Raw genomic sequence first — 144,179 nt, forward strand, 5'->3', positions numbered from 1 at the left:
TTTTCGGGTTATTCTAAACGGGATAGGATGTTTATATCCGTCAATTCAAATACAGAATACTTGAGCATCCCTAATAATAACGGGATATTGCCGTGCATGTAAACATGGTCACTGATGGAAAAATGCGCATATTTTCTTTATGCGGATTCTAGAGTTTTCACATGAAAATCTGTCGCCAATTGGATGGAAACCTAGCTACAAACCCACAATTACAATACTGCTGTAAAATGTTGGTTAGAGATCTCAACACCGGCATGGCATGAATGGAAAACAAGAGCCTTTAAAACAGTCCAGAGGCAATGACATCCTCACAAAGTAGGTATAGCAAAACAGTGTAAACTGTCGTCAAACTCACGTTGCATTTTCTTGCCACCAAGAGGAGCCAAAGTTTCATGAATGCCTGTGCTTCTGTACAGGACGTGTGCACTATAATGGAGTAAGCCACCAAATACTTTTTTTTGGCATCGTTTTAAGTTCTTAGAATGGCACACCACACCCATCTCTGTCACATTGACTATTATTGTCAACTAGCTGCTAACCCTCTAGCCTTAATTCTCCCACTGACCAGAACAAGGGATAGCGAAGTTCTCCTTCCTTCCCTCCCTCTCTTAAACTAATCTCCTTACATTCACGAGAGCTGCATGTTCAAAATACTGGAAAAGTGTACAACACCAACACACCACAATTTACCTACAGTATATCCTTTCAGATTAGTAGTCATGAAGGACAGTAGTGGAGAAAAGCTAAATCTATCAGCTTATTTAGCTCCCCTAAAACAAACAGACACATATATGCAAAGCCCCACACAAACAACTTGAGACAGCAGTGACACTGAGCAAAGATTTATTTTCGATCTTCAAATTCAGGTATTTGAACTTAAAAAAAAAATATAGATTTTTTTTATCATGGCACAAGGGCATCCCCTAGAATTCCAGTGTGGTGTTGCCACCAGAGGTATTCAACTTTTATTTAAATGTCATTCAAATCAAATCAAACTTTGTCACATGTGGTGTTGCCACCAGAGGTATTCAACTTTTATTTAAATGTCATTCAAATCAAATCAAACTTTGTCACATGCACTGAATACAACAAGTGTAGACATTACCGTGAAATGCTTACTTACAAGCCCTTAACCAACAGTGCAGTTCAAGAAGAGTTAAGAAAATATTTACCAAATAAACTAAAGTAAAAAAAGTATAAAAAGTAAGACAATAACAATGCTATATACATAGGGTGTGTGCAGGGTACAGGTTAGTTGAGGTAATTTGTACATGTTGGTAGGGGTGAGGTGACTATGCATAGATAATAAACAGTGAGTAGCAGCGGTGTACAAAACAAATGGAGGTGGGGGGGGGGGGGGGCAATCAATGTAATAGTCCAGTGGCCATTTGATTAATTGTTCAGCAGTCTCATGGCTTGGGGGTAGAAGCTGTTAAGGAGGCTTTTGGTCCTAGACTTGACGCTCCGGTACCGCTTGCTGTGCGGTAGCAGAGAAAACAGTCTATAACTTGGGTGACTGGAGTCTCTGACAATTTTATGGGCTTCCCTCTGATACAGCCTATTTTTTGGTCCTGGATTGCAGGAAGCTTGGCCCCAGTGATGTACTGGGCCGTACGCACTATCCTCTGTAGCGCCTTACAATCAGAAGCCGAGCAGTTGTCATACCAGGCGGTGATGCAACCGGTCAGGATGCTCTCGATGGTGCAGCTGTAGAACTTTTTGAGGATCTGGGGAACCCATGCCAAATCTTTTCAGTCTCCTGAGAGGGAAAAGGTGTTGTCGTGACCTCTTCAAGACTATCTTCGCATGATAAACAAAGTACTATACTTTCTCTGTACTGCTAAAAGCTGCCATAGGACAGCCACAGAATCAATCACTACTAGCTGCCCAGGAGGTTTTCATCCAGAGGACACACCCCTTAAGAGGAAAAGAGCATCAGAGGACTGACAGTTTCCCTCACCTCTAGGGTCACCTGTAAGAGTAGGGAGTCCAGTCTTTCAAGAAGCCCAGGCTGCTGCCAGAAAAATAGGAAGTACAGTATGAGGAGGAGAACAGTGGCATTCCCAGTGTGCTATTCCCAAGTGTACCTTTTTTTTATTTAACTAGGTAAGTCAGTTAAGAACAAATTCTTATTTACAATGATGGCCTACCAAAAGGCCTCCTGCGAGGACGGGGGCTGGAATAAAAATTTTATAAAAAAAAATATATATATAAAAAAAAAAATTATATATATATATATATATATATATATATATATATATATATATATATATATATATAGGACAAAATACCACAACACTACATAAAGAGAGACCTAAGACAACACAGCATGGCAGCAACACATGACAACACATTAGCAACACAACATTGCTGGGCACAGACAGCAGCACAAAGGGCAAGAAGGTATGGACAACATTACATCACACGAAGCAGCCACAAGTGTCAGTAAGAATGTCCATGATTGAGCCTTTGAATGAAGAGATGGAGATAACTGTCCAGTTTGAGTGTTTTTTGCAGCTCATTCCACTCTCTAGGTGCAGAGAAGTGAAAAGAGGAGCGACCCAGGGATGTGTGTGCTTTGCGGATCTTTAACAGAATGTGACTGGCAGAATGGATGTTGTATGTAGATATCTCAGACGGGGGGAGTGAGGCCTAAGTGGGTTTTATAAATAAGCATCAACCAGTGGGTCTTGCGACAGGTATACAGAAATGACCAGTTTACAGAGGAGTATAGAGTGCAGTGATGTGTCCTATAAGGAGCATTGGCGGCAAATCTGATGGCCGAATGGTAAAGAACATCTAGCCGCTCGAGAGCACCCTTACCTGCCTCGCTATAAATTACGTCTCCGTAATCTAGCATGGATAGGATGGTCATCTGAATCAGGGTTCATTTGGCAGCTGGGTGAAAGAGGAGCGGTTATGATAGAGGAAACCAAGTCTAGAATTAACCTTAGGCTGCAGCTTGGATATGTGCTGAGAGAAGGACAGTGTACTAGTCATACTCCCAAGTATGAGGTGACTACCTCAAGCTCTAAAACCTCAGAGGTAGTAATCACACTGGTGGGGAGGAGCATTCTTCTTATCAAACCAAATGACCTTTGTTTTGGATGTGTTCAGAACAAGGTTAAGGGCAGAGAAAGCTTGTTGGGCACTAAGAAAGCTTTGTTGTAGAGCGTTTAACACAAAACCCGGGGAGGGGCCAGCTGAGTATAAGACTATCATCTGCATATAAAAATGGATGAGAGAGCTTCCTATGCTTGAGCTATGTTGTTGGATGTAAATTGAGAAGAGCGTGGGGCCTAGGATCGAGCCTTAGCCACTACCTGTCACCAAGGGAGTACCCTGAGACAATACTCCTTAGCCAGCCCACAAGAATGGAATGGTCTACCGTATCAAAAGCTTTGGCCAAGTCAAAAAATAGCAGCACAACATTGCTTAGAATCAAGGGCAATTGTGACATCATTTAGGACCTTTAAGGTTGCAGTGACACATCCATAACCTTAGTGTAAACCAGCTTGCATACCAGAGAGAATACTATAAACATCAAGAAAACTTGTCAATAATCAACTGACTGGCTTTTATGAAAAGTGTTGGAAACAGGGCAAAATAGAAATTGGCCTATAACAATTAGGATCAGCTTGATCTCCCCTTTAAATAAAGAACGCACCGTGGCTGCCTTCCAAGTAAGGGGAACCTCCCCAGAAAGGAGAGACGGGTTAAAAAGTTCAGAGATTGGCTCAGCGATGATAGGGGCTGCAACCTTAAAGAAAGGATCTAAACCATAAGACCCAGATATTTTTTTGAGGTCAAGTTTACGGAGCTCCTTTGGCACCTCAGACTCAGTGACCGCCTGCAGGGAGAAACTTTGTAGTGGGCAGGGGAAAAAGAGGGAGGAGCATCGGGGCTAGTCACATTAGAAGGGCTGGGAGATGAGGAAATGTTGGATGGGCAAGGAGGCATGGCTGAGTCAAATAGGAATCCTGACTTAATGAAGTGGTGATTAAATCAATCAAATTCATTTATAAAGCCCTTTTTACATCAGCCGATATCACAAAGTGGTGTACAGAAACCCAGCCTAAAACCCCAAACAGCAAGCAATGCAGATGTAGAAGCACAGTGGCTAGGAAAAACTCCCTAGAAAGGCCAGAACCTAGGAAGAAACCTAGAGAGGAACCAGGCTCTGAGGGGTGGCCAGTCCTCTTCTGGCTGTGCCGGGTGGAGATTATAACAGAACATGGCCAAGATGTTCAAACGTTCATTGATGACCAGCAGGGTCAGATAATAATAGTCAGTGGTTGTAGAGGGTGCAACAGGGACAAACTGATATCTTTCCGACAGATAAGATCTAAACCAGGCCAGAACTTGTCCGTGTAGACCAGCCATGCGCTCCTTGTCATTAACACCATCAACAACATTAAGGGACATGGGCAGCTGTGAGAAGGGTTTATTCTCCATTTTCCAGAACTTCTTGGGGTTAGACCCAGAGGGAGAGAACTGCTCCTTAAAATAACTAACTTCAGCCTTCCAGGTAGCCTGAGTGCACATATTTCTCATTTGCCTGAATGAAAGCCATTCAGCCGGAGAATGTGTGTGCGGAGCCTTACGCCAAATGGAATTCTTGAGGTGGAGTAACTCTGCCAGATCACGGTCTAACCAGGGGCTCAACCCGTTTATAATTCTCCTTTTCTTTATTGGGGTGTTTAACAATACCACTGAAAATATCAAAAAAGAAGGTCCAACGACCTCCTGAGATGTGGATATTCTATACACAACAGACTGGAAGGAAGACTGGAATCAGCCAGCGGCCCGGGAAACTCAATCTGTAGAGACACAGGGTCCAGTGAGGACAGAGACTGGTCTCAACTATAGTCAACCAATCTCAACTAAACTTGTGCATTTGTTTTGTTTATGGTTGCATTTATTGTTTGTGGTTCCAAATAATACCAACCATGGGCCACATATGGTGAATTTATTGCTGTATTATTTTACTTATTTAAATTGGAGAAAAAAATTATATTTTCATGATCTGCATGTCCTTGTTTTACATAATTATAGACGGGATTTGATTGCTACATATACAAATGACTTAAGTTATTTAATTAAAGTATTCTCTCAGTTTAAGCCCCCCAAAAACAATACAACCCATAATTCAAATATAAACATTTTTATTTTCAGCAAAAAATATACAATTCCAGTTTAGTTGTACACCGTGTGTTAAATACCTTTACAGTCATTGTCAGTAGGAAAAAAATATTGGATATCTATGAAAATGTACACATCAAAATTACACAAACATGTACACAGCATTTTGTGAACGACCAACAATGGTCTTAAAGTTGCACTATGCAGGTTGCTAAAACTCTAATAGTTCGCCCAAATTCAGTTTGTGTGACAAAATAAGCTAGTATAGTGTAGAATCATTGTACCATCTAAACCGCTGTGAAATATATTTTCCATAACCAAACATGTTGTCGTTTCAGCTGTTTGAAGATGGTGTACAAAACCAAACGTAAAAGACGGAAAACAAAACTTAACGGGAAGCATAGAAATAGCACACATAGAACCGATCTACCGCTTCTTAGACTTGCTTTCAAGTAGAATGATAGAAATGTGAGTTATAGATTATGCGAATTTGGTCTGGTTGCCCAAAAAGCTACATATTGCAACTTTAAAAAAGGTCCAATGCAGCCGTTTTTATCTCAATATCAAATCATTTCTGGGTAACAATTGAGTAGCTTACTGTGATTGTTTTGAATTAAAATGGTGAAAAATTGTAATAAAAAAATGTCTTCTAAGCAAAGAGCAATTTCTCATGCAAGAATTTTGCTAGGACTGGTCTGAGTGAGGGCCCAATTGGACTAGCCTAATGTAACCTGAAAACTAGCTGTTATTGGCAGAGAGGTTTGATACTCTGTTATTGATCTATTAACTTATACCGCCTGATGATGTTGCCAGGCAGGGCAAAAATCCATCCCTTCAAACCAGGCTGAAATTTCAAGCAGTCTTTCCAAACAGCTCTTACGCTAAATGGGCATTATCATTTCACAGTATTATTCCAATCTCAGTCTGGAAATATTTTTTAAACACAGGAAAATCACATTTAACTGCACTGGGCCTTTAGACATTAAATTTCATTTAAAAAATAAGTATTGTCTTCACATTTTAAGCTGAATATTTAATTCAAACAAGATCATGAAAAGAAATTGCACTGTATAAAATATTTAAAACCACAATGTAAAAAAGGTTTCACCACCTCCATCCCAAGTTATAAATCATATGACAATCAAATGCCTTTTACATGTGCAATTGACAGGGTCAATGTACTGCAAATATCCTTGTTCCAAACTGAACAATAAAATGCCATGGACTTGGGGGATTCTTACCACCTTTGCAAGATGAATACATGTCCACAGGTCAAACAACCCTGTTTATATTCCCTCAGACACAAACATAACTTTACTGCATAAACTTCATTGCTTGAACATAAACATGTTTCGACCCATCATTCTTGCATCGGGAGAGCAGTGAGCACATTGGGAGTCATGGACCAACCGGTGGAGCATTTGAAAGAGAATATCAAACAATGCATCAAGAGAAAAAGCAGGACTAAATCAAAATCGGGTTTGATGTTTCACCCAATGGAAATTGTAAAATTTACCATACTGTTTTCCGCAGTGCTGGTTTGATTGAATTCCAGTCTTAGTTCTATGATGGTAATTTAAACTGTGTTAAGGATTTTACCATTTACACTATTAGTGTAAAAGATGAGACAATTAATCAGCTTAAATTACAACTCTGGTACAGACATAATAATTCTGTAAGCATAATTGTGAAATTATTTAGCTGGAATAATTGGAAAATTCATATTTTGTCTTGGAAAAAGTTACACAACTTAGATTCGGCCATTTTTATCATTATTTAAAAGCTTTGTTCTTCCATACATGCTGCTTACTTGCCGGGACAAAACTAAACATTTTTGGAAAGGGAAACCAATGGAAGTAACCAACTTTGCATTCCCCAGCCAGTCCTTGCTACATTTCAGTTTGATAAGGAGAAAGAACATACAGTGTTACATGACTGGGCAACAAAGATGCTTCACAACTAAAGCCTCATTGTGCAGCATCTCATACTAATGTGCCACATGGATCTCTTGTTGAAATTCCATACATTTTCTCCACAATGCATGGAAGAATGCCGTTGTTTGAGTCAACCATTTGATGATTCACTTGGCCAGTCAAAATCTACAACACATACGCTACAGGCTAGTAGTGTACTCAAATTAGTTCCATCAAACAACAACAAAAAGCTACATTGTTTTTTATGCTAATTTGATTTATATCAATTTCTGAAAGGGGTAGGATGAGAGTTTGACTGATGAAGGGTGTGATCATTGCATCATGCATATCACATCCCGCTTTGCCTTAAGGTGACAATGTTTTGCCCTAATAACGTTTTTTTGCAGCAGACAAACACCTAAGGCTAAACAAGCGCTCTACCTTGGAATTATTTCAGAGGAAAAGAGGGGAACAACAAACACACAAATAATGGAACATAACTACACAGCAGGCAATATAAACAGTCTTTCTGAACAACATCCAGGTCAAAACTGAATTGCATTTGATATACAAACAACTCATTGGCTAAGCCAAGAAAAAAAACTGAAGAAAAAAAACACAAATGCTGAGTAAGTAGTCATAACGCTACAAAATCTAAACGCACAACAAGAACAGGAAATCAATACTAATCAATGCTGGAATGTTCAATGTAGATCTTGACAAACTATTGGGTCTGTTGATCATAACAAATTGGCATGTTGGTGACATTACATGAACATAAAGAGGGTCTTTTCAGAGAAGCTGTTAACTTTTAAAGGCAGGGGAACACATAGTGAATAGCTGAAGAAAAACTAACATTACAAATACATTACTGTTGCAGAACCCCATCCATTAAGAGCCAGTGTCACCTCAGATTGCCTCTCTCTCTCATCTGTCAGTCAGTCTGAGACAGTGTAGGAGGACGACGACTGGAATAGGGCACCAGGCCAGGCCGAGTCAGACCAGACCGTATTTACTTCTGCTCTCATCCAGCAAGGCACTACGATTTTCATTCAAGTTTATCATTGCAAGTGCTTAATGCATTTAAACCACCTATAATGCCCCCCGGGCAAACCAGTCTAGAGTCACTCCTGATGCGTTTGAGAAGCCAGCATGGTCTTTCTACTGTCTCAGTGCTGCTGACCTCCATGTGTTTCATGATGAGGTCATTCCAGAGACTGCTGGGGTTGATCCCAGAAGGCAGCGGGAGCCTCTGTTCAGGTGATGGGACAAAAAGAAACTGATGATAGTAGTCCTTACAGTTCCCTCTATGGACAAATCATTGGCATCAAATCACAGTCCTTTGAATAGATAAGAGTGCTGAGACAAAGTGCTGCTACTGAAGTTTATTCAGCTCTAAAACAAAATACACGTCCTAAAAGATGAGGCTTTTCTTACCCCTCTTCATTTGGACAGATGTTGCGCAACTCCACTTTCAATCAATGCTATAGTGGGGAAACCAAGAAAGAGAAAATGCTAGCCAAGTGAGCATAACAAGAAAACAAAAACAAGAATCAACACAAGGTGCTTTTCAGAGTGGTTGTGTCTGGCTGGCTTCACAGTGTGTCAGTTTGGGCTTGGCTCAGCGGGAGTCTCAGGGGGGGGCTGTCAGAGCAGGGGCGGCACATGAGGGGAATGGAGAGAAAGTGACTTAGCAAGAGACACACTCACGCGGGGTGATGGAGACGGACGTATGGGCAGAATCGTCTGGGAGAGGCACAGAGAAGCAGAAATGAGATGGACCACCGCCAGAATGACCGTGCTGTGACAGACCTAATCCCCCTGACGCAGGAAGACACCATCATCGCATCGAGAGACCAGTCTTTCAACCAGAGAGCCTCTCAGGCGCCAACTCTTCTCCATCGCCCAATAACTGATGCATCTAGACTGGCTTGCCCATGCTAATGCTACCCCCTGACCCCCCTTCACTTCCTTCCACCCTTGACCCCTTTAGAGTAACAACATCCCACTTCTGTCTTAGTGAAAGAACACAGTTCCAGAGTGAGTGGTATTCAGGTTCAGTGCTGACCCCTACAGGTGTCAGTTGCTATTGCGGTTGAACGTCTCCAGGATGGTGGTGTTGGTCTTCTCAAACACCCACTGCTGGCTGGGGACGCTGGGGTCACACGTGTTCATGAACACCTTCCTCTCTGTGGGGTTGCTGTCGATACAGCTGTTACTGATGGGGTGGTATAAACTCTTATCCTACAGAGGTGGAGAGAGAGAAAAGAGGAGAGAGATGGTAATGATATATTTAGTTACAGTACATTTAACTGAAAATATTTCCCAAAGAGGTAATTTAATATCAAAATATTGAATAACCTGCATGGAAAATGAGGAATATTTTTTTCTAACTGGGTACACAGCTTTAAGGGATACTTTGGGATTTTGGCAATGAAGCCCTATATTTATTCCCCAGAGTCAGATGAACTCGTGGATACAATGTTTATGTCTCTGCTTCCAGTATGAAGGACGTTAGAGGTAGTTTCGCGAGCCAATGCTAACTGCGTTAGCTCAATGACTGGAAGTCTATGGTAACAACTAGCACGCTTGCTGTTACCATAGACTTCCAGTCATTGCACCAACTCTAGTTAGCAATTGTGCAAACGATAGTTGGCAAACTCCCTTCAAACTACACGGAGAAACATACAAATGGTATCCACAAGTTCATCTGACTCAAGGGAAGTAGATAAAGGGCATTCATTGCCAAAATACCAAAGTATCCCTTTAAAAGCTGAATGTCATTTAAAAAAAAAAAACAGTTATCTAGGAAGAAACTGCCTTAGCAAGCAGCCTGTGGCATTTTATCACAAGGAAAAGGAAATACAAATGATCAAAAATACATCTTGAAGACTGCTGCTTGGCTGGAGCAAAGAAGTGCATCACAACCAACTCACAAACTTGTCTTTTTCATACATGAAGAAATTATGTGTGTGTGTGTGTGTGTGTGTGAGAGAAAGAGAGACCTTACCTTCCTGTAGCGCCACAGCTGGTTACCCTTCAAGCCGTGGCAGTCGTACAGGGTGACAGGGCTGTTGTGGGAGATGGCATCGAAGCAGACCTTTTTAGTGTGCATGGGGCCCCCCACCCGGATGTCCTCCTGCCAGCCAAACGTAAACACCTGGACAGGGCAGAGACAACCTGGATCAGATCACCTCCAGAGACGGGCCTCCACCTCTCTTCTTGGAGCCAGTGTCACTCCTGGTCCTGGAGAACCCCAGAGCAAGCTTTTGTTCTAGCCCAGTACTAACACCTGATTTAATGAATTATCAAAACTTAGAGGTGTGTTAGTAATAAGCTGGAACAAAAGCCTGCACAACCTGTGAGTCTTCAGAACCAGGGTTGAAGAGAACCTTCCAAGGGAGTTCACACATCGGTCTCCCCCAGGCACGTTCACTCATGGGGGACAGAAGAGTTGTTTGTAAAGGGGCTCCTCTGCTGTCACATTCAAAAGGCCCTGACTTGGACTGTAGCCATGCTGTTTGTCATCCCAGCTTTGAATACAAATTGCAACCATGACAGAGATTAAACAACAGCTCTTTAAATGACTTTAATTAAACTGTCAAAGCAGTGTCAGAGCAGGCAACCTAGAAAATAAGAAAACATGGCCATCCATCAACATTTGTTTATGAGCTCTGCTAAAACATATATTGGATAACAAGGGGGAATAAATGTGGCTCCATTAGAACAGTAGCGATTATAAAGTTGTGTGTGTAAATTAGTGTGCACACCAGCGTGTATGTGTGTGTGCCAGTGTGTGCGTGCACGTGTAGTACTCATGAAGGCAGAGTGCTGTCTGTACACAGTACAAAATTAAGTTCTGTATGCAAAACTACAGGAAAACTAGCGCTTTTCACGGCGGACAGATGTCTGTATTCAGTGGTGTCTACTAAACTCCTCACCTGTCCATGGCTCCACCCGGCCTCACCCCGCCCCTTCAGACATGTCTCCAGGCGGACAGGCGACCCAGACGAAAAGTGTTTGCTCTCCATGCACATGCCACTGCCTGTGTTGCGCAGCTATAACGCACACAGGGGCAGACAAACAGGTTAACAGAGAAAGACAGAAATTAACAGTCATCATTCAATACTAGTCATACTATTAACCACTGTCTAGGGCTGTCTGGATCTCTCAGAACTCTGTCAGCTCTCCTCTTTAGTGAAAAAGTGAGTGATGAGTAATGACGAAGAGGATACTGTGGCAGGAGCTTGGCCTTCTGATGGCTGAAGTGACAGTGACACCTGGCTGTCATAGGCCAGACAGTCTGTCTGTCTTTCTTGCCCTCTTTCTAATCTAACCTTCTCTCACTCTTATCTCTATCTCTTAACTTTCTCTCCTTCTAGCTGTTGGCATGCCTCTCGGAAGACACTAATAGATGAGTGTTGTACCTCTCCCCAGGCGGCAGCAGGGGGCTCCACAGGTGGGTAGTGCTTGGGTAGGTCCCAGGCCACCTCTGTCATGAACCACTTGAAGCTCTTACAGTTGAGGCTGGTCCTCAGGTCCTTCTGCACTGTCATGTCTCCTGCTGACAGGTGCCTGTACTCTGGCCTCCGCTGGTAGATGTACTCTGCATATTCATCCATCCATACCTCGGCCACCCGCTTCAGGTTCTGTACAGAGACCAAGGGAGATCAGAAAAAGCACTGTTGCTCCACAATGACTATAGGGGAGGGATGGATGCAGGGTACCAGTCCTTTGGGGCCTCGTTGACTGCTAGATGGCCTCGTCTCTTACAATACATCCTTATTTCAAGTCAAGGACAGTTTGAGGAGAGGTTTCGTTTTACATAACCATTACCCTTCTAATAGAAGTGGATAAAACAAACTTACGACCAGCAGAGAGTGAAGCCAATGATAACTGCTATTAGGAATCCAGGTACTCACAGCCAGACTAAGGTTTGGATGGGAGTTATAGTTAGTGAGCACATCCTCCTGCTATAGGGCATACATACACCGAGCAGCACAGAAAGCACAGCTCCAAGCCAAACTCTGTCGGCTAACTCCTCTCCAGGTGAGGAGAAGTTCACTGGCACCATCTGCTTGCATGGCGGCTGGGTTTGGGAGGGATGGGCGAGCTGGTTAATCAGCACACCTGGAAGAATGCCAGTGGCGATGAGGAGCTGTGTGGGAGGGGGTGTGGGTGCTGTGCCTCTGGGGTGGTGCTGATGAGGGGGGGGCGGGGTCTAGAACAGGCAGCTGCAGGGAAGTTTTGGGGGAGGCGAGAGCAAAAAGGGCGACGTGTGCACAAAAAAAGAAGCAGCGCCACAGGCCTGCAATAATTCATGCCTCCTCTGTGACTCTGAATTCCACCCTTTTCTCTGAGCTCCACTTCAAAAAGGAACACAGTGAAACCAGGATGATGCTAAACACATAGAGCTGTGCTTAATTGGCACTTTCTATTTTAGGTACAATATTCACCTCACAATCAATCATTCACCATTTTCATTCTTTCGGCACCGTGTTACAGAAAATCTATCAATATGAATGCAGGTATTATGTATGCATTTGAACCAGCGTTTCCGTTAGGAAAATGTGGCGTAGGACATTTGACCGGCAGCCTTTTAATTTGACATTTGAGATATTAAACAGACCCATATGCACTGGGTGTATAAATGACAGAAAATCACATTTCGATTGTTGTTATTAATCTTAACATGCAACTTGAGGATGCAACGGGCGTGCGTCCTCCTTACCAAATGCCGATGCGCACTTCGAAGATGTTAAAATATCTGTCCACATTTACTTTTCCTCAGCCAACAAGACGAGGAACGAACAGCAAAATCACTACGTCAATCTAATATCCCCATTGTAGAAAAGTGACCTATTCTAATTGGTCAGCTTGTCATTCTGTGCGTGAAATAAATAGCCTATTCCATACAGACTACTCTAGGACAATTGTGATGAATCCCAAATTCATACAACCAGTAGGCCTAGGCTATATTAAAACTAAAACATTAAAACGCAATGAGTTATTTTCCGCTCAGACTATCTGTATGCTGTGCCGATAAATAAAAAACTGGCACCAGCTAATTGTCCAGTAGAAGAAAAAATATCCCATTGCAAAATAATGCTTTTTAGCCTATTAATTGATTAACATACCAGTCGATGTAAATACATTTGGCCGGCCGGCCATTGGTCTATAGGTTAATTTGCATAATGTTGTGGAATTAAATTGGCGGTGATTTAACTTTAAAAAAGTATGCAAATTAACAAATAGGCAGATAAACATGGAGTCAAATGTATTTACATTAACTGTTATGTCCATAAATGAATAGGCTAAATTGTATTATTTTGTAAATGGATTTTTTCTTCTTCTCCTGGACAATTAGCCGGTGGCAGTTTTATTTATTGGCTTTTTATTATTATTATTATTATTATTATTATTATTATTATTATTATTATTATTTTTGTCCAAAAGCTGGCTATTACCGACTAACAGAACCCCTGATTTGAACGATTGTAGACTGAACTGGAGGCCTTTTCTAAGAAAAGGTTCTTGTGTCTTTGTTGGTGCATCTTCTTTCTGAAGAAATACATTATTAACAACTGACCCCAATCCACAGTCATTAACATTTCTCCCTCATAGACAGAACAGGCATTCTTCATCTGAGAGACTATTCCCCCACGCTGGATGAATACAAGCCAAAAAGTAAGCCAACGAACAGGCCAATAGGTTTCACTTACACAGCCGACCAAACCAAAACAGGGTTTGGGCAGGGATCAGCATACATAATGGACAGTTTCAGCTGCATTCCAAAAGGTTTCTGAAGAATGTGAAAATATACTGAACAAAAATATAAAACGCAACATGTAGAGCATTGGTCCCATGTTTCATGAGTTGGAAAAAAAGAAATCCCTGAAGTTTTCCGTACGCAGAAAAAGCTTATTTATCTCAAATTTGTTTACATCCCTGTTAGTGAACATTTCCCCTTTGACAAGATAATCCATCCACCTGACAGGTGTTGCATAGCAAGAAGCTGATTAAACAGCATGATCATTATACAGGTGCACCTTTTGCTGGGGACAATAAAAGGCCACTTTAAAATGTGTAGTTGTGTCACACAACGCGACAGATGTCTCAAGTTTTGAGGGAGTGTGCAATTGGCATGCTGACTGCAGGAATGTCCACCGAGCTGTTGCCAGAGAATTGAATGTTCATTTCTCTACCATAAACTGCCTCCAATGTAATTTTAGAGAATTTGGCAGTACATCCAAGCGGCCTCACAACCACAGACCACGTGTAACCACGCCAGCCCAGGACCACCAACATCCGGTTTCGTCACCTGCTGAGGAGTATTTTTGTCTGTAATAAAGCCATTTTGTGGGGAAAAACTACTGATTGGCTGGGCTTGGCTCCCAAGTGAGTGGGCCTGGCTACCAAGTGAGTGGGCCTGGCTGCCCATGGCTGCACCCCTGCCCAGTCCATAGATTAGGGCGTAATTATTTTTCTCTCTCAATTGAAAGATTTCCTTATATGAACTGTAACTCAGTAAAATTGTTGCATGTTGCGTTTATATTTTTGTTCAGTATAGTTCTCATTCAGTATAGAAGAATCAAAAGATATCATAGAACTTGTTTTTCAAATCTAAAGATTCCGTACTTGCAGACCTCTTAAGCTTCTTTACAGTGCATTCCTAATCAAGGTCACTTATCTAGCCTTGTGTATTTTGGGGGCAAAAAAAACGACAAGGGGCCATATCACAAGAACAAAGGACGACAGACACCTTGGTGGAGAAAAACAGGGAAAAACAGAAAAGCTGAGCGTTTATTATTCCGAGTCTCGTTTTTTTCTGAATGCTCAAGCTGTTAAAACACAGCGCCAGGCGAGGCATGAGGAGGTTAAATCAGTTCACCACCAGAAAGAAGTGGACTTTCTTAAATCGTTCATTCCCACTGCACTGCTGACTGTGGAACACACTCAACATTCACGTCAAACCCTCCTCACCTTCCCACAGCGGGACACCTATCGATTCAGTCACAGCATTCCTGATGGGTGTGATGAGTGGGTGTGGGGCTGCAATATAAAGGTGTGTGTGTGTGTGTGTGTATATCATTGAGGATCCAACTACTGCAGAGAAACTCAGCAGAGGAGATAAATGCTCTCTTTACTAGACACCTAGGAGAACAAATTCTGTAATAAATGTTCCATATACAGACCTGCCAACCTTGAAGAATCTTTAGGAGTACCACTTCAGCGCTGCGGCGGCACTCGCGGACCACACGACGGCATGTGACACCCACACCGATCAAATTATAGGCAAATGCTCATTTTTTTGACCCAATAATGATTTTGGCAGAAGACTGGATCTGTAGGAATGATAGGCTATAGACCAGGGTGCCCCAACTGGTGGCCCGTGGGTGGTTTTATTTGGCCCCCCCAAGTTCTGAGCAAAATATTTTTTTTTAATTCAATTTTTAACAAAAAAAAGCACTTGTTGGACATAAGACTGTAAAAACAGCAGAAAATTATCTCCAAGTGATATTAATTTAGGAAATCTGTTCAAGTATTCCGACGCATAATAGAGAGACACATGATCGTATACAAACGTAAACAAGGTTAGAAAGAATTAATGTTTTAGTCAAATATTATATCTGTTTGGGATTCTTGCGGTCAATTTACATTCTACAAATTCGTTGTATTTATGTTCCGGCCCCCCGGCTGAAACTAGTTGATGATCCCTGCTATAGACAGTTATGGGTGCTTTTCAGTAACTAAGTAGAAATAAGTTTAAAAGTAAAATCAGGGTTCTCCCTATGATTTTCTGACACGGTGGTGCTGATGTAGGCCTACGGTCAGGTAGTGGCAAGGTAGTTGAAGCATTTTGCATGTTTGAAAAACCTGTAACTGCCATTTCCTGACACCTCAAGTCTTAAATTATATCAAACAATGTAGCCAACACAGTAGTCTAGTGTTTGATCCTGGATTAATTTTGAGGCGGTCTCAATGACTCCTTCACATTGTTCTAAGTTAAAATAGGGGTAATGATTATTATAATGTGTCTCTATGTGGATAGTCTTGTGAAAATGTGAACTGGCTTCTCAATTTTGTTTTGGGAAAAATTCTGAATCATTCAATTACTGGATGCAATGTAGTAGTCTACTGTATTTGGAATATAAAACTGAATTAGGCCTAAATATATGAGCTTGTTTCAGATCTCGATACCGGATCCAGTCCATCAAATCTTCCTTCTCAGTTAGGTCTACAATTCATTTAATATGCCTTGTTGTCATTGGTGAACTGACTAGGCTATTATCACATCATTAGCAGCCTACTGTTGACATACAGTAATATAAAGGAGGACAGATCAAATACTGATTAATTAAGTCTAACATAACTTTGTGAAGGACGGTATTAGCGGAAAAGCTCTCACTTCTATCCACGCACAGCGCACACTGAACTACCGCAACACTGCACGCTTCCTTGCTAGTCAATGTGCTCGCAGATATCAAAGCATGTGCCGCCTGCTAAATAGGCTACACATATACACACGTTCAGGAGCAGAGATGTTGTTGGTCAGGCTGTTTAACGAGTGGGGAAAAAATGCAAGAACCGGCAGAACCCCGCACATATTAGGGCAAGTGCACATAAAAGCAGGGCAGTAAGCTTAATAAAAAATACAAATAAAAAAACCTGCCTCAACTTAGCAAAGTAGCAAGATTGATATCATACCAGTGTAGATGAACCTCAAATTGCGTGCATGGTACACAAAATGCATACAGGTTAGCAGGTCTGCATGATATACTGTAGTATGTTTTTCTTTGTAAATCCTTTTCTAGAGGAGAAAAGAGGAAAATGTGGGTTTAGGAACCAACACTCACCCTAGCCAGGCTGACCCCACCGGGGACCTTGTAGGGGACATACTTCCTGTAGATGTGACCCACCCTGGAGCACGGGATGTCCTCCATACGCCCGCCACACATCCACACCTGTGGAGCGAGACAGCGAGAGAGGGCGGGGGAGGTAGAAGGAGAGAGGTTTAACACAGCCAGCTGTGTGGGGGTCAGGGCATCACTGCAGTATTAGTGTGTGTGTCTCCTGTGTCAGTGTGTGCCTGTGGTGTGCAGCTGTAAACAGTATGAGGACATGAGAGGCTGACAGGTACTAGGAAAGCAGGGAGGGAGAAAGAGAGTGGTTCCAGAGGGAGGGATTAGAGAAAGACCAATATGGATTTTTTAGGGTCGATACCGATTTTTGGGGTCAAGGAGGCTGATGGCCAATATTTTAGGGCGATAGTCAATATCATAATATTTCCCAGACAGCCATGTAGGCATTCATTTTAAAATCAAAAACAATACATTTTACTTTTTTTTTTTTACCAATCTAAGTACATAACATAATGTTAATACTTTTATTTGAATTGTAACTCTCTTGATAAACTGGGTAAATTAAGATGGCATAGGCCTACACACAATACAGGTGAATGAATATTCAATAGGAGTGTGTGCATGGATTGAGTGATTGAGCTTGTTTAGGCTGATCAGTGGAGTCTATGGTGCTACAGATGACAATCTGTTTTCCTTCCATTTGGGACTTACAAATCAACACTGATCAACAACATTTGCATAGAAGCATCACTCCAGCATGTCACGCCTGTATGGAAGGACATATAGGCACTGCTGTTTGAGAATATAAAATAACATCTTTTCAATTCAAATAGCCCCAACATAACATGATTTGTGATCGGGAAAAAGTATATTTTTCCAGCTGTCAGGACGCATCCCTAAACATCTCAAGTGCCTGGCCAAAATTCGAAACAACTCAATTGGCTAGTTTAGACATTTGCCAAGAAATGGGCGGGTTGTAACTTGATCCTACTGCTACGATTGGATAGAGAGAGGCTGTAACTCAGCTCCCTTTTACACATCTCCCTTCATCGCTCATATCACTTGGTGCCGTTTACTGTTCCTATGAGAACTAGCTCAACGGCGATGACATTTGCAACCAAGCCATAAATGTGCATAATATCTAACAAGGAGAGGGAGGGTAGGAAAAATTTGTTGGACAAAGCCTATTGGAAAATTTAGTTTTTGGCGTTTAAAAAAAAATAAACGCCAATAGTAAGGTCTGTGGTAAACACAGGTTTAAGAGATCTTACACGTTTTGCTCTATGAGATAATCTTCATCCACCAACATCACTTTGTGAATTTTAAAACATTTATGTAATCCAAAAAAGCACAAAGGCTTTATAATTCATAAATGTCTTGTTAAACTGACTGATATGTCACAGAACAAAACATATAAGATCTTCTAAGCCTGTTTTAACCTCAAACGCAATTTTCAACAGAAATCCCAAAACCCTATTCTTTCCCCATAGGAATGGCTGAACGAAACCTAAGTAAACTAACTAATTTATGTTTTTTAGGATTACAAGCTGGCAAGCTTTATGGCCAACATTTATTTAGGCATTTTAAAAGAGTTTCTCCTTTCCCTATTACGACAATCATCTAATCCGACTTACAACTGTCAAATTAACGGATACGATTGCAGTTGGTCAGATCAGCACACCAGTAAATAGATAACGTTACATCGCCAGTCAGATTGCTTGTTCCCGAAAATGGTGCATGTGCAAAATGATAACCAGCTAATGTTAGCTAGCTATATTGGTTATTAGCTCCTATCTGATATCTTAGCACCATGTCTATCTAGCCAGCTAGATAGCATAGTAGCTAATATACCTAGCAAACTAACACCGCAGATGAAAGGATTAGTTGTCGTAATCTTTGCTAAAAGGTAACATAGCTATCTGCTTAGCTAGCTTGCTTATTGCATGCATGTTCGGACATGTCGACATAAGCTTTATTTATTAGTGAATTAACTAAACTAATATTTGCAACAGGAGTTTGATTTTGGTCACTGTGCCAATTCATACATTTCTTAATACTGCACGTGTCTGTTGGAGAATGAGCTAGTTTTCTGCTGCTGATTAGAGATATGGAGATATCCCTCCAGTGGTGTGGAGGCTGTGCTTTGGCAAAGTGGGTGGGGTTATATCCTACCTGTTTGGCCCTGTCCGGGGGTTTCATCGGATGGGGCCACAGTGTCTCCTGACCCCTCCTGTAGTTTTAGTGCCCTATTTAAATTCTCTCACTCACTCACTCACTCACTCACTCACTCACTCACTCACTCACTCACTCACTCACTCACTCACTCACTCACTCACTCACTCACCTGGCTTGATGACCCCTTGCTGTCCCCAGTTCACCTGGCCGTGCTGCTGCTCCAGTTCCAACTGTTCTGCCTGCAGCTATGGAACCCTGACCTGTTCGCCGGACGTGCTACCTGTCCCAGACCTGCTGGAACCCTGACCTATTCACCAGATGTGCTACCTGTCCCAGACCTGCTGTTTTCAACTCTCTAGAGACAGCAGGAGCCGTAGAGATACTCTCAAAGATCGGCTATGAAAAAGCCAACTGACACTTACTCTTGTGTTACTGACTTGTTGCACCCTCTACAACTACTATGATTACTATTATTTGACCAGGCTGGTCATTTATGAACATTTGAACATCTAGGCCATGTGCTGTTATAATCTCCACCCGGCACAGCCAGAAGAGGACTGGCCACCCCTCATAGCCTGGTTTCTTCCTAGGTTTTGGAGTTTTTCCTAGCCACCGTGCTTCTACACCTGCATTGCTTGCTGTTTGGGGTTTTAGGCTGGGTTTCTGTACAGCACTGAGATATCAGCTGATGTAAGAAGGGCTATATAAATACATTTCATTTGATTTTCCCACATAGACATTCCTTGGCATTGTTCAGTGCTCATGGCTCAGGCGGTGAGTGGCGGCTGGCATAGTAGCAGCTTTGCTGTGTAAAGGGACTATCGGCTAAGCCGATAGAGAAGGGCCGACAGCCGATTGACTAGAAAAGTCCAATATCGGCCTGATATATCGGCTCGGACGATTATCGGTTGTTCTCTAAGAGGGATGATGGATAAAGGTAGCAGGGAGGCACAATAGCTATACAGTGACATCACTATACAGAAAACAAGACTATTATAAATGCCTCATGGGCCTCTTTGGACAGACATATGGCTAAGACGGAAGGAAAACCTGACAGTAGAAGACAGCATGATGCTAAAGGCAGGCCTGAAATGTCACTGTGTGAATGTGACATACTTCAGGTTGACTCTTCTGGATTAGTTGAAAGCTTTGAGCCATGGGCCAAAACAAGTCTACTGTGAACTTTGTGCTGCAGGCCTGAAAGGGACAAGTGGCTGTCGGAGGCACCATCACGTGGCAGCTCCTCATTCTGATTTGTAATCCTCCATCATTTGTGTGTGCCTCAAAAGTATCCTCACTTAACCTGTTAGGGCTATTGGGCAGTATTGACACAGCCGGATAAAAAAACGTACCGATTTAATCTGGTTACTACTCCTGCCCAGTAACTAGAATATGCATATAATTATTGGCTTTGGATAGAAAACACCCTAAAGTTTCTAAAACTGTTTGAATGGTGTCTGTGAGTATAACAGAACTCATATGGCAGGCCAAAACCTGAGAAGATTCCATGCAGAAAGTGGCCTGTCTGACAAATTGTGTTTCATCGTGGCTCTTTTTATTGAAGACTGAGGATCTTTGCAATAACGTGACACTTCCTACGGCTCCCATAGGCTCTCAGAGCCCGGGAAAAAGCTGAACGATATCGAGGCAGGCTCTGGCTGAAACACATTATCGCTTTTGGCAAGTGGCCGATCAGAGTACTATGGGCTTAGGCGCGTGCCCGAGTCGACCGAATGCTTTATTTTCTTTCGTCTGTTTACCTAAACGCAGATTCCCGGTCGGAATATTATCGCTTTTTTATGAGAAAAATGGCATAAAAATTGATTTTAAACAGCGGTTGACATGCTTCGAAGTACGGTAATGGAATATTTAGAATTTTTTTGTCACGAATTGCGCCATGCTCGTCACCCTTATTTACCCTTTCGGATAGTGTCTTGAACGCACGAACAAAACGCCGCTGTTTGGATATAAACTATGGATTATTTTGAACCAAACCAACATTCGTTATTGAAGTAGAAGTCCTGGGAGTGCATTCTGACGAAGACAGCAAAGGTAATAACATTTTTCTTATAGTAAATCTGACTTTGGTGAGTGCTAAACTTGCTGGGTATCTAAATAGCTAGCCCTGTGATGCCGGGCTATCTACTGAGAATATTGCAAAATGTGCTTTCACCGAAAAGCTATTTTAAAATCGGACATATCGAGTGCATAGAGGAGTTCTGTATCTATAATTCTTAAAATAATTGTTATGCTTTTTGTGAACGTTTATCGTGAGTAATTTAGTAAATTCACCGGCAGTGTTCGGTGGGAATGCTAGTCACATGCTAATGTAAAAAGCTGGTTTTTGATATAAATATGAACTTGATTGAACAAAACATGCATGTATTGTATAACATAATGTCCTAGGGTTGTCATCTGATGAAGATCATCAAAGGTTAGTGCTGCATTTAGCTGTGGTTTGGGTTTATGTGACATTATATGCTAGCTTGAAAAATGGGTGTCTGATTATTTCTGGCTGGGTACTCTGCTGACATAATCTAATGTTTTGCTTTCGCTGAAAAGCCTTTTTGAAATCGGACAGTGTGGTTAGATTAACGAGAGTCTTATCTTTAAAATGGTGTAAAATAGTCATATGTTTGAAAAATTGAAGTTTTTGCATTTTTGAGGAATTTGAATAACGCGCCACGGGATTACACTGGCTGTTGAGTAGGTGGGACGCAAGCGTCCCACCTAGCCCATAGAGGTTAAAAAAACTCAAGGATCCGCCCCTTTAAGCATCTCCAATCCAAAATTACATCTAGAATCGGCTTCCTATATCGCAACAAAGCATCCATCACTCATGCTGCCAAACACACGCTCGTAAAACTGACCATCCTACCGATCCCCGACTTCGGTGATGTCATCTATAAAATAGCCTCCAACACTCTACTCAACAAACTGGATGCAGTCTATCACAATGCCATCTGTTTTGTCACCAAAGCCCCATACACTACCCACCATGGCGATCTGTACGCTGTCGTTGGTTGGCCCTCGCTTCATACTCGTCGCCAAATCCACTGGTTACAGGTTATCTACAAGTCTCTGCTAGGTAAAGCCCTGCCTTATCTCAGTTCACTGGTCACCATAGCAGCACCCACACGTAGCATGCGCTCCAGCAGGTATATCTCACTGGTCACCCCCAAAGCCAATTCCTCCTTTGGCCGCCTTTCCTTCCAGTTCTCTGCTTCCAATGACTGGAACGAACTGCAAAAATCTCCCTCACTAGCTTTAAGTACCAGCTGTCAGAGCAGCTCACAGATCACTGCACCTGTACATAGCCCATCTGTAAACAGCCCATCTACCTACCTCATCCCATACTGTATTTATTTATCTGCTCCTTTGCACCCCAGTATCTTGCACATTCATCTTCTGCACATCTACCATTCCAGTGTTTAATTGCTATATTGTAATTACTTCGCCACCATGGCCTATTTATTGCCTTAACTTACCTCATTTGCACTCACTGTATATAGACTTCGTTTTCTTTTGTTCTACTGTATTATTGACTGTATGTTTTGTTTATTACATATATAGACTTATTTTTCTACTGAATTTGTGACTGTAGGTTTGTTTTGCTCCATGTGTAACTCTGTGTTGTTGTATGTGTCGAATTGCTACGCTTTATCTTGGCCAGGTCGCAGTTGCAAATGAGAACTTGTTCTCAACTAGCCTACCTGGTTAAATAAAGGTGAAATAAAATACATTTAAAAAAAGAAAGGGAGGAAATACTTTAGTTTTTGCTGACTAAGGTTCCTTGTTAGATGGGCTACTGCCGCATGAATGTTTAAATGGCGTCTGGGGCTGGGCAGGTGAGCGCTGGCGTTCACGAAAGAAGGCCAACAGAGCATTAAATATACATTACAACTTGTAGAGGCATGGAAGGAGGCACGTTCGCATGCAAGTGTACACGTGCACACACACATCACACAGATGTCACACACAGTAGAGGCTCTGGAGGCCAGGCTGAGGAGGGGATACACCTACTGACTGACCCTGGAATGAGGTCACTGGTACGACTGTGGAGCTGTGGTTAACCCACAACAGGACATTTTGGCAGAGCGGCAATGAGGAGTTAGAGATGATGCCAAAATACTCTGCATCTTCTGCAATTACTCTGATACTTTGAGTCGCTCAAGGACATCAAATAAATTAAAAAGTTTTGAAATTAAGGTTGCGCAAGTAATCAATTACACGTTTTGCATGTCTCTGTCAGGTGGTAGGCTAATTAGACAGCAACAGGTGGCAGTATCCAGAGCCACATACTAGAGTTGGCATTATACTATATACACGTTCTCTTTAACAACAGATCTAGGATCAGATTAGCATACCCCCAATTACAACCTTATACATAAGGGGAATACAACATACAGTGTCTTTGGAAAGTATTCAGACCCCTTGACTTTTTCCACATTGTTACATTATAGCCTTACTCTAAAATTGATTAAATCGTTATTCCCCCTCAATCTACAAACAAGACCCCATAATGACCAATCAAAAACAGGTTTTTAAAAATTGTTGCTGATTTATACTTTTAAAACCCCCTGAAATATCATATTTACGTAAGTATTCAGACCCTTTACTCAGTACTTTTATGAAGCACCTTTGGCACAAGACTACAGCCTCGAGTCTTCTTGGGTATGACGCTACAAGCTTGGCACACCTGTATTTGGAGTTTCTCCCATTCTTCTCTGCAGAACCTCTCAAGCTCTGTCAGGTTGGATGGGGAGTGTTGCGTCGCCGCACAGCTATTTTCAGGTCTCTCAGAGATGTTTAACCGGGTTCAAGTCCGGGCTCTGGCTGGACCCCTCAAGGACATTGAGACTTGTCCCGAAGCCACTCCTGCGTTGTCTTGGCTGTATGCTTAGGGTCATTGTCCTGTTGGAAGGAGAACCATCGACGCAGTCTGAAGTCCTGAGAGCTCTGGAGAAGGTTTTCATCAAGGATCTATGTACTTTGCCTCGATCCTGACTAGTCTCCCTGCCCCTGCAAAACATCCTCACAGCATGATGCTGCCACCACCATGCTTCACCGTAGGGATGGTGCCAGGTTTCCTCCAAACGTGACACTTGGCATTCAGGCCAAATAGTTTAATCATGGTTTCATCAGACCAGAGAATCTTGTTTCTCATGGTCAGAGTCCTTTAGGTGCCTTTGGGCAAACTCCAAGCGGGCTGTCATGTGCCTTTTACTGAGGAGTGCCTTCCGTCTGCCCACTCTACCACAAAGGCCTGATTGGTGGAGTGCTGCAGAGATTGTTGTCCTTCTGGAAGGCTCTCCCATCTCCACAAAGGAAGTCTAGAGCTCTGTCAGCGTGACCATCGGGTTCTTGGTCATTTCCTTGACCAACGCCCTTCTCCTCGGATTGCTCAGTTTGGCCGGACAGCCAGCTCTAGGAAGAGTCTTGGTGGTTCCAAACTTCTTCCATTTAAGAATGATGGAGGGCACTGTGTTCTTGGGGACTTTCAATGCGGCAGACATTTTTTGGTACTCTGCCCCAGATCTGTGCCTCGACACAATCCTGTCTCGGAGCTCTACAGACAATTCATTTGACCTCATGGCTTGGTTTTTGCAGTGACATGCACTGTCAACTGTGGGACCTTTTATAGACAGCTGTGTGCCTTTCCAAATCGTGTCCAATCAATTGAATTTAACACAGGTGGACTCCAATCAAGTTGTAAAAATATCTCAAGGATGATCAATGGAAACAGGATGCACCGGATCTCAATTTCGAGTCTCATAGTAAAGTGTCTGAATACTTATGTAAATAAGGTATTTCTGGTTTTTTTTGTTGAGAAAGTGGGATCAAGAGTTCTAGCATAGTGCTGCCAGTGGATTAGAGTGCAGAACTGCTGATCCCTCCACCTCTACTGATGACCTCTAAAACCACTGTGATACAGAGCATGGTGGGCAGCCGATAATACAGAACCTATCACACACGACAGTCAATGGTCTTTAATAAGGCACACCTCAATCTCTCTCTGCTCACAGCGAGGTCTAGCATATGTATGTGTTTGTCAACTGAGGGGTGGGTTTTGCAAACGTAAAATGCTATTCAGAGTTATTTGAATTTTGTGGTTACCTCTCGCTTGTCTTTGGTTTTAGATAAAACAACCATACTTACAGTATCACAAAAACACCTCAGGATTCCCATTAGCAACAGTAGATACAGTTGAAGTCGGAAGTTACATACACCTTAGCCAAATACATTTAAACTCAGTTTTTCACAATTCCTGACATTTAATCCTAGTAAATATTCCCTGTTTTAGATGAGATCAGTTAGGTTCACCACTTTATTTTAAGAATGTGAAATGTCAGAATAATAGTGGAGAGAATGATTTATTTCAGCTTTTTTTTCTTTCATCACATTCCCAGTGGGTCAGATGTTTACATACAATCAATTAGTATTTGGCAGCATTGCCTTTAAATTGTTTAACTTGGGTCAAACGTTTCGGGTAGCTTTCCACAAGCTTCCCACAATAAGTTGGGTGAATTTTGGCCCATTCCTCCTGACAGAACTGGTGTAACTGAGTCAGGTTTGTAGGTCTCCTTGCTCGCACACACCTTTTCAGTTCTGCCCAAAAATGTTCTATCGGATTGAGGTCAGGGCTTTGTCAAGGCCACTCCAATACCTTGACTTTGTTGTCCTTAAGCCATTTTGCCACAACTTTGGAAGTATGCTTGGGGTCATTGTCCATTTGGAAGACCCATTTGCGACCAAGCTTTAACTTCCTGACTGGTGTCTTGAGATGTTGCCTCAATATATCCACATCATTTTCCTGCCTCATGATGCCATCTATTTTGTGAAGTTCACCAGTCCCTCCTGCAGCAAAGCACCCCCACAACATGATGCTGCCACCCCCGTGCTTCACGGTTGGGATGGTGTTCTTCGGCTTGCAAGCATCCCCCTTTTTCCTCCAAACATAACAATGGTCATTATGGTCAAACAGTTCTATTTTGTTTCATCAGAACAGAGGACATTTCTCCAAAAAGTACGATATTTTTTATGGCGGTTTTGGTGCAGTGGCTTCTTCCTTGCTGAGCGGCCTTTCCGGTTATGTCGATATCGGACTCGTTTTACTGTGGATATAGATACTTTGTACCCGTTTCCAACAGCATCTTCACAAGGTCCTTTGCTGTTGTTCTGGGATTGATTTGCACTTTTCGCACCAAAGTACATTCATCTCAAGGAGACAGAACGCGTCTCCTTCCTGAGCTGCGTGATCCCATGGTGTTTATACTTGCGTACTATTGTTTGTACAGATGAACGTGGTACCTTCAGATGTTTGGAAATTGCTCCCAAGGATGAACCAGACTTGTGGAGGTCTACAATTTGTTTTCTGAGGGCTTGGCTGATTTCTTTTGATTTTCCCATGATGTCAAGCAAAGAGGCACTGAGTTTGAAGGTAGGCCTTGAAATACATCCGCAGGTACACCTCCAATTGACTCAAATGATGTCAATTAGCCTATCAGAAGCTTCTAAAGCCATGACATAATTTTCTGTAATTTTCCAATCTGTTTAAAGGCACAGTCAACTTAGTGTATGTAAACTTCTGACCCACTGGAATTGTGATACAGTGAATTATAAACAATTGTTGGAAAAATGACTTGTGTCATGCACAAAGTAGATGTCCTAACCGACTTGCCAAAACTATAGTTTGTTAACAAGAAATTTGTGGAGTGGTTGAAAAACGAGTTTTAATGACTCCAACCTAAGTGTATGTAAACTTCCGACTTCAACTGTACATAATTCAGAAGATCTGGCAAACAAAAACCCTGATGTAGCTTAGAAAGTTTCAAAATACAACTTACTAAGAAATTCACTGGCTGTGTTACCAAAGTATTATCTGACAGCAATGAAGAGAATATTCTCTAGTCTCTGCCATAGTTTTATTATCCGCTTCTCTCTGAATTCCAACAGTTGAGACAGCATTACATTGGTAAAAGGCTACAGAATTATCTAAATGAAGGGTCGCTTCTAACATTTTCGACTTCTATACCCAGACCAGGGCTGAGACCTGTCAAGGGTCCAGACGGCAAATCAACCTCTAATTTGATGAGAGGATGGGTTGAGCTGCACCCTCCCCAAACTTCACCTAGGTTTTCATGTTCTAATGCAGTATTTAGCCAAGCAGAGGAGTGCCACTTCAACTTTCTGCTGACTTTTACGAACACTGGCAGTATCAGTGAGCTGAATATAAGTGAGTCTGTAAGAGCCTTGTGGTTTTAAAACCACAATTTAATTATTTTGATGAGCTTTCCAAAAAACTTTAGCTCCAAAGGGGAAAGGGAGGGCCGGAGTTGGGAGACAGTGGAGAGACTAGTGCTTTACATGCAGCGAGAGTCCGCATAATAAATGGATATCCTATGGAATAATTCATAGTGAGGCAGAACTCTAAAGCATAATCTAATATGGTTTCTGAGTATGATGGATGTAGGAGTTCTCCGAGCAGCAGAGCGGATTTGAACCAGAATGATTGAAACATGAGGTGAAATCTGAATACTAACTTCCACCATTGCCTTAAAGCTAGTTAGTTAATGAGCTCTGATAAAAACTTGGCAGCGGTGGCTTCAGCTTGTTGATGGTGTGACGGTTCTTCAATCGGGGTGTGCAAACCTTTGTTCCAGCCCAGCACTGACACACCTGACTCAGCGGTTAGAGCATTGGGCAAGCAACTGAAAGATCACTGATTGGAATACCCGAGCCGACAAGGTGAAAAATGTGTCGATGTGCCCTTGAGCAAGGCACTTAACCCTAATACGCTCCAGGGGTGCTGTAGTACTATGGCTGACCCTGTAAAACAACACATTTCACTGCACCTATCAGGCAAATTATTATCAAGCCCTTTATTATGAAGTGTTACAGTAGTACTGGGCTGGAACAAAAGCCTGAACCCCCTGTGTATCTCCAGGACTAAAGATCAAAGAACACTGCTGTAAGTCAATAAGGGCATCTTCCCAAAAACAACTTTGCCATCTTAGGGCCCATTGTCATTGTGGCATTTTACCTTGAAAGAGATTTCGTACTGCTCTCCTCCCCAGATCTCCAGTCCCGTGTCATATCCTCCCAACTCCCAGAACCACTTCCTGTCCACAGCAAAGAGTCCGCCAGCCATCACAGGAGACCTGATGGACAAAAGGGGGGGTGGGGTGTAAGACAACACCAATACATGTCACACTCATACCCCAACATGATGACATTGTTCCTCAATCAATCACTGGCTGCAGACCAGCCAAAAGGACAGGAAGATATTCATTCTCATGAATGATAAATCAAAACATGTAAGTCAGTGTGGAAAGGTGACTGCTATGGCAGGCCTGCTGTTAATAACCGTCTTTATAGACTGTTTGTGCGAGTTGAAGGCTGTATTACTCAACCAGACTCATCAATTTGGGAGTTAACTGCAGGCTTTCTCGGGGGTTCTCTGAACACAGAAACAATTAAACCATCAACGCCACGGTGGAACCTGACTGGCATAATAAGCACCATACTCAACTCATAATGTTAACCTGTTGGGGATAGGGGGCAGTATTTGCACGGCCGGATAAAAAAAACGTACCCGATTTAATCTGGTTACTACACCTGCCCAGTAACTAGAATATGCATATAATTAGTAGATTTGGATAGAAAACACTCTAAAGTTTCTAAAACTGTTTGAATGGTGTCTGTGAATATAACAGAATGCATATGGCAGTCAAAACCCTGAGACAAATCCTAACAGGAAGTGGAAATCTGATGTGTGGAATCACTTTCAAGCTTTTGCCATTGAAACACACAGGGACTTATTCATCATTTAGCACTTCCTAAGGCTTCCACTAGATGTCAACAGTCTTTACAAAGTGGTTTGAGTCTTCTATGGTAGAAACTGACCCAAAGAGAGGCTTGGGAAGTTGGTCACAGGGGGAGGGCCATTACTACTATGACGGGGCGCCCATGGGAACCCTTTTGTTCCGAAATGTTTAGTAAGACAATGCAATCGTCCGCCTTGAAAATTATTGAAGCTCTGGTTGAAAAAGGCCCTAAAGATTTATGTTATACAACGTTTGACATGTTTGAACGAACGTAAATATATATTTTTTGCACATTCGTGACGACAAGTCCAGTGCGCCTTGTACATTATGAGTAGCCTTCGGAACGCGCTAACAAGAAGGAACTATTGGGACATAAATTAACTTTTTCTAAAAAACTACATTAGTTGTGGACCTGGGATGCCTGGAAGTGCCTTCTGATGAAGATAATCAAAGGTAAGGGAATATTTACAATAGTATATTTGATTTTAGATGGTTCCAAGATGGCACTAACATGTATCGCCTAGCCTATTTTTCGGAGCATACCACGTCGTTTATTGCAAAGTGTGATTTCCCAGTAAAGTTATTTTTAAATCTGGCAATGCGGTTGCATTCACGAGATGTTAATCTATAATTCTTTGAATGACAATATTACATTTTAACAATGTTTTCTAATAGTAATTTTGTAAATTGTAGCGCTGATTCACCGGAAGCATTTGAGGGAAAATATTTTCTGAACGTCACGCGCCGATGTAAAATGCTGTTTTTATATATAAATATGAACTTTATCGAACAAAAAATGCATGTATTGTGTAACATGATGTCCTAGGAGTGTCATCTGATGAAGATTGTCAAAGGTTAGTGCTGCATTTAGCTGTGTTTTGGGTATTTGTGATGCATGCTAGTTGCTTTGAAAATGGCAGTGTGATTTTTTTTGGCAGGGTACTCTCCTAACATAATCTAATGTCTTGCTTTTGCTGTAAAGCCTTTTTGAAATAGGACAACGTGGTTCGATTCAGGAGGTGTATCTATAAAATGGTGTAAAATAGTCATATGTTTGAGAAATTGAAGTTATAGCATTTATGAGTTATTTGTATTTCGCGCGACGCGATTCCACTGGCTGTTGACTAGGGTGGGACGCAAGCGTCCCAGGTTCCCAGACAGGTTAAACATAAACACAATAAAACTCAATTTCCACTGTTCAGTAGGATAGTTTCCCTCAAGTGGCGCTGAATAAAAATCAGGACCTAGGCCTGCATCGAGGACGTCGTCCCCACAGTGACTGTACGTACATACCCCTACCAGAAGCCATGGACTACAGGCAACATTCGCACTGAGCTAAAGGGTAGAGCTGCCGCTTTCAAGGAGCGGGCCTCTAACCCAGAAGCTTATAAGAAATCCCGCTATGCCCTGCGACGAACCATCAAACAGGCAAAGCATCAATACAGGACTAAGATCAAATCGTACTACACCAGCTCCGACGCTCGTCGGATGTGGCAGGGTTTGTAAACTACTACAGACTACAAAGGGAAGCACAGTCGAGAGCTGCACAGTGACAAGCCTACCAGACGAGCTAAATAACTTCTATGCTCGCTTAAAGGCATGTCACACTGAAACATGCATGAGAGCATCAGCTGTTCCGGATGACCGTGTGATCCGCAGCCGATGTGAGTAAGACCTTTAAACAGGCCAACATTCACAAGGCCGCATGGCCAGACGGATTACCAGGACGTGTACTCCGAGCATGCGCTGACCAACTGGGAAGTGTCTTCACTGACATTTTCAACCTCTCCCTGTCTGAGTCTGTAATATCAACATGTTTCAAGCAGACCATCATAGTCCCTGTGCCCAAGAACAGTAAGGTAACCTGCCTAAATTACTACAGACCCGTAGCACTCATGTCTGTAGCCATGAAACGCTTTGAAAGGCTGGTTATGGCTCACAACACCATTATCCCAGAAACCCTAGATCCACTCCAATTTGCATACCGCACCAACAGATCCACAGATGATGCAATCTCAAATTGCACTCCACACTGCCCTTTCACACCTGGACAAAAGGAACACCTATGTGAGAATGCTATTCATTGACTACAGCTCAGCGTTCAACACCATAGTACCTTCAAAGCTCATCACTAAGCTAAGGACCCTGGAACTAAAACACCTCCCTCTGCAACTGGATCCTGAACTTCCTGACGGGCCGCCCCCAGGTGGTAAGGGTAGGTCACAACACATCCGCCACGCTGATCCTCAACACGGGGGCGCCTCAGGGGTGAATGCTCAGTCCCCTCCTGTAACCTCTGTTCACTCATGACTGCACGGCCAGGCACGACTCCAACACCAGTAAGTTTGCAGATGACACAACAGTGGTAGGCCTGATCACTGACAACGATGAGACAACCTATAGGGAGAAGGTCAGAGACCTGACCGTGTGGTGCCAGGACAACAACCTCTCCCTCAACGTGATTAGGACAAAGGAGATGATTGTGGACTAAAGGAAAAGGAGGACCAAGCACGCCCCCATTCTCATCGACGGGGCTGTGGTGAAGCAGGTTGAGAGCTTCCTTGGCGTCCACATCACCAACAAACTAACATGGTCCAAGCACACCACACCAAGACAGTTGTGAAGAGGACACAAAACTTATTCTGCCTCAGGAGACTGAAAAGACTTGGCATGGGTCCAAAGACTCCAGCCACCCTAGTCATAGACTGTTCTCTCTGCTACTGCACGGCAAGTGGTACCGGAGCGCCAAGTCTAGGTCCAAGAAGCTTCTAAACAGCTTCTACCCCCAAACCATAAGACTCCTGAACTGCTAATCAAATGGCTACCCAGACTATTTGCACCCCCCCCCCACTGCTGCTACTCTTATTATCTATGCATACTCACTTTAATAACTCTACCTACATGTACATATCTCAATTACCTCGACACCGGTACCCCTTGTATATAGCCCCGCTATTGTTATTTACTGCTGCTCTTTAATTATTTGTTATTCTTATCTCTTACTTTTTTGGGGGGGGTATTTTCTTAAAACTGCATTGTTGGTTATGGGCTTGTAAGTAAGCATTTTACTGTAAGGTCTACCTACACCTGTTGTATTCAGCGCATGTGACAAATAAAATTTGATTTGAAATCTTGTTGAGAATCCCAAGGAAAAACATACTCATGTCAAAACTTGTGTGTGTGTGTGTCAGAGGTCAGGCGTTTGTCAGAGATGCATAGTTTGGTAAGTCTTCGTTATGTGTGTATTCAACTGGGGCTAAAATGGTAGTAGTCATTTGCCCCTCCGTGATTTGATGTGCTGTCACTCTCATGACATTCAAACTTATCTGATGGGGTTCTAATAAATCAGTTGCAGAGGGGTAATTATGAACGTAGTAGGTTAATTGACAAACCAGGCAGACAGGATTTGTACAGAATTTGGGGGAACCCTGAATGGCATCCTTATTACTGGAGACGTGTCCCTGACTGGAAGGGCTGTCAGAGGGAGACAATGAGACTATTAAACAGGCAGGCTACAGTCTCCACATACACACCACAGGCTGTCATGGCAACTAGCCGCCCCCTTCAACTCTAAATTGGAGGTAGAGATGAACCCTCTCTGGATGGATATTGGAGGGGAGAGAGAAGTTAGATGTTCGAGTGACTCGTAAGAGAGCCGGGCAGGCAGATGTCCGGGTCCTAAACTTCTCCGTTAGAATGATCAATTAAGGAAACAGGGCAGACAGTGGAAGGCTGGGAGCTCAGAGCACTCCGGGGCTTCCCAATCCTCATGAAAAGTATCTAGGACGGCAAAAGCCAAGTTCTGTTTTTATTTTCTTCTTCTAAGGGCAAGTGGTTTGAGTCTGGAAGTGATGGGGAGGGGGGGGGAAATCGATAGTTACATATCGCAATATTATTTTGGAAGATATTATATTGAAACTTTGACTCCAAGTAACGATTGGGGGGGAAAAAAAGATTCTGCTAGGTAGCGTTAGCTAGAGCTAGTCGGCTGCACTGGCGCCAAAACTCTGGTAATGTTCATCCTATAGCTTGTTCTCCATCTTTTTAAATAGCAAGTCAACATGTTTTACACTTTCATTTCTATGACTGATCAAAACAAATTTTCTCATGCTCTCCCTTGTCTCTCTGCAGCAGACATAGTGAGCAATATGTTTGGAACATGAAATTGCAATGAAATCGCATTATCGAATTGCAATACATATAAAATCGTGATAGTCGCAATACATATCGCATCGGAACTTAAGTATCGTGATATCGTATCGTGAGGTCCCTGGAAATTCCCAGCTCTAATGTCTGGTATGCTGAATTACATCAATTTGGGGGCATTCAAATGGCAGAAGTCTTTGGCATTCAACAGCGTTAATCCCGAGGCTGCGCCGCACAGATAAGTAGCCGTGTGTCACGAGTGCTATCTTCGAATTCCCTGTCATAAATCAGCCAAGGCGCAGCGTGCCGGTAGTTCCAAATATTTTATTAGTGAACCCGAACAAAACAAGAAACAGGTGAAACTGAAAGAAACGTGACGTTCTGGGGCTGCTCAAACACAGCTGCACAAAAACAAGATCCCACGAAAACACAGGGAAAAACAGGCTGCCTAAGTATGGCTTCCAATCAGAGACAACGAATGACAGCTGCCTCTGATTGGAAACCATACCCGGCCAAAACATAGAACACAAAACATAGAATGCACACCCACCTATCACACCCTGACCTAACTAAACAGAAAAAAAACAGCTCTTCTAGGTCAGAGCGTGACAGTACAGGTGCGGACTCCCGGCCGCAAACCTGAACCTATTGGGGAGGGTCCGGGTGGGCATCTATAATTGGCGGCGGCTCTGGTTCTGGGCGTAGCACCCCCCGCCCACTGGTCCCCCCCCCCGCTTCTGTGTGTCCGGAGGAACCAGACCATGGATCATCGCCGGAGGCTCTGGAACGCCAACCGTCGCCGGAGGCTGCGGACTGGGGGGGCGTCGCCGGAGGCTGCGGACTGGGGGGGCGTCGCCGGAGGCTGCGGACTGGGGGGGTGTCGCCGGAGGCTCCGGGCTGGGGGGGTGTCGCCGGAGGCTCCGGGCTGGGGGAGCGTCGCCGGAGGCTCCGGGCTGGGGAGCGTCGCCGGAGGCTCCGGGCTGGGGAGCGTCGCCGGAGGCTCCGGGCTGGGGAGCGTCGCCGGAGGCTCCGGGCTGGGGAGCGTCGCCGGAGGCTCCGGGCTGGGGAGCGTCGCCGGAGGCTCCGGGCTGGGGAGCGTCGCCGGAGGCTCCGGACTGGGGAGCGTCGCCGGAGGCTCCGGACTGAGGAGCGTTGTTGCAGGCTCCATGCCTTGGATCATTGATACAGGTTCCGTGCCCTGGATCATCACTGGAGGCTTCGTGCCATGGATCATCTCTACAGGCTCCGGACCATGGATAATCCCTACAGGCTTCTTGCCATGGATTATCTCTACAGGCTCCGGGCCATGGATCATCACTAGAGGCTTTGTGCCATGAATCATCTCTACAGGCTTCGGACCATCGATTATCACTGGAGGCTTTATTCGTGGGTTTGGGACAGGTCTCACCGGACTGGAGAGACGCACTGAGGACCGAGTGCTCAAAGCAGGCACCGGCCGTACTGGGCTATGGAGGCGTACTGGAGGAAGAGTGCGAGGAGCAGGCACAGGACGTACTGGGCTAGGGAGGCGCACTGCAGGGAGAGTGCGCTGGGCAGGCACAGGACGTACTGGGCTAGGGAGGCGCACTGGAGAATAGGAATGCTGAGCGGGCATACTCCAAGCTGGCTGAGTGTCAACCTTAGCATGACAGTGGTGAGGAGCTTGCACCGAGCGCACCGGGTTGTGAGTGCACATGGGCGACACCGTGCGCACCACCGCATAACACGGTGCTTGAACAGTCACTCGCTCCCCACGGTAAGCACGGGGAGTTGGCTCAGGTCTTAAACCCGCCTTAGCCAATCTACCCGTGTGCCCCCCCAAAACATTTTTTGGCGCTGCCTCTCGGCCTCCTGTTGCCTTCAAAGCCGTTCCACCTTCGCTGCCTCTATCTCCTCCGGCGGGTGGCGATACTCTCCCGGCCTTGTCCAAGGTCCTGCCCCATCCAGGATCTCTTCCCAGGTCCAGTCCTCTGATCCACACTGCTTGGTCCCGCTCGTCTTCCTGGTGAGTGCACGCTGCTTGGCTTTCTTTTGGTGGGATCTTCTGTCACGAGTGCTATCTTCGAATTCCCTGTCATAAATCAGCCAAGGCGCAGCGTGCCGGTAGTTCCACATATTTTATTAGTGAACCCGAACAAAACAAGAAACAGGTGAAACTGAAAGAAACATGACGTTCTGGGGCTGCTCAAACACAGCTGCACAAAAACAAGATCCCACGAAAACACAGGGAAAAACAGGCTGCCTAAGTATGACTTCCAATCAGAGACAACGAATGACTGCTGCCTCTGATTGGAAACCATACCCGGCCAAAACAGAACACAAAACATAGAATGCCCACCCACCTATCACACCCTGACCTAACTAAACAGAGAAAACACAGCTCTCCTAGGTCAGAGAGTGACACCGTGGAGACAAAGGGATGTCTTATGTAAAGCATTTATCAGAAGAGGACTGCTCAGCTGAGGTTGCTCCCTCACTGGCACCACGTCGTTTCTATTCCACCCCTCCCTCCTTCCCACCCTCCCCTCAAATTTTCATCACACTATCTTGTGTCGCTCTGCAAGAATTAGAATCCCATTTAAACCGACCATGAATATTCAGTCACAATTTAGTTTTACTTCAAATTGCAAAACCAATATTCCCAATTTCAGTCTATTGACCTCTGAGGGAGCGCTCACAAAAGTGTGGAGCCGAGAGAATCCTTGTATCATCTTTCAATGAAAGGGGAGGGGGGCATATTGCCCATCAGGCATGGAGGGATTTAGAGGCTTTCACACCCAGAGGCCAGCATGGACGTTTGCCCCCTAATATGTTCTCTGTCAGTCCATCTAACCCACGTCTCATTTCATGCTACTGCACTGTAAATCACACAGAAAATGAGTTGACTCAAACTGTGTGGCATCTGGTGTCTAGAAATGGGATCATTCTAAATGTGCTGATTTGTTGGGTCCTGATATGTTGTCTGGTCACGTGACTCACTCGAAGGGTTCGCTAGAGTCCTCTTTTGTCAGCTCCGAGGGGATGGGGATGCGTTTGTAGTACATCTCCCAGTCAAACGCCCCTCGCATGGCATCGCCCGCCTGCGTCTCGTAGCCAAAGTTGTCGTGGTCGATCACGTCGATCATCGGACACACGATAGACTTCCTGTTGTCGGCGATACGGTCTAAGAGATAGAGCATGAGTGGGGAGAAAGAGAGCCAGACAGAAATTGGTATACGGCCTAAGTCAAACAGTGTTAAAATGTTGCCCCCTTTGGACAAGGTAATAGGCACATTGTACAGATGAGTAATTCATATAATAGTATATTCATCTACCACAGAATGACCAGAAAGAAACTACATAGCAAATCATTGCGCAGTGTGCTCTAACAGGATGACTCACCCAGCAGCGGGGGCAGCCAGTTGATGTTGGCTTCACAGTGGGAGTCCAGGAAGGTGATGACCTCTCCATTGGCAGCCGCCGCCCCCAGCAGACGGGTCCTGATGAGACCCTCCCTCTTCTTGGTGCGCAGGATCCTCACCTTGGGCAGCCGCACCATGTACTCCTCCAGAGACCCCTTTAGGTGCTCTACAGGGAGAGAGACAGGAGAGAGGGGGGTTACAACACAGTCAGATGAACATGCATGCAGACACACATATGCACACACTGCATCCCTATAGTAAGGCCTCCAGGAGCACTGAAGGACAGACCTATCAACACAAAAGAACAGACATGAACTCACACGTACTCAAACACACACAAAGTCAGAGGAACACACAGTAGGTCTTGCACAATTAAGTGATAATGCCCAAGAAGCCAGTGTTTGGAGGATATATTGGCACGGGTGTTGTTAGGCCCAAGATGAAGTTGAGTTCCAATATATCCTCCAAACACCAGCTTCGAGGGCATTATAACTTTTATACGTGTTACCATAAGATATGAAAAAAAATTGTTGCACACTATATATAAACTCCCAGTCATTTATTGGGTAAATAACCAACGTTTCACCCTGAAGAAGGCACAGCGATACCGAAACGTTGGTGATTTACCACATATGCCACATGACTCATTTCTATAGCTTATAAAGTTTATTCGCCGTTAGTAAGCACCTCTACATAAAATAATTATCTCTGGGTGTGCGCCAGCTCAAGTTTAGTCCCAACACAAATCTAGGGTTGCTACCCAAGCCGGCTGGTTGTTCGTTCGGTTGCCAGAGACGCGACCCAGTCGTTCAGTCTAGAGGTCGACCGATTAATTAGGGCCGATTTCACGTTTTCATAAAAATCGGTAATCGGCATTTCTGGACACCGATCATGGCCGATTACATTGCACTCCACGAGGAGACTGCGTGTGTGGGAGCAAAACTCATGACTATGATTACATTTCCATTATTAGCAGCATTTAGGCTGTCCACTTTGAAGAGCCGAGACAGAATAGCCATATAAGGAATGGAACATATATGACCAGGGCCTGTGACCATTGTAACCTATACAGCTGTCAGATGTGGGCGTTAACAAGCAAGAACTGAGATGGAGAAAGGTCAAGGGAAGCTATTTTCATATAGAGGGAGGGGACTCTATACGTTATGCAAAGACAGAGTCCTATAAAAGGCAGGACTCTGTAATATGAGAATTTAGTATTTTTCATGGAAGGGCTCAGCTCTGTTATGTGTGTAATAGGGTCCTTCCATGGAAGGGCTCGGCTTTGCTACTCTGTATTAAAGTCTATATTGAATTCACAAGTTCTCGTAAGAGTGTTATATTTCTGAGGCAATATTCCATGACACGTGGCAGGCTGACTACCTGTTATGTGAGTGCAGTAAGGAGCCACGGTAAGGTGCTAGCTAGCATTAAACGTATCTTATAAAAAACAAATCAATCAATCTTAACATAATCACTAGTTAACTACACATGGTTGATGATATCACTAGTTTATCTAGCTTGTCCTGTGTTGCATATAATCGATGCGGTGCCTGTTAATTTGTCATTGAATGACAGCCTACTTCGCCAAACGGGTGATTTAACAAGCGCATTCGCGAAAAAAGCACTGTCGTTGCACCAATGTGTACCTAACCATAAACATCAATGCCTTTCTTAAAATCAATACACAAGTATATATTTTTAAACCTGCATATTTAGTTAATATTGCCTGCTAACATGAATTTATTTTAACTAGGGAAATTGTGTCACTTCTCTTGCGTTCTGTGCAAGCAGAATCAGGGTATATGCAGCAGTTTGGGGCACCTGGCTCGTTGCGGACTGTGTGAAGACCATTTCTTCCTAACAAAGACAGCCAACTTCGCCAAACGGGGGATGATTTAACAAAAGCACATTTGCGAAAAAAAGCACAATCGTTGCATGAATGTATCTAACCATAAACATCAATGCCTTTCTTAAAATCAATACACAGAAGTATATTTTTTTAAACCTGCATATTTAGTTGAATTTCTTTTATGTTCGCAGGCAATATTAAACTAGGGAAATTGTGTCACTTCTCTTGCGTTCATTGCACGCAGAGTCAGGGTATATGCAACAGTTTGGGCCGCCTGGCTCGTTACAAACTAATTTGCCCGAATTTTACTTAATTATGACATAACATTGACTTATGGATGCCACCCGTTAGATAAAATACGGAACGGTTCCGTATTTCACTGAAAGAATAAACGTTTTGTTTTCGAAATGATAGTTTCCGGATTTGACCATATTAATAACCTAAGGCTCGTAGTTCTGTGTATTATATTATAATTAAGTCTATGATTTGATAGAGCAGTCTGACTGAGTGATAGTAGGCAGCAGCAGGCTTGTAAGCATTCAAACAGCACTTTACTGCGTTTGCCAGCAGCTCTTCGCAATGCTTCAAGCATTGCGCTGTTTATGACTTCAAGCCTATCAACTCCCGAGATTAGGCTGGCAATACTAAAGTACCTCATGTTCTGAGCAAGGAACTTAAATGTTAGCTTTTTTACATGGCACATATTGCACTTTTACTTTTTTCTCCAACACTTTGTTTTTGCGTTATTTAAACCAAATTGAATATGTTTCATTATTTATTTGAGGCTACATTTATTTTATTGATGTATTATATTAAGTTAAAATAAGTGTTCATTGTTCATTCAGTATTGTTGTAATTGTCAATATTACAAATATATATTATATATATAAAATTTGCATAAACTGTTTTCTAGTGACATTTATTTGGATAGGACACTTTTGTTTAAAGGAGCTAGCCAACAATACAGCTAACACACTCACTTCAAACTGAAGCTGGAAAGACAAGCTGGCTGCACTTTGTTTCATTTTACCTGTTTTCTATTGATAGGTCTTTGTATAAATATCCCCCCAAATTATGCTGATTCATGATTTCTACTGGCTGAGAAAATCTCCCTGCCTCATCCTGACAAGTTCATTACTATGGAACATCTGGAGATCGAAATTTGAATATTGAAACAAATGTCGGAGACAGACAGCCTAAAAGAAATGTGAGATAATGTGTAGATGCTTTTTATAGTGGAGATCAAGTTTATAATTTGCCTGGCTGGGCTGATGAGACAGTGGATTACGCCGTTAGATTGAAGAGAGTAAATAAGCATTTTAACTTCATAGATTTAAGTGGTGGTAATTTGTGGAATAGACACCGTCTGGAATGCAGTTTTAACCAATTAGCATTCAGGATTAGACCCACCCATTGTATAATTACCATAACTGTCAGTTATGGATAAGACCACCATGAAAGTAACATAACCATTTAATGGGAAACTCCACTGTTTATACAGTCCTAAAATGTTTTCAATGTGAGCAGTCAAGTTTTCAAGATATTGGACTTTCAAGAAGCAAACTGTCGCCGACCACATCATCATGATGATGGAAACCCCGGGCGTAAACGTCCCCACCAGACACAAAATTGGTAGCTAGCTAGACGGAGCCTGCTTAAGATATTTTTCAATAAGTGTATTTTGCAAGTGAGTAGTTTGCATGTGCCATGACGTTAGCTTTACAAGCTTTCAACCACTGATTGGCTGCGGCTGTAATTAACCTAGCTTTCTGTGTCTGCCTCGGTCATGTTTCCGAGGGCATTATTTTTCATGAGCACAATTCATAGCCAGGGCATGGAGAGTAGTTTATGAGGAACGATACCCATGAAGACATGACCACAGAAGACCTTGAAGCACTGCAGTGCGATTGCTTACAAAAGCATGCTTCTATACTTGAATATGACGAAAAAGTGCGCAGGTATAACCGACATGGATGGCTACTTCAACAAACATGTGCACACACTCATCCCTCGAGACCTTATTCATTTACAGTCAATGCTTAAGACTTTTAGAGCACAGAACTCACATAGCTTCTTTTGTTGCATTCAGTGAGTATCTTTAGTAAGGCAATTACTGACATATTAGCAATGTTTTAAGCACAAGAGGACATATTTAATTGTGATAAAAGATATTCAACCATTCCTTTATAGATGTAATGCATAGAGGAGAAAATAGCTTCAAGAAGAACTCTCGCATAGAAGGAAGAAAAACAAGTTATTGGTAGCTGTGTTTTTTCAATATGTTTCTCCCAATCTCAAATCTATCTTCAGAGCAGTAGCTACACCGCCTCAAAAATAAATCAATCCACTCTCTTAGGAGTTTATAAATCTTCAGGCCTGACATCAAGTTAGTTGTGACAAGTCAATAATAATAAAAAAAACATTACATGCAGGGACACAGCCTTTATTCACTTCCTCTGACATGTCAAACAGCAAATCTTCCTGAAGAAAATGCTATATAAAAAACGAAGTTTCCCAATTCCCATCCCATATGCATTTCAATAAAAATGTAAAAATATCAGGCAAGTTAAATCAAGACCTACATTCAGTTGAGAGAAAACATTCTCTATTACAATAACAACCTGGCCATTCTGACTGGATAATATAACATGACTTATATGGACTTGTTGTTCAAGGTCAGTGTGTAACAGAAAGACAATCAAATGAAATGTATTTATAAAGCCCTTTTACAAAGCAGATGTCAAAGTGCTTATACAGAAACCCAGCCTAAAACCCCAAAGAGCAAGCAATGCAGATGTAGAAGTACGGTGGCTAGTAAAAACTAACTAGAAAAGGCAAGAACCTAGGAATAAACCTAGAGAGGAACCAGGCTCTGAGGGGTGGCCAGTCCTCTTATGGCTGTGCCGAGTGGAGACATAATCAACATCTATATGTGCAACCGAATTAACTCGACACGGATGACATCAAATTCACATTAAGGCCCTCAAATAATGGATTAAGGCGATTGCAGGCAAATTTCCATAAAATCTCCTGCCCCCCACCCCCCTCTTCCAGCCACAGAGGAGAGCCCCATATCCTTTCTTCATTATACTCAAGCAGGCCAGTAATTAAATCAGTCGGATTCTCCCACTCTCCAGTGTTCCCTCTCCCTCATTTCCCCTCTCTTTCACTATCCTTCTCTCAGCAGTGCCCAGACACATTACTGAGTTATTCCTTCTGACACAACTGTGATACTTATAGGGTGAAAGCTGAAGTTGTGTGTTTTACATGAGTACATAGCGCATTTCTATCTATACCCTTTATTAGTTATTGGAAAACTGGATGTATGGCAGGTTCATTGCATTTAGAAGTTGTTTTGCTACAAACAATCTTAACTGGGAGGGACTTTGAGTCATTTTATTTGGTAAAGTGTCCATATAATGGTAGTTTATAGATTTTTAAGTTCACAGAGGCTGCTGATATAAAGGGTTTGCCCAGGTCCTGTTGAGTGTGAATAGAACTGTAACCACTCACTGTGCACACAGAACACTCCTCCTTTCATTAAAATGGCCTTACCCTGGGCCTTGTACAATATAAGCACAAAGCACGAGGCCCCTTTAACAGACAACCTTCAATGGGAGGACACAATGGCTGAGCTTAACAAAGGAGGGAATGAGAGAGAGACATCCACCACCCACCAAACTCTCCGCAATCAGGTGAACAGCATTTTAACAGTCAGCACTAAAGCAAGATTCATTCAAACACGGTGGTAGCGGCGGCAGTAGAGAAAAATGATAATGCATCACATTAGGCATTTGTGTCGGCCGTCAGGGCTGGAATTGGAAGAAGGGCCCCAGAATCATACCTACTATAAAAGTAATACAACGTAATGAATTGCAGAGGATGGGAAGGCAATGCCGGGGGGACCATTTCCAACACTGCCTGATAAATGGACCAGCCAAACAGAATAATTTCATATTGGGACCCTGTGGATCAAAAAGGAGGCTCTTCCACAAAATTACTGGGTATATAAAAAAATATATATCACCTGGGCTGCTCCCCCCAGACACTAGGCAACAAGGGCCACGCATTACAAATGGGAGTCTGTCACTGGCCTCCCCTTCCTGGCAGCCACAAATTGGATTCCAAAGATCGGGGGAAAAGCAATGACCCTTTCAAAACTTTTTCTAAAACGGTTGCTGGGCTACTAAAAGTGGCTCACAAAATGTGCTTAAACCTCTCGGTCTGATTTCTCACTGGTCCGGGGCTCGTCTTTTTGGCTGCCCAATGTTCTGGAAGGGTAGACTTGATCCAAAGTGACAGCTGGGCCAGGTTTCTCAATCTGGCGCTCTCTCATTTCTCCACCTCTCTCTTTACCTCTCACTCCATTTTTCAATCTTTCACTCTCACTTTCTCCAGCTTTCCATCTTTATCCCACCTCCCCCACTCTCTTTTTGGCAGAATGTGTTGTGGGTAGTGAGACTGTCTGCTGTCAGCTCTTTAGGGAACCTGCACTGACCAAATTAAAACCCATCTCCATGGATCGCAGTATCAAATATCTGAATCACCAAAGTCCTCAAGTTCCCATCTGTTACGCAACCCCCACGATCAGCCAGTGAAACACCTGGGCGGTGGTAGAACAACACTGCAACAACAACAGATAAAGGTCCGGGAGAAAGAAAAACGCCATATGGTGGGCACAGCAACAACGTTTGAAGTCAATACTCAATTACATTTGCATTTGGTTTAGCAACATACTAGGCTGTTCGAATATTCTAGATTTAGCTCTAGTTTGACATTGGAACAAGGACTATGAGGGAAGATGAGGGCAGGTCCCCCCATATGCACCGTCAATAAATCACAGGTTATGAATCAACCATTATGAGATTGATTTTTGACTGAAGCACGCTGACACAAACTTTACTTCATGCTCCCCCAGACATCCTGTGATTAGACAACGAACATTTGCATTGTGGAGTGACTAAGGGAAAAGGTTACGGGGTCAAATTATGACTGGTTAATAAGTGCATAAATTATCCCAGACTCATCCGGTTTACTCAAATTGGGAAGGAAATTCATCTGTGGAATGAGCGAGAAGGTGATTAATCCGTGGAATGAGCGGCACCCTGCTCGGCAAAAACATTAGACTTTATTAAATGTGGGACAGGGAATATGATTGGGGCTGTGACTTCATCGACATGAATAATTTTACGGTACAGATGAGGCGTTTACTATCAAGCGCCTCAAATATACATTTCTGCTTTAGGGAACATGTCACATTTCCCCAAACAGCTAATTGAATGAACGCAACAACATGAGAGAAGCAAGTCACGCAAGCAGCAGCAATTATGTGGGGCTCAAAAAGGCAAAACATTCACAATGATTAACATTGCTAATGAAGCCTATATGGTTTTAGTGGTGTCTTTCAGCATATCAAAAGTTTGGTAATGTCAAGTCTATAAAAGGACCCCTTGAGTCATGTGCAGCTTTAGCTACAACAGAGTCACACAACCTTGATATGCCAAATGCACTCATGTTGTGAATTTAAACCAACCTACCCTTTTCAAAACAACTTTACAACACAGTGTACACAGAAGCAACATGCATTGTGTGGGGATGACTGTTTTCCTTAAGTAACAAATAGCAAGAAGGTCAAGTGCCAAAATCAGTAAACACTCTTACCCAGTAACTTAGAAGTTACCAACTTCATGACCATTGTGGCGGATGAATCAGAATTAGTTGGGTAACATAGATAATTAAGATGTTTTATTAGCATAATATGTTTATGTGAGATACTTGTCATTAGAAAGTATCCCTTTGGACTCTGGTGTCTTTTAGTTGCACTTTTCCCTTAGCTGGGGCTCAGTCACTTGGGGCCCAGAGAGGGGAGAGGTCAGGCTTGTCTTTTACATGTCCCCGAAGAGGACAGAATGAAACATTGTCTTCATATGTGAATGTATCTGTTAACCTGTTAGGGCTAGGGGGCAGTATTGACACGGCTGGATAAAAAACATACCCGATTTAATCTGGTTACCACTCCTACCCAGTAACTAGAATATGCATATACTTATTACATATGGATAGAAAAGACCCTAAAGTTTCTAAAACTGTTTGAATGGTGTCTGAGTATAACAGAACTCAAATGGCAGGTCAAAACCTGAGCGATTCCTTTACAGGAAGTGGCCTGTCTGACCATTTCTTGAACTTCTTTTCCATCTCTATCTTTTACTAAGGATCTCTGCTCTAACGTGACACTTCCCACGTCTTCCATAGGCTCTCAGAGCCCGGGAAAAAACAGAATGTCGTCATTCCAGCCCCAGGCTGAAACACATTATCGCCTTTCTCAAGTGGCCGATCAAGGGACTCTGGGCTTATGCGCGTGACCCGACCGCCCCCGCCTTTGTGATTTTTTCCTCTGTTTGCCGAAAAGGAGATTCCCTGTCGGAATATTATCGCTTTTCTACGAGAAAAATGGCGTAAAAATTGATTTTAAACAGCGGTTGACATGCTTCGAAGTACGGTAATGGAATATTTAGAATTTTGTCACGAATTGCGCCATGCGCGCGACACTTCTTTACCATTTCGGATAGTGTCTGGAACGCACGAACAAAACGCCGCTATTCGGATATAACGATGGATTATTTTGGACCAAACCAACATTTGTTATTGAAGTAGCAGTCCTGGGAGTGCATTCTGACGAAGACAACAAAAGGTAATCAAACTTTTATAATAGTAAATATGATTATGGTGAGTGCTAAACTTGCCGGGTGTCTAAATAGCGAGCCCGTGATGCCTGGGCTATGTACTTAGAATATTGCAAAATGTGCTTTCACCAAAAAGCTATTTTAAAATCGGACATATCGAGTGCATAGAGGAGGTCTGTATCTATAATTCTTAAAATAATTGTTATGCTTTTTGTGAACGTTTATCGTGAGTAATTTAGTAAAATGTTAGCGAATTCCCCAGAAGTTTGCGGGGGGTATGCTAGTTCTGAACGTCACATGCTAATGTAAAAAGCTGGTTTTTGATATAAATATGAACAAAACATGCATGTATTGTATAACATAATGTCCTAGGGTTGTCATCTGATGAAGATCATCAAAGGTGAGTGCTGCATTTAGCTGTCTTCTGGGTTTTGGTGACATTATATGCTGGCTTGAAAAATGGGTGTCTGATTATTTCTGGCTTGGTACTCTGCTGACATAATCTAATGTTTTGCTTTCGTTGTAAAGCCTTTTTGAAATCGGACAGTGTGGTTAGATTAACAAGAGTCTTGTCTTTAAATAGCTGTAAAATAGTCATATGTTTGAGAAATTGAAGTAATAGGATTTTTAAGGTTTTGAAAATCGTGCCACAGGCTGCAAGTGGCTGTTACGTAGGTGGGACGCAAGCGTCCAACCTAGCCCATAGAGGTTAACCTGTTGGGTCTAGGGGGCAGCATTTGCACGTCTGGATAAAAAAAATGTACCCGATTTAATCTGGTTACTAATCCTACCCAGTAACTAGAATATGCATATACTTATTATATATGGATAGAAAACACTCTAAAGTTTCCAAAACTGTTTGAATGGTGTCTGTGAGTATAACAGAACTCATTTGGCAGGCAAAACCCTGAGACATTTTCTGACAGGAAGTGGATACCTGATGTGTTGTATTGACTTTAAACCTATCCCATTGAAAAACACAGGGGTTTAGGAATATTTTGGCACTTCCTATTGCTTCCACTAGATGTCACCAGCCTTTACAAAGTGTTTTGAGTCTTCTGGAGGGAGATCTGACCGAACAAGAGCCATGGAACGGTGATGTCCCATTAGACACCTGGCGCGCTACTTCATGTTGGGTACCCTCGTTCCAATACGTTATAAAAGGCTATGCATTCGTCCACCTTGAATATTATTCATGTTCTGGTTAAAAAAGGCCCTAATGATTTATGCTATACAACGTTTGACATGTTTGAACGAACGGAAATATATTTTTTCCCCTCGTTCATGACGAGAAGTCCGGCTGGCTTACATCATGTGCTAACGAGACGGAGATTTTTGGACATAAATGATGAGCTTTTTTGAACAAAACTACATTCGTTATGGACCTGTGATACCTGGAAGTGACATCTGATGAAGAGAATCAAAGGTAATGGATTATTTACATAGTATTTTCGATTTTAGATCTCCCCAACATGACGTCTAGTCTGTATCGCAACGCGTATTTTTCTGGGCACAGTGCTCAGATTATTGCAAAGTGTGATTTCCCAGTAAGGTTATTTTTAAATCTGGCAAGTTGATTGCGTTCAAAAGATGTAAATCTATAATTCTTTAAATGACAATATAATATTTTACCAATGTTTTCTAATTTTAATTATTTAATTTGTGACGCTGACTTGACTGCCGGTTATTGGAGGGAAACGATTTCCTCAACATCAATGCCATAGTAAAACGCTGTTTTTGTATATAAATATGAACTTGATAGAACTAAAAATGCATGCATTGTCTAACATAATGTCCTAGGAGTGTCATCTGATGGAGATTGTAAAAGGTTAGTGTATCATTTTAGCTGGTTTTATGGTTTTGGTGACCCTGTCTTTGACTTGACAAAACATTACACACAACTCTTGTAAATGTACTGTCCTAACATACTCTAAATTTATGCTTTCGCCGTAAAACCTTTTTGAAATCGTAAAACGTGGTTAGATTAAGGAGATGTTTATCTTTCAAATGGTGTAACATAGTTGTATTTTTGAAAAATTTGAATTTTGACATTTATTTGGATTCAAATTTGCCGCTCTTGAAATGCACCTGCTGTTGATGGAGTGCACCACAGGTGGCACGCTAGCGTCCCACCTAGCCCCAAGAGGTTAAACCATGTGAAGGGATGGCGTGATTAATAGGGAACCAATTACTTGTCTCCACAATGTCTGTTCGCAAGTCACTCCCTCCTTTTCCATTGGGGGAAGGTGTATGGCCGTGTCTGGACCATTGTATGTCCTCTTTGATAATGCACTTATCCTGGGGTAGTGTATGACCTAGAGGCTCACTCCCCTCAGTGAGCTTGTCCAGGAGTGGAGTCAAGAGGGGGTTTACTTGAGATGGGAGTATCTAGAGTTGTCAATTGATATATGCCATTGGATGAGATGGTGTTTTTACATTTACATTTTAGTCATTTAGCAGACGCTCTTATCCAGAGCGACTTACAGTAGTGAACGCATACATTTCATACATTTCTTTTTCTTCCCCGTACTGGTGCCCGTGGGAATCGAACCCACTACCCTGGCGTTGCAAACACCATGCTCTACCAACTGAGCCACACAGCTCTACCAACTGTACTATGAAGTACCAGGAACGAGATTAGAACCTCGTCATTAGGGACCAAACTGAACGATAATTTATAGCGAATGTTATCTGGCTAAGGGATACTCCTTTCTAAAGTATAAGATCCCTTTGTGAACAGTTCCTAAGATCTGTTGTTCATCATGTACGTTGAGAGGGGTGGATCTTGGGTATAAAAGATCTTTGTACTTTTGTGTAATCACTTTCTCAATGGTTCATTAGAGATAGCGCATCATTGAAGGTCAAGTGCTTTTGCAAAAGCATCTTAATTATTAAAGATGTAGTTTTAAGTATAACTCTGACTGGTGTGTGAAGTTTGTAACTCTCCTCATTTGGTAATGCAGAAATTAGCCACCACACCATGAAGCATAAACTAACAAAAACAAATGTATTGGTTCCATCCAGTGAGTTACAGTGTGAAGTAACTGAGTGTTTTGATTTGAACTGCTGTGGTCTGGAGACATCTGGGAATGGGAAAGACCGGGACAGTATGGTACATTTGGGGACACATGATCAGTAGCAGAGACAACCTCTGGTCCCACAGCCATGTTCTCCGAATGCACTTTTTTAATTCAATTAGCTTCCAATTACAGTGGAGGCAATATGGCCCAGGGAGGATCTGTCTGAGGTGGTGGATTCATTCCCAGACGCTTGGCAGCACACCAAAAAGACTGCAGTGGGGCCCAGAATATATTCCTCCAGCAAAATAATCAAGTGTCCTTCTGAACTTCATCACACTCCCCTCTCCCTGGGCATGCTGCTATGATTTGCTAAGGATTTTTTGTGTGGCCACCATTAAAAGTTATGTCTGTAAGGATGATGGGCTTGGGAGAGTATGAAAGGCTCCCTATTCTGGGATTTGGATGACCCCATGTACTGAGGGAAATACACAGGGAGTAAACAGGTAGTGGGGATATGATAAGAGATTTTACAGATGAGCACTGACTACACACAGGTGTACAATAAATCATAGAAACCAGCCTGATAAGTAGCTTTTCTAACAGGAATGGAGTGACAAATGTTTGCATAGGAACAGTGTGTGTTGAAGGGTAAAAATACCTCACAGAGCTAGTTAGCTCAAAGAACCTGAAGACGTCCTGGCCCCGTTACCTTTCAGTCAGCCACAACTGTTCTCTTATTCACACATTCCCAAACTCTCACAGTCTCAAACGACTAACAAGTCTGAGGACGTATGGCGAGTTCCACAATTCTGAACCTCTGAAGCCGCAAAGGAACAAAGTTGTGGCGTTCCGCTCCGAGTTCAAACCAGTTGAGATACTCAAATCCCTGTTTGTTCATTTTCTAAATATTATTTCCAGCTAAGAGAAAAAATGTGTCAATGAAATATTCATGAGCCCAAACTCTGAGCAGAGGAGTGGGAAGATATGTGTTCTAATGCATTTTATCATTAATTTGTTTAGCAGAGATCTGCCTCCCTTCATCCAGGGCGGCTTATCCTCCTTAGCACAATAAAAAAGAAAAGATTTTCCATCCACAAACTCATTACGAAGAGATAGTTTTTTTTTTTTTTTTAAACTGGGGCAATTGAGGCAAAGTACTTTGCTGTAGGGGTAAGACAGCTGCTCCCCATTAAAAAGAGTGAACAGTGAAGCCAACATCCTTCGGGTCACGAGCGGGCTGCTTTAACCATTCGGCTGGTGCCCTGATTGAAGTCTCCCTCTCCCCAGAGCTGCTCCTATTAGCAGAACAGCAGGAAATGGGCCTTCTGCTCTCCAGGGTAGGGCTATTAAAATATATATATATATATTTTTAGGATGACAACAATGACTCCATTAAGCCATCCAACTTCTCAACAGTTATTTTGAGATGGTGGTCCTCCGTAGCTCAGTTGGTAGAGCATGGCGCCAGGATAGTGGGTTCGATTCCCGGGATCACCCATATGTAAAATGTATGCACGCATGTGTAAGCGTCTGCTAAATGGCACATATTATCATTTACACCATTAGATGCTAATGAGCCAGGGCTCCACAGGGAGCAGCACTAGCTCGCCCCAAAATAATTACTGAAAAAAATTACAGCTTAATGAAAACATTCTCACATCATCGACTACAGATGGCCTGCACGAGCGCATGCATAAACAGCAGCCCAGGCTCCTGAAAGAACTCGTAAAAAATACAAAAGGAGAAGTTATGACAAATGAGTCTCAGGCAAAACGAACAGTAATGCCATCTCCTGGGGCTGCTAAAAAGCCTTCCTTCCTTCAAATCAAATTTTATTTGTCACATAAGCCGAATACAACAGGTGTAGACCTTACAGTGAAATGCTTACTTACAAGCCCTTAACCAATGATGCAGTCAAGAAAATACCCCAAAAATGTAAATTTAAAAAAAGTAAGTTAAGAGAAACAAATAATTAAAGCGCAGCAATGAATAACAATAGCGGGGCTATATACAGGGGGTACCGGTACAGAGTCAATGTGCGGGAGCACCGTGTCGAGGTAATTGAGATAATTATGTACATGCAGGTAGGGTTGTTAAAGTGGCTATGCATAGATAATAACAGAGTAGTAGCAGCGTGGGGGGGGGGGGCAAATAGTCTGGGTAGCCATTTGATAAGCTGTTCAGAAGTCTTATGGCTTGGGGGTGGAAGCTGTTTAAGCAGCCTCTTGGACCTAGACTTGGCGCTCCGGTACCGCTTGCCACCCTGTAGCAGAGAGAACAGTCTATGACTAGGGTGGCTGGAGTCTGATGATTTTTTGGGCCTTCCTCTGAAACCGCCTGGTATAGCTTGGCTCCGGTGATGTACTGGGCCGAACGCACTACCCTCTGTAGTGCCTTGCGGTCGGAGGCCGAGTAGTTGCCATACCAGGCAGTGATGCAACCCGTCAGGACGCTCTCGATGGTGCAGCTGTAAAATCTTTTGACCATCTGAGGACCCATGCCTAATCTTTTCAGTCTCCTGAGGGGGAATAGGTTTTCTCGTGCCCTCTTCACGACTGTCTTGGTGTGCTTGGACCATGATAGTTTGTTGGTGATGTGGACGCCAAGGAACTTGAAGCTCTCAACCTGCTCCACTACAGCCCCGTCGATGAGAATGGGGGTGTGCTCGGTCCACTTTTTCCTGTAGTCCACAATCATCTCCTTTGTCTTGATCACGTTGAGGGAGAGGTTGTTGTCCTTCCACCACATGGTCAGGACTCTGACCTCCTCCCTATAGGCTGTCTCATCGTTGTCAGTGATCAGGCCTACCACTGTTGTGTCATCAGCAAACTTAATGATGGTGTCGGAGTTGTGTTTGGCCGTGCAGTCATGAGTGAACAGGGAATACAGGAGGGGAATGAGCACGCACCCCTGAGGGGCCCCCGTGTTGAGGATGTGTTGTTACCTACCCTTACCACCTGGGGTCGGCCCGTCAGGAAGTTCAGGATCCAGTTGCAGAGGGAGCTGTTTAGTCCCAGGGTCCTTAGCTTAGTGATGAGCTTTGAGGCCATTATGGTGTTGAACACTGAGCTGTAGTCAATGAATAGCATTCTCACATAGGTGTTCCTTTTGTCCAGGTGGGAAAGGGCAGTGTGGAGTGCAATAGAGATTGCATCATCTGTGGATCTGTTGGTGCGGTATGCAAATTGTAGTGGGTGTAGGGTTTCTGGGATAATGGTGTTTATGTGAGTCATGACCAGCCTTTCAAAGCATTTCATGGTTACAGACATGAGTGCTACGGTTCGGTAGTCATTTAGGCAAGTTACCTTAGTGTTCTTGAGCACAGGGACTATGGTGGTCTGCTTGAAACATGTTGGTATTACAGACTCCTGAGGTTGAAAATGTCAGTGAAGACACCTCCAAGTTGGTCAGCGCATGCTCGGAGTACACGTCCTGCTAATCCGTCTGGCCCTGCGGCCTTGTGAATGTTAGCCTGTTTAAAGGTCTTACTCACATCGGCTGCGGAGAGCGTGATCACAGTCATCCGGAACAGTTGATGCTCTCATGCACGTTTCAGTGTTACTTGCCTCGAAGCGAGCATAGCAGTTATTTAGTTTGTCTGGTAGGCTTGTGTCACTGTGCAGCTCTCGGCTGTGCTTCCCTTTGTAGTCTGTAATAGTTTGCAAGCCCTGCCACATCCGACGAGCGTCGGAGCCGGTGTAGTACGATTTGATCTTAGTCCTGTATTGATGCTTTGCCTGTTTGATGGTTCGTCGGAGGGCATAGCGGGATTTCTTATAAGCTTCCTGGTTGGAGTCCTGTTCCTTGAAAGCGGCAGCTCTACCCTTTAGCTCAGTGCGAATGTTGCCTGTAATCCATGGCTTCTGGTTGGGGTATGTACGTACAGTCATTGTGGGGACGATGTCCTCAATGCACTTATTGATAAAGCCAGTGACTGATATGCCATTGGAACATATTCCAGTCTGTGCTAGCAAAACAGTCCTATAGTTTAGCATCTGCTTCATCTGACCACTTTTTATAGACCGAGTCACTGGTGCTTCCCACTTGAATTTTCGCTTGTAAGCAGGAATCAGGAGGATAGAGTTATGGTCAGATTTGCCAAATGGAGGGCGAGGGAGAGCTTTGTATGCGTCTCTGTGTGCTGAGTAGAGGTAGTCTAGATTTTATTTTTACCTCTGGTTGCACATTTAACATGTTGATAGAACTTCGGTAAAACTGATTTAAGTTACCCTGCATTAAAGTCACCGGCCACTAGGAATGCCGCCTCTGGATGAGCGTTTTCCTGTTTGCTTATGGCGGAATACAGCTCATTTAGTGCGGTGTTAGTTCCAACCTCGCTCTGTGGTGGTATATAGACAGCTTCGAAAAAAACAGATAAACTCTCTGGGTAAATAGTGAGGTCTGCAGCTTATCATAAGATTCTCCACCTCAGGCGAGCAAAACTTTGAGACTTCCTTAGATATCGTGCACCAACTGTTGTTTACATAAATGCATAGGCCCCCACCCCATGTCTTACCAGAGGCTGCTGTTCGGTCTTGCCGATAGAGTGCATAACCCGTCAGCTCTATGTTCTTAATGTCGTCGTTCATCCACGACTCGGTGAAGCAAAATATTACAATTTTTAATGTCCCGATGGTAGGATATACGTGCTTTCAGTTCGTCCCATTTATTTTCTAGCGATTGAACGTTAGCTAGCAGAACCGAGGGTAAGGGCAGATTAGCCACTCGTCGCCTGGTCCTCACAAGGCAACCTGATCTTTTGCCTCGGAATCGCCGTTTCCTTCTCCAGCGAATCACGGGGATTGGGGCCTGGTCGGGTGTCAACAGTATATCCCTCGTGTCCGACTCATTGAAGAAAAACTCTTCGTCCAGTTTGAGGTGAGCAATCCCAGTTCTGATGTTTAGAAGCTCTTTTCGGTCATAGGAGACGGTAGCAGCAACATTATGAACAAAACAAGTGACGAACAACGCGAAAAAACAAAATAGCATGATTGGTTGAGGGCCGATAAGACAACTTAATGAGATAAGTGGTTAACTGCTTAATAGACATAAGTTTCTGTTACAGAGCAGCAATGAATACGGCTTTACTCTATCGAGCAAACAGGTATACATGAACGGGCACCACGACCTCCCTTGCAGCCCTTGGGCCAAACAAACACACCAACCTTGTATAACCTCTATGGGCTAGGCGGGACGAATTCGTCCCACCTACGTAACAGCCACTTGAAGCCTGTGGCGCGATTTTCAAAACCTTAAAAATCCTATTACTTCAATTTCTCAAACATATGACTATTTTACAGCTATTTAAAGACAAGACTCTCGTTAATCTAACCACACTGTCCGATTTCAAAAAGGCTTTACAACGAAAGCAAAACATTAGATTATGTCAGCAGAGTACCAAGCCAGAAATAATCAGACACCCATTTTTCAAGCTAGCATATAATGTCACCAAAACCCAGAAGACAGCTAAATGCAGCACTCACCTTTGATGATCTTCATCAGATGACAACCCTAGGACATTATGTTATACAATACATGCATGTTTTGTTCAATCAAGTTCATATTTATATCAAAAACCAGCTTTTTACATTAGCATGTGACGTTCAGAACTAGCATACCTCCCGCAAACTTCCGGGGAATTCGCTAACATTTTACTAAATTACTCACGATAAACGTTCACAAAAAGCATAACAATTATTTTAAGAATTATAGATACAGACCTCCTCTATGCACTCGATATGTCCGATTTTAAAATAGCTTTTTGGTGAAAGCACATTTTGCAATATTCTAAGTACATAGCCCAGGCATCACGGGCTAGCTATTTAGACACCCGGCAAGTTTAGCACTCACCATAATCATATTTACTATTATAAAAGTTTGATTACCTTTTGTTGTCTTCGTCAGAATGCACTCCCAGGACTGCTACTTCAATAACAAATGTTGGTTTGGTCCAAAATAATCCATCGTTATATCCGAATAGCGGCGTTTTGTTCGTGCGTTCCAGACACTATCCGAAATGGTAAAGAAGGGTCGTGCGCATGGCGCAATTCGTGACAAAAAAAATTCTAAATATTCCATTACCGTACTTCGAAGCATGTCAACCGCTGTTTAAAATCAATTTTTACGCCATTTTTCTCGTAGAAAAGCGATAATATTCCGACAGGGAATCTCCTTTTCGGCAAACAGAGGGAAAAAAAATCACAAAGGCGGGGGCGGTCGGGTCACGCGCCTAAGCCCAGAGTCCCTTGATCGGCCACTTGAGAAAGGCGATAATGTGTTTCAGCCTGGGGCTGGGATGACGACATTCTGTTTTTTCCCGGGCTCTGAGCGCCTATGGAAGACGTGGGAAGTGTCACGTTAGAGCAGAGATCCTTAGTAAAAGATAGAGATGGAAAAGAAGTTCAAGAAATGGTCAGACAGGCCACTTCCTGTAAAGGAATCTCTCAGGTTTTGACCTGCCATTTGAGTTCTGTTATACTCACAGACACCATTCAAACAGTTTTAGAAACTTTAGGGTGTTTTCTATCCATATGTAATAAGTATATGCATATTCTAGTTACTGGGTAGGAGTGGTAACCAGATTAAATCGGGTATGTTTTTTATCCAGCCGTGTCAATACTGCACCCTAGCCCTAACAGGATAAGGTGTGTTAGGGAAAATTAAATTAGAGCCTAATGAAGATCGAGACAATCCCCCCCCCCATGCAAGCAGCTAAGCCCGATAATTAGTCAAAGCGCGGAGGCATAAGGCAGGCATCAGACAGACAGACAAATTGGTTTTAATAATGCAGGGTTGGCCATCTTCAGGGCATTTCTGCCACACCGTGGAGGCCATGCTGGCCACACATCTCCACAGCGTGTGCACCGCCAGTTAGCTCTCCATCACCTCTATCTATAAACTCTTACTATTGTCGTTCTCTCTTTAAGGTCCATCACCTCCCCTTGCAGTCAGTCTTTTTTCAACTCCTCCATTTCGCTCTCACATTCTCTCCATTGGTTTGCGTAGTCTCTCTTCCCTTATGTTTCTCACCTTCATTTTCCTGTTCCATCTCTTCCTCCCACTCTCACCCTTTGACAGATTTCACAGGGTGTGATAAAGTTCAAAGTGGCTCCACCCCTGCTGCCAGCGGTCTCTGGCAGAGGGCACACAAACATAAAACCTCCCCTTAATTCACTGTTGCTAAATTATTATTAGAAATGGGAGGTGAGCATGCCAGGGTTTAAGTCATCAGACACAGGATCAGTCGTGTTATGTAGGGGGAGAAAAACAAGTTCACAACAACGCCCAAGCCTTATTTGGGGTTGGTTATGACTGATGGTGATGACAGGGTGTTGACAGAACGGAGATGCCACAGAGCAATATGGAGGCCATCCCAGTGTCACCTTCCCAGATGTGTTAGTGCAGGTCGGACAGTATTTCTACCGACTACCTAAACACACCGTCTGTGGAACAGGGAGATGGGAGGCGGATGCTGCAAGACTAGGCCAGGTCAAAAAGGCCGGCCAGGGGGCCGTATGTGGCCCGCGACCTGATTCAATACGGCCCGCGGAATCATGCTAAGATCAAAAAATTTGCGATAGTAAAGTTTTGAAAAACATTTGTTATTCAAATTAAAAGCCCACTGAATTCTCGCCATTGTGTAATGAGCTCACAGATCACTGCACCTGTACATAGCCCATCTATAAATAGCCCAAACAACTACCTCTTCCCCTACTGTATTTATTTAGCTCCTTTGCAGCCCATTATTTCTACACTCATCTACTGTCAAATCTACCATTCCAGTGTTTTAATTGCTATATTGTATTTACTTCGCCACCATGGACTATTTATTGCCTTTACCTCCCTTATCTCACCTCATTTGCTCACATTGTATATAAACTTATTTTTCTACTGTATGTTTGTTTTACTCAATGTGTAACTCTGTTGTTATATGTGTTGAACTGCTTTGCTTTATCTTGGCCGGGTCGCAGTTGTAAATGAGAACTTGTTCTCAACTTGCCTACCTGGTTAAATAAAGGTGAAATAAATAAAAATTGAACTCCCACCGATTTTGGGACATCTATTTTGAAGGCACGTATAAATAACTGCATGAGGACAGACAGTGACTGACAGGCTGACACACGTCACAGTTACAAATAGTAGCTAGTTAGAAATTGCGCAAAAATGAGTTCAAGATTTCAAAGAAAAGGAAAGTAGACAATGAATGTAGGGTGTTCCAGCAAGAGTGGACATCGAAATGTTTCTTTATTGAGGTATCAGGGAAAGCTGTGTGCTTAGTGTGCAAAGAGAGCACCGCTGTCTTGAAAAACTACAACTTGTCCCGACACTTCCAGCCGAAGCATGCAGAGAAATATAGGAATATGTCTTCTGAACAGAGGACAAGTGCATCAAAAGAGTTGCTTTCTCCGTTGCAAAAGCAGGAAGGATTTTTCACAAAACTGTATTCAGCAAACGACGGAATGGCGAGAGCTAGCTATGTACTGTCCCACAAAATTGCTAAACATAGCAAGCCATTCGCTGAGGGCAAATTCATTAAAGAATGTTTAATTGACTCTGCAGCAATACTTTGCCCCGACAAGAGCTGTTTGAAAATGTTTCCCTGTCAAGACGAACAGTTACACAGCCGGTTGAGGACATTGCAGAGAATATGGAACAGTTCAAATACAAGGTAAAGGATTTCACCCATTTCTCCTTGGCCCTGGATGAGAGCAGTGAGCACGTGACACAGTGCAGTTGTTGATATTCTTACGAGGCATAACCCCAGACTTTGGCCTTTTTAAAACTATACAAGATCAAGTAGCTGAGCTGAACCCAGATCAGAAAATTATTTTCCTGCATTGCATTATTCATCAGGAGATGCCTTGTAAATGTGTTCTGAAAATGAGCAATGTTGTGGATACAGTCACTAAAGTGGTCAACTTCATAAGAGTAAAATCTTTAAACCACAGGCAGTTTGTCTCACTGTTGGAAGAGAGTCGGGTCATGTAGATCTCCCCTACCACACAAACGTGAGACGGCTGAGTTTGGGGAAGGTGTGTGAGAGCAAATTTGCAAGATTGTTATAATACTTTTATTGCATCAAATGGTTGTTTTATGCAACAGAATAGAGGGTGCTTATAACTCTATTGTGTCTGTGTGAACTGAAAGTGGGCCTCTGGGAGATAACACTGGCAGGAGATTTACAATGTCTTTTGGGTGATAAAACCTAGAGACCGCATTCCAGAGCATGAGTTAATGTTTCTGTTCTATAAGGTACCAGGGAGAGATGACCCCAGGGCCAGACCTTGGTCGCTACACAAAGAGAACTGTTTTTACAGCAGATACTGTCTGCTGTGAATTATAAGTATCTTTCATACTAGTCTTAACCTTGTGACCCATTCCATACATCTGTTGTTTGTCATGTATCCTGAAGGGGGTGCATATTTGCTATAAAAGACCTTTGTACTTCTGTCTCGGGGCTCTCAACAAATCATCTGAGAGTGATTCATCGACCAGCCATCATTATTGTAGAGCACTCAATCGATTCACTTTGTGTGTTGTATTGACCTGCTCCCTTATTAATAAGTGAATAAAGATTTAGTTTAAGTATAACTCTGACTTGTGTGATAAGTTTGTCTCTCCTCATTTGATAGTAAAGAAATTAACCACCACAGGTGCTTAAAATGGTGTGGGACCTGAAGTTGGAGATTCAATTGCAAAAACTCAACAAGGAAAATATGTGGATTTCCCACAACTGCAAGATAAAGAATGGTTGGCTGATTTTGCCTTCACCGTGGACATCATGACCCTAATGAATGAACTGAATTCCAAACTCCAAGGGAAGGGCCTTTTTGCACATCAGATGTACAGCCTTGTCAAAGCCTTCAAGGGAAAATTACTCCTCCTGACCCTCCAAGCAGAAGCCAACAATCTCACCCATCTTCCGACATTACAAGTCTGTTCCCTAACAGATGACCAGGGAGAAGTATACATTGCTGCTGTGTGCTTTGAACGGTGACTTTCCATTGTTTTGAGGATTTCAAAATGTTGGAAAATGACATGCTGTTGGTTTCCTCTCCTTTCAACTTCAATGTGGATAACGCACCCACTGACCTGCAACTTGAACTTATCGATCTTCAGTCTGATGCAGTGATTTGAGAACTATTCAAAACAATGTCACTGACGAGGTTCTATGCATCTCTCGATGAACAAAACTTTCCAAAGATTAGGAGTCATGCTCAGATGTTTGTACTGTTTGGGTCAACCTATGTATGTGAACAGACATTTTCAGTGATGAAATATAACACGTCAAGGCACAGATCATCTCTTACTGACTCTTACCTCTCAGCAATCCTGTGCATAGCAACGTCAGAAACTATACCTGACTTCACTGCTCTAGTCAATGCCCATCAGACTTCACTCCTCACACTGATTGAGTAGTTTAAATATAATGTTGAGCGCCCTCTTTTTCTTGCGTTTTTGTGCATACCCGTTATCAAGAGTTCTGTCCGTTGGGCTGAATGCACAGTGTACTTTTCCCTCCATGTAGTTCATTGCATGTTTAATATTGAAAATACCTACCAAAAGGAGAACATGGATGTGGTTTATTTCTGTGCAAGTTAAAAAAGTAGCATATCTGGACGTGATTTACAGTAGATATATCTCTCAACACAGTCATACAAATGATGTATAAACCTCATATGATTCTGGCCCGCGATGGCAAAAATATATTCTAATGTGGCCCTCCATGGAAAATAATTGTCCAGTGCTAGACTGTGTACACTGCTGTTGATTAGATAATCGTATATTACATTTAAACTCTAACAACACAGAAGGGAATGTTCTGCACCGTCTCAGCCACAACAACCCTGCTATATAATGTCCTGAATTACATCTCACACTGAAGATTGCATCTAGCTAGGCTCCATACTTACTTCTACCTTCAGCAAGTGAATATTTAGGAAATAATATTTTTGGGTAAAAAAAATAATTGTTTAACCTCTCTAGGGTAGGGGGCAGTATTTGCACGGCCGGATAAAAAAACGTACCCAATTTAATCTGGTTATTACTACTGTCCAGAAACTAGAATATGCATATAATTATTGGCTTTGGATAGAAAACACCCTAAAGTTTCTAAAACTGTTTGAATGGTGTCTGTGAGTATAACAGAACTCATATGGCAGGCAAAAACCTGAGAAGATTCCTTCCAGGAAGTGGCCTGTCTGACCATTTCTTGGGCTTCTACACTCTCTTTATTGAAAACGGAGGATCTCTGCTGTAACGTGACACTTCCTACGGCTCCCATAGGCTCTCAGAAGGCGGCAAACCGCTGAATGATGTCTTTGCAGGCCCTGGCTGAAAAACTGTAGCGCATTTGGATAGTGGTCGATCAGAGAACCATGAGACTGAGGCGCGTGCACGAGGCGACACCATGTTTTTATTTTTTCGTCTTTGAACTAAAACAGGGTTTCCCGGTCGGAATATTATCGCTTTTTTACGAGAAAAATCGCATAAAAATTGATTTTAAACAGCGGTTGACATGCTTCGAAGTACGGTAATGGAATATTTAGAATTTTTTTGTCACGAAACGCGTCGGGCGCGTCACCCTTCGTCACCCTTCGGATAGTGTCTTGAACGCACGAACAAAACAGAGGATATTTGAACATAACTATGGATTATTTTGAACCAAACCAACATTTGTTATTGAAGTAGAAGTCCTGGGAGTGCATTCTGACGAAGAACAGCAAAGGTAATCACATTTTTCTAATAGTAAATCGGAGTTTGGTGAGTGCCAAACTTGGTGGGTGTCAAATTAGCTAGCTGTGATGGCTGGGCTATCTACTCAGATTATTGCAAAATGTGCTTTTGCCGAAAAGCTATTTTAAAATCGGACAAAGCGATTGCATAAAGGAGTTATGTATCTATAATTCTTAAAATAATTATGTTTTTTGTGAACGTTTATCGTGAGTAATTTAGTAAATTCACCGGAAGTTTGCGGGGGGTATGCTAGTTCTGAACGTCACATGCTAATGTAAAAAGCTGGTTTTTTATATAAATATGAACTTGATTGAACAAAACATGCATGTATTGTATAACATAATGTCCTAGGATTGTCATCTGATGAAGATCAAAGGTTAGTGCTGCATTTAGCTGTGGTTTGGGTTTATGTGACATATGCTAGCTTGAAAAATGGGTGTCTGATTATTTCTGGCTGGGTACTCTGCTGACATAATCTAATGTTATGCTTTCGTTGTAAAGCCTTTTTGAAATCGGACAGTGTGGTTAGATTACCGAGAGTCTTGTCTTTAAAATGGTGTAAAATAGTCATATGTTTGAGAATTTGAAGTAATAGCATTTCTAAGGTATTTGAATAACGCGCCACGGGATTCCACTGGCTGTTGAGTAGGTGGGACGATTTTGTCCCACATACCCTAGAGAGGTTAATCAAAATGCAATAGTGTAGGGAAAACCTGTTGATATAAACTCAGCAAAAGAAACATCCTCTCACTGTCAACTGCGTTTACTTTCAGCAACCTTAACATGTGTAAATATTTTTATGAACATAAGATTCAACAACAGACAAACTGAACAAGTTCCACAGACATGTGACTAACAGAAATGGAATAATGTGTCCCTGAACAAAGGGGGGGGGGGGGGGTCAAAATCAAAAGTAACAGTCAGTATCTGGTGTGGCCACCAGCTGCATTAACCTCTATGGGCTAGGCGGGACGTAATCGTCCCACCTACGTAACAGCCAGTGTAATCCAGTGGCACGATTTTCAAATACCTTAAAAATCCTATTACTTCAATTTCTCAAACATATGACTATTTTACAGCTATTTAAAGACAAGACTCTCGTTAATCTAACCACACTGTCCGATTTCAAAAAGGCTTTACAACAAAAGCAAAACATTAGATTATGTCAGCAGAGTACCCAGCCAGAAATAATCAGACACCCATTTTTCAAGCTTGCATATAATGTCACAAAAACCCAGAAGACAGCTAAATGCAGCACTAACCTTTGATGATCGTCATCAGATGACAACCCTAGGACATTGTTATACAATACATGCATGTTTTGTTCAATCAAGTTCATATTTATATCAAAAAACAGCTTTTTACATTAGCATGTGACGTTCAGAACTAGCATACCGGGGAATTTACTAACAATTTACTAAATTACTCACGATAAACGTTCACAAAAAGCATAACAATTATTTTAAGAATTATAGATACAGAACTCCTCTATGCACTCGATATGTCCGATTTTAAAAAAGCTTTTTGGTGAAAGCACATTTTGCAATATTCTTAGTACATAGCCCAGCCATCACGGGCTAGCTATTTAGACACCCGGCAAGTTTAGCCTTCACCAAAATCAGATTTACTATTACAAAAGTTTTATTACCTTTTGTTGTCTTCGTCAGAATGCACTCCCAGGACTGCTACTTCAATAACAAATTTTGGTTTGGTCCAAAATAATCCATCGTTATATCCGAATAGCGGCGTTTTGTTCGTGCGTTCCAGACACTATCCGAAATGGTAAATCAGGGTCGCGCGTATGGCGCAATTCGTGACAAAAAAATTCTAAATATTCCAATACCGTACCTCGAAGCATGTCAACCGCTGTTTAAAATCAATTTTTATGCAATTTAACTCGTAAAAAAGCGATAATATTCTGACCGGGAATCTCCTTTTCGGCAAACAGAGGAAAAAACACAAAGACAGGGGCGGCCAGTGCACGCGCCTAAGCCCACAGTCCCTTGATCGGCCACTTGAGAAAGGCGATAATGTGTTTCAGCCTGGGGCTGGAATGACGACATTCAGGTTTTTCCCGGGCTCTGGGAGCCTATTGGAGCCGTGGGAAGTGTCACGTTACCGCAGAGATCCTTTGTAATTGAATGAGATGTCAAAGAAAGACAATAAATGGTCAGACAGGCCACTTCCTGTAAAGGAATCTCTCAGGTTTTGAACAGCCATTTGAGTTCTGTTATACTCAGACACCATTCAAACAGTTTTAGAAACTTTGGAGTGTTTTCTATCCAAAGCCAATAATTATATGCATATTCTAGTTACTGGGCAGGAGTAGTAACCAGATTAAATCGAGTACGTTTTTTATCCAGCCGTGTCAATACTGCCCCCTAGCCCTAACAGGTTAAGTACTGCAGAGCATCTCCTCCTCATGGACTGCACCAGATTTGCCAGTTCTTGCTGTGAGATGTTACCCCACTATTCAATCAAGGCACCTGCAAGTTCCCAGACATTTCTGGGGGGGGGAATGGCCCTAGCCCTGACGCTCCGATCCAACAGGTCTCAGAGGTGCTCAATGGGATTGAGATCCGGGCTCGTCGCTGGCCATGGCAGAACACTGACATTCCTGTCTTGCAGAAAATCACGCACAGAACGAGCAGTATGGCTGGTGGCATTGTCATGCTGGAGGGTCATGTCAGGATGAGCCTGAAGGAAGGGTACCATAAGAGGGAGGAGGATGTCTTCCCTGTAACGCACAGCATTGAGATTGCCTGCAATGACAACAAGCTCAGTCCGATGATGCTGTGACACACCGCCCCAGACCATGACGGACCCTCCACCTCCAAATCGATCCCGCTCCAGAGTACAGGCCTCGGTGTAACGCTCATTCCTTCGACTATAAACGCAAATCCGACCATCACCCCTGGTGAGACAAAATAGTGACTCGTCAGCGAAGAGCACTTTTTGCCAGTCCTGTCTGGTCCAGCGATGGTGAGTTTGTGCCCATAGGCGACATTGTTGCTGGTGATGTCTGGTGAGGACCTGCCTTACAACAGGCCTACAAGCTCTCAGTCCAACATCTCTCAGCCTATTGCGGACAGTCTGAGCACTGATGGAGGGATTGTGCGTTCCTGGTATAATTCCGGCAGTTGTTGTTGCCATCCTGTACCTGTCCCGCAGGTGTGATGTTCGGATGTACCGATCCTGTGCAGGTGTTGTTACACGTGGTCTGCCACTGTGAGGACCATCAGCTGTCTTCCTGTAGGTCTGTCTTAGGCGTCTCACAGTACGGACATTGCAATTTATTGCCCTAGGCCACATCTGCAGGCCTCATGCCTCCTTGCAACATGCCTAAGGCACGTTCACACAGATGAGCAGGGAACCTGGGCATCATTCTTTTGGTGTTTTTCAGGGTCAATAGAAAGGCGTCTTTAGTGTCCTAAGTTTTTATAATTGTGACCTTAATTGCCTACCGTCTGTAAACTATTAGTGTCTTAACGACCGTTCCACAGGTGCATGTTCATTAATTGTTTATGGTTCATTGAACAAGCATGGGAAACAGTGTTTAACCTGTTCTGGTATAGGGGGTAGTATTTTCACGGCCGGATAAAAAAACGTACCCGATTTAATCTGGTTACTACTCCTGCCCAGAAACTAGAATATGCATATAATTAGTAGGTTTGGATAGAAAACACAAAAGTTTCTAAAACTGTTTGAATGGTGTCTGAGTATAACAGAACTCATATGGCAGGCCAAAACCTGAGAAGATTCCATACAGGAAGTGCCCTGTCTTACAATTTGTTGTCCTTCTGTTGCATCTCTATCGACATTACAGCATCTGTGCTGTAACGTGACACTTTCTAAGGCTTCCATTGGCTCTCTAAAGCCACCAGAAAGTGGAATGGGTTGTCTGCTGTCTCTGGGCAAAGTACAACAGCTCTGTTTGTAAGTGGTCAGCCTGGGGACAGTGAGACAGATGCGCGGTCACGAGACTTCTCAATTTTTTTTCTTTCAGCCTTTGAATGAATACAACGTTGCCCGGTTGGAATATTATCGCTATTTTATGAGAAAAGTAGCATAAAAATTGATTTTAAACAGCGTTTGACATGCTTCTAAGTACGGTAATGGAATATTTTGCATTTTTTTGTCACGAAATGCGCTCGCGCGTTACCCTTCGGATAGTGACCTGAACGCACGAACAAAACGGCGGTATTTGGATATAACTATGGATTATTTGGAACCAAAACTACATTTGTTGTTGAAGTAGAAGTACTGGGAGTGCATTCTGACGAAGAACAGCAAAGGTAATCCAATTTTTCTAATAGCAATTCTGAGTTTAGGTTGTCCCAAACTTGGTGGGTGTCAAATTAGCTAGCCGTGATGGCCGAGCTATGTACTCAGAATATTGCAAAATGTGCTTTCGCCGAAAAGCTATTTTAAAAATCGGACATAGCGATTGCATAAAGGAGTTCTGTATCTATAATTCTTAAAATAATTGTTATGTATTCTGTCAACGTTTATCTTGAGTAATTTAGTAAATTCACCGGAAGTTTGATGGGTATGCTAGTTCTGAACATCACATGCTAATGTAAAAAGCTGTTTTTTGATATAAATATGAACTTGATTGAACAAAACATGCATGTATTGTATAACATAATGTCCTAGGAGTGTCATCTGATGAAGATCAAAGTTAGTGCTGCATTTAGCTGTGTTTTGGGTATTTGTGATGCATGCTAGTTGCTTGGAAATGGCTGTGTGTTTTTTTTGTGTCTATGTACTCTCCTAACATAATCTAATGTTTGGCTTTCGCTGTAAAGCCTTTTGGAAATCGGACAACGTGGTTCGATTCAGGAGAAGTGCATCTATAAAATGGTCCTGTTTGAGAACTTTGAATTATGACATTTTGTGGTTTTAAATTTGACGCTCTGATTTGTCACTGGCTGTTGAATAGTGTGGCCCACCTCCCCTAGAGAGGTTAAACCCTTTACAATGAAGATCTGTGAAGTTATTTTGATTTTTACGAATTATCTTTGAAAGACGGGGTCCTGAAAAAGGGACGTTTCTTTTTTTGCTGAGTTTATTATCCTGCTGTTCTCAGGAAGAAAGCTACAACTAGGGTAACTGGTGCTCTGGCTCAATTGACAGAAAGCAATGACAAGTGATTGAGTGTCAGTGGAGAACGGGAGAGAAAGAGTAAAAATAAAGGACGACAACAGGAAGAGAGAGGTGCATGTGTCAGGGTGTGGACGGACGGCGGGGTGGTGGTGTTGGTGAGGAAGGGTAAGGGGATGGGGGGGTCTGATGCATTGGAGCCATTCACTCAATTGATCCCATTGGGCCCGTGTGAGCAAGTAATTGAACGATCAATCTGCAAATGACAGGCCTCCATCACATAGCGCCGCATGGCGAGAGCAGTGGTCTCGCTGCAGTAACGTCGAGATGAATGGGGCTCCATCATCAGTTGGAAACTCCTGGTGCCGAGTTTTCAAGAAATCCCCAATAAAATAAAGCCCTATTTAGACAGAGGGACATTTTATTGGCACAATGAGTCTCGGTATGTGCTCATATTGAGTCCCGGTATGAGCTTAATGCAGGCAAACTTAAATCCGTTTGACCTCATTTCTATCGGAATGTCACATGTGCAACCAGAGGAAACCCCCTTTACTCCACACACAGAGACGCGTAGCAAAGCTCTCCCTCGCGCTCCATTTGAAAAATCTGACCATAATTATATCCCGGACCATAATAGTTTGTTGGTGATGTGGACACCAAGGAACTTGAAGCTCTCAACCTGTTCCACTACAGCCCCGTCGATGACAATGGGGGCGTGCTCGGTCCTCCTTTCCTGTAGTCCAAATATATCTCCTTTGTCTTGATCACGATGAAGGAGAGGTTGTTGTCCTGGCACCACATGACCAGGTCTCTGACCTTTCTAATCTGGACGCTTATAAGAAATCCCACTATGCACGCAGACAAACCAAACAGGCAAAGCGTCAATACAGGACTATGACTGAATCCTACTACACTGGCTCTGACGCTCGTCGGATCTGGCAGGGCTTGCAAACTATTACGGACTACAAAGGGAAACCCAGTCGCGAACTGCCCAGTGATGCGAGCCTACCAGACTGGCTAAATGCCTTTTATGCTCACTTCGAGGCAAGCAACACTGAAGCATGCATGAGAGCATCAGCTGTTCCGGATGACTGTGATTACACGCTCCGGTCAACATCAACAAGGCCGCGGGGCCAGATGGATTAAGGACGTGTACTCAGAGCTTGCGCGGAACAACTGGCAAGTGTCTTCACTGACATTTTGAACCTCTCCCTGACCGAGTCTGTAATACCTACATGTTTCAAGCACATATGCATATTCTAGTTTCTGGGACAGAGTAGTAACCTGTTTAAATTGTGTACGTTTTTCATCCGGCCGTGAAAATACTGCCCCCTAGCCCTAAGAGGTTTTAAGTTTGCTGACGACACAACGGTGGTAGGCCTGATCACCCACAACGATGCGACAGCCTTTCGGGAGGTGGTCAGAGACCTGGCAGTGTGGTGCACGGACAACCTCTCCTTAAACATGAGCAAGACAAAGGAGATGATCGCGGACTACAGGAAAAGGACGGCTGAATACGCCCCATTCACATCGATGGGGCTGTAGTGTAGCAGGTCGAGAGTTAAGTTCCTTGGTGTCCACATCACCAAGAAACTATCATGGTCCAAACAGGGAACGACAACACCTTTTTTTCCTCTCAACAGACTGAAAAGATTTGGCATGGGTCCCTAGATCTTCAAAAAGTTATACAGCTGCACCATCAAGAGCATCCTGACCGGTATCACCGCCTGGTATTGCAACTGGTCGGCAACCGACCATAAAGTGCTACAGAGGGTAGTAAGTACATCACTGGGGCCAAGCTTCCTGCCATCCAGGACCTATCTGCTAGGCGATGTCAGAGGAAGGCCCAAAGAATTGTCCAAGATTCCTGCCACCCAAGTCATAGACTGTTCTCTCTGCTACCGCACGGTAAGCAGTACCGGAGCGCCAAGTCACTTTACCCCTACCTACATGTACAAATTCTCATGACTAACTTGTACCCCCGCACATTGACTCGGTACCGGTACTCCCTGTTTATAGCCTCATTATTGTTATTTCATTGTAAATATAGTATAATATTTTCTTAAAACTGCATTGTTGGTTAAGGGCTTGTAAGTAAGCATTTTACGTTAAGGTCTACACCTGTTGTATTCAGCACATTTTTTTTATTTAACTAGGCAAGTCAGTTAAGAACAAATTCTTATTTACAATGACGTTGCCCCACGTGACAAATAAACATATTTGATGCTGTGGCACTAAAGCCCCATGTCACAGACAGGAAATAGATCCGATGTGATTTAAACAGGGGGGAGATGGACCAATCTGGATAGATTAAATCAATTAGGGGGAAATCTCCATGGAAATGGCTTATGGGAGAAGGCTAGTGGGGGCCATCAGTCAAACAGCTGCCTGACAGCATCACCCCATGGGAGAATATAGTGTGGCAGTCTGGTTGCCATGTCAACTTGGAGAAAAGCGAGGCCCACTTTTCTGACAGGAGCTGCGGGGGATGAGTTTAAAACATGTGAAATCGTGAGAGAAATGGAAACCCTTAGTGCGATCTGAGGGGCTTTGCTGATCCCTACAAAAGCAGAACATGATGAAGCAATATGTGACAGGGAAAGAGATCAGCTGATCGACCTCACACAGACCAATGACTGTGCACAAAGCCCTCAGCGCTGTCTGGCATCCTCCCTGTATGGCCCTGACAACCCACTAGACAACTTTCTGCATAGTCTCTGACAGGCAGAACAACTTCCTGTGCTGAGCGCTGTTCTGGCTGCTGCACCGTGAAATCACTTCTGCTCAATGACAAATGCTGCATGAAAACAGTAGGCACGGAGTTCAAGCACACAGGGCTCCAATGCCACCCTGCAGGTTGTCAGAGACCAAAGGACCTAGCCTTTTTTTTTTTTTTAACGCATTCCTGAGGTGACTGACAGCCATTCCACCGCAGTACCAGGCCCCTTCCATCTCCTCATGTGTCCACCAAACTGCGTGTCCAGGAAGGAGAGGGGAAGGGGATGAAGCGTGAAAACAGAGCCCCTCCCTAAGGGTGGGAAGAGGAGATGGATGGAAAAAAGAGAGAGAGCAAGTGTCGCTCGCACACTATCTGTGACTCAGACCTCACGCCTGAGCTGCTCCATGAAATTAGAGCTGCCCACAAGATAGACCTGGCAACACAAGGTGAGCGTGGGCAGAAAAGACAGAGGGAGAGACAGAGCGAGACAGCAATGTTACAAAGGATGGGAGAAGCGGGCAAAGAGGGGACTGTCTGTGTATCTCCTATTCATGAGTTTTTGCACTCTGCACACCTATACTCAAATTGAAGATCTCGTGATGAGGTGAGGGAAACAGTTTGATACAGAGAACATACGCAGAATGGAAGTTACACTGAGAAGTCCAACAACAAAAGACTGACTTTGCAGTGACTTACTGAAGAGGAAGAAAACGTTTTTGGTTGAAAAATGCAAAATGAAGCTGTCAGAAGACAAATATAAATGATCAAACATTGCTTGTGATACAACAAGCTGAAAACAGTCTAGATGACGCAGCAGTTTGTTGTGTACTGCTGTAATTACATAATATGTACACAAGGATGTAATTACCATAGCTACCAGTATGTTGATGATTACAAACAAACACATACCTACCATGTGTTTCATCAATAGTACTACATTGTTTTATTTCCTATAACCAGCTAAGCCAATTGTAACCAAACCTAAACAAAATGTGCATTCCTCCAAGTAAATGAATTACTACAGGCTACCTAGCTACGGTATTTCAACTGGTGTACAACTGGGGCAAGACAGCTGAACTAAGCTCATGAGGCATTTCTAAGTTATATTCTTCAAGAATGAAATTGGTAGATATCATGAATTTAGGAGTCCAAAAATGGATGTAGCAACTGCTGATTGTCAATTTAACTAAACCGACAGGATTAGCCTCACGGCTCCATGGTGGTGGGAGAATACCACCCTGAACTCGAACCCTGTCACCATGCAGTTTCCTTAGGCTAGCACTGAACTAAATATAATTTCTACCTGGAAAGGTAGAATTGCTACCTCTCTCGACGTAAGACCAAGAAAGCACACAGTTTCTCCGGGTAGCTTTGTGCTAGCTAGATAGGCTATTAGCCCACGAAATAAACGCTCAAGACTTTCTTAGCCAATGTTGCAAGGATCAAGCTGAACTTGGCTAGCTCTCTGGAAAGCAAGCTAACCACACCAGCATTCCTTCCTACACTTTTTGCCCAAGGAATACTATTCTCGTAGCCATGGAGCCTGCTGCCCCTGAACAGGGAGAACCGAGCAGGGCTCCTGCACCAGCACCGGTACGCCTATGTCGATGCAGGGCTACAATAGCAGGAAAGGACACACACTCTTCGTGTATCGCCTGCTTGGGGCCTGAGCACGCGAAGGCAGAACTCGCTAACCCCGAGTCTTACGTGCACTGTAGGGACTTTCCCTCGACCGCACACAGACGGAGACTGCATGCCCAACTTATACAGCCTCTCGGACAAGGAGGAAGCAGATTTCATTGACGTTCCCGTCGAGCTGAAGGAACGGTTTGGGCCGGCTATTGCACCACGCGGCAAAAGTATTGAATTTCTGCGCTGTTGACACGGGAACTGTGGCAACCAGGTCTACCCCTCCACGGGCCAAGGCTTTGTGGCAGTGAAAGGGCAACATGCTGGAACCAGGGTTTCCCACACCGCAAAGCCCTAACGCAGCAGGCAGCGAACCACAGGGTTTCCTAAAAGAGGCCGACGGTGGGGGAAACAGCAATTTGCTGCAGCCACGTCTAAGTTACTAATTCCCCTGGAGGGGAAGAAGGGGCGCTCGACCTGGATTGATTATGGGACTGAATAGGATTCGGACCCTGGACAGCATTAGCAAAATAATTTGTTCATTTTTCCTGAGCAAATATGACTCCTCCACAGCACTGTGCCAGAAGGAGCCGTACAGTGTGCAGTCAAGCAGCATTGTATGCTCTGTGCAACCCCACGTTTAAAAGTCTATAGTATGTGGCCTATAGCTTTTACAGTCTGTACTTTACCAAAGACACTGCAGATCACATTATAGCCTTGCCTATTCCGCTCCCCTATAACGAAGACATGCTCAATATTCTATCTAGACAGAAAGTGAATTCTGAAATATCCCAGGAGAAAGTTTGGGCAGGAAATCTTGCAAAACAGGGATAATTTTTTGTGGTATTTTACCCCCCTTTTCTCCCCAACTTCGATCTTGTCTTACCGCTGCCTCTCCAACGGGCTTGGGAGGCGAAGGTCCAGTTATGCGTCCCCCGAAACATGACCCGCCAAAACGCACTTCTTAACACCTGCCTGTTTAACCCGGAAGCCAGCTGCACCGACCAAGGTCAGCCTGCAGGCACCCGGCCCGCCACAAGGAGTTGCTAGAGCGGGATGAGCTAAGTCCCCCCGGCCAAACCCTCCCCTAACCCAGACGACGCTGGGCCAATTGTGCGCCGCCCTATGGGACTCCCGATCACGGCCGGTTGTGATACAGCCGGGATCAAAGCCCGGTCTGTAGTGATGCCCCTAGCACTGTTATGCAGTGCCTTAGACAGCTGCACCACTCGGGAGGCACTACACAGGGATTTTAACCCATATGATTAATCCCTCCCCACTGACACACAACAAATAAAAAGATAACAGTAATGTAAATTAATGCAATATTGGTTTTGAAGAATTAAACTTATAAAAACATTAAGTCAACCAGTGAGGACCCCACGTCATTCCATCTCTTTGCTTCTACCTCAAAGGCACTGAACAATTAATTCCTAAAGTAGAGATGGTCAACACATCTGTCAATGAGGCCAGGGTGGCGGTGGCAGCGGGAGCTAATTAAAGATGAATTAAACATTGTGTGATGAAGGCAGGGTGGAGGATGAGAGGGGCTTGGAAGAGAAGAGCTCAGCTGCGGTAGTCTAAGCCTCATTAATAAAATGACTGCAGGATAGCCCTCTGCAAACAGCCGACACACTAGTAAACAAATGAGTCACTTGTACACTGAGGAAGCATTTGGGTATGTTTTGTTTGTGTGCGCGTTGAGGTCCCAGTCCTTGCATGCCGGTGCCTGCGAGTGAGTCAGCACAGATGACCGTGGCAGCTTGAATGAATGAGTAGGTGTGTCACCTACTCATTCATTCAAGCTGCCACGGTCATCCCCCTCTTCAAAGGGGGAGACACTCTAGATTCAAACTGTTACAGAACTATATCCATCCTGCCCTGCCTTTATAAAGTCTTCGAAAGCAAAGTTAGCAAACAGATCACCGACCATTTCGAATCCCACCGTACCTTCTCCACCATACAATCTGGTTTCCGAGCTGATCAAGGGTGTACCTCAGCCACGCTCAAGGTCCTACACGATATCATAACCGCCATCAATAAAAGACAGTACTGTGCAGCTGTCTTCATCGACCTGGCCAAGGCTTTTGACTCTGTCAATCACCGCATTCTTATCAGCAGACTCAATAGGCTTGGCTTCTCAAATGACTGCCTTGCCTGGTTCACCAACTACTTCTCAGATAGAGTTCAGTGTGTCAAATCGGAGGGCAGGTTGTCCGGACCTCTGGCAGTCTCTATGGGGGTGCCACAGGGTTCAGTTCTCGGACCGGCACTTTCCTCTGTATATATATCAATGATGTTGCTGGTGATTCTCTGATCCACCTCCACGCAGACGACACCATTCTGTATACATCTGGCCCTTCTTTGGACACTGTGTTAACAAACCTCCAAAATGAGCTTCAATGCCATACAACATTCCTGCCGTGCCCTCCAACTGCTAGTAAAACTAAATGCATGCTCTTGAACCGATCGCTGCCCGCATCTGCCCGCCCGACTAGCATCACTACTCTGGACGGTTCTGACAGAATATGTGGACAACTACAAATACCTAGGTGTCTGGTTAGACTGTAAACTCTCCTTCCAGACTCACATTAAGCATCTCCAATCCAAAATTAAATCTAGAATCGGCTTCCTATTTCGTAATAAAGCCTCCTTCACTCATGCTGCCAAATATACCCTCGTAAAACTGACTATCCTACCGATCCTTGACTTCGGCGATGTCATTTACAAAATAGCCTCCGACCCTCTACTCAACAAATTGGATGTAGTCTATCACAGTGCAATCCATTTTGTCACCAAAGCCCCATATACTACCCACCATTGCGACCTGTATGCTCTCGTGGGCTGGCCCTCGCTACATATTCGTTGCCAAACCCACTGGCTCCAGGTCATCTATAAGTATTTCCTCCTAGTTCTCTGCTGCCAATGACTGGAACAAATTGCAAAAATCACTGAGGCTGGAGAATTATATCTCCCTTTCTCCAACTTTAACCTGTTGGGGCTAGGGGGCAGTATTTTCACGGCTGGATAAAAAAACGTACCCGATTTAATCTGGTTACTAATCCTACCCAGTAACTAGAATATGCATATACTTCTTATATATGGATAGAAAACACCCTAAAGTTTCTAAAACTGTTTGAATGGTGTCTGTGTATAACAGAACTCATTTGGCAGGCAAAACCCTGAGACAGATTCTGACAGGAAGTGGATACCTGATGTGTTGAATTACCTTTAAGCCTATGCCATTGAAACACAGGGGCTGATTAATGTTTTGGCACTTCCTATTGCTTCCACTAGATGTCACCAGCCTTTACAAAGTGTTTTGAGTCTTCTACTGTGAGATCTGACCGAACAAGAGCCTTGGAACGGTGATGGCCGATTAGACTCTGGCGCGCGAGGTCATGTTGGGTACCCTCGTTCCAATACGTTTTAAAAGAGAATGCATTCGTCCACCTTGAATATTATTCATGTTCTGGTTAAAAAATGCACTAATGATTTATGCTATACAACGTTTGACATGTTTGAACGAACGTAAATATATTTTTTCCCCTCGTTCATGAAGTGAAGTCCGGCGGGCTTAGATCATGTGCTAACAACACGGAGCTTTTTGGACATAAATGATGAGCTTTTTTGAACAAAACTACATTCGTTATGGACCTGGGATTCCTGGAAGTGACATCTGATGAAGAGAATCAAAGGTAATGGATTATTTACATAGTATTTTCGATTTTAGATCTCTCCAACATGGCGCCTAGTCTGTATCGCAAAGCGTATTTTTCTGGGCGCAGTGCTCAGATTATTGCAAAGTGTGATTTCCCAGTAAGGTTCTTTTTAAATCTGGCAAGTCGATTGCGTTCAAGAGATGTAAATCTATAATTCTTTAAATGACAATATAATATTTTACCAATGTTTTCTAATTTTAATTATTTAATTTGTGGTGCTGACTTGACTGCCGGTTATTGAAGGGAAACGATTTCCTGAACATCAACGCCATAGTAAAACGCTGTTTTTGGATATAAATATGAACTTGATAGAACTAAAAATGCATGCATTGTCTAACATAATGTCCTAGGAGTGTCATCTGATGGAGATTGTCAAAGGTTAGTGCATCATTTTAGCTGGTTTTATGGTTTTGGTGATGCCCGTCTTGGAATTGACAAAACATTACACACAGCTATTGTCAATGTACTCTCCTAACATAATCTAACTTTATGCTTTCGCCGTAAAACCTTTTTGAAATCGGACAACGTGGTTAGATTAAGGAGATGTTTATCTTTCAAAGGGTGTAAGATAGTTGTATGTTTGAAAAATATGAATTTTGACATTTATTTGGTTTCAAATTTGCCGCTCTTGAAATGCACCTGCTGTTGATAGGGTGCACCACGGGTGGCACGCTAGCGTCCCACATAGCCCCAAGAGGTTAAGCATCAGATGTCAGAGCAGCTTACCGATCACTGTACCTGTACACAGCCCATCTGTAAATAGCACACCCAACTACCTCATCCCCATATTGTTATTTTTTTACATTTATTTTGCACCCCAGTATCTACTTGCACATCATCATCTGCACATCTATCAATCCAGTGCTAATGCTAAATTGTAATTATTCCACCTCTATGGCCTATTTATTGCCTTCCCTCCCTAATCTTACTACATTTGCACACACTGTACATCGATTTTTCTATTGTGTTATTGACTGTACGTTTGTTTATTCTATGTGTAACTCTGTTGTTTTTGTCGCACTGCTTTGCTTAATCTTGGCCAGGTCACAGTTGTAAATGAGAACTTGATCTCAACTGGCCTACCTGGTTAAATAAAGGTGAAATTAAAAAAATTCAAGGGTTCTGCTTTATTTTTACTATTTTCTACATTGTAGAATAATAGTGAAGACATCAAAACTAAGAAATAACATTTGGAATCATGTAAATTAGTTTAAAAAAAAGAAGTGTTAAACGAATCAAAATTATGTATTTAAGATTCTTCCAAAGTTACGCATTGACTGACCTTCATGTCTTGAAGTAATGATGGACTGTCGTTTCTCTTTGAGCTGTTCTTGACATAATATGGACTTGGTATTTTACCAAATAGGGCCATCTTCTGTATACCTCCCCTACCTTGCCACAACACAACTGGTTGGCTCAAAAGCATTAAGGAAAGAAACTCTACAAATGAACTTTTAACAAGGCATACCTGTTAATTGAAATGCATTCCAGGTGACTACCTCATTAAGCTGGTTGACAGAATGCCAAGAGCGTGCAAAGCTGTCATTAAGGCAAAGGGTGGCTACTTTGAAGAATATCAAAATATATTTTCATTTGTTTGGTTACTACATGATTCCATGTGTTATTTCATAGTGTTGATGTCTTCACTATTATTCTACAATGTAGAAAATAGTGAAAATAAAGAAAAATCCTTGAATGAGTAGGTGCATCCAAACTTGACTGGTACTGTATGCATGCATGTATGTATGCATGTATGCATGCATGCATACATACTACCATTCAAAAGTTTGGGGTCACTTAAAAATGTCCTTGTTTTTGAAAGAAAAGCTAATTTTTTGTCCATTAAAATAACATCAAATTGATCAGAAATACAGTGTAGACATTGTTAATGTTGTAAATGACTATTGTAGCTGGAAACCGCTGATTTTTATTTGAATATCTACATAGGCGTACAGAGGCCCATTATCAGCAACCATCACTCCTGTGTTCCAACGGCACGTTGTGTTAGCTAACTGGCAGCTTCATCAAATAGTACCCGCAAAACACCAGTCTCAACGTCAACAGTGAAGAGGTGACTCCGGGATGATTGCCTTCTAGGAAGAGTTGCAAAGAACAAAAGAACAGACACTGGCCAGAAAACCTCTGCCTAGAAGGCCAGTATCCTGGAGTTGCCTCTTCACTATTGACGTTGAGACTGGTGTTTTGCGGGTACCATTTAATGAAGCTGCCAGTTGAGGATTTGAGGCGTCTGTTTCTCAAACTAGACACACTAATGTTCTTGTCCTCTTCCTCAGTTGTGCACCGGGGCCTCCCACTCCTCTTTCTATTCTGGTTAGAGACAGTTTGCGGTGTTCTGTGAAGGGAGTAGTACATAGTGTTGTACGAGATCTTCAGTTTCTTAGCAATTTCTCGCATGGAATAGCCTTAATTTCTCAGAACAAGAATAGACTGACGAGTTTCAGAAGAAAGTTCTTTGTTTCTGGCCATTTTGAGCCTGTAATCAAACCCACAAATGCTGATCCTCCAGATACTCAACTAGTCTAAAGAAGGCCAGTTTTATTGCTTCTTTAAGCAGAACAGTTTTCAGCTGCGCTAACATAATTGCAAAAGGGTTTTCTAATGATCAATTAGCCTTTTAAATTATAAACTTGGATTAGCTAACACAATGTGCCATTGGAACACAGGAGTGATGGTTGCCGATAATGGGCCTCTTTAGATATTCCATAAAAATAAAAGCAGTTTCCAGCTACCATAGTCATTTACATTAACCATGTCTACACTGTATTTCTGATCAATTTGATGTTATTTTAAATGAACAAAAAAAAAAGGACATTTCTAAGTGACCCCAAGCTTTTGAATGGTAGAAACACACACACGCGTACCTTTGTCACTGAAGTCGTCCACCAGTATGACCTCAGCGATGAGCTCAGGGGGCGAGCGATTGAGCACGCTGTGTACTGTCCTGAGCAGGGACGACCAACCCTCGTTGTGGAATGGGATGATGATGCTGGTGTTGGGCAACTTCTCCCCATACAGCTTCTGTTTACAGCTAAACACACACAAAAACAGGCAAATAAAATAATAAGCAACAAACATCAATTGCCAAAAAGCAAATAGAGTGACTACTGAGGGGCTGTAGTGCAGGGTTGGTCTTCATAAAGTGTCCGAGTATGAGGATCAGTTTTAGATTTTAAGAGCATAGTGAATAACGTTACATGGCCGGATGGGACCTAATCCTAGATCACTCATAGTGTGAGATTCTTTATGATGACAGGCCCTGGTGTTGCACAAAAGTTATCTTCTGGAGAGATCAACAATACTTTAGTATTATCATGTAGGCCTAGTATTCATGACCCACAAATGTAACCGGACACAATGATACACAGTAATGATATCACAATATTAGGCTATATAATATGATTACTATATTGAAGTAATCATAGCAGATAATGAAAGCGGCAGTTTCTGGTTCATTAGTAAAATGAGAGCTAGAGCATAGCACTAGCCCAAATCTAATTTGTTGCAAAACATTGAGACAACTCAGACCAATTACGAGCACACCCACATATCCTTGCATTGTATCGCTGGAGCAATGGAATTTAGTGGCTTCCTTCATTGGAATACTGTCACAGCGAAACAAAGACATTGAATGTATCAAGACCAGATATCCACTCTGCAATTCCAGTGGTGACAACATGACTGTCACCACGCGGGAGCGGGCCTCCAGGGCAGACAGGACCACCGATTAGATATGGGAGAGCAGGTGTGGCTACCTGATTGGTCTAACTGACACAGAGTGATGGGCCTGACAGACGATTGTCACAGTGGCACTTCAGCTGTCAGAAGGCCAAGCTCCTGCCACAGCATCCTCTTCATCATCCCTCACTTTTTCACTAAAGAGAGGGTCCCAGGTCCCACAGACAGTGCTGCGAGAGACAGAAAGCGGGAGAGAGGGTGAGAAAGAGGAACAAAAAGAACGAGAGCGTGAGATAGCTAATCGCTCCCTAATATGCGAAGGCGGTATACTGGGGTATTGGAAATTGCCACAGGATGGTTTTTCAATACCTTTGAAACTATTTTTGACGTTTTCAATACATTTTAATATTTGTAGCATTTTTTTTTGTAAAACCCTGCAGTCAACTTGTGAAATGCATTAGGAGATAAAGCAGATCGCGTTCTTCATTTCACCTATCACATTATTTTACATTATGAAGCTTACTGTAGTTCCCCAGACCAGTTGAGCCCGTCACGTGTTTGTTAGTAAATAGCACAACTGGGGGAGCAGGTGAGTCCAGCTGTGTATTGACAGAGGTCGCGCTCTATACTGAAAACCAGTGTTTTTGGGATGTGCAACTAGTTCTCTTTCCCACACATTCTGCAAAAAAATAGCTTCATTTTCATCAGATAAACAGAAGTGCAACGCTACTGGGCTTGCAGCCACATGAGTAAATAAGCGTACAATAAAAAATAAAAAAAGCAAGGTCTTTTTTGCAAAAACGATGCATGGACATCATATTTCTAATGTTTAGGCCCATCATAGAAAGAATGTAGCCAGCTACATTTGCTAACGTTTTGCTTTAAGTTACTCTTGCATTTTACCAGAAATAAATAGGCTGACTAGACCAAGAAAATTACCAGAGAAAAATACCTACATAAGTCCAAGCACTGTGTGCTGAAACTCATCTGAGTTTAGATGTGCAACTTAAGTACAAAATTAGTCAGATGCCTCTTCTCTGAGCAGAATAGGCAGGCCCGTTGCCCTTGCTACTTCAGACTCCACACAGAAACAGGGTGTAGACATGCTGCTGGAAAGCCAGTACTGCTCTTCCTTCAGACAAGCATTCCTCAAAATGTTGTTTATTTAAAATGTTTAAATACTTGTAAATGTTCAAACTCAACAAAAAATGACATTTGGTAGCTCCTACCTATATACGTATAACTTTATGAATTGGATTGCCTGTCTTTGGATTATTAAAAAAAATAAAAAATAAAAAATCCATTTGCACTCGTTGGAAATACATGGAAATACACTATTACTTGTGCTAATTTTAGCATTTTTTGGTGACATCCATTTTTTTGCATTTGTCACCCCCTTGTGTACTAAACCGATAATAAATCCCAGGGTGAGAGAAGGACGGCATAACGATATGAAAATGTGGATACCGCCTAACCCTACTCCCTAACCAGACTCCTTAGCAGGGCTCCTATGGACAGAGCAAGGGAGTAGAGCAGCGTAAAAAAAAATAGGGAAAGTGAGATGCCAGCCACAGAGATTGGGTGACTGCGGCAGCGGGCAAGCAGTAAGCCACCGCTTCATTACACGTTATTAAACAAGCCACAAATTTGCCAGATCGGACCCTTAAATTCCTCTTAAGGGGCCAACCTGTCATTCCCATGGCTGTTGGAACATCAATGGGCTGCTTGGAGCGAGATGGCTAGGGACTGTTAAGAGCACTGAGCAGGCAGCAGCCCATTCCGCAGAGGCTCTGCTCACTGAAATTAGACTAGGGGAAATGTACCCAGAAGAAGCCAAAAGGTCCTGGATACTAAGACCCAAATGTCTTTATACAACGCCATTGAACAGCTTAGGGAACATAAGCTATTCTCTACTGGCAGTTACAAGTCGTTATATAGTGCATTCGGAAAGTATTCAGACCCCTGGACTTTTTCCACGTTACCTTTCAGCCTTATTCTAAAAATTATTAAATCGTTTCCCCCCCCCCCATCAATCCACAAACAATATCCCATAATGACTAAGCGAAAACAGGTTTATAGAATCTTTTGCAAATGTATTCAAAATAAATAACTTATTTATATAAGTATTCAGACCCTTCGCTATGAGACTCAAAATTGAGCATCCTGTTTCTATTGATCATCCTTGAGATGTTTCTACAACTTGGAGTACACCTGTGGTAAGTTCAATTGATTGGACATGATTTGGAAAGGCACACAGCTGTCTATTTAAGGTCACACAGTAAAAATTCCATGTCTTAGGTCAGTTAGGATCACCACTTTATTTTAAGAATGTGAAATGTCAGAATAATAGTAGAGAGAATGATTTATTTCAGCTTTTATTTCTTTCATCACATTCCCAGTGGGTCAGAAGTTCACATACTACCAAATACTAATTGAGTGTATTGCCTTTAAATTGTTTAACTTGTGTCAAACATTTCGGGTAGCCTTCCACAGGCTTTCCACAATAAGTTGGGTGAATTGACCCATTCCTCCTGACAGAGCTGGTGTAACTGAGTCAGGTTTGTAGGTTTGTAGGTCTCCTTGCTCGCACACACTTTCAGTCCTGCCCACAGATTTTCTATGGGATTGAGGTCAGAGCTTTGTGATGGCCACTCCAATACCTTGACTTTGTTGTCCTTAAGCCATTTTGCCACAACTTTGGAAGTATGCTTGGGGTCATTGTTTATTTGGAAGACCCATCTGCGACCAAGCTTTAACTTCCTGACTGGTGTCTTGAGATGTTGCTTCAATATATCCACAATTTTCCTACCTCATGATGCCATCTATTTTGTGAAGTGCACCAGTCCCTCCTGCAGCAAAGCACCTCCACAACATTATGCTGTCACCCCAGTGCTTCACGGTTGGGATGGTGTTCTTCGGCTTGCAAGCGTCCCCCTTTTTCCTCCAAACATAACGATGGTCATAATGGCCAAACAGTTATATTTTTGTTTCATCGGACCAGAGGACATTTCTCCAAAAAGTACGATCTTTGTCCCCATGTGCAGTTGCAAACCGTAGTCTAGATTGTTTTATGGCGGTTTTGGAGCAGTGGCTTCTTCTTTGCTGAGCGGCCTTTCAGGTTATGTCGATATAGTACTTGTTTTACTGTGGATATAGATACTTTTGTACCCGTTTCCTCCAGCATCTTCACAAGGTCCTTTGCTGTTGTTCTGGGATTGGTTTGCACTTTTCACACCAAAGTACGTTCATCTCTAGGAGACAGAACGCGTCTGCGTGGTCCCATGGTGTTTACACTTGTGTACTATTGTTTGTACAGATGAACGTGGTACCTTCAGGTGTTTGGAAATTGCTCCAAAGGATGAACCAGACTTGTGGAGGTCTACAATATTTTTTCTGAGGTCTTGGCTGATTTCTTTTGATTTTCCCATGATGTCAAACAGAGAGGCACTGAGTTTCAAGGTAGGCCTTGAAATACATCCACAGGTACACCTCCAATTCACTCAAATGATGTCAATTAGCCTATCAGAAGCTTCTAAAGACATAATTTTCTGTAATTTTCCAAGCTGTGTAAAGGCACAGTCAACTTAGTGTATGTAAATTTCTGACCCACTGGAATTGTGATACCGTGAATTATAAGTGAAATAATCTGCATGTAAACAATTGTTGGAAAAATTACTTGTGTCATGCACAAAGTTGATGTCCTAACCGACTTGCCAAAGCTATAGTTTGTTAACAAGAAATGTGTGGAGTGGTTGAAAAACGAGTTTTAATGACTCCTACCTAAGTGTATGTAAACTTCCGACTTCAACTGTAGGTCAGCAATGGGGAGTTACTGCTTCCTACAGGAGCACAAAACATGTAAGCTACATGTCAAGCTGTCTTTGAAAAGCCAGTCAGGTAAAAAGCTTATGTCTAAATTTAAAAAAAGGGGAAGTGTTGTATTTTCAGGCAGGTAGCCTACATTGTCTAATTCTCTGTATGGTAATAATAATACATTATATTTTGTAAAGTGGTTTCTTGCATCATATAAACACAATGTAATGTACAGTCACCTATTTGGCCCATGGTGTTACAGACAAAGTAAAGAAGTTATGCCATGTAGGACTGCACTGAACACCACATACAGGCTACTGTAGGCCACCATAGAACTCAAAAGCTATTTCCATGTGAAAATGTTATTGGTTTTGTTGGTAGGCCTACATTATGCTCAAACAATAGCCAATAAAACTGTAAGGCTACAGCTTCAGTGTTCACTGTAAATGCGCGCCGGAAGTTGCACAAAATTCTCACAACCTTCAAGTTTCCACTCACAAGACCAAAAATATGCTCAGTGCCCCAGAAAAATTGGAAGGAACATTGATCATGGCACAACGCCTCTCCCCATGTGACCTAATTGTTGTGTGCAAGTACTGAAATGCATGTGTAACTGATAGATACACACACGCACACGTTAATATTGTTAAATATATAGTAACGTTTTTTTCGTTATGTGTCGGACCCCAGTAAGACTACCTGTCGCCATCGGCTAATAGGGATCCTAAATCAATCAAATCTGTTATTGTTTTACATTATGAAGCTTACCCTAGTTCCACAGAACAGTTGAGCCAGTCACGGATTTGTTTGTAGATACACATCAGTCAGAGCGCTGTCTGCTGATAGAATGCCTGTTAGTGAATTCTCATCGGAGTGGAGAAGTGCAACTGAAGCCCGAGGTTTGTCTTAGAGCATAAATTACAATAAGAAGCATTATACATCTGCAATATATTTCTCATGCATTCTTTGTTTCCTGCGTGAAAAACACCAAATTCTGCATTAACGCGACCCCTAACTTTAATTTGCTAGTTAATCTAAGTAAGTGGATGAATTAATAAGGTGACAGGGCATCATATTGTCACAGCTTTCAGCCGTGTTTGAGAAGTCAAAGCCCTTTGGATCCGTTATTTGTACAGATGCCACCATCTTGATTTCCTTGCATTTTTTCTCCTCTTCGTCCTCAGTCCATCTTCTCCTCTCAGAGTAGAACAGGCAGGCTCATTGCCCTAGCGACTCCAGACATACACAGCATGTAGCCTACACATGCTGCTCCAGAGCCAGTACTGTTCTTCCTTCAGACAAGCATACGTCAAAACTTTGTTAATTTGCACTGTTGTTTGTTCACAGTCGCTGTAAAATGTCCAAACTCACCAAAAATGGCATTTAGTATCTCCTACCTGTATATGTATAACTTCATGAGCTGGATTGCCCATCTTTGCAATTAGTTTATTTTCGCTTGCGCTCGATAGCATATTTAGCTAGCAGCCTCTGTTGACATTCACTATTACCTGTGATAATTTTGTTATATATACTGCTCAAAAAAATAAAGGGAACACTAAAATAACACATCCTAGATCTGAATGAATGAAATAATCTTATTAAATACTTTTTTCTTTACATAGTTGAATGTGCTGACAACAAAATCACACAAAAAGAATCAATGGAAATCCAATTTATCAACCCATGGAGGTCTGGATTTGGAGTCACACTCAAAATTAAAGTGGAAAACCACACTACAGGCTGATCCAACTTTGATGTAATGTCCTTAAAACAAGTCAAAATGAGACTCGGTAGTGTGTGTGGCCTCCACGTGCCTGTATGACCTCCCTACAATGCCTGGGCATGCTCCTGATGAGGTGGCGGATGGTCTCCTGAGGGATCTCCTCCCAGACCTGGACTAAAGCATCCGCCAACTCCTGGACAGTCTGTGGTACAACGTGGCGTTGGTGGATGGAGCGAGACACGATGTCCCAGATGTGCTCAATTGGATTCAGGTCTGGGGAACGGGCGGGCCAGTCCATAGCATCAATGCCTTCCTCTTGCAGGAACTGCTGACACACTCCAGCCACATGAGGTCTAGCATTGTCTTGCATTAGGAGGAACCCAGGGCCAACCGCACCAGCATATGGTCTCACAAGGGGTCTGAGGATCTCATCTCGCTACCTAATGGCAGTCAGGCTACCTCTGGCGAGCACATGGAGGGCTGTGCAGCCCCCCAAAGAAATGCCACCCCACACCATGGCTGACCCACCGCCAAACCGGTCATGCTGGAGGATGTTGCAGGCAGCAGAACGTTCTCCACGGTGTCTCCAGACTCTGTCACGTCTGTCACATGTGCTCAGTGTGAACCTGCTTTCATCTGTGAAGAGCACAGGGCGCCAGTGGCGAATTTGCCAATCTTGGTGTTCTCTGGCAAATGCCAAACGTCCTGCACGGTGTTGGGCTGTAAGCACAACCCCCACCTGTGGACGTCGGGCCCTCATACCACCCTCATGGAGTGTGTTTCTGACCGTTTGAGCAGACACATGCACATTTGTGGCCTGCTGGAGGTCATTTTGCAGGGCTCTGGCAGTGCTCCTCTTGCTCCTCCTTGCACAAATGCGGTAGCGGTCCTGCTGCTGGGTTGTTGCCCGTCTATGGCCTCCTCCACGTCTCCTGATGTACTGGCCTGTCTCCTGGTAGCGTCTCCATGCTCTGAACACTACGCTGACAGACACAGCAAACCTTCTTGCCACAGCTCGCATTGATGTGCCATCCTGGATGAGCTGCACTACCTGAACCACTTGTGTGGGTTGTAGACTCCGTCTCATGCTACCACTAGAGTGAAAGCACCGCCAGCATTCAAAAGTGACCAAAACATCAGCCAGGAAGCATAGGAACTGAGAAGTGGTCTGTGGTCTCCACCTGCAGAACCACTCCTTTATTGGGGGTGTCTTGCTAATTGCCTATAATTTCCACCTGTTGTCTATTCCATTTGCACAACAGCATGTGAAATTTATTGTCAATCAGTGTTGCTTTTTAAGTGGACAGTTTGATTTCACAGAAGTGTGATTGACTTGGAGTTACATTGTGTTGTTTAAGTGTTCCCTTTATTTTTTTGAGCAGTGTATATACACATACATATACATCTATTTTTTTTTTTTATGTGCCAGTAATACCGTATATATCCCAGTATGAGAGGACGGTATGAAAATAAGGATACCGCCCAACCCTAAATCAGATTATCATCTGAAATCAAGCTACCTGATGGGACTTTTAATAAATGCAGAAAAGCGAACAAAATAAATGTTCTACCACAGTGCCCATGCTATTTTTGTGAAGACCATTTGGTTTGGAGGTTGGACAAAGTTTCTATGTGAAAACTATTTATGCTGAACAAAAATATAAATGCAACCGTGTTGGTCCCATGTTTCATTTGCTGAAATAAAATATTCCAGAGATTTTCCATATACACAAAACACTTATTTCTCTAATTTTGTGCACAAATTTGTTTACATCCCTGTTAGTGAGCATTTCTCCTTTGCCAAGATAATCCATCCACCTGACAGGTGTGGCAAATGATTAAACAGCATGTTCATTACGCAGGTGCACCTTGTGCTGGGGATAATTAAAGGCCACTCTAAAATGTGCCGTTTTGTCACACAACACAATGCCACAGATGTCTCAAGTTGAGGGAGTGTGCCATTGGCATGCTGACTGCAGGAATGTCAACCAGAGTTCTTGACAGATAATTGAATGTTAATGGCTCTACCATAAGCCACCTTCATTGTTTTAAAGAATTTGGCAGTACGTCCAACTGGCCTCACAACCGCAGACCACGTGCAAGTACGCCAGTCCAGGACCGCCACATCCGGCCTCTTCACCTGCAGGATCGTCTGAGACCAGCCACCTGGACAGCTGATGAAACTGATTAGTATTTCTGTATATAAAAAAGCTATTTTGTGGGAAAAAATAATTCTGATTGGCTGGGCCTGGCTCCCAAGTGAGTGGGCCTATGCCCTCCCAGGCCTACACATGGCTGCACCACTGCCCAGTTAAGTCCATAGATTAGGACCTAAGGAATTTATTTCAATTTACTGATTTCCTTATATGAACTGTAACTCAGTAAAATATTTGAAATTGTTGCATTGATATTTCAGTTTATAAACATTTCCAGAACTCACTCGCGCATAAGAGGGAGGCTTGCACTAACGGTACTGGCCCATGCACTGATCAAATACACCACTGGAACGCTGATTAAATGTACTAATAATTTGAAAGACTGCTCAGAAAACCAGGAGTTTTAAATTGGCATATGCTTACTTCGATTTTGACCTTACACCGATTAAGATAAGCAGAATAAGGTGTTTAGATGACTAATGCCATACTAGGCCTTCTGCCACAATCAGTTTAATATTACATTAGTGTGCATATAAATATACTCAATAGCTTGAGGAAAGTAGCTACATCTTCAAATATGAATGAAATGCACCTTCCACTTAATGCTCATATGCATTTTGCATCATCAGGAGCATGTGAAACAACTAGAGCCCGACCCATACAAGATTTTTGGGTCCGATTCCCATTTTAGGGAAGCAAAAGTCACCGATATATCGGCCGATATTTTGTTTTAGAGGTGGAATGAAAAAACAGACCTAGGTTTATACAATTTTTGTGTGAAAGGATTAAAACAGATATTCTGAATGATGCTTTCAACAAAATATAAAAACGTATTGAATTTAAGAACATTTTATTTGTGGTTTACAGGATTTCTACCAAAAATAAACTAGATCCTCTATATGCTAAACCACCACAAAGGGTCACTGGCCAGATTGATTTAAAAACGTAGTCTCAAAGTAAATCTGAAACTGCAGTTCACAAATGTGACCAGATTCAGGAAACTAGGCATATGTAGAATGTCACAACTTAACAGGAGAGTCGTTTGAATATCAAAAATATTTTTTTATCAAAATGCGTTTTTGGGCAGAAATGCCTTCTTGAACATGTGAACTTTCATGTGCCTTAATAACACACTCGTATGCCATCTGTAAATACAAATACAATTGTTAAATTACGAGCCTTGTTGGTTAAGCCACAGAAAAAGCTGGCAACCTTTCCACTAGCCATGATTGGCTGAGATAATGAGTGGGCTGGACATGCCGAGAGAGGAGTTCGGATTGGTCTGCCATAGAAGCTTGTCAGTCTGTGTTGGTAATCCTATCAAATGCTGATTTAAAAAAAATGTATTGTGTGGTGGAGCTGCATACGTGTGGCTCTCCACTTCCTGGAAGATCAAGTTTTGAAAAATCAGCGGAATTAAAGTATGATAGCTAAAGAGATGGAGGAAACACCAGTCTCCGGATTTCATCTTCAAACTAAGAGCAACCGTGGTATGGCATTCCTGACAGGGAGACGCGTCCACGCACGATGATGTATACAGGTAAGATAGCTAGCTAATGCTAGACTAACGTTACATTCAGATATGACACATTTTCTAATTTTGACAGAAAATGGCTTCATTTCAAGCTAACGTTAGCTGGCTGGCTCCCTACCTGACGTTATTATTCATTTCCCAGAGCCGTTTGTTGTTCCAGTTAGAGCCTAATGTTAGCTAGCTAACATTGAACATGGTTGGTTAGCTCCCAGCACAGTGGCACTGTTGGCACTGTTCATTGTTGTTTGACTAGCTACTGTTAGATTTCTGGCTCATTAGCTAATACGTTGTGTGACATGTGTGAACTTACACTTTGTTTACCTAGCTAGAAAGCTATACGTCTTAAGCTAAAGTGTACTGTTAGCTAGCTAGCTAACGTTAGCTGGCTGGCTCCCTAACTGATATTATTAATTTCCCAGAGCCTTGTGCTGTTCTAGTTAGAGCCTAATGTTAGCTAGTGAACATTGAACATGGCTGGTTAGCTCCCAGCACTGTTTATTGTTTAACTTCTCTAGGGTAGGGGGCAGTATTTTGACATCCGGATGAAAGGCGTGCCCGTAGTAAACTGCCTGCTACTCAGGCTCAGAAGGTAGGATATGCATATTATTAGTAGATTTGGATAGAAAACACTCTGAAGTTTCTAAAACTGTTTGAATGATGTCTGTGAGTATAACAGAACTCATATGGCAGGCAAAAACCTGAGAAAAATCCAACCAGGAAATGTGGAAATCTAAGGTTTGTAGTTTTTCAAGTGACTTGGGGTTCATTTTGCACTTCCTAAGGCTTCCACTAGATGTCAACAGTCTTTAGAACGTTGTTTCATGCTTCTACTGTGAATAGGGAGAGAACAAGAGCTCCTGGAAGTAGATGAGTGAGAAAATGACATGAGTTCAGTGGCGCGCGTTCCCGTGAGAGTTAGCTGTGTTCCTTTTCTTTTTTGAAGACAAAGGAATCGTCCGGTTCGAATATTATGGAAGATTTATGATAAAAACAACCTAAAGATTAATTCTATACATCATTTGACATGTTTCTACAAACTGTAGTATATCTTTTTTGACTTTTCGTCTGGACTTAGTAAGCGCGTGCCTTACATTTGGAATAGTGAACCTAACGCGAACAAAATGGAGGTATTTGGACATAAAGATGAACTTTATCGAACAAAACAAACATTTATTCTGGAACTGGGATTCCTGGGACTGCATTCCGATGAAGATTATCAAAGTGAATATTTATAATGTAATTTTTGTCATTTCTGTTGACTCCAAAATGGCGGGTATCTGTATGGCTTGCTTTGATATCTGAGCGCTGTACTCAGATTGCAAAATTTGCTTTCGCCGTAAAGCTTTTTTGAAATCTGACACAGCGGTTGCATTAAGGAGAAGTGTATTTATAATTCTTTGAATAACTGTTTAATATTTTATCAACGTTTATGATGAGTATTTCTGTAAATTGATGTGCTCATTCACCGGAAGTTTTGGGAGGCCAAACATTTCTTAACATTACACGCCAATGTAAAATTGAGTTTTTGGATATAAATATGAACTATATCGAGCTAAACATACATGTATTGTGTAACATGAAGTCCTATGAGTGCCATCTGATGAAGATCATCAAAGGTTGGTGATTAATTTTAGCTGTATTTCTGTTTTTTGTGACGCCTCTTCCTTGCTTGGAAAATGGCTGTGTGGTTTTTCCTTGTCTCGGCGCTGTCCTAACATAATCTAATGTTATGCTTTCGCCCTAAAGCCTTTTTGAAATCGGACAATGTGGTTGGATTAACAAGAAGTGCATCTTTAAAATGGGATATAATAGTTGTATGTTTGAGAACTTTGAATTATGAGATTATTGTTGTTTTGAATTTGCCGCACTGCTAGCGTCCCACATACCCCAGAGAGGTTAACTAGCTAACGTTGACTGGCTGGCTGGCATTAGCTAATGTTACGTGTGTACAACACCCGTTGAATATGGTCGGTGTCAGTAAACGTCAGCACAAAAGCGTAATTAAATTGTTGCCAGCAAGGCTGGTTAGGCTGTTTTCATGTTATCCAGAGGTAAACAAATCATCGGCCAGAGCGTCAAGTGTGCACTTCGAGAGCGAAACGAGATGGGTAAGGGTGTGAACGATGCTGAATGGGTGTAGACAAAGAAGAGCTCTTCACTAGATAGCAAAACATTCAAAAGGCAATTTTCTCAAAAGTGAGTTTACAAGTTGATCAGCTTTCAAAGCAGAATTACTTTCCCATTGTTTCTCAAATGCAGTGTATGATACCATTTTGTAGCTCTGAGTCTACTTTTATATAATGTAAAAAACACCACTTCAAATGTTGTTACATAAGACCGAATCCAGGTGGCGAGTCACAAATAAGCATTGAAAAGCAGTAACATGTCGTTCGGAATCTCACCACTAGGTGTCAGTCAGCATTTGTTTCGAGTAGATTTACTACAGTATTTACAGTCAAAGGTCATGTAAACTAACACTTTATGGCAACCTCGCAATGAGTGTACGTTACAACACAGGTTAGCTGTTCATTACGACAATGTTTTCTTACAGAAAATGTATATGTATTTTCTATAGATTGCAAATGGCATGCGCTGATGACTGAAAATGTTCATGCAGGCAAATGCTTGCCGGGCTTTTTTGGTAACGTTAGCTTCTTAACTCATGAATGCAAGCCATGGCCTGAATGATAGTTGTCGCAGCTCTGTCTTGCTTTTTTGCAGATAGCATATTTTGGAAAACTAACTAAATAAGCCCACTGTATAAAATAATAGGCCCAGACAGTAATCGTGTTATTTTTGTACCATGGACGAGTGTTCACTTTTGCGCCAGTCCAGTGTTAGCATATAAGTAGCACAGATTGCTAGCTAGCTAGGCTAACTACCTTGCTAGCTAGATAGCTAAGCTAATGTTAACTAAGTGAGAATGTGATGAAGACAGGCCTGGCTGCTTGGTGAATTGTACTTTTGATTATTTACATATTCAAATACGTGGACTACGGCAAGCTACTCACCGTCAAACCACCATGCAGAATCTCTCTCACGTTGTTACTTAGGGCTTAATTATGTTCAATGAGCAACTCAGAGCACCCTCTTCAGGCAACCATTGAACATTTTAAAAAATGACCGCAAATGAGCAGACGTATTTGTTTATTCTATGTGTATAATATCAATGCTTTATCTGTGGAATAAAGACAGATTCACATAAAAATTTGTAAGGCTAATGTCGGCTGATAATATCTGTCAACCGATTTTTCGGTCGGGCCCAAGAAACAACGGTGACTAAACTATACTTATCCCTTTGAAGGAATGTGGAGTTGACAAGCTGGGTAAATTAAAGAGAAACACGGACTCACTTTGGGTGCCGGATGTCTGCGACAGAGCGGTTGAGGGAGATCCTATCGCTGACAAAGATGTTGAACCCATTCTCCCTGTAGGCCTGGTCCACCCGGTCAGTGTCGCTCAGAGGAAAGGGCTTACCCTGCTCCCCGTTACCTGCACACACGCGCAGAGAGAACAGAACAGAACAGACATGAGTGCAAAGATAATGTCAACTTAGGTTGAAATGCCTTGGTCCATCCATCTGTTGTCGTGTTCTAGCCAGTAATGATCTGCTTTTCTCTGACAGACAGTGAAAGTACCTGGACTTAGTGTCAGCTAAAATCCCTTCTGTCTGAGGTACAGTACCTGCTGAATGAACCATAAGGACATTAGAAATGTCTTGCAGTCTGTCGACCACATCAGTTTTAATAGCCTACAGTCGTTGTGCTAGAATCAAAACCTTTGAAAAGCTCATGTTCCTACAAACATATAATGCCTTGTGTGGAATCATTTGTTATTGCAGTATAGTTGTGGGCTTCAAACCTCAAACTAAAAGGGGAGTGAGTGTGTGCGAGGGATTTCCTGAAGTTCTGTCCTACCAGAGCGAGCAGCATCTCTCCTGATTGCCTCGTAGTCGTGCCAGTCCTTCCTCCGCACGCCATCCCGCCCCACCTGGGCATCCTTCTGGGGCCTGACTTTTACTCCCTGCCAAAACACACAGGAACAGAGGGTCAAACATCAGGACATACACCCACACACAGAGGGAATCACACACATACTGTACAGAGGGTCAAACGCATCATCACATGCAGGACACACACAACGGGAACAGAGGGTCACATATCAGGACACCTCACTAACCAGCAACCCTTATACCAGAGCCTGTGAGGCGTGATGCTCAAGTAGCTATATTAGTAGGTCTACATCACATTGAGAGCATATTCATAAACATAACCATACAAGGAAATAAACAGTTGTCCATTTCAACAGCAGAGAACCTTGCAAACACACAACCATTACCAATAATCATTATGGGATTTGTTTTTGCCATCAGTTATAATTAAATGCAAGAGCTGGTCCTTACGTGCTGCTATGCTGGTCAGCATTTTTCAGAGGTTTGAGAGCAGAGCAGAAGTGGAAAATGGGAATGAAGGAACACAAGTATGGAAAAACAAATTTGACTTTAACACTAGAACTGGCATAGGCCAATGGCCACTGACATTTGATTTAGTAAATAATAATAATAACAACAACAACGTCCTGCTTCTTCCCTGACTTTTCCTAAATGTTTGTATTTTACATTGCTCATTTGTCACAATTTTGAAATCAAGTATTTAGAGCCTTTTTACCTGTTTTTTTCCCACACCTATTCCCAATTTAACCTGCCAAGACAATGCGGTGTAGGAAGTTGGTACCCAGCCAGGCGATAATGCGTCTCCCTCTCTGTCTCCTTACTGAATGAATCACAGATGGATGAATGGGCGATGAGTTTGTGTGATGCCTATTTATTAGCGTTGGTGTTCATGTTAATATCTTGACCACTCGCCTTGCAGGTTGGTACCATTCTCTTACCTTTTACTTTGTAAAAAGAAGCTGTTACAGGACGGTTGTATTTACTATATCACATTTATTGTAAGGGAAACAAAAACATGCTACGTGTTGCAGTAGGCCTTTAGAATAATGCTAAACATATTCTTGACTATCAAAGTTGATGAGCAAGGGGAAACAAACTACACCAGTCAGCCTGAAACTAAATTTCACACATAAGAGTTAGCCTAAAGACAATATTAAATATCTGCTAAATGCATATGGGGAAACACTCTGCTTCACAATGTCTCAATTCCATCTCGGTAAGGGAGGAGGGATCACAGTTGGTGTCAGGTAGGATGTCCATCGGCCACGAGGTGAGAGAGTAGTGAGGTTAGCACTGGGTCAGACTAGAGTCAATGGACCGCTCTGAAATAGACAGACACACACGGTCCTTCTTACACACAAAATCCCTAGCAGAAAAGATGAGCTAGGTACAATTCAATCCATCACTTGGGTTTAGCTATGGAAGAACAAGGAATTTTGGATACATAGCAGTAAAAGTATTAAAAAAAAAACTCAGTGCTACAAAGTTCACACAATGGAAATGTATAACATTTAATTTCAAGCTTGTATCCTTGTGAGAATATCAATCCAAAGGCTCACACATGCTCGTTTTCACTTATGTAACGCACACACTTTTCTACTCCACTGAAAAATGCATGCAGTGATTTGGCCATTAATCCAAGTCATCGCCTATGGTCTAAAAATGATCCCTTTTAGGCGGCAGATGTCACACATTTGGATCACAACACAATGGGGAAATAATTAGCTCAATGGGAGGTTGCAATTAGTGAAACATTGTTCATGTAAATGGAAAGCCAAATTGCATGGATCTCAATTAATTACTCAAAACAGTCTGCTAAGTAATATCACTGTGATGAGAAACAAACACACAAATACAACTTCTTGGTATTCAGGGTTGGGGCAGGGTACACTGTATTTGCAATGTATGTATGTATGCATGCATGTAGGCTACTACTATCTAGTCTAGGCCTATTTGTCAAACCGATTATACATCAAAGGCCTACGTAAAAGTTTAAAACTGCTGGGCAGTGTGTGTGTGTGTGTGTGTGGGGGGGGGGGTAATTAGGCTATAGTACTGAGTCGTAGTGCTCCTGGTTAGGTTATGTCAGAGCTGCGTACTTATCTATTTGTCAAACAGCTGACGTCAATACACCTGGGGGACTGCACACTGGCCTGAGGTCACCACAATGTCCTTTTCTACATGTTCCCTGGCCAGAGGGAGAGGCATGCGAGGCAAGGCCACTCAAACCCATTGAATGGCAGTAAACACTCAACCAGAGCTGATAAAATGTAGACACGCTAACAAAAGTAAGCTTCAATTTAACAATCTGGAACAAGATCATTAAAAAGGTGGATGCTCTACATTGGTGGGGGATGGAGTGAGTTAGGCCAAGACAACAATGTAACACACTTTTTGAAACCTAAATATGTTGGATCTTAATTTGATCACCCTGTTGCAAGATAACTTTCCTGCAACGCAGAAAATGTAAACCTTGTAGTGTATTTTACTTTTAAAAGGGCTTCTGAAGTTTGTAATTTCCAGTTTGAAATATCAGACTTCATTTTCCTGTAAGAAAAAATATTTCAACCAATATAAAAATGTCTGAATTCTTATCCACATTTCCTGTTGCTGGAAATGTGATGATTATTTTCCTGCTGTAACCAACTGTCTTTAATTAAAGATACTACATCTGTAGTGAAAAGTGCTGTATGTATATACCATTATAGATCTAATCCATCATGACATGATTTCACTGCACAGCAAATTACACAGGCCTTATGTTACAGGGTTAGGCCTACATTATGATAGATTGATACAATGCCTCTGACAAGGATAAAAGTAGTTTGACCACAGATCAGCTTTGTAAGCAGGTTGATAACAGTAGGCCTAGGCTACATGCAGAACAGACACTTGTTCACTGGCAGAAACACCAATTAAAAACAATAGATTTGTAGTGAAATACTTCCTTTCTCTTCAAAAGCTTTGCATGTCTCACTGTGTATGCATCTGACGGCCCTACTGCCACTGTATGTTGAGATTTACTTCATCCTCACAGACACACAGCAAGCAGAGAAAATCATCTCTGACGGACAGCTAACCTTATTAATCACCAGCTTAGACTCACTGTCACACTTCTGTACTGAGGCAGGCACTGAGATCAAGCCTCAGTTCAAGAGAGCCGCTCTCAAAATGTCACGACGAGAGCCTTTCCCCTCTTCACTGACGAGGACCGACAAGTCGATCTGTGCTTCCTCCTCCTCCTCAGAAGCAAGATTGTGCCTCAGCATTTCCTATTGATAAAAATTTCAGAACACGGAGTTATGATATTCCACGGAGGCTTTGCTGCTCTAACAAGACCTTCGGAAACAAGACAAGGAGCTTCGGAAAACTTTTCACGGTATGTGTAGTGACAGATGACAAACAATAGAGGTAGGGGGGGTAGACATATAAAGAGAGGGGGGGGGGGGGGGGGAATAGGGATAAACAGAGCTGGAAGGAGCGATAAGGCCAAAGAGATAATGAGAGAAAGAGAGAATGGTGGTTTGTGGCCCTCCTATACCCTCTTACTCAGTTGAAGACAGAGCTCCACTGTGGACCTCAGAAGAAAACAAACATGCCAGCAATGGCATATTCATACCCAGAAAAGCTGTTGTAACTACTGAATACTAAAGTAAGGGAAATTAAACCAAACATTACATTACCCAACAGCAGTCGGATCCCCCTTTTCACATTAGAGCACATTAGCATTACTCATCCTACTATGCGTGCACTGGCCCAGACTTACTATACAAAGGCATAACAAGCATCCTTTCCACCGCTGAACATCAGTGTGAGGCCCACTACCGTCATAATCAACGCCATCAGAAGACTCCACGCAGGCAGAAACTCGTTTCAACACAGGCTCTTTTCCATTCCATCAGTATTCAAGGCACAGCACAAACACACTAATAGGGCAACGCTCAGACGTATCTCTCGTTCTGCACTCAGTCTTTATAAGTAACGGTCCATGATGCATTTGCAATCAAGCACAAATTTGGCTAAAAGCAGAGAGTGGTAAAAAACATTGGCCCATTTTACCAGGCTGAGTGATCATTAATTAACTTCAATGTACCCTCTTAATGGTCTACTCATCCGATGGCTGTTCCTAGCAAATCGTATCTGTGTGGGGAGGAAATATTATGTATAAAATAAAGTGTGTGTCGACTGCATCCTGTCATTAATCAGTAAATGGAAAGGCAGCAGCAGCGGCCGCCTATAATTTGCAACAGGCAAATAACACTTCAGGGTTGAAATAACTAGCAAAACAAAAGACTGGTCAGACATCCAGTCAGACAGAACAGCTTCGTGGCATGGCACGGTGCGGCTGGCTGTCAGAGGCTGCTCACTGGATGAGCATCAGAGAGCTGGTCCCAGTGACCTTAGCCAGGTCTGTAAATGGAGGGATTTGAAGATTATGGACCACCCTCTCTGAATCACAATCGAACCTCATTTCCATCCAGCTGTGGTCCATCGTTAATCTCAAACACCAGATTATGAGTGGCACTGAGGGCTGGGGTTGATATTGCGTCCTCTGCTTGGGCTTGCCGTCACACCATAGAACTCAAATCGTTCAGAGTTCCAAATTTTGGATGCAAGACAGTCTCATACACGCACATGCAGACGCACACTCTGGCTCTGGGTTCTCTGGTTGTCCTGCTTCTTGTGGTATGTCATCAAATGGCTACCCAGACTATTTGCATTGCCCCCCCCCCCCCCTCCCTCCCTCTTCTACGCTGCTGCTACTCCCTGTTATTATCTATGCATAGTCACTTTAATAACTCTACCTACATGTACATATTACCTCGACACCGGTTCCCCCGCACATTGACTCTGTAGAGGTACCCCCTGTATATAGCCCCGCTATTGTTATTTTACTGCGACGCTTTTATTAGTTATTTTTATCTCTTCATTTTTTGAAAGGTATTTTCTTAAATACTGCATTGTTGGTTAAGGGCTTGTAAGTAAGCATTTCACTGTAAGGTCTACACCTGTTGTATTCGGCACACGTGACAAATACAATTTGATTTGTTCTGATAATGTGATGCTTGGCATGGGACTGGCGTTACTGGCTCTCCTAGAGATCTCCAGATGTCTAAACAAACGCACAACCCAGAAGGATGAGGACTAAGCCTTGCCAACCCCCTCAGCTTAGCTCAACTATGGGGAGAACAGAACTGTGTTAAGATGGAGCTCTGAAAGATGGACCACTGTAGTCCTCAATAAAATATGTAAAACTGCAGAAGACACCAGTTGGACAGACGTGGACACAACTGAATATTTGTCTTCATCAAATGCCTGTCAAACAAAGCTAGCGCCCAACTCTTGTTTGATTTGTATATTCTGTCCATTCGTACCAAATGAACGCACATCAGCAGAATACACAAGTGAAGCGTGAAAGTCTGGAGAATCTGAACAGTGTGCTTGAAATGGTTTTCATCCTGAAAAACACCACAAATGTACCAATCACTATTCAAAAACAAGTGCAAGAAATATGCCTCAGGTTTTAGGACGTCTACATCAAAACTGTGTTTGTCCTCATTTCGCAAATGTGTATACATGCCCTGACATTAAGCATGAGCTTAGACAATGGAATCTAAAATCTATTTAGGAATCTTGAACGGAAATGCAATCATTAACATTATGCAGAGGTTATCAAGGCAATAATTACTTTTGTTGAGTTTGGGGCTGTGCTTGCGAGGACGATGGGCAGGTATCTGGTATAGAACGCTTGCCTATCCTTGAGTTGGAATCAAATCTATTGTGTAGGGGAAGAACCTGTATAGCATCCAAATAATTAAAACCGTCTTCAGGAGGTATGGATTAGTAAACAGATTGAGTTCCGCAGCCAGATCCCCAGGACTGAGAGAGTGTTATTGGATTGTCTTTATTTGGAAGAGAGCTCTTACTACCAGGGGCCTGATAAGAGAAGGACTGCCCATGCATTCTCTATGAGGATGGGAATCAGAGAACCGCCGGTCAATACTTGCCTTTCTGTTTCCATAGCACCTGCTGGGTGAGGGCTGAGCTCTGCTTTCCCACATGAAGACGGATCAGATGTAGCACAGCCATGCCCTCCTGAGATAAAATCAGCTGCCTCCCCTCAACATTTTCACAGACAAATAAACCAACCAAGGAAGTCTGCACTCTGCAGATCACCTCCCTGATAGTCAACAAGATCCAAAACACCTGCCAACAAAGTGCGCTCACTGTAAACTGTTACCATGGCCTTAAGCTATAGTCCTCTCTCAAAGTGTGTGGCACAGTGAACTTTTGACCCAAAATGAGGTCAACCGAGCTCAGCCAAGAGGAAAGTGACTGGTGTGAGACTGAGGTTGTTCCAAGCCTACATTCCATAGGCAGGAACCGACAGTGAGGCACTCAGACCCCCCCCCCCCCCCCTTTAGGTCTTCTCATCCTAGCAAGGCCCCCACACAGCCCCAGCTCCCAGCAGGAGACATCATGCAGGCCCCGCTGGGCTGTGTCTACAGAGATCCACTGCCACAGCCAGGCCTTCCACAGGCACGCTCAGTATCTTGGCTTGTCTCTCCCCCTCTCTGTTCCAGTCTGTTGGAAGTGGAAATGAGAATAGGGGTGGGAGGGGTTGTTGCCTTCATACTCCTGAAGGCAAGTCACACTCAAATGCTTGGACACACACAGGGAGGTGGTGAGAGGGAAAGAGCTGGTGTGGTTCTGCCTGCCAGGCTATACACTGACACAGAGGAAGTACAGCAGCACCAGAGGTCAGTAGATCATATCTAGCACACCACACCTTGCAAAGAAAGCCACCACAATAGAGGATCAAGATTATCTTGATATAACACCACAAATGGTTTCAGATGGGCCAAGAGCGATGGAATGAAAAGGACACAAACTCCCACCATTTCTACCAAAGCATCATACTGGCAAGTGGCAACTAATGGATATTCTTTCAGTGTACATTCATATAACATTCCTTTTTACAATCAAAAGACCCTCATGCAACATACAGCATACTCATACGGCATACTAAAATAATAAGACGGGTGTGAGTTTGAGGCAATGAGTCCCTCATTAACAATTTAGTCCTAAAAAATCTGCTCAGTGCAACCAAGGAAAAATCCCAAGAATGATATTCAAAAAGAGGACTGTTGAGCTGAATTGTCATATAGTCATTTGAAAACACAATATTTCCACTTTACTTATGCAGGTTCCAACTCCTAGTACCTCACAAACAGGTTTAACTACCTGTTTTTGACTCCCTACAGTATTTACTCTGCTTCACACTGACAGCTATGCCTGCAGTCAGTCCGCCCCATCCTGGCCCTGATCAGAATCTCTCCTCTCATCTCCTCCACTGCCCAGCCGACTCAATCCCAGTCAGCCCTGTGGGACTCAGGTTCAGTGCAAATGCTTTCCCGTTACACTCATTTGACCACAAGCTTTGTTTCTGTACACGCATACCAAACAATAACAGACAAGTGAACCGCACACTGCGCCAAAATACTTATTGTAAGTACACACAAAAGCATGTACTCAAAATAATGGGTAGCTAGCTACAGAGGTGCTTGCTGTTAGGTTGAGGCTGGGGCCACCCTAATAAAAGGGTGGGTTTTAAAGCAGCAAGTCTACTGCAACCAGGCTGCAGTACTGTAATATTCTGAGGTCAATTTAACCACAGGTTCAGGTTGGCAGACGCTGCAAGCAATATACACACAGCCAACCCTATCAGACAGCTGTCCCCCTTATCATCTAGTCCCCAGGATATGCTGAAATGACAATATATGTCAACCGGCCTCTCCACCATAATTGTATTTCATTTTAACAACGCAAGTCAGTTAAGAACAAATTCTTATTTTCAATGACGGCCTACCCCGGCCAAACCCTAACCTGGACGACGCTGGGCATATGGTGCGCCGCCCTATGGGATTCCCAATCGTGGCCGGTTGTGATACAGCCTGGAATCGAACCAGGGTGTGTAGTGACACCTCTAGCACAGATGCAGTGCCTTAGACCGCTGCACCCTCGGGAGCCCCAAGGAGGGCACTTCAGACTGGGACAAGAGCAGAGTATGGTGAGAGAATGGTCTTACAGGATTGTCAGTCAAAAGAGATATTGACCAGATATAACCTCTGAACTTCGATCCTTTGCTGACTCAAAGACTCTTGCTGCACAATTAGGCCCATGTTTTCCTATCACCATATGATCATTATGCCACTGACAACTGGAAGGCCTACTCATCCTCTTGATGACTGGTCCAGACCACCATGCTACCAGGTCAGGACCAATTACATTTCAATGTGAGAAATATGCAGTCAGTGTCTAGGGCACAGCCATAACTTACAGCTCTGCTGGATACCGCCATGATCAGAGTATTCTCTGGCACCACCCCAATCCCATCGGAGAGAAGTGCTGTTCAAATAAGCTCCGTCCTTATTATCATGTCTGGAGGAGGCAGCAGGGTAATAAAATCAGAGAAATATGGTAAAACATTAACTGCTGAGGCAAGGTAATACCAGCTCTAAGTGCAGTCTGTATGTTCCTACACAGAACCTACTGTGCCCCTGTCATTTCATGGCTTCCTTCCTCCACATCAGCACCAGGCTCTGTCTAAAAAGCCATTTCAGTCCAGTCCCCTCCATTAAGGCACAAGCATCTCCCGCCCGCTATCCTTGCATGCTGAATGGCAGGGACAGTAAGCAGAATTCAGTGTGCGCTCGAGTAACCCATCTCTTCTCCTTTATTCACATGGTGGGCTCCACATCGGCGATGCTGTAATGTGGAGGGACAGATGTGGCTTACGTAACACCCAGGAAAATCAGCGTCTCGCTGAGGCTTAATCTTCATGACGCCCCCGGTGCAGCGCAGGCCATCCTACAGCAGGTCACACTGCAGCAATCAATGAGCAGTTCGCTTAAGAGGAAATCAATGGGCGGATCACTTGCCTGTGTTTGTCTCAAACGGCAAAATGGAAAAGGAAATTAACACAGAGGTAAATCATAATAATGCATGAATGAGTTTGAATAATTTTTATGTTGAAGCACTGATTTATTTGATTACAAAAGCAGTGCTGCAAACATTTTGCCAACTTTTAACTCATCCAGCAACTGCATGAGTGAACAAGATCATCGACTGTATTTTCCTCATTAACATTAGACATCCATAACAATATCGCACAACCAAGTGCTGAGTAACTCCAAATAGTTCTTTCATTTGCAATTAGAGAAAGTTGAGACTACCAGTGAGAGACTACCAGTGACATGATACTCTTCTCCTTTTTTAAATTTAGCTTTATTTAACTAGGCAAGTCAGATAATAAATTCTTATTGACAATGACGGCCTACTCCAGCCAAATCCCAAAGACGCTGGGCCAATTGTGCACCGCCCTATGGGACTCCCAATCACAGCCGATTGTGATACAGCCTGGAATCGGACCAGGGTCTGTAGTGACGCCTCTAGCACTGAGATGCCTTAGACCGCTGCGCCACAGCTAAGGCTCCTGAGTGTGCTCGTGGTAATAAAAAGTTGCACATTTCGAAAATTGGCCTCCAGTGACTGAAATATAATGGGAAAAACAGAAATGTGTGAAATGAGAATCAGAACCCAGCTTTGCCGCCCGCCAGTAGTTTGTAGTAGAGGTCGACTGATTAATCGGAATGGCCGATTAATTAGGGACGATTTCACGTTTTCATAACAATCGGAAATCGGTAGTTTTGGACACTGATTCGGCCATTTTTATTTTTTTTCACCTTTATTTAACTAGGCAAGTCAGTTCAGAACACATTCTTATTCTCAATGATGGCCTAGGAACGGTGGGTTAACTGCCTTGTTCAGGGGCAGAAAGACAGATTTTTACCTTGTTAGTCCAACGCTCTAAATCACCTGCCTTACATTGCACTCCACAAGGAGCCTGCGTGGCAGGCTGACTACCTGTTACGTGAGGGCAGCAAGAAGCCAAGTTGATAGCTAGCATTACATTTATAAAAAACAACCTTCACATAATCACTAGTTAAACTAGTAATATCGTCAACCATGTGTAGTTATCTAGCGTGTCCTGCATTGCATATAATCGATGCGGTGCTTCTTAATTTCTCATCGAATCACAGCCTACTTCGCCAAACGGGTGATGATTTAGCACTGTCGTTGCACCTAACCATAAACATCAATGCCCTTCTTTAAAATCAATACACAAGTATATATACTGCTCAAAAAAATAAAGGGAACACTTAAACAACACAATGTAACTCCAAGTCAATCACACTTCTGTGAAATCAAACTGTCCACTTAGGAAGCAACACTGATTGACAATAAATTTCACATGCTGTTTTGCAAATGGAATAGACAACAGGTGGAAATGATAGGCAATTAGCAAGACACCCCCAATAAAGGAGTGGTTCTGCAGGTGGTGACCACAGACCACTTCTCAGTTCCTATGCTTCCTGGCTGATGTTTTGGTAACTTTTGAATGCTGGCGGTGCTTTCACTCTAGTGGTAGCATGAGACGGAGTCTACAACCCACACAAGTGGTTCAGGTAGTGCAGCTCATCCAGGATGGCACATCAATGCGAGCTGTGGCAAGAAGGTTTGCTGTGTCTGTCAGCGTAGTGTTCAGAGCATGGAGACGCTACCAGGAGACAGGCCAGTACATCAGGAGACGTGGAGGAGGCCATAGACGGGCAACAACCCAGCAGCAGGACCGCTACCGCATTTGTGCAAGGAGGAGCAAGAGGAGCACTGCCAGAGCCCTGCAAAATGACCTCCAGCAGGCCACAAATGTGCATGTGTCTGCTCAAACGGTCAGAAACAGACTCCATGAGGGTGGTATGAGGGCCCGACGTCCACAGGTGGGGGTTGTGCTTACAGCCCAACACCGTGCAGGATGTTTGGCATTTGCCAAAGAACACCAAGATTGGCAAATTTGCCACTGGCGCTCTTCACAGATGAAAGCAAATTCACACTGATCACGTGACAGACGTGACAGAGTCTGGAGACGCCGTGGAGAACGTTCTGCTGCCTGCAACATCCTCCAGCATGACCGGTTTGGCGGTGGGTCAGTCATGGTGTGGGGTGGCATTTCTTTGGGGGGGCCGCACAGCCCTCCATGTGCTTGCCAGAGGTAGCCTGACTGCCATTAGGTACTGAGATGAGATCCTCAGACCCCTTGTGAGACCATATGCTGGTGCGGTTGGCCCTGGGCTCCTCCTAATGCAAGACAATGCTAGACCTCATGTGGCTGGAGTGTGTCAGCAGTTCCTGCAAGAGGAAGGCATTGATGCTATGGACTGGCCCGCCCGTTCCCCAGACCTGAATCCAATTGAGCACATCTGGGACATCATGTCTCGCTCCATCCACCAACGCCACGTTGCACCACAGACTGTCCAGGAGTTGGCGGATGCTTTAGTCCAGGTCTGGGAGGAGATCCCTCAGGAGACCATCCGTCACCTCATCAGGAGCATGCCCAGGCATTGTAGGGAGGTCATACAGGCACGTGGAGGCCACACACACTACTGAGCCTCATTTTGACTTGTTTTAAGGACATTACATCAAAGTTGGATCAGCCTGTAGTGTGGTTTTCCACTTTAATTTTGAGTGTGACTCCAAATCCAGACCTCCATGGGTTGATAAATTGGATTTCCATTGATTATTTTTGTGTGATTTTGTTGTCAGCACATTCAACTATGTAAAGAAAAAAGTATTTAATAAGATTATTTCATTCATTCAGATCTAGGATGTGTTATTTTAGTGTTCCCTTTATTTTTTTGAGCAGTGTATTTTTCAACCTGCATATTTAGTTAATATTGCCTGCTAACATGAATTTCTTATAATTAGGGAAATTGTGTCACTTCTCTTGCGTTCCGTGCAAGCAGTCAGGGTATATGCAGCAGTTTGGGCCGCCTGGCTCGTTGCGAATTGTGTGAAGTCCATTTATTATTAACAAAGACCGTAATTAATTTGCCAGAATTGTACATAATTATGACATAACATTGAAGGTTGTACAATGTAACAGCAATATTTAGATTTAGGGATGCCACCCGTTAGATACCTTACGGAACTGAAAGAATAAAGAATAAACGTTTTGTTTTCGAAATGATAGTTTCCAGATTCGACCATATTAATGACCAAAGGCTCGTATTTCTGTGTGTTATTATATTATAATTAAGTCTATGATTTGATAGAGCAGTCTGACTGAGCGGTGGTAGGCAGCAGCAGGCTCGTAAGCATTCATTCAAATAGAACTGTCGTGTGTTTGCCAGCAGCTCGCCGCAATTCTTCAAGCATTGAGCTGTTTATGACTTCAAGCCTATCAACTCCCGAGATTAGGCTGGTGTCACCGATGTGAAATGGCTAGCTAGTTAGCGGGGTGCGCGCTAATAGCGTTTCAATCGGTGACGTCACTCGCTAGTTGTTCCCCTTGCTTTGCAAGGGCCGTGGCTTTTGTGGAGCGATGGGTAACGATGCTTCGAGGGTGGCTGTTGTCGATGTGTTCCTGGTTCGAGCCCAGGTAGGGGCGAGGAGAGGGACGGAAGCTATACTGTTACACTGGCAATACTAAAGTGCCTATAAGAACATCCAATAGTCAAAAGGTATATGAAATACAAAATGGTATAGAGAAATAGTCCTATAATAACCACAACCTAAAACTTCTTACCTGGGAATATTGAAGACTCATGTTAAAAAGGAACCACCAGCTTTCATATGTTCTCATGTTCTGAGCAAGGAACTTAAACGTTAGCTTTCTTACATGGCACATAATGCACTTTTACTTTCTTCTCCAACACATTTTTGCATTATTTAAACCAAATTGAACATGTTTCATTATTTATTTGAGGCTAAATTTATTTTATTGATGTGTTATATTAAGTGAAAATAAGTGTCCATTCGGTATTGTTGTAATTGTCATTATTACAAATAAAAAAATATATATATTTTTAAAGGCAGATTTAAAAATCGGTATCGGCTTTTTTGGTCCTCCAATAATCGGTATTGGCGTTGAAAAAAAAATAAATAAATCGGTCGACCTCTAGTTTGTAGAGAAGCCGTGGTCTAGTGGAGCATGAAACGCAGCAACTCTGACAAAGACAGCATCTCAATCTTCAAACAGCTGTTCTGAACTGCGGGTTCAGTGTCTGTGAACGTGCTTTAAGAACAGGAATGCCTCTGTTCAAATCCTTCCTCTGATGTGCTAGAAGAAGACATTTTGCCTCTGATCTCAGAGTATGTGAGAAAAGTCAGAAAGAGTGAATCAATCCCTCTTCCCCCGTTTTCTGTGTATTTTGAAGAGGTCTTCCGTTCCCATGATTCCTAAAGGATTAGGCTATCTTTAGGAGAACTGCCAATGAAAGTAACCCGAGCACAATATGTTATGGCCGATCTGTACTTTTCTGTAGCCAAGCAGTCATCTTGGTCTGTAGAAAAGCAAAATCAGAAACAACCATGTGGATCACGCCAGACTAAATTAGTAGGTCTGACTGAAAGCATTTCTGCAGTATAAAAAAAATGCATCTCAAGTTTCACTGGTGAAGAGTGACTCAGAGTAGGCATACTACAACAAGAACCAAACATCCCTAAAACCAAATGGTTGAGAAAATATATTGTATCAACAGCATTGGCTGAGAAATGTACTTAGTGCATTGTACAGATAGACATCAAGATTATGACTAGGGATGCTGGTGGTTCCTTGCCTGACAGTATACGGTGCATTCGGAAAGTATTCAGACCCATTGAGTTTTTCCACTTTGTTACGTTACAGCCTTATTCTAAAATGGATTCAATTGTTTTTCCTTCATCACACACACACACACACACACACACACAATACCCCATAATGAAAAAGCAAAAACAGGTTTTTAGAAATGTTGGCAAAAGTATCAAAATAAAAACAAATACCAAAATATCACATTTACATAAGTACTCAGACCCTTTACTCAGTACTTTGTTGAAGCACCTTTGGCAGCAATTACAGCCACGAATCTTCTTGGTTATGACGCTACAAGCTTGGCACACCTGTATTTGGGGAGTGTCTCCCATTCTTCTCTGCAGATCCTCTCAAGCTCTGTCAGGTTGAACGGGGAGCGTTGTTGCACAACTATATTCAGGTCTCTCCAGCGATTATCGATCAAGTTCAGGTCCGGACTCAGGCGGCACCACTCAAGGACATTGAGACTTGTCGCTGTGTGCTTAGGGTCGTTGTCCTGTTCGAAGGTGAACCTTCACCCCAGTCCAAGGTAGGGTTGCCAAGGGTCGGAAACTTTCCGCAAACTTCCCGGAATTTGTCCATGGGAAGTAAGCCCGGGAATTTCGCTTAAATTCATTTTTATAAAGTTAGCTTATAAACAGTGAACCTTTTTTGTGGGATACACAAGGCAATTCTAGGTCTTGTGCCATATTTTGGTTAAACTTTCCCCAATTCAATGGAATTGCAACCCTCTGCATGCACAGTGCATTCTTCCATCACATGTGCAGTGCACTCTTCCATCACGTGTATAGCTGATTCTCAACATCTTGCACACTAATGAGTTGCTATTGAGCCCACACTACTACACTGTGAGCCAAGGAATACACGCTTTCTGGTAAGTTTTGATTACAATACTGGGTGGGGTGAATATATTTTTTATGACAGACATGATTTTTTGTTAACTAGTAAATAGTAGCCTACAGCAAAATGTGTTTAAATAATTAACAATTTCTAACAATTTTAGTTCGTTTTTGCTACCATGTGGGTTTTAGCTTGCTTGAGCCTGCTAACTGAGGAGTCTTAATTCACCTGTTTCCATACGTTTCATTTTAAAACATATATCTTACAAAGAATTTGTTTAATCTAACTGCCTAACTATTTATCTGTACATGGATTATTTTTTTTAAACTAATTTTTTTCTAATCTTTACAGGAAAATGCCACGGGCACTATCTGATGTGTGGAGACATTTCACTGCAGCTAATGAAGGAAAAGCTGTGTACATTTGCAAATACTGTGCCAAATCATATGTGAAGAATGCAACAAAGACGCAGAATCATCTGGCCAAGTGCATAAAGTTCCCTGGTCGCTCACAACAAGCAACCACTGACAAAAGTCCCTCTACTTCTATTCGAGGAGAAAATGATGAATCAGACACCTTATTGATAGCAACAGCTCATGGTCCTCCTGGAATCAGAAGTGTTTTTGACTCAATGGAGGAACGTAGTCAGAGAAATGCTGATGAATGTCTTGCTCAAGCTGTGTATGCAACTGGTTCAACTCTGATGCTCACAGGCAATGTGTATTGGAAGAGATTTCTGAATGTTCTTCGCCCAGCATACACCCCTCCAACCAGACATGCTTTATCTACTCATTTGCTGGATGCAGAGTTCAACAGCGTTCAAATGAAGGTCAAGCAAATCATAGAGAAAGCAGACTGTATTGCAATCATCTCTGATGGGTGGTCGAATGCCAAGGAAATGGTTAGGTATGTGAAGGGTCCTCAAGTTATAACAGCAATCTACCTCACCAAGCAAAGTGAGAAGAATCAGAGTTGCCCAGCAACACCCGTTGGGGTGGTGATGTCATCATGTTTGACAGTCTCCTGGAGGTGAAGGAGTCTCTCCAAGAAATGGCCATATCACAGTCTGCCGATATGGACATCCCCATCAAGAGGATCCTCCTGGATGATGTACAGTGGCAAGAAAAAGTATGTGAACCTTTTGGAATTACCTGGATTTCTGCAAACTGGTCATTAAATTAGATCTTCATCTAAGTCACAACAGACAAACACAGTCTGCTTAAACTAATAACACACAAATGATAACATTTTTCAGGTCTATATGGAATACATCACTTAAACATTCACAGTGTAGGTTGGAAAAAGTATGTGAACCCCTAGGTTAATGACTTCTCCAAAAGCGAATTGGAGTACAATCAAGTAGCCTAGTGGTTAGAGCGTTGGACTAGTAACCGAAAGGTTGCAAGATCGAATCCCTGAGCTGACAATGTAAAAATCTGTCGTTCTGCCCCTGAACAAGGCAGTTAATCCACTAGGCCATCAATGAAAATAAGAATTTGTTCTTAACCGACTTGCCTAGTTAAATAAAAGGTCAAATTAAAAAAACAAATGTTTTTAATTGAGACGAGACTGGAGATGTTGGTTAGAGCTGCCCTGCCCTAATAAAAAAAAAATACTCACAAAATTTGGGTTAGCTATTCAAAAGAAGCATTGCCTGATGTGAACCATGCCTCGAACAAAAGAGATCTCAGGAGACCCGATATTAAGAATTGTTGACTTGCATAAACCTGGAAAGGGTTACAAAGGTATCTCTAAAAGCCTTGATGTTCAAACTGTCTATAAATGGAAAAAGTTCAACACTGTTGCTACTCTCCCTAGGAGTGGCCATCCTGCAAAGATGACTGCAAGAGCACAGCGCAGAATGCTCAATGAGGTTAAGAAGAATCCTAGAGTGTCAGCTAAAGACTTAAGGAAATCTCTGTTAACTTTTGGGATGGGGGCAGTATTTTCACAGCCGGATAAAAAAACGTACCCGATTTATTCTGGTTACTACTCCTGCCCAGAAACTAGAATATGCATATAATTAGTAGATTTGGATAGAAAACACAAAAGTTTCTAAAACTGTTTGAATGGTGTCTGAGTATAACAGAACTCATATGGCAGGCCAAAACCTGAGAGGATTCCATACAGGAAGTGCCCTGTCTGACAATTTGTTGTCCTTCAGTTGCATCTCTATCGAAAATACAGCATCTGTGCTGTAACGTGAAATTTTCTACAGCTTCCATTCGCTCTCTAAAGCCGCCAGAAAGTGGAATGGGGTGTCTGCTGTCTCTGGGCAAAGAACAGCAGCAGAATTTGTAAGTGGTCAGCCTGGGGACAGTGAGACTGAGATGCGCAGTCACGAGACTACTCCATTTTTTTCTTTCAGCCTTTGAATGTATACAACGTTGCCCGGTTGGAATATTATCGCTATTTTAACGAGAAAAATAGCATAAAAATGGATTTTAAACAGCGTCTGACATGCTTCTAAGTACGGTAATGGAATATTTAGAAATTCTTTGTCACGAAATGCGCTCGCGCGTCACCCTTCGGATAGTGACCGGAACGCACGAACAAAACGGAGCTATTTGAATATAACTATGGATTATTTGCAACCAAAACAACATTTGTTGTTGAAGTACAAGTCCTGGGAGTGCATTCTGACGAACAACAAAGGTAATCCAATTTTTCTAATAGTAAATTCTGACTTTAGTTTCGCCTTAAAGCTATTTTAAAATCTGATACATTACTCCTTTATGCAATCGCGGTATCTATAATTCTTAAAATAAGTTATGTATTCTGTCAACGTTTATCATGAGTAATTTAGTACATTCACCGGAAGTTTGATGGGTATGCTAGTTCTGAACATCACATGCTAATGTAAAAAGCTGTTTTTTGATATAAATATGAACTTGATTGAACAAAACATGCATGTATTGTATAACATAATGTCCTAGGAGTGTCATCTGATAAAGATCAAAGTTAGTGCTGCATTTAGCCGTGGTTTGGGTTTATGTGACATATATGCTTGCTTGGAAAATGGCTGTGTGATTATTTGTGTCTATGTACTCTCCTATCATAATCTAATGTTTTGCTTTCGCTGTAAAGCCTTTTTGAAATCGGACAATGTGGTTAGATTAACGAGAGTCTTGTCTTTAAAATGGTGTAAAATAGTTGTTTGAGAAAACTGAATTGTGGTATTTTAGCTGGTTTTGTATTTCGCGCCGTGCGATGCCATTGGCCGTTGGCTAGGGGTTCCGCTAGCGGAACGTCTGTCCTCATCAGGTTAACATCTCTGTTTACGAGTCTACCATATGTAAAACACTAAACAAGAATGGTGTTCATGGGAGGACACCACGGAAGAAGCCACTGCTGTCCAAAAAAAACATTGCTGAACGTCTGCAGTTAGCAAAAGAGCATCTGGATGTTCCACAGTGCTACTGGAAAAATATTCTGTGGACAGATGAAACTAAAGTTGAGTTGGTAGAAAGGAACAACACAGCAACATCAAAACCTCATCCCAACTAATGTATCGTGAAGGGAGCATCATGGTTTGAAGCTTATTTGCTGCCTCAGGCCCTGGACAGCATGCCATCATCGACAGAAAAATGAATTCCCAAGTTTATCAAGACATTTTGCAGGAAAATGTAAGGCTCTGTCCACCAATTGAAGCTTAACAGAAGTTGGGTGATGCAACAGGACAACGACCCAAAACACAATCAACAGAATGTCTTCAACAGAAGAAAATACGCCTTCTGGAGTGGCCCAGTCAGTCCTGACAACCCGATTGAGATGCTGTGGCCTGACCTCAAGAGAGCAGTTCACACCTGACATCCCAAGAATATTGCTGAACTGAAATAGTTTTGTAAAGAGGAATGGTCCAAAATTCCTCCTGGCCGTTGTCAGAAAACGTTTGGTTGAGGTGATAGCTGCCAAAGGAAGGTCAAACAGTTATTAAATCCAAGTGTTCACATACTTTTCCCACCCTGCACTGTGAATGTTTAAATGGTGTGTTCAATAAAAGGCATGAAAACGTAAAATTGTTTGTGTGTAATTAGTTAAGCAGACTGTGTTAGTTTAATGTGGTGACTTAGATAAAGATAAGATCAAATTGTATGACCAATTTATGCAGAAGTCCAGGTAATTCCAAAGGGTTCACATACTTTTTCTTGCCACTATTTTTGGGAGAGAGTGGTAAGCAGCCTGAAACCTATAGCAGTAGCCATTGCACGGATTGAGGGAGACAATGCCATCCTGTCTGATGTTCAGACTCTGCTTGCAGGTGTAAGTGAAGAAATCCATACTGCCCTGCCCACTTCACTGTTGTGCCAAGCAGAGGAAACTTCAGTTCGGTTCTGAAATACATCAACAAGCGTGAAGACTTCTGCCTGAAGCACATACAGTTGAAGTTATACACCTTAGCCAAATACATTTAAACTCAGTTTTTCACAATTCCTGACATTTATTTCAAGTAAAAATTCCCTGTCTTAGGTCAGTTAGGATCACCACTTTATTTTAAGAACGTGACATGTCAGAATAATAGTAGAGAGAATTATTTATTTCAGCTTTTATTTCATTCAACACATTCCCAGTGGGTCAGAAGTTTACATACACTCAATTAGTATTTGGTAGCATTGCCTTTAAATTGTTTAACTTGGGTCAAACGTTTCAGGTAGCCTTCTACAAGCTTCCCACAATAAGTTGGGTGAATTTTGGCCCATTCCTCCTGACAGAGCTGGTGTAACTGAGTCAGATTTGTAGGCCTCTTTGCTCGCACACACTTTTTCAGCCCTGCCCACAAATTTTCAATAGGATTAAGGTCAGGACTTTGTGATGGCCACTCCAATACCTTGACTTTGTTGTCCTTAAGCCATTTTGCCACAACTTTGGAAGCATGCTTGGGGTCATTGTCCATTTGGAAGACCCATTTGCGGCCAAGCTTTAACTTCCTGACTGATGTCTTGAGATGTTGCTTCAATATATATCCACAACTTTCCTGCCTCATGATGCATCCATTTTGTGAAGTGCACCAGTCCCTCCTGCAGCAAAGCACCCCCACAACATGATGCTGCCACCCCCGTGCTTCACGGTTGGGATGGTGTTCTTCGGCTTGCAAGCCTCCCCCTTTTTCCCGCAAACATAACGATGGTCATTATGGCCAAACAGTTCTATTTTTGTTTCATCAGACTAGAGGACATTTCTCCAAAAAGTATGATCTTTGTCCCCATGTGCAGTTGCAAACCGTAGTCTGGCTTTTCTATGGCGGTTTTGAGACAGTGGCTTCTTCCTTGCTGGGAAGCCTTTCAGGTTATGTTGATTTAGGACTCATTTTACTGTGGATATAGATACTTTTATACCCGTTTCCTCCATCATCTTCACAAGGTCCTGTGTCCTGTTGTTCTGGGATTGATATGCACTTTTCACAATGTACGTTCATCTCTAGGAGACAGAACGCGTCTCCTTCCTGAGCGGTATGACGGCTGCATGGTCCCATGGTGTTTATCCTTGCGTACTACTGTTTGTACAGATGAACGTGGTACATTCAGGCGTACGGAAATTTCTCCCAAGGATGAACCAGACTTGTGGAGGTCTACAATTTTTTTCTGAAGTCTTGCCTGATTTTCCTTTTGATTTTCCCATGATGTCAAGCAAAGAAGCACTGAGTTTGAAGGTAGGCCTTGAAATACATCCACAGGTACACCTCCAATTGACTCAAATGATGGCCATTAGCCTAACAGAAGCTTCTAAAGCCATGACATCATTTTCTGGAACTTTCCAAGCTGTTTAAAGGCACAGTCAACTTAGTGTATGTAAACTTCTGACCCACTGGAATTGTGATACAGTGAATTATAAGTGAAATAATCTGTCTGTAAACAATTGTTGGAAAGATTACTTATGCACAAAGTAGATGTCCTAACCGATTTGACAAAACTATAGTTAACTCGTTTTTCAACTACTCCACAAATGTCTTGTTAACCTGTTAGGGCTAGGGGGCAGTATTGACACAGCCGGATAAAAAACGTACCCGATTTAATCTGGTTACTACTCCTGCCCAGTAACTAGAATATGCATATAATTATTGGCTTTGAATAGAAAACACCCTAAAGTTTCTAAAACTGTTTGAATGGTGTCTGAGTATAACAGAACTCATATGGCAGGCAAAAACCTGAGAAGATTCTGAACAGGAAGTGGCCTGTCTGACAAGTTGTTGTTCATCTTGGCTCTTTTTATTGAAGACTGAGGATCTTTGCTGTAACGTGACACTTCCTACAGCTCCCATAGGCTCTCAGAACCCGGGAAAAAGCTGAATGATATCGAGGCAGCCCCAGGCTGAAACACATTAGCGCGTTTGAATAGTGGCCTGTCAGAGGACCATTAGACTGGGGCTCGTGCACGAGGGCACGAGATGTTTTTATTTTCCCTCTCTTTGAACGAAAACCACCACTCCCGGGGGGAATATTTTCGCTTTTTTATGAGAAAAATGGCATAAAAATTTATTTTAAACAGCGGTTGACATGCTTCGAAGTAAGGTAATGGAATATTTAGAATTTTTTTGTCACGAAATGCGCCGTGCTCGTCACCCTTCTTTACCATTCGGATAGTGTCTTGAACGCACGAACAAAACGCCGCTATTTGGATATAACAATGGATTATTTGGGACCAAACCAACATTTGTTATTGAAGTAGAAGTCCTGGGAGTGCATTCTGACGAAGAACAGCAAAGGTAATAACATTTTTCTTATAGTAAATCTGACTTTGGTGAGTGCTAAACTTGCTGGGTGTCTAAATAGCTAGCCCTGTGATGCCGGGCTATCTACTGAGAATATTGCAAAATGTGCTTTCACCGAAAAGCCATTTTAAAATCGGACACCGCGATTGCATAAAGGAGTTCTGTATCTATAATTCTTAAAATAATTGTTATGTTTTTTGTGAACGTTTATCGTGAGTAATTTAGTAAATTCACCGGCAGTGTTCGGTGGGAATGCTAGTCACATGCTAGTCACATGCTAATGTAAAAAGCTGGTTTTTGATATAAATATGAACTTGATTGAACAAAACATGCATGTATTGTATAACATAATGTCCTAGGGGTGTCATCTGATGAAGATCATCAAAGGTTAGTGCTGCATTTAGCTGTGGTTTGGGTTTATGTGACATAATATGCTAGCTTGAAAAATGGGTGTCTGATTATTTCTGGCTGGGTACTCTGCTGACATAATCTAATGTTTTGCTTTCGTTGTAAAGCCTTTTTTAAATCGGACAGTGTGGTTAGATTAACGAGAGTCTTGTCTTTAAAATGGTGTAAAATAGTCATATGTTTGAGAAATTGAAGTAATAGCATTTCTAAGGTATTTGAATATCGCGCCACGGGATTACACTGGCTGTTGAGTAGGTGGGACGCAACCGTCCCACCTAGCCCAGAGAGGCTAATGACTCCAACCTAAGTGTATGTAAACTTCAAACTTCAACTGTTCACGCCGCAGCGTACATGTTGGACACCAAGTATGCTGGCAAGAGCATCCTGTCTGGTGCAGAGATCAACAAGGCCTATGGTGTCATCACTACCGTGTCTCGCCATCTTGGCCTGGATGAGGGCAAGGTTCTTGGAAGTACACTTCCAAGCAAGGGCTTTGGGATGGAGATGCAATATGGCAGTCGTGCCAACATCTCATCAGCCACCTGGTGGAAGGGATTTTGTGGATCTCAGACTCTTTCCCCCGTTGCCTCCATCATCCTCCAAATCCCACCAACATCAGCCGCCTCCGAGCGCAATTGGTCCTTGTTTGGGAACACACACACCAAAGCACGCAACAGGCTGACCAATACAAGGGTTGAAAAATTGGTGGCCACCCGGACAAATTTGAAGCTTTTGGAGCCTGACAATGAGCCATCCTCAACAAGGTTGGAAAGTGACCGTGAAGATGAGGCCTCAAAGTCTGATGTTCAAGAGGTGGACTTTGAGGAGGTCCAGAGAGATGAGGAACCCTGAGAGGAAGACAACCAAAGCTTTAGTTTCTAGACTATCATTTTACAGATGTTGAAAATGTTTTTGGGAGATGCGATGGATCATCCAATCCTGTCTCAGAGCTCTAGACAATTAATTTCAAATCAAAGTTTGTCATGTGCGCCGTATACAACAGGTGTAGACCTTAGTGAAATGCTTACTTACCGGCTCTAACCAATAGTGCAAAAAAGGTATTAGGTGAACAATAGGTAAGTAAAGAAATAAAAACAACAGTAAGAAGACAGTGAAAAGTAACAGTAGCGAGGCTATATACGGTAGCACAGCTATAAAAGTAGCGAGGCTACATACAGACATCGGTTAGTCGGGCTGATTGAGGTAGTATGTACATGTAGATATGGTTAAAGTGACTATGCATATATGATAAACAGAGAGCAGCAGCAGTGTAAAAGAGGGTTGGGGGGGGCACACAATGCAAATAGTCCGGGTAGCCATTTCATTACCTGTTCCGGAGCCTTTTTGTCCTAGACTTGGCACTCCGGTACCGCTTGCCACACCGTAGTAGAAAGAACAGTCTATGACTGGGGTGGCTAGGGTCTTTGACAATTTTTAGGGCCTTCCTGACACCGCCTGGTGTAGAGGTCCTGGATGACAGGCAGCTTAGCCCCAATGATGTACTGGGCCATGCACACTACCCTCTGTAGTGCCTTGCGGTCGGAGGCCGAGCAGTTGCCATACCAGGCAGTGATGCAACCCGTCAGGATGCTCTCGATGGTGCAGCTGTAGAACCTTTTGAGGATCTCAAGACCCACGCCAAATCTTTTTAGTTTCCTGACAGGGAATAGGCTTTGTCGTGCCCTCTTCACGACTGTCTTGGTGTGTTTGGACCATTCTAGTTTGTTGGTGATGTGGACACCAAGGAACTTGAAGCTCTCAACCTGCTCCACTACAGCCCCGTCGATGAGAATGGGGGTGTGCTCGGTCCTCCTTTTCCTGTAGTCCACAATCATCTCCTTAGTCTTGGTTACGTTGAGGGATAGGTTGTTATTCTGGCACCAACCGGCCATGTCTCGAACCTCCTCCCTATAGGCTGTCTCGTCGTTGTCGGTGATCAGGCCTACCACTGTTGTGTCATCTGCAAACTTGATGGTGTTGGAGTCATGCCTGGCCATGCAGTCGTGGGTGAACAGGGAGTACAGGAGGTGAATGAGCACACACCCCTTGTGGGCTCCAGTGTTGAGGATCAGCGTGGCAGATGTGTGGCTACCTACCCTCACCACCTGGGGGCTGCCCGTCAGGAAGTCCAGGATCCAGTTGCAGAGGGACATGTTTAGTCCCAGGATCCTTAGCTTAGTGATGAGCTTTGAGGGTACTATGATGTTGAACGCTGAGCTGTAGTCAATGAATAGCATTCTCACATAAGTGTTCCTTTTGTCCAGGTGGGAAAGGGCAGTGTGGAGTGCAATAGAAATTGCATCATCTGTGGATCTGTTTGGGCTGTATGCAAATTGGAGTGGGTCTAGGGTTTCTGGGATAATGGTGTTGATGTGAGCCATTACCAGCCTTTCAAAGCACTTCATGGCTACGGACCTGAGTGCTACGGGTCTGCAGTCATTTAGGCAGTTTGACTTCGTGTTCTTGGGCACAGGGACTATGGTGGTCTGCTTGAAACATGTTGGTATTACAGACTCGGTCAGGGACATGTTGAAAATATCAGTGAAGACACCTGCCAGTTGCTCAGCACATGCCCGGAGCACACGTCCTGCTAATCCGTCGGGCCACACAGCCTTGTGAATGTTGACCTGTTTAAAGATCTTACTCACGTCTGCTACGATGATCACACAGTCATCCGGAACAGCTGATGCTCTCATGCATGCTTCAGTGTTGCTTGCCTCAAAGCGAGCATAGAAGTAATTTAGCTCATCTGGTAGGCTCGTGTCACTGGGCAGCTCGCGACTGTGCTTCCCTTTGTAGTTTGTAATAGTTTGCAAGCCCTGCCACATAAGACGAGCGTCGGAGCCGGTGTAGTATGATTCAATCTTAGCCCTGTATTGACGCTTTTCCTGTTTGATGGTTCATTGCAGGGCATAGCAGGATTTCTTGTAAGCTTCCGGGTTAGAGTTCCGCACCTTGAAAGCGGCAGCTCTACCCTTTAGCTCAGTGCAAATGTTGCCTGTGATCCATGGCTTCTGGTTGGGGTATGTACGTACAGTCACTGTGGGGACGACGTCCTCGATGCACTTATTGATAAAGCCAGTGACTGATGTAGTGTACTCCTCAATGCCATCGGAAGAATCCCGGAAAATGTTCCAGTCTGTGATAGCAAAACAGTCCTGTAGTTTAGCATCTGCTTCATCTGACCACTTTTTTTTATAGACCGAGTCATTGGTGCTTCCTGCTTTAATTTTTGCTTGTAAGCAGGAATCAGGAGGACAGAGTTGTGGTCGGCTTTACCAAATGGAGGGCGAGGGAGAGCTTTGTTCTCGTCTCTGTGTGTGGAGTACAGGTGATCTAGAATTTTTTCCCCTCTGGTTGCACATTTAACATGTTGATAGAAATTAGGTAGAACTGATTTAAGTTTCCCTGCATTAAAGTCTCCGGCCACTAGGAGCACCACCTCTGGGTGAGTGGTTTCCTGTTTGCTTATTTCCTTATACAGCTGACAGTGCAGTCTTAGTGCCAGCATCTGTCTTTGGTGGTAAATAAACAGCCATCAAAAGTATAGCTGAAAACTCTAGGCAAGTAGTGTGGCCTGCAATTTATCACAATATACTCTACTTCAGGCGAGAAATGTCAATGGTGTGCGTACTGGGAGCGGAGTCAGGTGCAGGAGAGCAGCGAGTTGTGAACAGGCGCACACTATATTAAGGCAGGAGAAACCAACAGACGGACGCCACTGCGTCGAAACCTCCAGCCAAATGCCAAAAGTGCAAAACGCGCAAACAGTCACAATAATTACGTTCAAACAAATAAACATACCTCGTGTTAAAACACGGAATAAACGAACACCAATCTAGCGTGTCAAAACTGACACGTAACACAAAACAATTACACAAAGACATGAGGGGGAACAGAGGAATAAATACATGTAGTGTGATTGGGGACTGAAAACCAGGTGTGCAGGGAACAAGACAAAACAAATGGGTAAATGAAAAATGGAGCGGCGATGGCTAGAAAGCCGGTGACGTCAACCGCCGAACGCCGCCCGAAAAAAGAGAGGAGCTGACTTCGGCGGAAGTCGTGACAAGAAAAATATAGAGACTTCCTTAGATTTCGTGCACCAGCTGTTTACAAATATGCAGACTGCCCCCTCTCGTCTTACCGGAGTGTGCTGTTCCATCTTGCCGGTGCAGCGTATGTCCCGCTAGCTGAATATCCATGTTGTCATTCAGCCACGATTCCGTGAAATGTAGCATATTACAGTTTTTGATGTCCCGTTGGTAGGATATTCGTGATCGTACCTCGTCTAATTTAGTCCAATAATTGCACATTGGCAAGTAATATTGACGGTAACGGCAGCTTTCCCACTCGCCGTCGGCGGATCCTAACGAGGCTTCCCGCTCGGTGTCCTCTGTGCCTGCGTATCTTCCTCTTGCAAATAACTGGGATGTTGGCTTGAGGGTGTTTGGAGTATGTCCTGAGCGTCCTGCTTATTGAAGAAAAAAATCTTTGTCTAATCCGAGGTGAGTGATCGCTGTCCTGATATCCAGAAGCTCTTTTTTGCCGTAAGATATGGTTGCAGAAACATTATGAACTGAAATTAAAATTGCCACACACATACAGTATCAGTCAAAAGTTTGGACACACCTACTCATTCAAGAGTTTTACTTGTACTATTTTCCACATGTACAAAATAACAAATAATGTGAAAAAACCCAACATAATAGCACAATTGGTTGGGCGCCCGTAAAACTGCTGCCATTTCTTCCGGCGCCATTTTTCCATGTAATTTGAACTCATGGCTTGGTTTTTGCTCTGACATGCACTCTCAACTGTGGAACCTTATATAGACAGCTGTGTGCCTTTCCAAATCATGTCCAATCAATTGAATTTACCACAGGTGGACTCCAATCAAGTTGGAGAAACACCTGAAGATTGATCAATGGAAACAGGAAACAACTGAGCTCAAGTTCAAGTCTAATAACAAAAGGTCTGAATAGTTATGTAAATAAGGTATTTTGTTTTTTTATTTGGCAAATAAAATTCTAAAAATTCAAGGGTTTTATGTGTACTATTTTCCACATTGTAGAATAATAGTGAAGACATCAAAACTATGAAATAACACATATGGAATCATGTAGTAACCAAAAAAAATAGAACAAAAAAAAGTGTTAAACAAATCAAAAAATATTTTATATATTGGAGATTCTTTAAAGTAGCCACCCTTTGCCTTGATGACAACTTTGCACTCTTGGCATTCTCTTAACCAGCTTCATGAGGTAGTCACCTAGAATGAATTTCAATTAACAGGTGTACCTTGTTAAAAGTTAATTTGTGGAATTTCTTTCCTTCTTAATGCAATTGAGTTGTGTGGTGACACAGTAGGGGTGGTATACAGAAGATGGTATTTCACAAAACAGGGCTAAGTCCATATTATGGCAAGAACAACTCAAATAAGCAGAGAAATGGCAGGCCATCATTACTTTAAGACATGAAGGTCAGTCAACCTGGAAAATTTCAAGAACTTTGAACATTTCTTCAAGTGCAGTCGCAAAAACCATCAAGCGCTATGATGAAACTGGCTCTCATGAGGACCGCCACAGGAATGGAAGACCCAGAGTTACCTCTGCTGCAGAGTATAAGTTCATTAGAGTTGACCAGCCTCAGAAATTGCAGCCCAAATAACTGCTTCACAGAATTCAAGTAACAGACATCTCAACATCAACTATTCAGAGGAGACTGCGTGAATCAGGCCTTCATGGTCAAATTGCTGTAAAGAAACCACTACTAAAGGACACCAATAAAAAGAGACTTGCTTGGGCCAAGAACCACAAGCAATGGACATTAGACCGGTGTAAATCTGTCCTTTGGTCTGATGACCCCCCCCCCCTCCATTGTTTTGTACGCTGTTACTCGCTGTTTATTTCACAGTAAGGTCTACACTTGTTGTATTCAGTTCAGGTGACAAATAAAGTTTGATTTGATGAGTGCAAATTTGAGATTTTTGGTTCCAACCGCTGTGTCTTTGTGAGATGCAGAGTAGGTGAACGGATCTCCACATGTGTGGTTCCCACTGAAGCATGGAGAAGGTGTGATTGTGCTTTGCTGGTGACACTGTCTGGGATTTATTTAGAATTCAAGGCACACTTAACCAGCATGGCTACCACAGCATTCTGCAGCGATATGCCATCGCATCTGGTTTGTGCTTAGTGGGGGGAAAAATGCTGATTACCTATTATGAAAACTTGAAATCGGCCCTAATTAATCGGCCCATCCCATTAATCGGCCGACCTCTAGTTGTAATTTCCTTTGAATATTCATTTTTCCCCTGTAATGTTAAAGGCCAAATTCAGTCGTTTCTATCTCATTATCAAATCATTTCTGTGTAATAATGAAGTACCTTCTGTGATTGTTTTAGATTAAAATGGTAAAAATAAACAAAAATAGCTTCTTAGCAAAAAGCAATTTCTCAAGCAAGAATTTAGCTAGGACTGTCTGGGAGTGGTCTGAGTGGGGAGTGGAAAACTGAAAACTAGCTGTTAAATCAGCAGAGAGGTTTGGAACTCATCTTTCTTATTGGTCTATTTGCCAATTCAGGTGGGCCAAAACTCCATCCCACCAAAACAGGCTATAATTTCAGACGGTCTTTTCAATCAGCTCTTACACTAAATGGGCATGATCATATCAGCATTTTCACAGCATTACCTCAGTGTAGAAATATATATATATATATATATATATATATATATATATATAAAACAGGAAAATCACGTTATTGACTGCACTGGGACTTTAACACTCCCCACATAATATTGACTGTACAAACTACCCAAGTGGCGTTGTACAGTCTGGTCCCATGGTTGATGATAGTATCCAAATCAAAACAGTATCACTTCCAAATAGGAAGTTGCAATATTCCGTTTCCCAACATACACTAAGACTTTTGTAATTTCAACAACACTGTAGAATTCACGGTAAAATACCATACATTTATTTTACATCATTAATACAACTGACTTTTGCAAAATATGCTGTAATATATTTCACAGTACTATGTTCCTTACACATTACAGCATCCCTGTACATTTATAGCAGTAGAGCTGTAACGTTTTACCGTAAGGAACATAGTAGTGTAAAATATATTACAGCATCTCTGCTGTAAAGCAAAATTACAGTATTAAGCTGGAAACTCTGGTGTAAGTATAGGCCTAAAGCTGTACATTTACAGGGAAAAGTTGGACTGTGTAGCATTTAATTCGTTCTCTGACTATAGCTACCGGTTCAATAAAGTGCAAGTTGGATGGTGAAAACAAACTGTTGTTTCACACCACAATACCCCGAATAACAGTGCAAGAATAGCCAACAGGCTAGCGCGTGTTCTAACACCCGACCCAGCAGAAAGACATTTAAGACCGCAGCATATTTGCGCTAGGTCAACAACCTAGTCGTTCACATAGACTTCCTGAAGTCTAGCAGTGTTACAAGTTACAACGCATAGTTCCAGACTTTGCTACGTGGCCTTTTCAACATCCACCAGCGTACAGTATCTAGCTGGCATTATCCCCCCACATTCTTCTGAAAGTTCGACATTAGAGACAACATGCCCCACAAAAAAAAGAATGTAGCGTAACTAGCTAACAAACTAATGTCATTGCAAAGGAGATGACAAGCAGTGAGCCACGCAATAATGCATGAAAAGGTGATGTAGAAACTTGCTAGGCAGCAAATTGACAACGGAATAACTGCCTCACATGGTCGAGCTAGCGAAATGTTAAGCTAGCTAGTCAGGTACATCCCACAATTGCAGATATTTTACATGCGTGCTAGCTAGGTCCATTACCAACGAGATCGGGCAGTCAGCAACATCGAGGTGATACCAATAGGTTTTTCAGTTGCAGCGCAAGCCAGGCAAACGGTGCACGAGCCAACCTTACCTGTAATTGAGGGATGCCACCCGGTCCCTCCACTATTTCTGGCGAGTTCTCAAAAACTCGGTCTCGGTATAATGACCACAGACCAACGTTCGGCAGGAAAAGAAGAGCCGCTATAAGCAACCCTGCGAACTGCAGTAGTCGTTTTTCTTTTCGCCTCATCTCTCCAGAATAAATGTGAGAAAAACTGTCTACAATGTTCTCCCAACTGCTTCCAGGTGGACAACTTTCAATCTGAACAAACCAACGATATAATGTTGAAGCTGCGGGCACTTCCGCTAGGGGGAGTGAACCAATATCGTAGTTGGGAGCACAAGGACAGACTTTTGCATTCTTTGTAGTGAATAATGATAATAAATATTTGAATTCCAACCAGTTTACCTAATTATATTGCAACAACACAATATGTTATATTAGATCACCTACATACATGTAGAACAGTTGAAAGTTACTCTCATGGTCTCTTGGTGACAATAAAGTGGGAGTCACTCAGATTGACAAACAAAATGTACATTTGCATTTATGTAGCCACTTCAATGCAATTTATTCGTGGCAAAATTAGTGGGCTAATGATAATGTAAAATATACTCTCCGAAATTAAATGTAACATTATAATTCAAGCATTTCTATTGGTAATTGTAAATAATGTATTGAATCGTGTGGTTGTTTTTTCCTATACAAATGTATTGCAGCGTCCCGCACAGACAGCTAGCTGTGTGTTATGTGTTAGGCAATTAGTGGGTTGTGTTGTACTTACCAGTGTTCGCGGGGTTCGACATGCCAATCAACCTGCTATCTGCCAATCACGGGAATGCCTGGAATGTTCTGACGCCGGGCATCCTGGTGGTTAGCGGAGTAGCGTGGAGGGGGGTTGGGCAGGGGGATGGAGCATTGGAAGTTAAGACCAGGTTTAGCCATTGTTCTCTGGTTTGTGGGGTATCTTTCATTTATTTGGCGTGGGCTACGGCCAAACAGTAGCCTGTGTAAAGTTGGGTTAATAAACCGTCAATTCGTAAACTCAATTCTCTGTCTGGACAATTGTTCCTTTATGATCTAGTCAGGTCATTACAGTATCAAAACCAAAGTGTGTTAAAGGCCCAGTGCAGTCAATAACGTGTTTTTCATGTGTTATATATATTTCCACATTAGGAGGTTGGAATAAAACTGTAAAATTGTGAAATTGGTGCTGCATCGCATTAGTGGAAACCAAGATTGTTCTTAGGGCAGGCCTGGTTGTAGGTAGATATCTTTGAGTTGCGTTGGGGCCAATTTTACCGAACCCTAACCTTTTTCCTAACCTGCCAAGTTAATTCTCCTAACCTGCCACGAAAAGTGACTTCTGCTAGTCAAACCGGCAGACCTGCCCTGATAGTAGTGTGAGTAGGCCTATCTACTAATGCGATACAGTGAAATTGATGATAATGCCCTTTTAGTGTTAAAAGACCGCCTGCAATCTGCTAACCACATACACATGGTTAGCAGACGTTAATGCGAGTGTAGCGAAATGCTTGTGCTTCTAGTTCCGACAGCCTGTTTTGGTTGGATGGAGTTTTGGCATGCCTGGTGACTGATGTCATTGGAAAGGAGATGACAAGCAGTGAGACACGCAATAACACATGAAAAGTAATGTAGAATCTTGTTAGGTAGCAAATTGACAATGGAAGAACTGCTGCCAAACAGCCTCACTTGTCAAGGTACCTAGTCAAGTACGTCACACAATTGCAGATATTTTACATGCTAGCAAGGTCCATTACCAACGAGATCGGGTAACACTGAGGTGATACCAAGAAAGAGAATTCCAAACCTCTCTGCCAATAACAGCTAGTTTTCCGTTTTCCCCTCCCCACTCAGACCACACTCAAAGCACTCCTAGACAGTCATAAGCAAATTCTTGATTGAGAAATGTATTTTGCTAAAAAAAAAAAGCTATTGTTTTGACAATTTTGATTGAAAACAATCACAGTAAGGTACTTAATTGTTACCCAGAAATGATTTAATATTGAGAACATCTGCAGTGGGCCTTTAAACACCTGGAAATGTTGTAAGGAGAAGCCTAAAATGATCCTCTCTCATCCCTTTCATGTGTCTTGAATGGCAGAAGACCTTAAGATGACCACAAGATGTCGCCGAATCAAAAGAGGGATATAAATTCAACAATGAACATTTTTTTTTACATCATTTGTGCTGACCCGCATTTATTAGACTGGCAAGTCATTGAGATGAAATTATCTTTCTCTTTGTAAATGTCAGAAAGCTTTTTGTCTACTCAGCATTTTAAAGATATTTCTCATATCACAAAATCAGCATGCATTGTTGTACGGTATTAATGATTGAAAAGGTAATAATGATATACAATTCTACACATTTGGCATCATGCCATCAACTGATAAAGGAAAGTTGCAGTTTGATCTAATGTGCTGTTGTGAAATTACAATCCAGGGTCCAAACAACAGGCAATTTCATATGACTGCAGTGCAGTGTCCAATGCCCAGTCAGAAAAAAGTACTTTTGTACACAGAAATGTATTTCAAGAAACAATGGTGCCCAACTGCGGTCTCATTGTTAACTTATAGAATTGTGTCACACCAAGTGGACAAAATGTAATCAATCAGAACTATTTGGTATTATCATGAGTAAACTAGGGGACTATTGCGCTGGGAAGGGTTTTCTTGCAATAAGGAATTACAAACTACATGGCAGGAGTACATGGCCTGAACAGATTGTAAGCTTTATTAGAAATATTTATCAAAATATTACACTTCTCTGCCATTGCCATAAAAGGGGTACATTTCTTAGTCCTTGGGTGTGATATCTTTTGAATGTATAGTATATATGAAAATAATAAAAAGCAATGAAAACATGTTGTGATGAAATCATATGGAAGGCTTAATGTTAACAATAAGGCCCAAAATCGACCATACAGCCTGAGATTTCCAACGGTTTGACAGCTTTTATCCCTTGGTGTGACATGATGATTGTGTCACACCAGAGAAAATAGCTGTCACTCCGAGGGACATAACCCATTAATAAACTTCTATAATGACCCTTTTAGACTAGTTAAAAAAAAATCAAATAACACTTACTTGCATTAGACCTAATTTCATCCTGTTTCAATTGTGATTCTTTTATGTGTTTCTGAGTGCAATATTTATGTTTTCATTCTCCCAAGTCTTGTTTCTCACACTCGGCAGGTGACCATTCCTACGGTGACCTCTGAATCTGTCTCTGCCCTCTGTGGAGGGTCTTTTTTTTTACCTGGCCCTAGAGATGGTACAGGCAGAAAATGGGGGCTGTCTGTGGTGCTCCCATTCCTGGTTCTCACTCCCTGCATTAGACAATCCATCCCCTTGGTCCCTCTCTCTCTCTGTCCTACCAGTTTCACTCCTCCTGACTGATCAAGGTGATACACCCTGGGAGGGCCCCCATCAGCTGTGCCTCTTTTGGAGCATGTTACCCCCCTGCTCTCCAATATGCCCGGCCGGCCTCACTCCGAGCAAGACCCAGTCGACCCGTCTGTCTCAGTGGTCCTCTGATAGCGTTCCAGGGGAGGGCATGGCATGCCTAGGCAACGATGCCTGGGGCGCGCACAATCCTATTACACTCTGATATCAGAGACACACTTCGTTTCTCAAACCCTGTTGTTGGCTCTGTCGTGCTGTATGCTCAAAAAACCCACCAAGAGAACACCTCTCGAGCAGCTTGGCTATGGGTAGGTCGGGGCCTACCACTGGGTGCGCACACTTGTGCTTGGGTCTCCCCTATCAATGGAGGACTGTGCCCTTGCGCCTCGCTGTGCGCCCAGGTAAACCTCCATTTTGTAGTGGGCTACCTGCTTGATCCTGCCAGTAGCATACTCTTGTCCCAAAGATTAAGCCATGCATGTCTTAGTACACATGGTGGGTACAGTGTAACTGTGAATGGCTCATTAAATCAGTTTTTGCTCCATTGATCGCTCCAATGTTATTTAGATAACTGTGGAAATGCTAGAGCTAAGATATGCCAACAAGTGCTGACCTTCAGGGACACGTGCATTTATCAGACCCAAAACCCATATGGGGTACTTTCAGGTGCCCCAGGCGCTTTTAGTGACCCTTCCTGGCACTGTCTGCCCTATCAACTTTCAATGGTAGTTTCTGTACCAACCATGGTGACCACGGGTAACAGGGAATTAAAGTTAAATTCTGGAGAGGGAGCCTGAGAAATGGGTAGCACATCTAAGAAAGGCAGCAGGCACACAAATCCACTCTCGAGTCGGGGAGGTAGTGACGTAAAATAACAATACAGGACTCTTTCAAGGCCCTGTAATTGGAATGAGTACACTTCAAATCTTTTAATGAAGATCCATCACTGATGTTTAGAACTGATGTTTAGAAGCATTTTTACAGTGGTCAGGAACTTCTGAAAGTGTCATTAATTATGTTTTAAAAGTCAAATTTTACTGCCTGTGGTGTATTGTCCATTGGTGTGACATAATGTGCCATGGGGTGACATAACGTCCCATGGGGTGACACCAATAAATTAAAGGAAAAAAAGTGTTGTCTTAAGCATAAGGTAGGTAACATAAAAATAATACACATATAAGATAATTGCTTTTTATCTAGGTTTAGTGAAATTACTGTCAATCTTACCCAAAATGTAATAGCAAGACACTTGGTTATCATGATTATACAAGGAAATTCTGTGTTTTTCATTTGAAATGCCAGAATATGATTACTTATTTAAAGACATAAGTAACTAAATAATGAGTAAAAAATAATTGTCTTGTCATTAAACCTTTATATCACAGGTGTCACAGGGGCTGAGTAGCTGCAGGTTTTCGCTTCTCCCTTGTACTTGATTGATGAATTAAGGTCACAAAATTGTAAGGAACTCCCCACACCTGGTTGTCTAGGTCTTAATTGAAAGGAAAATCCAAAAACCTGCTGACACTAGGCCCACCATGGAATGAGTTTGACATCCCTGCATTATATGAACATTAATGATGTCACACTAGAGGACAAATTAAAGGCACTAATGCATGACATGCTTCATTAAAATGGATATAAACACAACATTTATGGAGGCCATATAACATTTTGAGTTGTTTAGACATAGTTTATTACAGCTATATGTTTTTTCTTAAATTTTTGAAGAAATATATTTTTTAATGGCAACTACCCAAGTATAGAAGACAAAAGAGCACATATGTTGCTCTGTGCTGTATTTGTATTTCCATTGGAATCATGCAGCCCTGTGTCTTTTATAGAATGGGTTCACTCGGTTAGGAGCATTTCAGCAGCACCAAATTATTGTGTATTATGGAAATGACAGCTCCCTATGGGTAGTAATCAGATTCCTGTGTTGGTTCAAGGGGATTTTCAATTGCTGGTTCAAAGAGATTGCATATATTGATTACATGTCTTCATACATTGAGGAAGAGACACACGAGTGTGCAATATTGTTTGGCTATTTATACATACTTGCTTAGAAATGTATGGTACTCAAACATGCAACATGCACGGAAACCATGAAATGTGAAGCAAGAATGGAGAAGGACATGTAATTACATCATTGTTGTGCTATTGCGTATTTCATCAAGCTATGATTTGAAAATGCTTAGTGTAACCTATTATTATTAGTCATCCTTCCTGTCCACACAGAATATGGTCTCTCCAAAAGATGGTGATTATAATGCTTCAAGATCTAACTGAAACATGTAAGTCCCTCACCTTTTGATTATTTGTTCTCCCCTGAATAAAAAAAATACATGTTTTTCTCCTGATCCTACCCATTACATGACAGGTTCAGTGATTAGAGGACACCTCAAGAACACCCTGTACACTGCACAGACCAGACTGTCATGTATTTATCAGGAATCAAGGTAAGACCCAGATGCAGACTGTCGAAGTAACACTGTTTTTTTGTAGCAACAGGGGTAGGCAAAGACAGGTCAAGGCAGGCAGGGGTCGAAAATCTAGGTTAAGGCAAAGGTACAGGACGGCAGGCGGGTACAGGGTCAGGACAGGCAAAGGTCAAAACCGGGAGGACTAGCAAAGAGTGGCTGCGAAACGATAGGCGCTGACAGGAAAAATGCTGGTAAGCTTGAACGAACAAGGCGACCTGGCAACAAACAGACAGGGAACACAGGTATAAATACACAGGGGATAATTGGGAAGATGGGCGACACCTGGAGGGGGGTGGAGACAAGCACAAGGACAGGTGAAACAGATCAGGACGTGACTTCTGGGTTGTGCATTTGTTTAGACATTTGGAGATCTCTAGGAGAGCCAGTAACGCCAGTCCCATGCCAAGCATCGCATTATCAGATCAAATCAAATTGTATTTGTCACGTGCCGAATACAACAGGAGTAGACCTTACAGTGAAATGCTTACTTACAAGCCCTTAACCAACAATGCAATATTAAGAAAATCCCCCAAAAAGTAAGAGATAAGAATAACAAATAATTGAAGAGCAGCAGAAAATAACAATAGTGGGGCTATATACAGTGGGTACCGGTACAGAGTCAATGTGTCAATGTGCGGGGGGCACCGGTGTCGAGGTAATTGAGGTAATTATGTACATGTAAGTAGAGTTATTAAAGTGGCTATGCATAGATAATAACAGAGAATAGCAGCAGTGTGGGGGGGGGGACATGAAGCTCTCAACCTGCTCCACTACAGTCCCGTCGATGAGAATGGGGGTGTGCACGGTCCTCCTTTTCCTGTAGTCCACAATCATCTTCTTTGTCTTGATCACATTGAGGGAGAGGTTGTTGTCCTGGCACCACACGGTCAGGTCTCTGACCTCCTCCCTATAGGTTGTCTCATCATTGTCGGTGATCAGGCCCACTGTTGTGCCATCAACAAACTTAATGATGGTGTTGGAGTTGTGCTTGGCCATGAGGGAACAGGGAGTACAGGAGAGGACTGAGCACGCACCCCTGAGGGGCCCCCGTGTTGAGGATCAGCGTGGCGGATGTGTTGTTACCTACCCTTGCCACCTGGGGGCGGCCCGTCAGGAAGTCCAGGATCCAGTTGCAGAGGGAGGTGTTTAGTCCCAGGGTCCTTAGCTTAGTGATGAGTTTTGAGGGCACTATGGTGTTGAACGCTGAGCTGTAGTCAATGAATAGCATTCTCACATAGGTGTTCCTTTTGTCCAGGTGGGAAAGGGCAGTGTAGAGTGCAATAGAGATTGCATCATCTGTTGATCTGTTGGTGCGATATGCAAATTGGAGTGGGTCTAGGGTTTCTGGGATAATGGTGTTGATGTGAGCCATGACCGCCTTTCAAAGCATGTCAACGCTACAGACGTGAGTGCTACGAGTTGGTAGTAATTTAGACAGGTTACCTTAGTGTTCTTGGGCACAGGGACTATGGTGGTCTGCTTGAAACATGTTGGTATTACAGACTCAGACAGGGAGAGGTTGAAAATGTCAGTGAAGATACTTGCCAGTTGGTTAGCGCATTCTCGGAGTACACGTCCTGGTAATCCGTCTGGCCATGCGGCCTTGTGAATGTTGACCTGTTTGAAGGTCTTACTCACATTGACTGCGGAGAGCGTGAGTCGTCCGGAACAGCTGATGCTCTCATGCATGTTTCAGTGTTACTTGCCTCGAAGCGAGCGTAGAAGTTATTTAGCTCGTCTGGTAGGCTATGTCACTGGGCAGCTCTTGGCTGTGCTTCCCTTTGTAGTCTGTAAGAGTTTGCAAGCCCTGCCACATCCGCATCCACATCCACACTTAGTCAGTTTAGCTAATGCTGGTTCAATTTACCTTGACTGTGTTCGGGAGTTAATCAAAAGAATATGTCTCCAACAAAGCATTGGTTTGTTTACATGACCCCTGGTCACTCTCACAGGACTATCCTTTGAGATAGGAATAGTTCTGACTAATTGGTTATCAGAGGCGGCTCAATGCCTAGCCCTCACAGAATTAACACTGGTAATGGATTTTAGCGTACGCGAGTCAATCAGATGTAAATGGCCTGCCACTTGGGGATAATGATCCTAACATTTCCCCTGCTTTGATGTTCAGCAAATTACCTTGATTCCCAGAGCATTGCTCAAATCCACTGTGAGCTTGTGACATGGGCGGAAGGGAGGAGGGCTGCTGTATCCATGTAAATCCCCCATATTCTGTAGTTCAAGAGTTCATCTATAATTCATGTAATAAGACATAACACAGATTGAGTTGTCAAAACTCTGACTGGTGCGGTGGTGGATGTGAGTGGAATGTTTTTCCTGACAGAAATAGAAAACCGGGGAAAATATTAAACATGCTATGGCTTGAAAAGAGTGAATAATCTTTGTTTAACCTGGGCTCACCCCCAAAACATGTCTGCCAGTCAAGTGCAAGTGCTATGTAGTGTGCGAAGAGGGTCACACTTGGCTGGTTTTGGATTGATTTTAGGATTTATTCAATGTGTATTTCCAACGTTAGGTGATTGAGACAGCATTAGCTGACAATGTCATGAAAACGATGTGCATGCTTGAATGGGGCAGGAGGCCATGTTTTATTGTGATTCTGAACAATCAGATAGCTAGCAACAACGGTGGAGTTTGTTTTGCATGGCCCGGTACCCTGGGTGGGTGAAGTTTCACTTAAGGACCAATGGAATCAGTGTTGCCAATTCATTTTCAGGGTAAGTTGCTAGAGGCAGGTTGATTTGTTGCTAAAAGTTGCTAAATGACATTCTGATGTCATTGCGTGATAACGTAAAACTGCGTCATTACGTAGAATACACAATAACGTTACTCAAATTGACTGGCCATCTCGGCAAAAAACATGATTTGACATTTGTTCAGGTACAGACTCCCACTCTTTTCTGTACTTCTGGCTGTACAATTTTGATTGAGACATGTTGATTGATGTTGTAAGTTCTGTTCAAGATCAAACATTCGTGACCAACTATATTCATTGGGTTTGGCTCGTCGAACCCATGCTACTGCTGCTGCAGTCAGCCAACAATGATTTGCAATTTGCTGAAATTGCTGCTGACCTACTGCTGCCTGTGCACGAGCTGAGCGCCTGCTGCTGATGTCACTCACAATGCACTTTTGCAGCCAGGCACGTGTGTTGTGACTGTGTGTGACAGAGAAAATTGTTTTTGTGTCATTTAGAGGGAAAATGCGTGCATTTTAGCGTTTGAGTCACTTTCCAAATAAATGTTTAAAAGTAGCTAAATTTGTTGCTAGGTGCTGTTTGAAAAAAAAGTTGCCAGGGTAGTCTGAAAAGTTGCTAAATCTAGCAAGAAAATTGCTAAGTTGGCATCACTGAATGGAATGATCTGAAATGACCAAACTCCGCCCACCTCGGGCACCTGGCCATGCAAAACGAACCCCACCATTGACAAGAAGCTGCTATTTGGGGAATCATTATTGATACCATGTCTTGTTATGAGGTGTTAATATGACAAAAATGTGCTAGTTCGCTAACCAACAACTCTAACGATATATTTGAGAGATGTGCTCATTGTGCCAATGTATTTATGTTTTCATTAAACATTTGGAGACAAAATATATTTTACAAGTTGTCAACAGTCTAAACTGTGCACCCGGCGGTTTTGTTGCTAAACAACCAACTGTCTATAGTTTATGACATTACGTGATACATGTAAAATAAAACATAAACATTTTGTTGTCCAAAGAGTTTTTGCTTTGAAAAGCAAACTGTAAGCCAGCTAGCCTGACATTTAAACTTATAGCATTTTAAACAGCAATGGGTCGACAGTAGGGGAGAAAAGCTGAGCCACCCTTGTTTCTAGGAAACCATATACAAAATGTATAGTTTGAACAAATATTTAGCAAGAGGTCATAATTTCATGGAGTCTGTGAAGGAGGAAACCACATGGAAAAAGTGATAAGCAAGCTAGGTCCAAAAAACGGATTTTCACAAAGTCAAATGACTAGAGGTTAGAGGTTTCATGATGCTTGTATCTAAATCAAAGTAGCTGATTTTAAGATTGTTCTCTACATCAGTTGGGGTCACAATAAATATCAATGTAAGGCCCTAATCCTAGCATGAAAGTGCATCATTGTAGCTGTGTGAGCTAATGTAGTCAAAATGTTTGCCTTGGGGTAAGTTGAGGCAATGACCATGGGGTAAATTGAGCCAATGGTTGAGCCAATGGCACATTGAGCAGATTTTCTTCCCAGGCGTAATGCAAGGCATTATCGCTGAGATATGAGATAACAAAATGGACTGGCCTATGTTGAAAGTGTTTGTTAGGTGTTAAGCCTGTTTTAAAATATGCTTCAAATGATTAAAAGTCAAAAAAGCGATTGTGATTGTCTTGAATTGTGTTGGGGAAATAAAGATAGACATGGTTTTATTTCATTGGAATATTTAATTCAGTACAGAAATGTGTAGTTAGTTTCACTTACCCTGTCCCGCAGATCAACTTACCGCATACCCGGGAAAGTTGTGGGACTTTTTTGGGACAAGCTATGTTTTCAAAGCTGTAATGTTTACATGAATTCAGATTATTTCAAAGATTTCAAAGATTTTAAATATATTTGGCCCTAATCTATGGATTTCACATGACTGGGAATACAGATGTGCTTCTGTTGGTCACAGATACCTTTAAAAAATGTTAGGGGCGTGGAATTGAAAACCAGTCAGTATATGGTGTGACCACCATTTGTCTCATGCAGCGCGACACATTTCCTTCTCATAGAGTTGATCAGGCTGTTGATTGTGGCCTGTGGAATGTTGTCCCACTCCTCTTCAATGGTTGTGCGAAGTTGCTGGATATTGGCAGGATCTGGAACACGCTGTAGCACACGTCGATCGAGACCATCCCAAACATTCTCAATGGGTGACATGTCTGGTGAGTATGCAGTCCATGGAAGAACTGGGACATTTTCAGCTTTCAGGAATTGTGTACAGATCCTTGCGACATGGGGCCGTGCGTTATCATGCTGAAACATGAAGTGATTGCGGCGGATGAATGGCACAACAATGGGCCTCAGGGCCTCCCGAGTGGTGCAGTGGTCTAAGGCACTGCATCGCAGTGCTAGCTGTGCCACTAGAGATTCTGGGTTCGAGTCCAGGCTCTGTCGCAGCCGGCCGCGACCGGGAGACCCATGGGGCGGCGCACAATTGGCTCAGCGCCGTCTGGGTTAGGGGAGGGTTTGGCCGGCAGGGATGTCCTTGTCCCATCACGCACTAGCGACTCCTGTGGCAGGCCGGGCGCAGTGCACGCTGACACGGTCACCAGGTGTACAGTGTTTCCTCCGACACGTTGGTGCGGCTGGCAAAATGCAATTGTGTTTGTTGTCCGTAGCTTATGCCTGCCTATACCATAACCCAATCGCCACCATGGGGCACTCTGTCCACAACGTTGACATCAGCAAACCGCTCGTTCCCACGAGGCCATACATGTGGTCTGCGGTTGTGAGGCCCGATTGGACATACTGCCAAATTCTCTAAAACGACAGTTAAACAAACATTAAATCCTCTGGCAACAGCTCTGGTGGACATTCCTGCAGTCAGCATACCAATTGCATGCTCCCTCAAAATTTGAGATATCTGTGGCATTGTGTTGTGTGACAAAACGGCACATTTTAGACTGGCCTTGTATTGTCCCCAGCACAAGGTGCACCTGTGTAATGATCATGTTGTTTAATCAGCTTCTTGATATGCCCAACTGTCAGTCAAGTGGTTGGATTATCTTGGCAAAGGAGAAATGCTCACTAACAGGGATGTAAACAATTTTTGTTCACAAAAGTTTAGAGAAATAAGCTTTTTTTGTGCATGTGGAACATTTCTGGGATCTATTTCAGCTCATGAAACATGGGACCAACACTTTACATCTTGCATTTATATTATTTTCCTGAATGTAAAAAATGGCATTGTCACAAATATTGATGCTCATTGTTTTGTTTGTATGTGAAAATAAATATTATGCCATGTTCTACTTGAGTGAGGCATCCCAGGAGGGGAGGAGGCATAATTGCATCCTGTAGCCTCACTGCAATGCCTTGTTGTTGGTAGATGGATAAGCACTAGCATTAGTCTACTAAACTCTCTAATGTGGTACAGATGTACAGTGCATTCGGAAAATATTCAGACCTCTTGACTTTTTCCACATTTTGTTACGTTACAGCCATATTCTGAAATGGATTAAATTGTTTTTTCCCCTTCATCAATCAACACACAACACCCCATAATGACAAAGCATAGACCATTTTTTTTTTACATTTTTTGCAAACGTATATGAAAAAAACGGAAATATCACATATACAGACCCTTCACTCAGTACTTTGTTAAAGCATCTTTGGCAGCAATTACAGCCTTGAGTCTTCTTGGGTATTGGCACACCTGTATTTGGGGAGTTTCTCCCATTCTGCTCTGGCTGGGCCACTCAAGGTCATTCAGAGACTTGTCCCGAAGCCACTCCTGTGTTGTCTTGGCTGTGTGCTTAGGGTTGTTGTCCTATTGTAAATAAGGTATTTTTCTTTTTAATACATTTGCTAAAATTCCTAAAAACATGTTTTCGCTTTGTCATTATGGGGTATTGTGTGTAGATTGATGAGGAACACATTTAAGGATAAGGCTGTAATTTAACAAAATGTGGAAAAAGGATAGGGGTCTAAATACTTTCCGAATGCACTGTAGGATCTGAATTTGATCACTCTTTTGTTGCTTAGAGTTTTCCTGCATAGCAGGAAATGCAAACTTGTAGTGTATTCAAGCTACAAAAAATGTCCATTAATTATAATCCACAAAATAATTCACACTTCCTGTTGCTGCAGGATTATTTTCCTTCTGTAGCAAACACTCAAATTAAGATCCTACAGTTAAATATCCATACAAGGCCTCAGGTTGTCCTTATACTCTGAGAGTATTGTAATGGAGTCATTATCAACAGTGAAATGGCTGATCAAATGGAAGCGATGAACTTGGCCATGCAGACTGATGTATTATGTATGCTTTTGTGTGAAAAAGCTTCGTTTTAGAGCACTACTACTTGGTTATTATTCTCTTACCAGCAGTGCAGGAAAGATTCTAAAAGGCTCTTGTGAGATTTTTATGAATGGAGTTATCTCACAAGAACCTCATGTAGTGTGAAAATAAAACTTTCGTTATGTATTCTCCTGGTGTTCTCATGCATAACTTAGTAGTGACTTCCCACTGGGCACACCACGTCATTTTAATGTGGATAATTGGGTAATATTTGGTTGAGACGTTGATCAATGAGATTACAGCCTACAGTATATTCACCCACTCAAAAAGACAGAAAAAGTTAGTTGAATTTCCAATGTGTTATCACTATACTTTCAACCATCTAAAAGCACAACTAATTTCCAATGAAAAAAAACATCCTATGCATGCTATCTTGAACATGCATGCTTTATATGATTACTTGAGAAGATAACAGTAACCTCAATGTGGCCATGGATATGTTACTCATTTTAAGGTTAAATGTTGCATTGGTTTGTAAGATAGCCTTAACTTTAGGCTATTTACTGTATTCAAAAAGTTATATTGAATTGTGTTTGGTTGTCAACCTAACCAATTATCAACATTTAAAAGAGATGTATCTTCTGCTTGGATTGTTCCATCTGAGCCACTGACTGTGGTTTTAATTCCAGTTTGTCTACAAATGAATAATTGATATGTTGGATTCACGTCTCCATCTCAACCAAAATCAAAGTTAAAGAATAGGACTAAATCAAATCAAACTTTAAATTAACGTTAAATAAAGTTTGATTTCATTTAGTCCTATTCTTTAACTTAGATTTTACGTAGATGTTAACTTAGATGTTTGAGATGGAGACATGAATCCCAACATATCAATTATTTGGATAAATACTTGGATAAGACTTATTGCTGCTTCCTATCTTAGTGAAAATATTTCATATCATTATTGTTGGCTTGAGGTAATGAAATAGGACCCGCAGGGAGTTACAATTGGTATTTTTCACAAATGTTGCTTTGCTCTCATCTTGTTTGTCCTACAGTATGTTACTGTGTTTCACCATCCATTGTAGTCCACCTATCTCCAGACCTCCTAGCATCAATACACTTCGCTCTATAGCAGAGTTTGCCAAACTTTTTAACTCAGGTCCCCCATCTAGCATTGGGGAACATCCCGCACCCCCTACATTTGCAATGTTCATGTGGTATTTGAGTGACTCAAATATTACAACAAAATCAATTGGCTAAGAAACCTAGCTAAAAAACGTTAGCTGACATGAGCTAGTTGATCTGGACATTTATGACAAGTTATAAATAGCTCTCAATGACTGACATGACAAAAGTAAAACTGCTGATGCACTACATATACTTCAAATAGCACCTTGTGCATGCTACTACTACACATTTCAGGAGTAAGTTGAAAGCCAGACTGAGTTCCTAAAAAAAATACGTTTGGGAACCACTGGTCTATAGTAAGTGTATGGCCATTTATTACATATAGATTAACTGTAGCAGAGTTTACAAAAGCCTATCAATTCCATTCAGAATCATTTTCCCTCAGCTGAACAGAGACAATTTGAGAAGCATATTCCTTCAACATCTCAGTACCAGTGTAATATTGCTTTTCATGAAAATATTTTATTGTAATCCTCCAATTAAGTTGCTTATTCTTGTATTGATAATAGCTCTGTCATGAGCTTGGTGAAAGCATTTTCAAAGGATAATCAATGCTCCTTTATATGTTTGTACAATAGCTCTGTGGAAATATATACTTTGAGTTTTACAAGAGCATAAGAAGAGCCCATCAAGTTCCATGTTTCATTGTTCTCTGTTTCTTTCTTTTGTGACAGTTAATGATAAGGAGATTTGCCACATCAATATACTGTACCACAAGTATTAGAGTCTTAGAAAATATATGTCAAACATCCCCAATATCGGCCGATTGAGAATTACTGAGTGTTCAGACTTGTGGCTGTGGCTCAGATAAACACACACACACACGCACGCACGCACGCACGCACGCATGCATGCACGCACGCACGCAGCACACACACACACACACACACACACACACACACACACACACACACACACACACACACACACACACACACACACACACACACACACACACACACACACACGGCTAAGTTCACTTAACACCCCTATAAATGGGAGCGAGGGGTGACATATCCCGTGCATGTCAGGAACTAAAGTGTAAATTAATGGCAAATATGTGACGTTGACAGCACCGTCAGCAGCTAGCAAGCAGTGTGTGTCCTCAAGTGTAAACTCCCTGTTTTTACTCTCTACTTCTCACAGCTGAGGTGTTGTGGTTGCTGCCTATATGCTGCCCATGTCTCACCCTGTTATGAAGCAACATGGCAAGCCACAGCCAGCTTATCAGATCACGCTCTGGAATGAGCCTAGCTGCACACGGGATGTTGATTTGTCCCTGCACATTTCGCAGGGTGTCAGAAACATGACTAGGGTGGAAATATTCCATTCTATTGTGTGACAGTGTGGATAATTGGTTGTCAATAACAATCTGTCTCCAATTTGAAAGCCTGCGTCTTGCCATGGCGTGATGTGCATTCAATGCTCACACATCCGGGAGCAATCTAAAGACATCAGGAGATAGAGCATGCAGTGAAAAGGACATTTCTAAAGGATAAGAATTCCATTTGGAAACGCAGTGCATTGGAAAATATGCTCTACGTATTTTCACTTTTGTTTGTATTTCATCATTCGTCTCGGTTTTATACTTGAAGTATATCTAAATAACTGCACACTAGCTATTGTGGAGCCAAACATACAGTATAAATATGCGGTAGGAGATGGTAATAACTTTGGAAGGGGTTGTGTCCTGAGATGCCAGAAATACATGAGCCATGATGAAACCTATGAGAAGTTGAAAGTGATATTGACCAGTGAAATAATATTTGGTTTGACAACACCGACAGATTTCTCAACAAACTAACCTGATTGTATTGCAGTGTGAGGGTCCATATTCAAATTGAACAGTTTTTTGTTGTTGTCATGATCAATTTCTCTTTCTCTCTGTGTATCTCTCTCTCTCTCTCTCTCTTTGTCTTACATCAGTAGCAGTCAGAAGGATTGAGTGCCTCTTATAAATAAGCTCTGTGGGAATGTCCACCGCCCTGAGCTTTCTAATTTCCTTCCCTTGTCACTCCTTGTTGTGTTTTTAAAAACAATTGCTTTAATACACTATCCCAAAACATGAATCCAAACTTGTTTCCCTGGGCACCTTGCAGACTCAGCTGGCTTTTAGCAATCAGTTATTTATTTATAGCCAAAATTATATTGCATTTCAACTCAGCCCATTTCCAGAATGCTCATGAAATGTCATTCTCACTGTTCGACATATCACACCAACACATAGGGAAACATAACAGAAAAGTATGGTAAAACATAGAGGGGTACATTATAGGAAACATTATTAGATCTTTGGCATATTTCCCAGTCGATTCAAACCCATAAATGCAAAAGTCAAACACCATTAATGTTTTAGTATTCAAAGGACCAACAAGTTAGATTTTTATTGGCATTCCTTTTCATCTTCAAACTTGTTTTTCCTTTCAGCTGGTTGCAGGCTAAGACATTGATTTCTCCTGCAGCAATTCTTGCGCTGTAGAAAAATATATTTTCTGTCTCGTTTTATGTGCAATTAATTCGCACACAATCAATATTCTCTTCGACTCTTTAGCCGTACCGCAGAGAAAGAGCAGCCTATTCAATTCCCAGCATGTTCCATTTAAGTTGGCCATTGAGATTCCTTATCGAGCTCAGCATCATTTTAGAGGGGAATGGCAATCCAAACGTCTTGCCCTCCCTCCCTCGCACTTCCTCTCACCCTCCCTCTCAGAATTTAATTAAACCAGGTAAAGGAGTGGATATCAATATGACTAACTTTTGTCTGCCAGTTTGTGTAGGCTATCGGTGTCAGTGTGACAAGGGCCCAAAAGGTATGGCAAAAGGGAATCCATACAGTGTTGCTGGCTGAATATGAGGCCATAGGCAACAAGACTCTAGTGAGCTGGGTATTGTTCTATTTGGGAACATTTAGGAGCCCTAGTGAAGGTCAACATTAGTAATCCACTGTATTATACGCAAGATACCAACTGACCTTTGGGCACTGAAGGCTGTTACACAAGAGTGAGTCAAACAATCTGTGCATGAGATTCTAAAAGGCAATAAACAACAACAGCAAACCAAACAATAGAGATGGGTTTAAATTAAGTTGTTGTTTTGGTTTCAAAGTTTCTTGAATGGCCAGAAACCTTAGACTGCTCTGCTGAGTCTCCTCCAGGGTCTTGTTAGCAGAACTTTGGTCAGTGAAGGATTTCAGAAACTTTGATTACAACAAATGTAATGTTTAAATAAGTAGCCTATATTACTGCGACAATGATCAATTGGGTTAAACAAATACATGCTGATTTTGATTGTAAACAAGTCTAGCACTTTTGCCAAAGAAACAAAATAACTTGCCCATATCAAAGATTTTGAATTTCAACCAGTTCCCTCTTGGCATTGCTTAATGTGGCTATTCCGCAATGAATCAAATGATTTAGCATTGATTCTCTTCTGCCCGGGCATCAGCTCTAAAGCAAAATGACAGCAACATTAATCATTGCACACTGGTCATTTACAGGGTTGAGAAAGGACAATAATGCAAGGTGTCAGTGTGTGTGTCTGGGTCTAAAAGCATAAAAACAAAGGCTGGTTAAGCCCATTGAGAGAAAGCTCTCATTAAAGTCAGACTACCCGGAGGAGAGTGAATGGACGGAATAAATCCTCTTTCACTGGAGAGCCTGTGTCCAAGTTATCCCACGTTCATATTGGCCAAAATGGAAGCAGTGCCAGATATATCCCACTAGGCACACACTGGTTGAATCAATGTCGTGTTAACATCATTTGTCAACGTATTGTGACGTGGAATCTACGTGGAAAATACATTGGATTTGAGAAAGGTATTTAAAACTGTTGTTTTGATGGTGAAATTTCAACCACAGGATTGTCATCGTTGTTACCAATTTTCAACATAGACAAATATTGTATACATTTTTTTTTTACTTTGTACCTGTAACGTCAAATGCTTATCGTTACATATACTATCAGAAAAAGACAAAAAAAAAAAAAAAGGATGGGGAGCATCTCCTACTGGAGAGTTGATCTATCTACAGCTTTTCATTTGGTCTCCCATCAAGGATTTTAGCTGAGCCCAGTCCTGCTTGGCTTTGATCTTCATCACTGACTACTGCCAATGTGCTATTGTGAGAATGACCATTGACAGTTCTCTTAATAATTAAATATATTCACTGTTGCTAGCACAGCCATTTGAACAGAGCAAATGAAAGGTAACCATACTTTAGAAGTCATATATCATCAATTATACTATTTAGGCCTATATAGCATTTGCAAAGTCATCAACAGCTATTGTTTCAATTCAACCCAGGTAAAAAAATGTAACAATACATATAGGCTTAGGATTTCGAGCTTTGGTTGATTTCAAAGGTAATAATTCATATGTTTGATTCCATTTCAATCAAAAATCTAAGTTAAAGAATATGAATAAATCAAATCAAAAAACGTTTGATTTTTGGTTGAGATGGAGAGGTGAATCCAACCAACATGATATCATAGGAAAACATCATCCTGGCACGTTTTTGCAAAAAGTGAAATGTCACCGTAGCTGACGTTTTTGTCAATACATTACAGTCAATGGGAAAAAATGAGCGTCACAGGTTTGACGTTTTTGTCCTTTATTTCATCTCTCCCTCCTTCACACTCTCCCTCTTTCTTTCCCCTTCTCTCACTCTCCCACCTCTCTCTCCCTCCTCACCCCTCCATTTTTTCTCCCTCCTTCTTTCTCTGCCTCCCCTCCTTCCCCCTCTCATTCTCTCTCCCCTCTCTCTCCCTTCCTCACTCTCCCCCTTCTCTCTCTCCCTGTTCCCCCTCCATTTTCAATTCCTCCTTTCTCTCCCTCCCCCTGCTGTCATCTCTCTCTCTGCCTCTCCCTCCTCTCTCTACCTCCTCACTCGCACTTTTGTCTGTTTGTCTGTCTGACAGAAAGGCCGACAGACAGGCAGACACAGACAGACAAAAAGACGCAGACAGACAGACAGACAGACAGACAGACAGACAGACAGACAGACAGACAGACAGACAGACAGACAGACAGACAGACAGACAGACAGACAGACAGACAGACAGTTTCATGTTTCAAGTCAATATATATATATTTTTACCAATATCCTCTTCAGAATTCATTCAAGAATTAATGTGTCCAATGGAGGTATAAACTGCTTTTGGGTCAATTGACTTCGAATTCCATATGCCGGATCATGACGGTCCCTTATTCACAAATAGGTACAATTTGGGAAGATTAAACATTTTTAACCCTGTCAAATCTCCCCTATGAACCCCAATGAAATTCAACGTACGGCCTCCGGGGGACACTCTTTAACGATGTCCTGAGTTTCAAGGCTTTACGTTAAGAATTTATCGTTCTACAAAGGATGGAAGAGGATGGAAGTTTTTGTGTTACTGCAGGAGAGAATGAAGGACCATGTTGAGGATTAATTAAGACACTTCCTGTTGCCACAGGAAGCTTAACCTCAACACAGGGCATCCCTTTAAGGTCACGATTTGGTTGTGTGCAAGGACGGTTACCTAGCTCAATTGCAGTCAACGGGGGTGTCATTGTTATGTGAGGGCTGTAATTAATAGGTAATGGAAGAAAGGCCTTGTTCTCTGTCGGACCAAGTTTTCATTGTGAAGAGTTGAGAAAGTGAGAGAAGAGGGGGAAAGAGATAGAAGAGAGAGGAGGGTGCCATATCTGTGACGCCTTTCTCTGTGTCCATATTGTGATGCTAATCTTCCCCCATTGAATGCAATGTATTGACATAAGCATTAACCTGTGGCAATCATCTTTTCACACTGACTATGCTGTCAAATCCTCCCACGTTTCTAGTTTGACCAGCTGTTTTCAGCAACTGGTATTATTCAATTTGGTTGTCATATTGGCAGGTTTGATAGCAACAAACTATTTAGCTAGCGTCTAGCCTAGTGTTTGATATGCAATGTGATCTCCTCGTAATGAACAGTGTTGAGGATCCTAAAGAGAAGGCAAACGTTTCTAACTATGCCAGGCAAAATCTGGCAATATCACTTCATTGTTATGGATGTATCCAAATTAATGTCAATAGAAAACAGTTACTTTGCTGTAATTCTGTCTGCAGAGGTTGTGACTGTGTTAGCCATAGCTAGCTGGCTAGCTAGCACACAAGGGATAAGAACATTGCTATCGAGCATGGCAATGGAGCATAAAGAACGAATGACTGGGTCGCGTCCATAAATATCGAACTAATCGAACGAACAACTGGGTCGTGTCTCTAGCAACCAAAAGATGAGAAAGTATGAATTTTCTTATACAAATGAATGCATCAATGTTTTGGGGGTTTTTCTACCGGTAAACGTATGCAGGGGTCGAGACTGTGTAGCTGTAACATTAGCTAGTTGGCTAGCTAGCAAGCAAAGGACAAGGACATTGCCGCTGAGTATGGCAAAGGAACATAAATAAGAAAACGACTGGGTCGCGTCCATGAAAATCAAACTAATCTAAAGAACGACTAGCAACCAAAATAAGAGAAAAGTATGAATTTGCTCATAAAAATATCAACGGAAATGTTTCTTTTTGTATTTTACCCCCTTTCTCTCCCCAATTTCGTGATATCCAATTGCTACCCAATTACAATCTTGTTTCTTTGCTGCAACTCCTCAACGGGCTCGGGAGAGGTGAAAGTCGAGCCATGCATCCACTGAAACATGACCTGCCAAACCACGCTTCTTACCACCCGCACCAATGTGTCAGAGGAAACACCGTTCAACTGATGACCGAAGTCAGCCTGCAAACACTTGGCCCTCCACAAGGAGTCACTAGAGTGCAATGAGCCAAGTAAAGCCCCCCCTGGCCAAACACTCCCCTAACCCGTGCACGCTTGGCCAATTGTGTGCTGCCCTATGGGACTACCGGTCACAGCCGGTTGTGACACAGCCTGGGATCTAATCCGGGTCTGTAGTGACACCTCAAGCACTGCGATGCAGTGCCTTAGACCTCTGCGCCACTCAGTAGGCCCTGAAATGTTTTATTTCTACCGGTATATATGTGCTTTAGTATTGTTTTCTTTGGCAACTGGGGTATAAGCGGGATAAACGCCTCCGTTCTGTACATTACCTTCGAAAAAAGTCTGCAAAGAGAAACGGCTCTGCCTCGTCCCGCTGAGTTGTCCATTATTTCAAAGTTGATCCCTTACTTGTACAACAGGTGGTTCTAATCCTATATGCTGATTGGTTAAAACTTAATTCCATTCGGTGTCTATTCCACAAGTTACCACTGACTAAAGCTATGATGTTGAAATGCTTATTTACTCTGTTCAATCTCCGTGCACAATCCACTGTCTCATCAGCCCATCCAGGCTATTTATAAACTTGATCTCCACTATAAAAACCATCTGGACATTATCTCCCATTTCTTTTACGCTAGCGTTTGGTTTTCAACAGCAGAGATTTGTATAAAACTTGCTGTCTGTCTCTCGGACATTTGCAACATTGTTTCAATATTGAAATTCAATCTCCAGCTGTCCCAATGAATCAAATCAAATCAAATGTATTTATAAAGCTCTTCTTACATCAGCTGATGTCACAAAGTGCTGTACAGAAACCCAGCCTAAAACCCCAAACAGCAAGCAATGCAGGTGTAGAAGCACGGTGGCTAGGAAAAACTCCCTACAAAGGTCAGAACCTAGGAAGAAACCTAGAGAGGAACCAGGCTATGAGGGGTGGCCAGTCCTTTTCTGGCTGTGCCGGGTGGAGATTATAACAGAACATGGCCAAGATGTCCAAATGTTCATAGATGACCAGCAGGGTCAAATAATAATAATCACAGTGGTTGTAGAGGGTGCAACAGGTCAGCACCTCAGGAGTAAATGTCAGTTGGCTTTTCATAGCTGATCATTCAGAGTATCTCTACCGCTCCTGCTGTCTCTAGAGAGTTGAAAACAGCAGGTCTGGGACAGGTAGCACATCCGGTGAACAGGTCAGGGTTCCATAGTGTCATGACTGTCCTGATCAGGTCAGGGTACAGGAGACCACCACCCTACAGATTATCTCCCAAACCCCCAACAGAGGAGGAGAGATCTAGGGGTCTGAAGATGTGGGGGGTTTTATGACACCTCACGCCCATAATAAACCTTAGGCCACTGAGAAATTCCTTTGTCCTCTCACTATGGAGAACTGGCCTCAGAACATTAAAACATGCAATAAAGGGACTTTGGAACAATGGTTTCCGTCAGCCACAATGGTGGTCATGACGAGAGGTGGAATATGAAAATGTATGTAACTTTTGAATTGTTATTAAAGGTTAAGAGATGACGTTATTATGAAAACATTGTACCTTTAAGAGTTTTCCCAGTATATGCCTGATGTTTATACATTGTACGTTGTGTGGAAAATATCCAAATCAAAGAGAATGTTTTGGTAAAGATGAGATGTGAAGGTAGTGTCTAAAATAGGATTTTATTCAAATCTAGGCCTTGCCCCTTAACTTGGTCCGCCCAGAGAATTGCCCTAAAGGCGGTTACGCCCACTTCTGACCCTAGGGTATAAGACAGGAGAGTGAAGAATTAACATAGGAGACTAATTGACCCCAAGCTACAGCGAAGGTCTAACAAAGTCAACGAACCCCAAAATGAAACACAAGGTTGAAGACAAAGAAATCTTTTTCTACACGAGCTACGGACGAGTAGCTGTGTCTAAGCGGGTGAATTCAAGCCGAACCACCCAGCCTCCACTCTCCATTGAATCGTGATATATACACCGTTCGAGTCCGAAGCTGTGAGCTCTGAGCTACAGAGCTGTCTATCCTCAGAAGACCCCTTTCAGATCAAGGGCGAGGGATCAGACCACTTAGCCAAGAAGGACACTGACATCGTGAGGACAACCAGAGAGTTGCGCCGGAGAAGTGCGTCATTGAGAAGCCTAAACGACACACGCGGAGCTTCCCACCTGAGACCTCCAACACGTAATTACATCATTATATGCCACCTTTCACCGCAGAAGCGGAAGGGCGATGTCGGCGGATGCGGTGAATTGAGACGCAGCCCATGTAAAAAACTGAAATTCTAGGCTACGGGTTAACTTGATTTCCTGAGTTGACCTAGGTGCTGTAACTGAAAAAAATATAACTCACTTGGAAGCTGCAGTAGAACTAAGGCACCAGCCATGAGGAAGTAAGCCTTAGAGAGTGCACGCCCCCCTCTGGCACTGTGATGGGTTCCCTGATCAACACCGCTGAATTCTGATCACAGCCAGCCAGCCCATTCAGTACCCTCATTCCAAACGTATTACCGGCAGGGCGCCCCCACAGCCTTCATCAGCCTCTATACAAATACCATCTAATGGACCCGGCAGATGGCACAGCTGATGCCTGCTTGGATGTCTGGAGGTGGATCTTGAATTTGGACAACAGCTCACTTCAGGATGAATTGAGAGGGATGGGACTGTTGTTTACCTGCTATTTACTATCTGTCTTTAGCTCCATATGTGGGCTCTCAGAATGTCTTTTTATATCAGCATACAGCATTCTGACTAAAGAATTTAGAATAAAAATACTCTATTTATGCAAGTTACTCCTGAATGTAGCCATTTACACTCCAGCTCGGTTTGAAAATGTCAGATTTAGACACTGATGTTCCGGGAAGTAGTTTAGGGGTAGGGGTGCTGCGATTTTTTTGCCAACGTGGGGAGGAGATGCAGAAAAAAAGAGTGCCCGCACTGAAGACATTTATATTGGTCCGCGAATACATGACTAGTAAAGACCCAGTACACTACTTTTGTGATTTTCTTTTTACAAAATGTATCTGAGTGTTTACCAGCATTTGTAACTTTAGTCTGATAGGATAATTATCTGTACAAAACAGTTAATCTGATAATACTTGAAGAATATATAATGACTTGCTTGATATATGTTTTCCAGTTTCCTGAAATACTTTGCAAATAAAACTTATTTCTATGTGATAACTGAAAGGGTCTATTCATTCATTTTCCATTTTAATTACCAAACACTCTTTTCCAGAGCAACTTACAGTAGTGAGTGCATACATTTTTATGCTGGTCCTCTGTGGGAATTGAACCCACAAACCTAGCATTACAAGTGCCACACTCTACCAACTGAGCCACATCATATCATCACAAACAAATTGATGTCTCAATGTACTCAATGACTGTATTGCACATTGGCCAGCCTATGTACAATACAGTAAAGCACTGTACATTTACAAGAAAAATATTTAATTTGATGTGGATGTTTTGTTTCTTTGCCCGCAACTTTGCACCTTTTGATGTGAATGTTTGAGGACAGGGTTTTATTCTTTCTGGATTCCATTAAAATGACAATTGCAGAGGAAGGGACAGGGCAACAAGTCTTACAATTCCAACTATTGAATCCTGCAAGTATCTGTTCTTAATTATACAACTACCTTTTTTGCCAAAGCAGAGAAGCTGAAATTTATTTTTGCCCGCCCCACAGAAGTCTATATCGGTCTGCTAATAGTAGTAAAAGACCCAGTGGACTATTTTTATAAAGAAAGAAAATTCAGCAAAAAGTAATAGATATTTGAATATATTTTTTATTTATTTAGATTTTTCAGGGGGGGCTGCAGCACCCTCAGCTCCCCTACTCCCCGCGGCTATGCTGATGAGCACCTACATTGGAATGCAGTGGCTGTACAGTAACATGCTATACATGACATCACAGTTCTGTATGGGATTCAACTGACAACTGTTTTAAACTTGAGAAACTCCACAAGGAGATGCCCCCATCCCTCCCACTA

At 42.6% G+C, this 144,179-nt stretch overlaps 1 protein-coding gene across 1 annotated transcript; it reads right to left on the reverse strand.

The window, feature by feature from the left end:
* Positions 1–5,148: 5,148 nt before the first annotated feature.
* LOC106603494 (polypeptide N-acetylgalactosaminyltransferase 10) lies at positions 5,149–119,642 on the reverse strand. The gene is made up of 12 exons (XM_014197263.3): positions 119,372–119,642; positions 89,768–89,873; positions 89,204–89,342; positions 75,811–75,977; positions 36,448–36,633; positions 36,046–36,229; positions 28,137–28,254; positions 16,913–17,020; positions 11,483–11,704; positions 10,997–11,113; positions 10,066–10,215; positions 5,149–9,299 (listed from the first exon to the last, which is right to left on the reverse strand). The coding sequence occupies exons 1-12, from the start codon at positions 119,528–119,530 to the stop codon at positions 9,135–9,137; spliced, it is 1,821 nt and encodes a 606-aa protein (XP_014052738.1). The 5' UTR covers positions 119,531–119,642; the 3' UTR covers positions 5,149–9,134.
* Between the last annotated feature and the right edge of the window lie 24,537 nt (positions 119,643–144,179).

Source organism: Salmo salar, chromosome 04 (genome assembly GCF_965601325.2).
Source record: "Salmo salar chromosome 04, fSalSal1, whole genome shotgun sequence".
Taxonomy (NCBI): domain Eukaryota; kingdom Metazoa; phylum Chordata; class Actinopteri; order Salmoniformes; family Salmonidae; genus Salmo; species Salmo salar.

Bases quoted from the DNA above. Each gene is read 5' to 3' on its own strand.
- LOC106603494 (XM_014197263.3), bottom strand. From the start codon at position 119,530: ATGAGGCGAAAAGAAAAACGACTACTGCAGTTCGCAGGGTTGCTTATA. The intron at 17,021-28,136 runs GTAAAATGCCAC...CTCGCTCCACAG, and splicing joins AGTACGAAATCTCTTTCAAG to GTGTGGATGTGTGGCGGGCG. The intron at 9,300-10,065 runs GTAAGGTCTCTC...CCACCTCTGTAG, and splicing joins AGCTGTGGCGCTACAGGAAG to GATAAGAGTTTATACCACCC.